Here is a 107,687-nt window from a genome sequence, read left to right as displayed (position 1 = left end):
GCAGTTGATTAGGTTAAACATCAAATACTTCATCTTGATGCATTTTATTTTGTTTAAATACAAGTCAAAGTACATTTACAAATCACTTCTCTTTGTTTTTATTAGCATTTTCCATACTGTCCCAACTTTTTCAGAATTGGGGTTGTATAATTATTATATTTTATACTGCAAAACAAATCACAAAAAAATAAATACAAATAATGTTTCCATTTTGGTAATGAGCGCACAATGTTAATTTTCTGAGTTCTGAGATTTTTAAATGTTACAGTGTCATTTAGCTTAGTTTTAGTCTTCATTCATTTGTTTTTTCACTTTGTATCCTAAAAGTTTTCTTTCCAACCAATCAGGATTCACTCCTGATTTCACCTGTCCAGACAAGGCTCCTGATAGGTTGTAGTAGAATCCTGTAGCGTCACCATGTTGCTCCTGGATTAGTTTGTACATCTGCATGATATGCGTTGTATTGTGTTACAATACACTGAGATCACCACAACACATACGACACTGGCTTTGTTCTGGGAAATTGTCTAATCCGAAACACCCGATGCTCTGTTTAAGCTTCGTTCTCATTACTATCAGTACAATAATAACATCTGACGATTTAAAAAAAAAATCTGTTTGTTGTGACTTTTTTAAAATTATTACTATTAATCTTACAGCTTGCTTTTGAGGGGTTTTTTTTCAGTTTTCACACTGACATCCAGAGCTTTCAGCAGCTTCCTCAAAACAAATCTGCTTCTTTGAACTGCTGCAAAAAGCAAATAAAGGAGCTATTTCTGCCGAGTCCAGATGTCTATTAATGACCGCATCGTGGATTCATTAATAGTGTTTTAGGAGTGGAAAATAATCTCAGAATGAACACAACTGGGATCCATTTCGAGCCGCCTGCCGTGTCGGATTGTGGGACAAAAAAACAAGGACGAATATAGATTAATTGGTTTGAAAAATATGGGTTTCCATGTTAGATAACGTTAGTTTGCTCGTGTCGTAGTCTCCTTTCTGAAATGGAATAGTCTGGAATTTCCAGACTAGAGGAAATTGAGCGATTCTCCAGAGTAAACTGGAAAAACAGGTGCTGGGTTCCAGGTCTGACTTATATATATATATATATATATATATATATATATATATATATATATATATATATATACATATACACATATATATAGCGTATATTTATCGTTGATATGGAAGGAGTCTCCAGTGTCAGAGATAAAGATTTAACATCTTCAGAGAATAAAGAGAGGCTGGTGAGGGAATGTCTTTATTTAATTTTGTAGCTGCTATAACATAAGTGAGAACAGGAACTAAGTTGCTTCACAGATGTGCCACAACATTAAATGATGTAACTAGAAATAGGCAAAAATTACGGTCTTTTTTTTTTTTTTTTTTAATAAATAAAAATTTGTTAGTGTTTGCTGTGGTATAAAGGGCAATAAAACACTTCAGGATGCGCTGTTATAGGAAAATAATGTACACTCAATCTATAAACCTCTATAATACATCTATAAACCTCTATAGTACGTCTATAAACCTCTATAGTATGTCTATAAACCTCTATAATACGTCTATAAACCGCTATAATACATCTATACACCTCTATAATACAGCTATACACCTCTATAATACAGCTATAAACCTCTATAATACATCTATACACCTCTATAATACAGCTATAAACCTCTATAATACATCTATACACCTTTATAATACAGCTATAAACCTCTATAATACATCTATACACCTCTATAATACAGCTATAAACCTCTATAATACATCTATACACCTTTATAATACAGCTATAAACCTCTATAATACATCTATACACCTCTATAATACAGCTATAAACCTACTTCATTTTTTACAAGTAGAACCTGGTTCAATGTTTTGAGTATTCGAGCAGAACTTTGAACCTTCTTGTTTTTCATTCTTGTTATGTACAATGGAGATGGTTAAAGCAGAAGCTAAGAAAGAAACATCACGAGAAAAGACGGCACATTGCCAGTAGATGCTCGCAAGAGCCTAATGAGAACTGCAGAGAGTCAACTTCCTGTCCTGGCAGGATGTAGGTGAAAACATGTGGTCCTGCTCCTGGATGGAAAATGCACAGAGATGCCAAAATCAGCGAGTGGACATGAGGATGATGGTGGAGTCAGACACACACTCACCCACACACACACACTGAATACCCAGACGAGCCTGATTTCAGACTCGATTTATTCTCCATCTCCAAAATCTCTATCATTCATTACTAATGTTAATGAAGTAAAGTGGACATAAACTTTCATTTGTTCAACATCTAAAAAAAATATGGCTGTAGGTAATAGGGTTGAGAATTTTAAACACAGAATTAGCAAAAACACCAAATATCATTATCTAGCATCAATTATAATTCTATGAGGACATTAAGGACGTTCTAATGATTTACTTTCAAATTTTTTAAATGAATAATTTACGTTCATATCTATAATCTGTGTAACAGGTCTGTACATTCAAAACCATCTAATCACTAAAACATAATCAACAAAGAAAAAATAATTCTGAGACAAACTTTTCTCTCTTTTCTTTATCCCATGATCTGATCTTCAGGAAATTCAGATGATGCAACTTCACATCGACTTCTGGAACGTTCCAGATATTTCACGAGGGCTGAAAGCGTTACGGCTACAGAATTGAGCGAATGAACTAAAAAGAATGCTTTTTAAAATCTTTCATGGATGACTCGTGGAAAAGGATGTTTCAAGCACAAGATTTTAGGAAATAATATGCAACGTTTATGATGTTTTTCATCTGTTTTATTTCAAGGTAAATTATAGAGGGCAAATATTCCACATTTTCCACAGCTGCATTTTCACTCACATGTCTTAGCCTGAGGAGGAAAAAGGTGTTTCTTCTTGAACAATGTTCCAGTCTCCCTTGTCATTACACACACACACACACACACACACACACACACACACACACACGGCTCATGTGAAATTCTGCAACATTCTCTCAATTAAAAAAATCACACTTTTTTTCTTCTTTGTGAATGATCAGTTAGACGTTTGAGAAATCGAATCGAATCGAATCCCATGAATTCAGCACGATTTGTCCAATCTCTTGTTTACAAAGGGATCTGAAGCAGTGAAATCTTTCCAACCTCCTTGTTAACTTCAGGCGGAGCGTGCTACACGCACAGACGTAATTGTTGTAATATGTTACCGTTTCTATAGTAACCGCACAAATCGTTTGCATGAACTTGTACTGCGGACACGTCACGTAAACGGGTTATAAAAAAAATAAAATAAAAAACGCGTCTAAAGCTTTTCGAAGCTGTGAAATTATCTGTAAGATGTTTATTTAATGTTTAATGATGGAAGGAGTCTCCAGTGCTGGAAGTAAAGCTGGAACGTTACTTTTACGCTTTGTTGTGTATCGATAACATGACAAGCTGTGCTTTATAGCAATTATGATGTACGTAATAACAGGAACGAACTTGTTACGCGACTATAAATGGATAAAAAGTACGACGTGTCGTTCTTTAATTGATAAAAACGTGTCATTGTTGGGCAAATTGCTGAGAGACGTATTATTTACAGACACCACCCTGACTGTACGTACTGATAGCTTTAGAGAGTGTTTGGATCAGACGTGTCCCAAAGTGTTATATTGAACCTGAACTACCTTTCGTACATCGTGTACCTACATACAGCTTTGAATTCTTCATGACTAGACATTTATTCATTTCTGTCTCACTCAGCACCGAGCAGGAAACATACAGGGACGCGGTAACGTCTGAAAGCAAGCTCGCAGCAAGGACTGCGCTCGCATTTTCTCCTGCGCCGACTGCACATCCATCTGCAAATCATTATTACCCCGGGCATGTAACCCGGCCTACTTGGAGATAATTGACATCGCTCGAGATTAGCATGGGAATCAGAGGAGAGAGGTTTCACAACGCCAGCCCCAGACACGACCAAAACAGAGAGAGAGAGAGAGAGAGAGAGAGAGAGAGAGAGATTGATATGCACACTCCATCTCGTAAAACCTCTCTTAAAGTAATGTGCATCAGCTGAACAGGTTTGCGGAGATTCAGACTGTAAATGTGTGTGTAAACGTGTGTTAGTAACGGATACACAGCGTGCCTGGACAGCCAGTTTATTCAGTGCGTTAGTCATGCCTATAAAAAGCCCATTACACACACACACACACACACACACACACACACACACACAATGTTGTCTAGAGATCATATGGAAAAACAAGAAACCTACACAAAGATATGACTGGTAATAATTACATTACCTAACCCGCCATTTGTGAATAGGGCTAAAGACTGCGACAACATGGTGCCTAAGTAATAAACTCAATGTACACGTGCATTTCTTTAGTATAAATAGCCGTTATTAGCAGAAGCAGAAGGGTAAAATGGAGCAGGTCGACCGCATGAAGCTACTCAGTTGTTAAGCTTGGAGTTCAACTCTTAAGACAGAGCTGCTTTTGTGTCCTTCAACAAGACCCTTAACCCTCGAGTGCTCATCTGTGTGATTGGATTGGATTCTGCCTCAGCGGTAAAGTCGCTTTTGATAAAAGTGTCTACCGTGTGAAGAAAAAAGAAATCTAATTATTCAGAGAAAAGTCTGACCTCTGCATGACAGCCATACGTGTATTCGCAAGCTTTGTGATAGGTATTCGATCCTAAACCTGCTAGTATTTTATGAAGACTGGTAATAACATCAGAAAACGATACTGTTTGATGTTTCACAGAACAAAACATCATTCCAGACACGGTGAAGAAATCATGGAGCACATGGACACATGGTATGTGATTTATGTCGGTCTAATGATACGGTTGTACCTGAAAGCATGATAAATATATATTGCAGTACAATAAGTGAGATGTGGAAGAGACCTTCTTCCTTCTTCTTCTTCTTCTTCTTCTTCTTCCACATTTTACATACAACATGTAAGACTTGCTTTGGAAGCTAATCATCTCCAGTACTGGAGATATTTATCTCCACACATCCTTCACACTACAGAAGCTTTATATGAATCTCAGCAAAAAATCCAGCAAACAGGAAGTGGCTAATGAAGCCTGCAGTGATGAAAGAGATTCTAGAGCAATTTAGGGTTCCCCCCTCCCCCTGCAAAGGTTAAGTGCTGACTGATGCATATCACACTCATTTACAGATTTCAAACAGAGAACTAAACATCAGATAATAGTCTATTCATAAAAATCTATCATTTTTTGGGTCAAACAGATGTTTCATTTCAGCTACAACTCATTTAGGTTGGTTCCTCTTCAAGCTTCTGGTCCCATGTGGTTCCCAGCAGCTTCTTGAAGGAACACAGTCTTTAAGAAGCAGCTGCTGAATCAGCAGACAAGGAAGTTCTTGGTGATGAATCATCACACTGTGCCGTGACTCAACATGTGCCACTAGTCAAAAAGAAATTTACTGTATTCGTCAAGGAAACAACAAGAAAAGAATGTTCTTACTCAAATATCAGCTGTTTTCTGAAATGTCACACATCCTAAAGAAGTCTTTGATACTGAGTATTCTTACGACGTACTCTCTATGGATTAGAATGACTTTATATGGAACATAATTGATTTTTCCGCCAAACCGTTGTGTTAAATCTCAAAGAATATGCAAAGTGATCTCACAACTCTGTAAGACGTCCCTGAGGACATCATGAGGAGTGCATATGTTACTCTGAAGAAGACCTCAGACCGCCACAAAAGCCTGTGAAGTGTCCGAAATGATTTCTGTACTTCTGTCCAACGTTCAGTCTGACGCAGAGGAACTGTGAACTCTGCAACCATGAAAGCTTTGCCTCATGAAAGACTAAGTGCGAGGTCGACCTCAGGGTCAGGGAGCCTTTACAGTAAACCAGTCCAAAGGGTTTAGTCATGACACCATCACTGACTGAACAGAGCTGTACTGAAGGGGAAAACATGTGAGCCATGGACTCGGTGCGAGCTGCGATCAGACGCCGTGCAGATGCCCAGCGGGTGGCAACAATCATGCTGCCACCTCTCAAGACACGCAAACGCATCCATGATTATTAGCCAGTGATTTAATGCAGCTTTAAATATAAACTTCCCCCCATTTTGGTTTCTCTCTGAATCCTTCTGTCTCTTCAGTATTTTTATTCTGGATTTGTTTGCCGTAGAAGTCTTTAGTTAAAATCAATATGAAGAATTTTCTGAGACTGTGAGGATACATGCACATGTTGATAAAATGCCAGTCAGTCTTAAATTATCAACATTTAGTGACAAGGAGACTCCTTCACTGTGAATGTCTGAGACATAGGCTACAATTCCTTTACTGTGATTCACAAGCACAGAGCCCACACCTTCTTCCCTCTGACTGACAGGTACAGAGGCCACACCTTTTTCAGTGAGATTGCCTGAGACAGAGGCCACACCTTCTTCCCTCTGACTGACAGGCACAAAGGCCACACCTCCTTCACTACGACTGTCTGAGACAGAGGCCACAACTTCTTCTCACCGACTGCCACACCTTCGTCCCTCTGATTGACAGTTACAGAGGCCACACCTCCATAAATGTGAATGACAGGTACAGAGGCCATGCCTACTTCACTGTGACTGTCTGAGACAGAGGCCACTCTATCTCAGTCTATAAATCATTCCTGATTTTGTTGGCTTGAGTTCGTTTTCAGTGTGTTTATAGTCTGAAGATCCCCAGAGGCGAGGACATGACTGTTGGATTGTTTGAAGTCCAAGCGTTTTCACTGGAGAACCGTCACTGAGTGTATACTTTACTGCAAGACTAATCTGCTTCCAGAAACAACAACCCATAAGGCTTTTATTCTTCACTTCAGGGCTCAGACTTGGCTTTAGACAACGAGATATTAGCTGCTGACGTGGCTTTCAAGACTAACGATGAAAGACTGGAGATGTATTGATTTATAATTAGCAATGTTAGCATTTCGGCATGAAGTGTTGGTTTAGTATTAGCCTGACAGTGTGTGGTGTCATGGTGGTGAGGAGGGAAGACCCGAGTGCTCAGCAGACGTGTGAAATGTTTCCTATCTGCTGTAAGTGGTGTGCGGATGCTAACAGAGAAGTGTGAACTCTCAAACGCCACATCAAAGAGTTACCGGATAACTGAAACTGGCCACAACCATGCTTTAACAAAACATGCAGATTTCCACGTGCAGGTTTAGATTTTTTTTTTTTTTACAGAGATAGTTTTCAGAGCAGTGCCGTGTCCCAATTCTTTGTTTTCTCTAAAACTAGAGATGTTATGCTATAAAATGAGCCTCAATTTATCAAAGTTGACCATTTCCTTGAATGGTTTGGTCCTGTTGTGGGACACACTGCTGCTAGGCATAATACCTCAATCAGAAATCTCATATTTTATCATCTCCTTAATCAGAGTATCTCTGCATCACAATAGGGTTTTGGTCTACTTGTTTCTTGAATCAAATATTATGTAACATTTTATTCAAGATTTGAATCAACGCTAAAAAAAAAACCTGCAGTCTTAGCATGTCAAGAGAAACTATAAAGTTTGTTCGTGTATTTGTCCTCATTTATGAATCTTTTAATAAATTTATTTGTAATCCCCCCCCCCCCCCCATAAGTGAAAATAAGTTTCACTTATTTTCTTTGTACATCATTTTTGGACAAAATGATGACTGAACAGTGAAATAGCTAGTCATAGTTGTTTGAATTTATTCCATACATTGGGAAGAGCCAGAAGGTAACACAGACATGAGGGCTCCCCAGGACATAAGGTGGCCAGCCACAAAACAAACCTGTGTGAAGGTGTGAAAGTGGGGGAGTGACAGCATTCAAACATCCCAGTTCACTACAACACTCTATGTCTGTGAGCCTCTAGAGCTGGTCCTTTACATAAGAAAAAAAACTATTCACAAAAAGCTTGACTAAACAAATTTCAGCCTGGACTTAAAAACTGAGACTGTGTCTGAGTCCCGAGCTTTAATTGGAAGACTGTTCATCTCAAAGTCATTCGTCAATTGGAAGACTGTTCCATAACTCTGGGGCTTTGTAAGAGAAAGCTCTTTCCCCTGTTGTAGCCTTTTCTAGTCCAGGTACCAACAAATATCCTGCACCTTTTGATCGAAGTAGGTATGTTGGATCATAAAAGACCAAAAGTTCGCTCAGGTACTGTAGTGCGAGACCGTTCAGTGCTTTATAGGTCAATAGTAGTATTTTATAATTAATATGAAATTTTACTGGTAGCCAGTGCAGTGTGGATAAGATCGGGGTGATGTGGTCATATTTTCTGGTTCTAGTAAGGACTCTTGCAGCTGCATTCTGGACTAACGGGAGTTTGTTTATGCTCCTACTGGAACATCCAGACAGTAAGGCATTACAATAATCCAGTCTAGAGGTGACGAAAGCATGAACTAATTTTTCTGCATCGTGTAGTAACGTTATATTTCTTATCTTAGCAATATTTCTGAGATGAAAGAAGGCTATTCTAGTAATATTATCTACATGAGCTTCAATAATCACATCAAGGTCATTTACTGCTGCACATGATGAAACAGAAAGTCCATCCAGAGTTACTGTGTGATCAGAAAGCTTACTTCTAGCTACACGTTGTCCTAGTACAAGTACTTCTGTCTTATCAGAATTAAGAAGAAGGAAGTTAATAAGCATTCAGTGTCTAATGTCCTTTACACATTCCTCAACTTTATTAAGCTGGTGTATGTCATCTGGCTTCGCTGAAACATACAGCTGTGAATCATCACCATAACAGTGGAAGCTAATTCCATGTTTGTGAATAATTTGACCCAGACGCAGTATATATAAAGTAAAAAGCAGTGGGCCTAAAACAGAACCTTGTGGAACACCAAACTTTACCTCAGTATGCACAGAGAAGTCTCCATTTATATCTACGAACTGATAACGATCGGTCAAATGAGATCTGAGCCAGGAGAGGGCCATTCCTTAAATACCAACAACATTTTCTAGTCCATCAATGATCTCATCTAATTGTTTTTGCCCAGAAACAGTGTGATCCACCTCCTGTCCCTTGTCCATCAGCTTCAGCTGTCTGTCCAGGTCGATGTCACCGGGTTAAAATGGTAAAGATAGTCCCCTGAGCAAGGCTAATCTCAGCATGCTGTCAGCTGCTGAACTACAGCCATGAGTCCTCGCAACACCTGCCAGCTAAGTCAGGAATAACAACACTCAGTGTGGTGCTGTTATGGGAAAATAATGAGTGATGGGGTGGAGTGATAAAGCTGATTATTTTCCTATAACAGCACATCCTGGTATGTTTTATTCCTCTTACACCACAGCACTGATTTAATTTATTAAACAAATGACTTCATACTTTTTATCTGTTTATAGTGATGTGGAACCTCCATGAAGCAAGTTCCCATCCACACTTACATTATAGCAGCTGTAAACAGTCGTTCCCTCACCAGTCTCTCATTTTTCTCTCTCTTGAACTGAACAAGACCACAAACACCACATCTTGTCATAATACCAAGAAACCACCAAGCGTAAAACTCCTCAGTCCTTAAAATGTCAGAAAACTTCAACTTGCACCTTTGTCTCTGAGTCCTTCCATACACGTTAAATAAACATATCCCTACAAAAATCTGTTTATATGGTGCGACTGCCATACAAGTCCCTGTGTATGAGCTGTTACTATAGAAACGATAACATATTAAAACAAGCGCATTAATATAAACCTGCGATTTGGATCTCTTCTATCGGCATGTAGAGATCTTTTCACATGAAGCAGAATCTGAGTTATGGAAAACAGTGATGGATTTACTCAGAGTTACGTAAAAGCCGTTAATCGTAATAAGGAACTCCAGCTGCCAGATGGAGGCAATAAATCAGTTGATGGAGGCAATAAATCAAGTATTTTGAACAAATTATTATCTAAAACTCGGTCTGAAGTGTCTACAGTGTCCTCCACTAATATTTGCACCCTTTGTAAATATGATTATGTTTACAAAACATGGTCTCAGATCCCTTGCCATGTATTCTCCAACCTCAGCAGGCATTAAAGGAGAAGACTGTAGAGAGAGCTGTAGCACAAAGTATTGACTAAAAAGTTCCAATAATTCTTGCGCGCCTATATTTAACAAAGATATTTTTTTCAGATAAACCCGTGTTGTGTTTGCAGTTGATTGATATCCATGAGAGCAGAGTATTTTTGTGAATTTTTTAACAAAAGATCAAAAGGTTCAACAATAAAGACAATTTTTCACAGCCTTCTTTACTCATATTTACCAAAGGGTGGCAATATTATTGGAGGGCACTCTGTATAAAACCCTCAGCACTTCTTTTAGGTTATATCTGTGGGATACTACGAGGAACTTGCTCGGGGTCATTTCTCAGACGGAATTAAAGCGAACACTGTGTGTAACTGAGCCACAGCTCTCGGTGCGGTGTCTCCGGTCAGACCCGGTTCCCCTCCAGCGAGTATTAACTCCGAATGGAGGTTTAAACCTGGGGAGTCAAAGCCAGACAGAACAGGCCTTAATTAAAGCCAGCCAACTGTACCAAAGATTAATGGATGCATGAGTCAGATCATCCACTCTCCCATGAGAAAAAAAAAAGGAGGTAGCTATCAGGACTGTAAAAAACTACCAGAGTGGGAAAGGGTGTATGTGATATTTTTGAGAAAGAAAGTAAAGGAAAGAAAAGAAAAAAAAGTGCATTAGGATTTTAATCAGCGACAGTTTCATCGACAGATCACATGTCAGAGATAAAAAGGATCCAAAGCACACCAGCTCAGCTGAAACATAGCCATGCGCATGGATGACCTGCAGCGTAGACAGATCGCTCAGGTTTACTGATGTTGTGACTAATAACAACAGGATGAATAGAACCACTCAGAATGAACCGTCTGACTGTCAGAACAATGCGCCTACAGTAAGCATAGCGCTAAAGCTAGAACAGTGTAAGGACAGACACAGGGATGGAGTTTTCGACTACCATCGACTGCTAAATGGCATCACTGAGGCGCAGCACTGTAATCATCAGAGAACTCTGAAGGCAGCAAGTTCAGCTTCAGTGTCTCCATCTGAACGGAGCTTTAGTCATTGTAAGTCCAAACGGCACAAGCTTAGATCTGTGAACAATATCAGACACACACTCTTCCCTGTAGCCAACCATTAAGTGCCCAAATTAGCTCAGTGTCTTCCATGCTTTGATGCAACAGACCGTCGTTCTTTCCATCCACAGCCACCGAGCTTCACATGGCTCTTTTGTTTACATCAGTGGGTTAAGAGCAGCGCCAACTATTAGCTTTGTCTGTAAATGGAACAATATGTTTATTTGCAAAGCCACTAGACAATGCTTACACACACACACACACACCATTAATGTGCATCTGTAGCATTTGTACAGTTTTCAGAATCTGGAAATTGTTAGTAATTACGCTAGAAATAATTGCTCTGGGTTCTGATTCCAAAAAATGGGTTTCGAAACTTGGAGAGAGAAAAAAATACTGGAAGCATAGTGATGTATTTATGCTAGATCCCCTTTTCCAAGAAACAAAACATGGCTCTAACGTAACAGATGGACAAACAGAGTGAGAGAGAGAGACAGAGAGAGACAGAGAGAGAGAGAGGGAGAGAGAGAAAGCAACAGAGAGAACAAATACCGGTTTACTGTCAGAGCAAAAAGTTCATTAACAAAAACTCTTTCGTTCATCACTTGTCCAAATGAATACATTTTACTCAGACGTTGTGCTCGTTGCTCAAGGACACACATTTATAAAACCGTTGCAGATGCGAATTTACGCGTCATTTCACGCGAATATGGTAACACAACTACAATCCTTACATTTTTGTCTTCTTTTTACAGCTAAAGTCTGATATTGTCAGATAACAGATTTTGGGATTCACTTGATCAATGCTCGAGCAATTCTTTATTTTCAATGATACTGTACCCAAATTATAGACTGAAAGTAAACGATTCATTTAAAGGATATCTTTTAAATAAATAACTAGAATACACGTAAAGTCCTCACGCATTTCATATGGACACTAGTTAATCCTATTGTACGTACGCTAATTCTGTGCTAAAAATCTCAACCCTGTTAATGATTTAGGAACAAAATGCAGCAAGTCTGCAAAGAAAACTTGTAAAGAGAGAGAGAGAGAGAGAGAGAGAGAGAGAGAGAGAGAGAGAGAGAAGGATGGTGTTTTGTTGTAATTTTTCATTTTAAATGATGCTTACACATGAGTATGGATAATGTTTTGGTTAATGCTATGCAAGTCCTTGGACTTCTAGCTAGCTAGTTAGTGAAGCGATAATCTCAAAGATCCAGTTTAATTAGCATAATAGTAAGCTAACTAATTACCTTAAATCAGTGTTGTGCTAATCTTGCTAGTACTATCTTTTATTTAGGTGATGTAGGTTGTTTGGCTAGCAAGATAGAATTGCTAGCAAGGTATCTAGCATTAACTAGCATTAAGTTCCTTCACATGCAGGTTTAAAAAGAAGTATTTAGGTAAAATACGCTATTAAAACCTGAGCTGTTTTCTAAGCTGTACACTGAAATAAAAAGACGTGTCGTTAGAGATGTTTCTTTATCAGATTTAATCCAATTCAATTGACGCTAAGGGACGTGTGTCACTCGGACACTACGACGTCCACGTTATGACGTGATATTTGATGAAAACGTGAGCCGTTTACAGCAACGATACAAGAACAGCGGACGGAAACGGAGGCATGACTGATGCGTTTGACAGATTTCTGCGGCTATTTGTGCTCACTTCTAAACATAAATCTTTGCTTCCTGTCTTAACATTTTAGAGAAAGTTGTAAAATGTTAATGTTACAAGAAACAAAAGCATGAAACAAAACTGAAGGATCGTCAAATAAAAAGACCGGGATAGGTAATAAATAAGAAAGAAAGAAAGAAAGAAAGAAAGAAAGAAACTCATTCCTGGGATTAAAGATATATTTTTTTATCATCCAGAAACAGAGATAGACAATATGGTAGCGGTTAAGATGGACAGAAGTTAAGATTTGTGGACAAAGTAGTTGTTCCTGAACCTTTAAAGCATGTATTTTATGGTGTTCGTGTTCAGCGTTGAATTTATTTGTGAAAGCAGACACTCATGGCTTTAAGAATTTGTAGTTTTTTCATAAGTATTTTCTTTTTTACCTAGCCTACTAGGTTTAAATGTTATAATTTGATTGTGGCCATTGTATACAGTGTTTTAGTATAAAAAATTTTTTTAAAAGCTTTAAGTCATGCTGTTCATTTTATCTCTGTACCAGTGTTATTGTGGAGGGTGTGAAGGGGCTCAAACTCCACCCCTTTCCCATCCCCTTGCTCACCAGCAGTTAAACACAGAGTCACGATACTCTATACACTTAAACCCAACAGCGTCCTGACTCATCTTATAACAGACTTGCGGTGATAAAATAATTCATTTGTTTCTACTGAGCAAAAATTTCTACTCCACCGGGGGAATGAATGGATCCCCAGTGTACTGTGAGAAAGGGTGGGCCCTGAGTGTCATCCTTCATGCATCCCAATTTATTTTTTTCCAATTATTATACTATTATTGTTGTTATGATTATTATTAATATTCCATCCATCCATTTTTCTGTCCCGCTTATCCTTACCGGGTCGCAGGGAACTTGGAGCCCAAGATATTGTTTCAAAGCAAAATCACTGGAATTAAATATATGAAATAAAGTGCAGCTAGTGTGTCTGTGACGTACAAAAGCATTTCTGTTGGAAGATATATTGCAAAGATTAGCAGAAGGAAAAAGGGGGATTATGGAGTGGATAATGTGCTTAATGTAAAAATACACTAGATGGAAGCCAAGTCAAGCATGAGTTAATTTGGTTTGGGGTCATATCGTTATTAATGGCGTCCTGCAACACTGAAATCTACAGTCTGCTGGTCTCGTAATAAAATATCGTCGTGCGTTCTAATATTTTTCAGACGCAGTGTTTGATAGTCCATATCTCAGATAAGCTTCCAGGGCCGATATGATTGTCTGTTGTATGAAATGAATGCAAAAGTAAGTCAAAATAAAGCGAATAAAGATAAATGGCATTCATTGTCATTTAACCGTCGAGGTCAGTATTACAATTAAATCACATCAAGCACAGCCTTAAAGGTTCTCTGGTTGGCCGACTTTAAAGGTTCTACATGGAACACTACTACTAAGTAAACTAAATAAAGGAGATCTTCGGACCCCCTGATTATCCAGTGAACCCTTAAAGAACCCTTGAAGAAATAAACCTTCAGTCAGCCTCCTAATTACAAACCTGTGAAGGCAGAGAGGAACCCGTGTGTTCATATAAACACAGCCGTATTAGCGACGGATTAGGGGAAAGACGGCTGAACGAGTGAAGATCAAAGAGTGAACGGTGTCGCGATCAAAGAGAAAGACACGAGTCACGATCAGAGGGAAAACGACGAGTCGCCATCCGAGACAAAAAATGTTCCACTGTAATAAGTTGCGATCGAAATGACGAGAGAGAGAGAGAGAGAGAGAGAGAGAGAGAGAGAACAAAAACCAGTGAGAGACAATGAACGTGATTCGAGACAAAATGAGCTGAAAAGATTAAAGAGAAAATTACGGTTCGATCAAAAACTAATCGTGTGTGTAATCGTTGGTCTGGTGACGTTCTCTATAAGGAGAGATGGAGGAAGGAGTCTCCAGTGTCAGCGCTGCGTAACAGTCAGAGTAAAAACGGTAACTTTAAGTTTTGCGACATCTTCAGGACAGAGCTGATGTTCTAAGGAGTTTGAGAAAAAAACTCATTCTAAGGAGTTTGAGAAAAAATGAACAAATTTGTTATTGTGAAAGTTAATTAGGCTGCAGCTGGAATGGGTAAAGGGGGTGTAATAGTGTGTGTGTGTGTGTGTGTGTGTGTGTGTGTGTGTGTGTGTGTGTGTGTAACTACCTCAATGAACCTGCTTAAAAATCACACCTCTGGGGAAAAAAAATCCCTCAGGTGCTGAATCACATCACATAATTTCTAACAAACACTGAAGTGAGTGTGTGTGTGTGTGTGTGTGTGTGTGTGTGTGTGTGTGTGTGTGTGTGTGTGTGAAAAGTAAATAGAGAGACAGTGTGTGCACATGTAGATATGCATATATTTAAAGATTCATGCTTTAACATGAACGCCGTTTTGAACTTAAACAAACTGCATCCTTCCCCCTCCTCTCTCACTCTCTCTCTCTCTCTGTTTCTCTCTCTCTCACGCTTTCTCCTTCTGTCTCTTGCTCTCTCTCCCTGTCTCTCGCTCACTCTGTCTCTCCTTCTCTCACTCTAAATCTCTCTCCTTCTGTCTGTCTCTCTCCCTCTCTGTGTGTGTCTCTCTCTCCATCTCTTTCTCGGTCTCTCTCTTTCTGTCCTTTTGTATGTCTCTCTCTCGGTCTCTCTCTCTCCTTCTCTTTCTCTCTGTTACTCCTCCTGTCTCTTTCTTTCTCTAACTCTGTTCATCCTTCTGTCTCTAACTCCTTCTGTCTGTCTCTCTCCATCTGTTTCTCTGTCTCTCTCTCTCCATCTTTCTCTTTCTCTCCCACTCTCTTTCTTTGTCTCTTCTCCTGTATGCCTCTCTCTTTCTCTCTCTCTGTCTCTCTCTCTGTCTCTCCTTCTCTCACTCTAAATCTCTCTCCTTCTGTCTGTCTCTCTCCCTCTCTCCTTCTGTCTGTCTCTCTCCATCTCTTTCTCTGTCTCTCTCTCTCTCCATCTTTCTCTTTCTGTCACACTCTCTTTCTTTGTCTCTTCTCCTGTCTCTCTCTCTCTCTCTCTCTCTCTCTCTCTCTCTCTCTCTCTCTCTCTCTGTAGCCAGCAGCAGTGTGGATGCAGGAACGTGTCCAGTCATGGCAAAACTGCTTTACCGCTCCATCTCCCTCTGGCTACAGAGAGAGAGAGAGAGAGAGAGAGAGAGAGAGAAAGTGAGAGAGAGTGTGTGTGTGTGAGAGAGAGAGAAGTATGTGGCTGAAAGAAATGGAATGAGATGTCCGTCAATAATAAAATGGATCAATTGAAAGTCAGTAGCCAGAAAAAAAAGTACAAGTGAAATCAACAAAACAAAAACATTGATTGGTTGTTAGTTAGTTAGTTTGTTTTTTTAAACAAAACTGCGTCACATCCAGACATGCCGTGTGTCACTGACCAGTCAGAGCATCTGATTCATCCTCAAGCTCTTCGCCAAATCATTGTTTTCCTCTGCACAGTGCAAAACTACAACTTGCCAGCCCTTGTTTTGGGACACAGGGGTGTTTGGGATAACAGTAAAAATAAATAAATAAATAAATAAATAAATAAAAATAATAATAATGAATGATTTGTAAAGTGTTCAATTTGACACTTTGTTGAAGCCCTTTTTAATCATTTCAAGTTTGTTCCTAATAAAAGATCTCTATACATGTGTAATGTTTGCTATTTAAACACACTGCTAGATTTCATTCCGCCTTCATGAACACAAAGCATCCTGCATTCAGCACAAAACAAAACGAGGACACCGCGCCAGAGCGTTCACACTTCAAGCAGGAACATCGAATCGAGATGAAGGTTGACTAATGAAAGATGGTGCGGAAAAGGGGCGGGGCTTCCTGGGAGTCAGGTCATATCGGAGTGCTCAGAACGCCTCTGTAACTGTCAATCATTCCACATTCGTATTTTGATTGGCTCATCTGAGGGGGAAAAAAGATGATGTAAGCATGTGGAGCTCCAACACAAAACTCCTGAAGGTCGTCAGGTTTCACAGGAGCCAAGAGAATGTTTGGTTCTAGTTCATTATTTTCCACCAGTTTGAAAGAAGACCGGATCGATCACCATGACAAGAGTAAATGCGATTATACTACTATTAGTTCCTGTTGTTGTACCAAAAAAAACCCATGACAAGTAACATATTTGGTACTGAAGCAGTGGATGATTAAAAAAGGCACATTTTTGGTACCAAAAGTTCCTTATATAGTTCAGAGTTCAGCCTAAATGCTACTCCAGCTAAACCTGAGTAGGGGTTTAGTCTGAAATTTCAGAAATGTGACCAAAATTCTCTCTAACAATGATCACTAATCAGTAGCTGAAACTTATAGACACACAGCCATGGCATGTAAACACTATGCTGCTGATCCAGCTGTGAGGTGAGGTGATGTGTGATTTCACACCTCTGTAGGGAATTTCTCATGTTTGGGATCTCTCACGGGCTGTGAGAGATCATTTATCTGAAGGAGAATTTATCTGACTGGAAAATTTCACTCGCACATCAAATTACAACGAATTCAAACTCACAAGCGGAAAACTTGTCACAGACACTAATCCTCAGTATCCATTCATTCTCTGTCTCTCTCTTGCTCTCTCTCTCTCTCTCTCTCTCTCACACACACACACACACACACACACACATACACATACACTGTAAGGGCTGGGCAATATGATGATTTTGTTTCTATATCATGATAAATTATATCACAGTACATGTTTCTAAAATATATCGCAGGTGCCACAATATTTTTTGGAAATTTAAAATTTAAAATGGTTTTAAAAAATTTTAAGTTTTGAATCTTTAAAATTGTAAAATGTAAAAAAAATTTCGGTTTTATTCAATAATACATTTTTACAGACATGAAATGAAAAGTATCAACTGTGATTGACATGCACACAGGCCCCACCTCCTTCAGTTTAATTGACATGCACAGAGGCCACACCTCCTTCAGTAAAATTGACATGCACACAGGCCCCACCTCCTTCAATGTGAGTGGCATGCAGAGAGGCCATGCCTCCTTCAATGTGATTGACAAGCACAGAGGCCATGCCTTCTGCAATGAGAGTGACAGGCACAGAGGCCACACCTCCTTCAATGTGATTAACAGGCAAAGTGGCCACGCCTCCTTCAATGTGATTGACAGGCAAAGAGGCCATGCCTCCTTCAATGTGATTGACAGGCAAAGAGGCCATGCCTTCTTCAATGTGATTGACAGGCAAAGAGACCACACCTCCTTCAATGTGATTGACAGGCAATTGTGTAATTTTTATGATTTTGCAGTTGCAAACTCTAATTGAAGGCACCTGATTTTGTTCTGAATCTTTTTTTAAAAAGTCAGCATGATGATATGATGTCTTTGCCCTAACGCTCAGCCGTACTGCACATACACCTGGCATCGTACACATCTTACCTACGTTCCTTTCTTACCTGCAGAGTACTAAAGCCAGTGACCTCCTCGAACACAGGTCAGAGCTGAAACCCCCTGTGTGTAATGGACAACAGTTATTTAACAAGATGTTCATCAGAAGGACTAAACTTCAGTCAGGTCATGCTTCACAAAGACCTCTCTGCATGTTTGGTGCATGGCAGTGCTGCCACCTAGTGTCGGGGAGCAGATACAAACACATTTACTGTATACAGTAACCGCACACCCTGGAGTGCTTTATTCCCATTACACCACAGCAATTTACAAACCATTCATTTTTTATTTATTAAAGAATGACACGTGATACTTTGTACCAATTTATAGTTATATTTAATGTTCCATGAAACATCCATGAAACAAGTCACTTCCTGTTCTCGCTTATGTTATAGCAGCTATAAACCTTCATTCCCTCACCAGCCCTCTTTCTATTGTATTTCTCTATTCACTCTCTCTATTCTCTCTCTTTATTCTCTTTCTCTATTCTCGCTCTATTCTCTCTCTGTTCGCTCTCTTTATTCTCTCTTTATTCTCTCTCTTTATTCTCTCTCTTTATTCACTCTCTATTCTCTCTTTTTTCTCTCTCTTTATTCACTCTCTATTCTCTCTCTTTATTCTCTCGTTATTCTCTCTCTATTCTCTCTTTTTTCTCTCTCTTTATTCACTCTCTATTCTCTCTGTTTATTCTCTCGTTATTCTCTCTCTATTCTCTCACTTTATTCTCTCTCCATTCTCTCTCTGTATTCTCTCTCTTTATTCACTCTCTCTATTCTCTCTTTATTCTCTCTCTTTATTCACTCTATATTCTCTCTCTTTATTCACTCTCTATTTTCTCTCTTTATTCACTCTGTCTCTTCTCTCTTTATTCACTCTCTATTCTCTCTCTTTATTATCTCTTTATTCACTCTCTATTCTCTCTCTCTCTATTCTCTCTCTATGCTCTCTCTTTATTCTCTCTTTATTCACTCTCTCTTCTCTTTCTTTATTCTCTCTATTCTCTCTCTCTATCCTTTCTCTTTATTCTCTCTTTATTCTCTCTTTAATCACTCCCTCTATTCTCTCTTTATTCACTCTTTCTGTTCTCTTTATTCTCTTTATTCACTCTTTATTCTCTTTATTCTCTCTTTATTCACTCTATATTCTCTCTTTATTCTCTTTATTTTCTCTCTATTCTCTCTTTATTCACTCTCTCTATTCTCTCTTTATTCACTCTATTCTCTCTCTTTATTCACTCTGTATTGTCTCTCTATGCTCTCTCTTTATTCTCTCTTTATTCACTCTCTCTTCTTTCTTTATTCTCTCTATTATCTCTCTATTCTCTCTCTTTATCCTTTCTCTTTATTCTCTCTTTATTCTGTCTCTTTAATCACTCTCTCTATTCTCTCTTTATTCTCTTTATTCACTCTTTATTCTCTTTATTCTCTCTCTTTATTCATTCTCTCTATTCTCTCTTTATTCTCTCTCTATTCTCTCTCTTTATTCTCTTTATTCTATCTCTTTATTCTCCAAATGACTAAAAATAAATATCCTGCAGCTTGCCATGTTCCTGAGTGACTGCACAGAAGTGTAAACTCTTCCGTCCTGAAGATGTCACAGAATGTAAAGTTACAGCTTTTACCTCTGACTGTTACACGGCGCTGACACTGGAGACTCCCTCCATAAAGGTTACACAAACACATTTCTCCATACCGAATACTTCACCAGACCAACGATTACACACGTGATTTCTGAAGATGAGTTCTGTGGCGATATCCAGGTCTCAGTGAGTGCCAGAAAGTCACGAGTGTAACGGGGAGTTAAAGGTGAGATGAAATCAGCTTTAGAGCAGACTGGCAATTCCAGAGCCCACCTACCCCTGCTGTGTGAGAGAGAGACAGCACAGGAGGGTAGATGAGATTACTGGTAGTTCAGCCTCTGGTCTGTGAATGAGAGCTTCTAGGTCTGAGAGACATGACGACAGAGATAGATTTGAGGCACACGTCTAGTCAGGAATGAAGTTAGTGAAGATAGGGCTGAGAGGGAACTGGTAACACTTAACTGAACAAGAAGAAATAAACGCTACTAAACTTGATACTTGATCTAAATCTATGCTTCAAACCGCTACACTAGACTCTAGTGTATAACCTTCAATATATCTCAGTAAGCCCTGTCCACAATTCACACCTTAAGGAAGACTGAAATTACTCTTGATTAACCACCCGAGAGAACTAGTTAGCATAGACTAACAAACACTTCCAAGCAGCACTACAGAATCAACAATACTATACAATACAGTAATTCTAGTGGTGAGAATCTAGATCCAACTGAATCAAGTAGACAGTACACAAACGTCAGAATCCTACCTTACCAGTAGAGAATAAATTCAAGATAGAAGAACTTAAAGCACTATTTAGTACTATAGTACGCATTGCCTGATTTAATCGCAGTTTGAAACTAGATCACTTTTTTTATTGTTTGTTTCAAAAATCAGGTTCTGTCAGCCTTAATTTAATTTAACTTAACTTAATTTAAATTAAAAGTTTACTCCTCATCTCTAGAAACAGTTGGACGGAAACATGACTGTCTCACGTCCTGAAAATGGAGGCTTCTAGCATTATGCTAGTATGTTTGGAGTGTTAAGGGAAGATCAGGCAGCATTCTCACACTGCCACGTTGACACGACAACCTGAGGAGGCACATACTGTACACACATCTCCTCTTACTTTCTAAAAGTGTAACGGGTTCAGGTTCATTTTTATGTTTGGGAACAGACACACACACACACACGCGCACACACACACACACACACACACACGTGGCACACATGGCTCTGTAATGTCAAGCTGCTTATCCTCTTACATTCTGAAATTGCGCAAAGTTCACAGCCACCGTCATGTTGGTAAGCACATTATCAAGCACATATAAATACAATCTTACACTTTATCCTTGTTCAAGTACATAAATTAGCAGTTGAAGGTTGAAAGTTACAGACTAAATGTGCCTAATCATGTCTCTTCCTCAAGACCACTGATAGTCGAGCAAGTATACTTTGTTTTCTCAGTGTGAAGTGTAAAGTGAGAATGTAAGATCCTGAAGCTTGTGGCCAGAAATGTGTGAAATGTATCAGACATTATGTGAGCAGTAGGCGGAGCTTCTGAGGCTGAGACACATCTATGGGGGAAAAAAAGAGAGTTTTTCCCAAGACTTATTTGGATGGTGACAGGCTAGCTTCCTAAAGTGGTTCTACTTTTCTAAAACAAACAAAAAACCAACCAAAAATGGGGAACGCTCAGGGCAGATTTAGCGTGCTGGAGCTAGTGGTATGTTAGCACTCTGGAGAGGATGAGCAGAAGTTGCATAAAGAAATTACTAGGAAGTGTCTTATTTTAAGAATCCACAGCAACGTTGTGTTTGCGTTCTCATATTTTAATCTTTTTCCATTTGTTTTTTATAAGGACTCAGTTTGTACTGGGTCAGTGGACATCTCATGATTCATAGGATTTATGCCCTGCAAGAAGGCCAGGTTTTTAATTCGCCACTATAGTAGCTGTCACATAAATACTGTTCAAATTGCTAATGTAGCAAATTGTTTCCAGAAATATATAAAAGGGAAAACAGCATTGGATACAAAAAAAACGATACTCGAATATAACCTTGGATATAATACGTCAATTATCATCTGCTATGAAAAACTTTTTCGAAAAATACTTTTGATACATAGCGTTAAGGCTACAGTATGTTACATAACACATTCCAGCAGAGTTCAGCTTTAAAGATGGTGACTTTTCAGGCCCAGCGTCCACTGCAGGCGAAGTTTCGGCTCATGGAGTAGCTATGGTGGGAATTCTGCTGTTTTCCCCATGCTACGAACGGAACCACAATGACCGTGCTGTTGTCATCAGAGCCGTACTGCAAAGCCTGAGAAAGCACGCACACACACACACACACACACACACACACATACACACACATCAGTGTTTAAACTGAGTTATTCATTACTAGATAGCTATTTGAACTATGTAGGTCAAATGGCACACATTCCTAACCGAAGTCATGGTCCGTAGAACCTACAGAGAAAGAAGCCCACATATCTCTAGTGAGATGACAAGAACCTTTCACATCATTTTTGATCTTAAATTAAAGCTGAAATTGATTTGGGTATGTGAGTATTCTTTTTTTAAACACTTATAGTGCATTCACGTTGGCAGTGACAAAGTTACATGCAGCTATTCAACTACTCTTACAAAGTGCTGACACTGGAGACTCCTTCCATAAATTCTAAATACAATACCTTTTTCATCGTTCAATAACAATGGGGTTTGCCTGATCCGTTTCTGTGGAGGGTCCAACATACAAGTCCCTGCGTAAGTTATTACTATGCAAACGATAACGTATTAGAAGGAAGTGCATTAATATAAATCTGTAGAAAACGAATCAACAATTCTGACTAATCAGAATCCAAAATTCCACATCGCTCTGGTATGAGAGCTTGATTTTTATGTTTTACCTCCAAATAAAGTAGATTTTTAAATTGAATTTAAAATCAGGAACAAGTGACTGGATATTAAATATGTAAAAGTAGCACCGATGCTATCCAGCTACCTGCTCTGCGATGACGTGGGCCGCCTCGGTAGGATCGTGGCACTGGCTGATGACGTCACAGATTTCCTGGTTGCTCATGATGAAATTTATGCCGTCGGTGGTCAGGGCCAGAAACGAGTCGTGAGACTGCTGTAACTGGAAGATGAAACCAGGAAGCCATTTTGAGATACTGAAATATTCGTGAGATTACAAAAACAACAATTAACACCCCCCCCCAAAAAAAAAACAAAACAAAAAAACAAAACAAGAGGCCTGCGTATATCATGCTTGAGATGTAGACGTAAATGGGTTTCAGGAGCATTTACATAATCTTTCACTGTTCAGTCGTCATTTTTTTTCACTTTCAGGTCATTGTGAGCTTTGCCTTTTATGGAGTTTTATGGGCATGGCTAAACATACATACGTGGAATTGAAGAAAATCAGTGAAACTTTTGAAATGTGGTGGGAATTTTTAGTTTGGTTTGGCCAGCAAAAAAACATTTACATAGTTTACCTAGTAAATTAATAAATAAGACCCGTTGTATGTCAGATTTAAAAAATCACAAGAGTAAAATTTAAAAGCATTTAAAAGTGAGGGATCGTTCAATTTAACTTTCAAAACGTTTAACAAAAGTTAATGTACTGATATCTTATTTGGGCAAAAACAAAGAAGAAAAAAGTAAGATCCACTGAAACGTTGAGAAAAGCAACGTTGCCACACTCACTATTACACGAGTGGTCTCAGGTTCTGCGATAACACCGCTTTGCTTTAAGTCGAAATCTCCGATGCTGCGTGTCATCGCCAGGCGGCTGTTCACGTTGGCTTGACCGAGACTGTTCCATGTTACGAAACCTCCACTCTTGCGTATTCTGGTACACACACACACACCACACATATCACTGAAATTTGAACAAGAGAACAAACATGCACGTATACACCGAGCTGCCAGTACAGATAGCGTACACATAAGTAAACAGCGTGAGTGAACAGGGACACACTGGAGCACATAATACACATAATTATACAGAGTTTGTGCAATATTCTAGACAAAAACAAGCAATTCCAGAAACTGATCGTTTTTTTTTTTGTTGTTTTTTTGTTTTTTTTAAATATCAGAATAATTGACAAAGTTTTTATTGCTGTTTACAATATTAACTAATATTTTTATTTGGAATTTATCTTGTCTTTACAGACATTGTTATTTTTTATTTTTTACAGTTTCTGTCATTCACTGAATAGAATTATGGGATTTCCTTGTCTGCCTTTAACTTATAATGTTAGGCTATAAGTTTATAATGTTAGATTATAAACATTTATCATATGACTTTTAACAAATCCTCACAGAAATCCTGTCAGGTTAGCTTATGTAAGCTGTCTCACACTATCTAGGACGTTCGTGAACATTTATGAATAAGAAAATGAAAATCTCTTTCAAAAATCCTTTTCCTGGTAGCTTCTATTATCAACTAGCTAATATAATCATATAAACATTTATCATACGACTTTAAAAAAAAAAACCCTTAGAAATCCTTTCAGGTTAGCCTATGTAAGCTATCTAGCACTAGCAGTGAAGTTTATGAACGTTTATGTATATAGCTTAAAAATCCTCTTAGTTTAGCAATCTTAGTTACGAGTTAAATTACAAACATTTATGAATACCACTTAAAAAAATCCCTTTTAGAAATGCTAGAAAGTTACCAAATGTTATCAACTAGCTAATGACAAGTGTTTTTATAAATATTTATGAATATGGCTAAAGAAATTCTCTCAGAAATCCTGTCATGTTAGCTTCTGTTATCAGCTAGCTAATAGCAATACAATTCTCTCAGATATCCTGTCAGGTTAACCGGTTAGCTAGCTGTTTACACACTTAAAAGGTACAAATGACATTTAAATCATCTTCAGTTATACAACAGAAGTGAAGTTGGTCCCACACACACACACACACACGCTCCACTTAGCATGCCAGTGAATACAGAGATTCAGAGAGATTCTACGTAGCATCTGTACCTCTGTTTTTCATCCTTTCTCTCGGGCGTATGGTCGCTGGTGAGTGTGTATGCTTCACCCTTCCTGCACAGTATGGCACGACTGTCTCCGACACTCCCGACGACCAGCTCTATCCCATCTCTTAGCAAAGCCACCGTTGCCGTAGTGCCCACCGTCATCAGAGAGGCTGGAATGTATTATTACCGAATAACTTTTTTTTTTTTTTTAAATGCCAATCAAATATATACCAAAAATACAATATATCATCTCAAATGTTAATATAATGTACAAAGCACGGTGTGGCACTGGGTGACACTGTTATGAATAAGATCAATTGGCGGGTTGTGATTGGTTGGCTTTGGTTTCATAATCCTGGTAAATCGAGAAGAAGAAACAGATCATGTAATGCTATTCATTCTTGCTAGAGCAATTTGTGCAATTTTGTTTCTATCGCCAGACCTACTAGTTTCTGAGTAAGTCATTTTGGAATGGTTCAGTTTTCTGTCAGATTGTTCAGACTTGCCCAACTGTTGACGTGTTTTAGGAACGGGTTTGCATTTTATATAAGTTTTTTGCCTTGTTATACAGAACAAATTATTGGCATAAAAGTTTATTGGGTGTAGATGTAGGAGCAGGTCATTTTTGTGAGAGGTCACGTTTTCATCATATTGTTTGGAGCTGAGTTATTTGGTACCAGCAGGTAGGGTTTCTGCCTCACAGCTCCAGGGTCCCTGGGTCTATCCTGAGCTAGGGTTACTATCTGATGCAGAGTTTCATATGTTCATGTGGGTCTCCTCGGGGTTCTCAGGTTTCCTCCTACCTCCCCAAAACATGCCGGTTGGTGGATTGATCGATCGGTGATGTGTGAAGGTGTGTGTGGTGGTCTGTAATGGCTTATAATCCCATTATATGTCAATTCCCACCTCGTGATCCTGGGATAGGCTCTGGATCCACCACGACCCTGACCAGGGTTAAGTATAAATGAATGAACGAGAGCGAGTTGTTTCCAGACACAAGAGTTTGAGAACATCTTGTTTAGAACTAGGTCATTTTTTGCACCTAACAATTGGAAAGTCAGTTCATGTTGCTAAACTATTTGGGAATTAGGGGTTTTGGGCCAGACAATATTTACACCAGATTGTTCTGAGTTAATCTGATCTGGTATTGGACCACATCATGTCTGGGCACGGCTCTTTGGAACTCTTTGGAATTTTTAACAGGATTTTGCGTGAGACTGGAATGTGTTTTTGTGCCTTATGTATTCGTACCATTGCCGTACATCTGCATCTCAGAGGCCAGGGCAGCGTCTACCTGTAGGAAGGCTTTTGTTAACACCCGTTCTAGATCCCACTCTTTCTCCAGACCCTTCCTGCAACACACACACAAATGATAGATCAGTCTGTGTGGGCTTTAACCTCCATCCTATACTTATGCCGAGTGTCTTTTTGTGTACATAGTGTGTGCGTGTGTCACCTAATGTAGCGCTCCATGTGTGTGTAGCAGAAGTCAGCGGCTTGCGCGCCACCATGTCCATCAAACAGAGCGAAGTAGAGCGTGGAGGGCGTGAGCTCAGCTACACGGAGCCGATCCTCGTTGTCATGACGACGGCCGATCTGCGAGGCTGAGCCCACGTGGTCCAGGCTTATGCGTGGGATTGGCTTACCGTAGCGTATACTTGGCGGTAACAGGATGGGCGCTTCGATACGGTTGTCCCAAATCCCAAACGAGTCCCACGTGGTAGGCCGGCCGCTTCCGTCGGAATCCAAACGAGCAGCGGCGTACCAGCGGACCCCAGGCACTGCCGACCTGCATGCACACACACACCGGCCTGAACTCAAGCTAGCACTCCTGCTAACCGAGGAGAACGAGCGGCGGAGAAGAACGGAGACGGTAATGGCAGAGAGAGACATTTTAAAAGTGAGAAGTGTGCTGGGTTTGTTTTTTTTTTTCCTGGCACTCCTGTAAAATAAATAAATAAAAACAAGAAACATTTGAATGACGTTATGAGGATAGTGTACTCAAGCAAGCACTGATTATTTAGCCATCTGTTGCTCTGAATAATTTGTCAGCCCCAGTTTAGCCCATCCATAAGTGGAATGAGTGGCTGGATCATTCCCAGTACAGAGACACTGACATGGCGGCAGCGTCCAACAGCCACAAATCTCCAACCAAGAGTGCTGAGAAACTGACACTCATAAAGAGCAGAGGACGATCAGCACACACACACACACACACACACACACACACACACACTCTGCATTGAAAAGGATGAACTACAGTGTGTAACTTTACTCCTACAAGGTGCACCAAAAGCTGAGTAAACACAGTACCACCATATCACTACAGCACCTATAGAGGTCTCTGTCCAGTGGTATTTGGGGTAAAGTGGGGCAAAAAATTGTTCATAGCAACAACATTCATTAATAACTACAGAATGCCCTACTTTATGTTACGTATCTCAATAAACTTGCAAAGTATATGTGTATAACACAGTGATGTAAAATTACATAAAAGTACACTTACAAGTCCAAATAATAAACATGGAGTTTTGTCATTTAATGTTGCATTTAAGTCTCTACACTGTTACATTTCACACCTTAGAACTTCTGTAACAAACTTCTATCGTTCAATAGACAAGTCAAACCTCTGAAGTTAGTGTAACAGAGGTCTTTACTCACCTGTGTAGGTGTAGTTTTATATTTAATTCTCTCTCTGTGTGGTTACACCCCCTGCACGAGCTCCCCGAGCCGGCGTGTGTGTGTGTGATTGTGCATGTGAGCGCGGTCTGCATTGCAAGTGGCTCATTTACATATTTCAGACCGAACAACCAATCATGAGCCGAAAGCGTTGCATCTAATTTACATATTCCATAAATGAAAGGAGCAGCCACGACCCCGGGGTGTTCGTCTCTCGGTCAATCAGACGCAGCGGGGCGGATGCGTAAGTGCATTACGTGATGTAATCAGAGTCAGGATAAACTTTACTGACCTGTAAATCAGACTCTATATTACTCAATTTTCTCTCTCGCTTTCTCTCTCTCTCTCTCTCTCCACACACACACACGCACATGATTAAGGTCTTGTTAACTTTATTTGGATCATACTCAGCACAGCAGTGACACTAACATGGTGGGTGTGGTGCTAGCATGAGTCTGTCCAGTATTACCTATCATTACCTATAGGCACTTTATTACAGTAAAAGGAGCACAGTTGCAGACTAAACTTCATCTTATCCGTGGTCAGTGTGTGTCAGTTGTCCTGTACTGCAAATAATATCTGGTCCTATGGTGGCAAAATGTGACCTGCATAGCAACAGTCAGTAGTTTGATATTTAAAAAGTGATCCGCATGATGGGTGTGTATATAAATAACTCAAGATAAGTATCCCGTATTATCATCTCTAACACGCTGTGCCAAGCAATTATTCCTCTGTTTTGCTGCCACTCTCAGAGACGGGTAGTGCATACTGGAATTCATTATCTCCATCAGTGTGACTTTCTCAAACAAAAGAGAGAGAGAGAGAAAGAAAGAATGACGAGATAGATAGATAGATAGACAGATAGATAGATAGATAGACAGACAGATGGACAGGAAGACTGACAGAAAGACAGACAAATAGAGAAATGGAAGGACATACAGATAGATAGATAGATCGATAGATAGATAGATAGATAGATAGATAGAAGGATGTGTCAGAGAGAGACACTATCCATTTTCTTTCTATCATGTTTATAAGTTTTTCTACAACCACGATCCATCAATTAAACATGGAAAAAAAAACTCAGAGAAAAACATAATGTAGGTTTAATGTATGTATAAATCATTAATATAGAGAGTAGGGGATATAATGAAAATGAAAAAACAGAGGACGAGAGAGAGAGAGAGAGAGAGAGAGAGAGAGAGAGAGAGATGGCGGCCAGGAGATGAGAGATGAAGCTGACATGAATGTATTCATACACACTTCACCTTTACAGAAAGTGGGGCAGATATTCCACTGGGAGCCTTCAGAGCAAAGAAAAGGTAATTGTGTGTGTGTGTGTGTGTGTGTGTGTGTGTGTGTGTGTGCACGTGCGTGTGAGAGAGAGAGCGAGAGAGAAATGAACAGACAATGTCTTTTCTGTTTTCACTTTTAATTTCAATGTGTGATTGGGACTATTTGAATGGTACTTTATCCTGACAAACAAGGAAAACACAAACAAACACACAACCACCAAACCCCAAAACCACATGCATGAACGCATGATCACAGTCCTAACGGAAATGATTAAATATTGATCAGCGCTCTAAACCATTACACTAGAGCAGGCATTTTCAGTTCTGGTCCCAGAGAACCCTTGCCCCAACCCTAGTTTTGTATTTTCCCCATCCTAACACATTCCTTTCAGCCCAATCAGGTGTGCTGGGTGTAAGGAAAACTAAGGCTACTCCAGGACCAAGATGTATGGATTTTATAGCAGATTCTCTTCTAAAATCAAAACACAACAGCCATTGTAATCATTGATAAATCCATATTTGTAATACAAAGTGAAACATCCAGCAGTGTTGGACCATAACTAGGAAGTGAAAAGAATGAATTAGGAAACCCAGCTTAAAATTACAGTGGTATACATGCAAGACTGTGCAAACACCCCAAGGGGAAGGACTTGCTAACAAGACACAATTATACTAGTTAATGATGAACAGGGTGTGTAAAAGATGGAACTGGAGCATAAATCATGGGAAAATCAGGAAGTAAACAAGATATGGTACTGTGAAATGTGTAGATGATTGGTGCCCAATGGCCAGGATTGGAAAATACTGGTCTCAAAACACAGAATATAATACCAAAATGACCATTCAGGCAGCACCACCAAGCTGCAGATTATTACTTCTGACCAACCAAGTCTATCACCAATTAATTACTCTACCGAGTTACAAAAAATGGATTCAGGTAAAGCTAAAGTGCATTAGTGTGAGCTACAACACCTGGGCTAACTGCATGCGACATACAGTGTGAGTACTTGAAACTCAGTGCAGATGCCCTTATCCAGAGCGACTTACAGAAGTACTTTGAAGTCTCTATCACTAAATACATCCCGATACTGGTTCACTAGGTCACGGACTAAGAATACCATCAGTTTTAAGACTCTGGATAAGAACGTCTGTCAAACACCATAAATGTAAATGTAAATACTACAATGCCTAGATGAAGTTTTCCAAATACCACCCAATTTTCTCTTTTGAACTCCAGACCAGAGATGGCTGTGGGATAATCGTGATTCTAACATGCGATCACTTGACATTAGGGCCAATGATTTTATGTTTCTCCAATCAGGAACCCTAGTTAACCATAAATCCATCTAAATATTTTTCTATTTGTACTACACCTCCCCGTCTTGTACCTACTCTTCAACAAATCCTACCCACAAGTCTTGCTGTCTAACAGAAAACAGCTGCCCAGAACTCCAGCAAATGTTCTCAAAGTTCTCCCGCAATTGCAGACCATACCATTTAGTTGACATGGTATGAACTTGCAAAAACAAGTACACCACCACATATATAGTAATTTTATCCATTTAGGCTTCAGAATCAGTCTTCAAGCAGCAAGTTGGTCTTTGGAACAGTGACCGGAAGACATTGCTTTTCTTCTTCTTTCTTGCTCCATTTCCATCATCTTTCGAGTGCTCGGAGAGCGAGATAGACTTGCGGAGGTGTCCGATGCGCTGCTCATTTTCTTGGATCTTGTGCTGGAGGTGATTCTGGATAGCAAAACCAAGAGATTCCATATCTACAGCCGCTCCATAAACCTCCCATGTCATGCCTTGCTCATCCCACGCCACCTCTGGAATCGGACCCGTCTCTGCTTGGTCTCCCTCTCTGTCCACTTGCTTGGGTTCCTTTTCAAGGCCAGACCTTGTTGAAGCCTCTTCCTCGGGTAAAGCCAGACTGTCAGACAGAGTGGATTGGCTGCACAATTCAATCTGAATTTGACAGACATGTTGCCGAGTAGGTTTGCAGGATATAGAAGACTTGTAAGGGGTTGGGCTCAGACTTTTAGCCATGGATCCCACTGATGCAAGAGTTATTGGTGCTAAACCTGAATCTAAGGTGACATCTTGGCTAAGTCCATTTTGTAAGCTCGTACTGGCAGTTCCAGAAGCTTTCTCATGGTTGCTGAGGTTAGCCTTAGGGTCAATTTGGCTCCAGGATGGATGTGTCATGTTTGGACTCATGGTTGTGGATTTGGTGCTGACCTCTACAACAGCCTGAATTTCAGCATCCTCATACAAGAGCTCTGTCTGCAGGGCAGCATCAAGTGTATGGACAGGAACCGGGTGCTCCTCAGTCATTATTGCAGCATCTTTGAAGCTCTGGTTCTGGTTCAGTTTCTTTTCTTCTATTGCCTCTTCCATTTCTCTGTCCTCCCTTTCTTTCTCTTTGGCTTCACTGTTTCTGTCTTGGCCCTTCCTTTCTTTCTCTTCTGTCTTTTTCTCCTGGTCTCTCCCTTCATGTCCACTTCTCTTTTCAAGGGCTTCTCCTCCTTCCATACGTTCCTTCCACTCACTCCCACTCATTTTTTCTCTCTCACACTCTGTCTCCTGGGCCATGGCATTTTCATCTGTCTTGCCTGCTGTCTCCTTCACCTGTGATGCAGAGGTGGTTGTTGCCCCTGGAGATAACTGCAGCCTGTCTAGTGGAAAAGGGGGACATTTAGATGCTACCTGAAGAGTGATGTCACTTCCTTTGAGAGTGCGTCCCACGTCCATGTCCTTAAGGATGTCTTCTTCTTCTTTCCTGCCTCTGTTCTTCTCTTCATCTTTATTCCTCTGAAGCATTTCTACCTTGCTCTGTTTTGTCCCCAGTGGCTGCACACTATGTACCTCTTGACTGTCTTCCATCACACATGCCCCATTGTCGTTAGATTTAAGTTCATGTGCGAGTGTTGGCGCCATCCCTCTGCTTCTCCCCTTGCGGAAGTTTTCAGCTTGGTCCACTGCAATTGTTGGAGTAGGACTGGATTTGAGCTTTGGGCTGGATGTGCGGATTTGAGTAAAACTTGCTTGCTGGACACTTTTAGGCAAGGCTGTTCTTGTTGTTACAACCGACTTAGATGTTTTTTGGAGGCTCTTCTGCAAATCTGTGGATGCACTAATCTGAGATGTGGTTTTATGGATGTTCTTGGAGGAGTTTTTATCAGAGGTCTCCAGTTCTCCTTCTCTGGAACACTTTATCTTATGTCCCCTGGTTCCAGAAGTCAGTGTTGTACTTTGAGTGATCCCAGCAGCATGCTTGTCAGGGATTTCAGTTGTAAGAATCGTGGTGGACGTGATTGACGGAGCTGTAGCTGTTGGGACAAGGAGTGTTCTTGAAGTAGCTGGTGATGCTGTGGCAGATGCAGGAACTAAAGTGGTTGGCATAACAGTGCTGGCTGGTGCTTTTGTTTGCATAGGGGAATCTATTGACTTTTCTCCCTTTTTGAGCCGGAAGGACCCATTTCCTCCTCTCGTGCCTGGAGGCAAAGTGGCTTCTTGGTGCTGGTTTTTGGATCTTGACTCAGTCTTGTAGCACGCTTTGGGCTTGTTATGGGGGTTGCTTGGGTGAGATTCCATTTGGGTTAGTGTTTGTAGATTATTATTGCTCAAAGAAGTATCTGGTTTTGCTGGTCTGCTGCTCTGAATGTCACATTCGCACTGTGGTAAAACCCATAAAAAATAAAACAAGTTGATTAATAAATAATCAAGACTTCATGCTAAAAAATAATCTTTAAAAAAATGGTACTGCATGCAGTTCATTATTCCCTTTTGTTTTTCAGCTACTATAATAATCATACAAATATCATGATTCTGTATATTACAACACTTATTTGTAGTATAACACAGGATTTGGCCAGTATTTAGCCATGTGAACAACAGGCCCAGTTCTTGTTAAACCACATTTAAATAAATAAATCAAGTGTTTTTGGAAGTAGGCATGTTCCCAATTAAAATATTTATCTTGATAATTTCATATTTTAACAGAGCTTACAATATTACCACAGTGTTATGTATTTAAAAAAAAAAAAACAACAAAAAAAAAAACGTTATTTTGTTTGCCTTTAAGCATGTCTTGGTTAACAAGAAAGAAACTTAAGTGTTAGCATCCAGTATGTCGTGACTTGCAGTGCATTTATTTACTTGAAATTAGAAAAAAAAACAACAACACACATTTATCAAGTATTTTAACAAGAGTCAGCTCTTGCATAAAAAAAGATGGCGTTGGGTGACATAGCTAGCTAGGGAATTAAATACATCGCCTTAATGTTATGTTAATGAGCAAATTTAATCACGCTAACCACTTTTTTTTTTGACGTTCCAAGTTTTTTTTAAACTCTTTTTCTAATGAACATAATTCTATGACTTAATTCAATGCTCCAAGATAGGATGTTAGAATACAACTGACTATGATGTCCTTAGACAACAAGAATGTGCATGCATAATACACTATATTGGCAAAAGTTGACCTGACCGTCACACCCTTGTTTTCTGTCGAACATCCCATTCCAGATTTAGTCCCCTTTTTCTGTTTATTTATGTTTGTTTAACATTTATGGAAGGAGTCTCCAGTGTCCAGTGAGGAACTAAATTGCGGACATTCCACAACAATAAACGTAAAAATTGTAACCATCATCATACTGCTGTGGTATACGTGGAATAAAACACTGCATGCTGGTAACAGTAACTCTGCTTCACCGCACCACCTGGGCTTTTATTTCTTACTTTATATGGATATTATGATCTTAAGGCAATAAACTTTACACGTAGCCTTTTAACATTGCAGCTACTATAGCACTGCAACTACCATCTATCAACACCAGTGTAAAAATCTGTGCATTGAGATGTCACTCACCTGCACCAGACAGTTAGAGGTGACACAGTTCCACACGCAGATGCTGAGCACTTCCAAACCTGCGCATCATCACCATCATCAACAGAAGCACCACGTGATGCATCGCTACCGCGTGAAATTAACACAGAGACTCATGTGTGCCGGTCAGAGGTGTTGACGCTGTGCACAGTGTGGAATAATGTAGGGAAATGTCGGATGGGAGAAAGCGCTGTGCGGTGTGTCTGCGCTCGCGTCTGTCTCGACCTCCGGCTGCAGAAATAATGACGATGCTGCTGCTGCATGTCGCGCGCGTGTCGGGTTTACGGTGCATTTATTATTACTATTATTATTATTTTCAGCTGAGCGCGAGATCTCTAGACACGATTCATGCATTTAGAGCAAAATGTATATGCACGTGCTTAAAATGGCTCGGTACCTGTTGCAAATGGAACCGCTTTTCTCTCCTAAGGTTTGAACGTTAGATGTTTGCGTTACTCCACTGGAGTCATGGAGATGGTTGGTGATGGAGTTTGTGATTCATGACTATTCAAGGATTTTGTCCCATGGGGCTGCTCTGGAATAATATGCGCACGCTATGGGCACGCGATATGTTGATGAGCGAACATCTGTCCGTTTATTTGCTTCTCATGCAAAACAAAAATAATAATAATGAAAAAATAAATAATCATAAAAATCACTAACAATTTTTTTTAATTATTTTATTTCAGTGAGTAGCTTTGGAGGTTTTTTCCCCCCATTGTTGTGAATAAAAGATCATCCGATTCAAAGAACGTCATCATATTGTTGTTAGGACCTGCCAGTTGTTTACAGTGAGGTTATGCTATATAGGTTACCTAGCAACCTGTCATTGCTGTCATCAACACCTGAGTGAGAGAGAGAGAGAGAGAGAGAGAGAGAGAGAGAGAGAGAGAGATCACATGCCTAATTAGGGACAACAGACAATACAGTGTTTGGGATTTTCCACCTCATACTATAAAGTAGACACTTTTCTAGTCAACTCTTCAAGGTAAACATGAATAAATGTGTGTGTGTGTATATATATATATATATATATATATATATATATATATATATATATATATATATATATATATATATATATAAATAAAATATACAGTATATGATAATCTCACCTCCTTCCAGTGCGCTGAATCAAAGACCTGTGAAAATAAATGACTAAGTTTTGTCTTTCCGTTTCCCACATCTTTTCTATCACTTCAGTGATCTCTTCCTAAGATCCCTGCACTGTAAAAACTTCTTTTTGTTGTTGTCGGTCAAATCAAGCTTTCTCTTTACCTTCTATCACATCACAACGCTGTTTCATTCTCAATTCTGATTGGTCAGAAGGCGTTGGTTACATTTCTGTAACAGCAGCTCTGACAGTATAGTTTAAAATAACGTACAAGCGTTAAAATGGTGACATTTTCTCTTATGGTGATGTTTACTTTTGGTCACGTCTCCAGTGTCAACGCTTTGTGACACTTTCTGATATCTTCATGACAGAGGAGTTTACACTCTGCGGTTTGTCAGTAACATAGGTTTTATGTGTTTATAGCTGCTATAACATAAGCGAGAACAGGAACCAATTTGTTTCAGATGTTCTACAACATTAAATGTAATTATTATAAATAAATAAAAAATGATGATGATGTGTTCTTTAATTTATTTTTAAAGATATACAATCATTGGCGAATTGCTGTGTGTATAAGAGGACATGCTGTTGCTCAACATCAGGGTGGTAACAGTAAGGCCGCTTCATCACCACCACCTCATCGTGGATTCTTTTCCCATAACAGGACAGTTTTATTTCTTACTTAAGTCACTATTTACTTTCAAACCAATAAAGCTTTTTTACACAGACACGATTTGTTTTAGCTGCAGAAATTCTCCATGCTGCTCCCAAACGAACTAAACGATGCTTGATTATTCTCCAGAATGTACGAGAAGCGAGCGCTGAATTGAAATGAATTCTCCCTGACACACACACTCATGCTCTTGGCCCTCAGATCACAAAAACACCTGACTCTGGGTGTGTTCTGAGAAAATCTCTGCTCCAATCTCTGCTCTGTGATTGATCCACCTGTCTGCTGCACCTGCAGGCTCTTCAGCTGAGCGTCTGGTGTGTGTCACTTTTCTAAACTCCACACACACACGAATACACACACAGAGATACTCGCACACACCCTCAGAGAGCCGTTTCTCCGTGTGCCCAACTCAGAGGAGCAGATGAACACCGACGCCAGCATGTGGGAGGAAAACTTTGACACAGAGAAGTAAGACCGTGTGTGTGTCTGTGTGTGTGTGTGTTTATTCATCTGTCTGTTTTCAGATCAATTTGTCTAAGCGTCAATCTGTATCTATCCATCTATAAACCTTCCTGTGTGTGTGAGTGCGTCTATATCTGTCTGACAGGTGACCAGGTGCTCACATATAGTTAAATAATTTGCTGATGTACTCATTTCAATTCAGTTCAATATTATTTGTGTAATAGGCACAGTGGCTTAGTACTGTTGCTTCGCACCTCCAGGGTTGAGGGTTCGATTCCCGTCTCCACTTTGTGTGCGCAGAGCTTGCATTACATGCAAGCGTTGTAGGCTGATTTCCAAATTGTCCATCCATAGTGTGTGAGCGTGTGCGATTGTGCCCTGCAATGGGTTGTGCTCTGAGTAATAATAATAATAATAATAATAATAAGAGGAAGAAGTGTGATCTATTGCTTTATTCCAGTGAGGTGGGGGGGGGATCTTTACTATGTTGTTGTTTTAGTCATATATACCTGAATTCTCTACTTTGGTCCATCTATTATTTCATCAGTCTATCCATCCATCCGTCCATCCGTCTGTCCAAAAATAATAATAAACACAGCTTGTCACGTTACTGAGAAAGTTTCGCAAACTCCTCTGTCCTGAAGATGTCGAAAAAAGTTACTACTTTACCTCTGACTATTCTGAAGCGCTGACGCTGGAGAGTCTTTCCATAAACGTTCAGTAAACATCTCCTTACAGAAAACTTCTTCATATCATTATCAATTAAACATGCTTTTTTTTTTATCTTTTCAAATGAACGAGCTGTTACTATAGAAACGATGACGATCTGTAAAGCTGTCGTTGATGTTTTTTTTTCTCTCTCTCTCTCTCTCTCTCTCTCTCTCTCTCTCTCTCTCTCTCATGCTTCAGTCATGGAGTGGGCAGAAAGAGAGATTACTCCCCAGTGTCCTGGAGCGAATACTTTGAGATGATGGACGACGTGGTGGTGGGATCAGCAGAAAGCAAGGACATATCCTTCTCACACACGCACTAAAGTGTTTGGTAGTTTTGCTAGCACAGCCTCTGGTTTGTCCTGTGTCTATGTGCAGAACACAGTATGATTCCTTGACAGGCGCGCGCGTGTGTGTGTGTGTGTTTGTGTGTACGTGTTCCGTGTGTATAAGAGCGGACAAGATGGTCCACTGTTGGTGCTGCTGCACGGAGGAGGACATTCGGCCCTGTCCTGGGCTGTCTTCACTGTACGTCACCGACACACCATTCATTTCACACGTCCTCGTTTTGCTAAATAGCAGGCATCATTGGCTTAAAAGGGGAGGAGCTTGCGCTTGGATTAGCCAATTGCGATTCAGAACATTTTACATCACCACTGGGATCTATGGTTTGAACTCCACTGTGTAGTTAGCCATCTAATTAAAAGCAGCAATACTTAGCTTAGCTGACTGTAGCTATCTGGTGTTAAGTAACTAATAAAGCCCACTCACACGCTAGATAACACCAGGCTAACTAGTATATATCATGGAATTAAAATCCCATAGCCAACTACTTTAACAAACAAGCTAGCTAATGTAATTAATATATTATATATATATATATATATATATATAGTCCGATAATAGCTCATTTAGCACACTGATCTAGTCTAGTCCCTATATGGAAACCCCATGTTATGTTGTCATAGGAAAATAATCAATGTCGGGGTGGTGTGATGAAGCAGAGTCACTACTACCACGCTAAACATTGCATTTTCCATCCGTTTATAGTTACATTTAATGTTGTGCGACATCTGTGATCAATTCTGACCAATCAGAATCCAGAACTCATAAATATAACGTACGTCATGACGTATACAACATCGAGAGTAAGCCAAGCTCCGTCTCTCTGCAGGCGGCCATGACGAGTAGGGTCACCTGTCGGGTTCTGGCCATGGATCTACGAGGACACGGTAAGTTCAAAGGTCGAACGTAAGGAAAATAATACCGTTTTACCATTTATCTTAGGGTTTAGTAAGCTGGTCATACTGGGGTGTATTACAGGTGCCACTCAAGTCCGGCATGCCGACGATCTCTCCACCCAGACCATGTCTAGGTAAACACACATACACACACACACACACACACACACACACACATTTATGTTTAATCCTTCAACAAACTCTTTTATCCAATGGGACTGAAAAGTGGAGCAGAATTCAATTCAATCATCCGGCTGAGCGCTGAAGGATTAAGAGCTTAAATCTGAATTTACCCAAATCACTGCAGGAGATCTGAGGCGCATTTTAGCCTCCATTTATACACTAAGTATACATGTTATACATGTAAGTAAACACAGTGTTCTGAAACGAGCAATCACTCATGAACAATCAGAAACATCCCGAAAAAGCATCTTAATCTTCATTCCTTCATTTATTATGATTATCATTTTAAATATCACAGGTGGCTTAGTGGTTAGCGTGTTCGCCTCACACCTCCAGGGTTGGGGGGTTTGATTCCCGCCGCTGCACTGCGTGTGCAGAGTTTGCATGTTCTCCCCGGGTACTCCGGTTTCCTCCACCAGTCCAAAGACATGCATGATAGGCTGATTGGCATGTCCAAAGTGTCTGTAGTGTATGAACGGGTGTGTGAATGTGTATGTGATTGTACCCTGCGATGGTTGTGTACCCCCGTCTTGTGCCCGATGCTCCCTGGGATTGGCTCCAGGTTCACCGCGACCCTGAAGGATAAGTGGTATAGAAGATGGATGGATGGATGGATGGATGGATGGATGGAATATCACATGACTAACACGTCACTGTGCTTTTTACAGAGACGTAGCCAACGTGGTGCGAGCCACATACGGTGAAGTCCCGCCCCCTATCATCCTGGTTGGTCACAGTATGGGCGGAGCCATAGCTGTGCACGCAGCCAGTGGAAGTCTGCTGCCCTCGGTGGTAGGCCTGGTCGTTATCGACGTCGTTGAAGGTGAGCGATTATTCTGCAAATACTGCTGAATCTCCAGCTTCAGTCAAACTCGTGCCCTTGTAATAAGTACAGAATAAAACACTGTTTCATGCTGTTTTAGGAAAATAATCAACAACGGGATGGTGTGACCACGCTGAAGTTAATTATTTTCCTATAACAACACGTCCTGAATGTGTTTTATTCTTCTTATTCCATAGCAATTAGATTTTTTTTAAAAAACAACTTTTTATCTGTTTATAGTTACATTTATCGTTATGGAATGTTGGAACAAGTTATAGCAGCTATAAACAGTCGCTCACCAGCCTCTCTCTTTTTTTTTCTCTATTGAAGTTAATAAGACAAAAATACGCAGCTTGTCATGTTATCAAGAAACCGCGAACTCCTCTGTCCTGAAGATTTTGGAAAACTTACAGCGTTACAGCGTGTTTTTCTTTATTAAAGAAAACATTTTTTAAATCTATGTGGAAGAATTTAACAGTGCTGTGGTATAAACAAATGCCTGGTCATGAGCTGACATTTTGTGGCTTTTCATAGTAAATGTGTAATAAATATTTTGAGGTGAAGTGTGTTGTCTCTGTAGGGAGCGCCATGGACGTGCTTCACAGCATGCAGAACTTCCTGAAAGGACGACCCCGATCCTTTAAGTCCATCGATCACGCCATCGAATGGAGGTCATTACTAAAGTCTCACACGTCCACATATACCTGTAACACTATCCACCATCTTAAACCATGCAGAACAGTGAGCAGGACTCTAACTCCCTGTCCTCTGCTTCCGTAGTGTTAAAAGCGGGCAGATCAGAAACCTGGAATCAGCCAAAGTATCGATGGTGGGCCAAGTGAGGAGGTACTGTTATCTCACAGCGTCCAAATAAACCCTGTTAATAATAATTACTCCATGCTCCTGTGAGGCTCTTATGTATGTATCATGCTTTCTGAACACGCACAGGTGTGAGGTTGAGGATGGAGACTCGGCTGAGCAGGTGAGCCCGGTGACGGAGAGCGTCGCTGAGGGTCACGAGGAGTTTTACGACCTGAACTACGTCACCGACAAAGCGGAGAGCACGGCATCGGAGGTGAGAACAGACATTTTATTACCGCTCTCTTATATTATTATCCAGGCCTAAATAATACAGACAGACAGCTGAACAGATAGATAGTGATAAGAATCAACACATCTAGAGAGAGAGGCAAACCCACATTCAGACAGGCAGACATCTGCATAGCTAGAGAGTAAGACAGACAGATAGAGATACAAATTGATGAATTTAGAGATGAGTAGATAGATAAAAAGACAGATATACAGATTATGATACTGAAAGACAGACAGGAATACCTAGGCATACTGATTGAGAGAGCTAGAGATACAGATGGATAGAAAGACAGATTGAAAAACCAGACAGACAGACAGACAGGCAAAGCTGTATACACAGTAAAACTGACAGACAGGAAGACAGACTGAGAATACTAGATAGACAGACAGACAGGACGGAGAAAGCTGAAAACACTGAAAAACAGACAGATTGAGAAAGATAGACACATGGATAGGCAGACATACAGAGAAACAGACAGACAGACAGACAGATATCTATCCATAGAGTTGCGAATTTATACAGAAATAGTATTTGGTTCTTTACCTCATGCCTCATTACCAACACGAGTTTCACTGTACATCAGTTCCTCCAGGAAAATCAAGATTTCAGATTTTCCGCAGATTTGGACCAAGACGTTATCGTAATCACGCGTCAGCCAAAGTCGTCTTTGATTCACGTGTGTCCCACATGAATACAGCTAAAAGGTCTCATTCACCGACAAACATCACTGCGAAAGAGCGTGCGAAACTATTCAGTGCAGCTGCGATTTCGACAATTCAAGTAGCTTTCTGCAAAAAAACTCTCTGCAAGTTCCATCACAAATTTTGAGCAAAGCCGCAGCAAAATCAAGTGTTTTTGACTGCAACAGTTACAAATAAACTCAAATAAACACACTAAAGGTGCGTAGTGTGTAGTTATGCAAGTGAGGAATCTAGTTACAGACATCACCCGAGAGTTAACCGAAATTCGGAGCAAACGGAACTGAACACCCAATGGACTTCTACACTGACACACATCAGTAAGGAGTTATACATCCCACCACCGACTCTACTGTGTGTGTGTGTGTGTGTGTATGTGTGTTCCTACAGCCCTCCAGTGTGTACAGTTGGAGGATCGACTTGTCTAAAGCGGAAAAGTACTGGGATGGCTGGTTCAGAGGAATTTCTAACCTGTTTCTGGGCTGTAACGTGCCCAAACTGCTGCTGCTTGCAGGTCACACACACACACAGACCAAATCATTCACACACTCACACACACACACACAAAGTACATTCTGTTCGTGGCTTAGCAAAAACTGTTCCGAACACTTCTAAACTCTGTTACGAAAACTTGATAACAAACACACTCGTGTTCAAAACACACAAATGTTGCCTGACCAGGTACTGTAGCTGTCTTCTGATTGGAGCACAGTGCACATGGTTAAATAATATTTTATACACACTGATTGCGTGTATTATTAAGAGCGGTGTGTCCTGTGTGTAGGTATCGATCGATTGGACAGAGATTTAACCATCGGCCAAATGCAAGGTGAGTCTATCTGCTTTAGGTTTCAAAATATCCACCGAGAGAAAAAAACCCTGCTGTAGTAACAAGCCTAGCTGAGGAGACACCTGGTGCAGTCAGTCAAGGACCTTTACTGCTAATAATAACCAACACACACACACACACACACAAGCACACACACACTCTGCAGTCTACGTGTCAAATACTGGACAAGAGCAACGTTCTTCTCCTGACTAACAGCAGGCCTACACGGCCTTGAGGCTTATAACTGAGTAACAGAAGAGATTTGGAGATTTGGAGGTGACAAAAATGAAAATCTTCCATGTCCAAAGTAAATAATTAAACGCTGGTGCTTTTCCCCAATTTCATTTCACTCCTCTTAATGAATTCCCTTGTTTCAGCCTGATGGAATCCTGGAGGTTCAAATCACTTAGAAGCATTACACATTTACTCTTCTGTTTGTGTTGAACATTTTACCTTCTTCAAACAAAGTGTACTGTAGATAGTCCTATGGTTGGACTCGTAGCCCTCTCTGATAGGAAACAACAGAGTGTAGGGTACCAAACATAGAACCAATTAAGGGTTCTACTGAAGAACAGGGACAGCTGAAGCCTTTTTTTTTTTTTTTTTTTTTAGAAAATTCTAGATATTTTTACTTACAGTGTATGATTTATAAAGCTGTTAAAACACTTACCAGTTTAGAGGAGAGGCCACGCCTCCTTCACTGAGACCGACAAGCACACAAGCCACGCCCCCTTCACTGATAAACACACTGCCAAAGGAAACTCATTTGATAGAGTTCCTAAATAATAAATATCATTAATAAAGGGCTGTGTGTCGTGTCATTTATCCTGAGATCCGTCCAACCACCATAAACAAGCACATATTACCGATAACAGCCATTTTCAATCTGTAGAGTTCTTAATGAGGTGATTTTTAAAAACATTTTTGTCTTTAGGTAAATTCATGATGCAGGTGCTGCCACCTTGTGGTCATGCCGTGCACGAGGACACACCAGACAAGGTAGGAGACATATAATAATTTATACACTTTTTAAATAGTTTAAATCAGTACTTTATATAGATAATTAATTAATTCCGAATGCTAAACTGATAGATGTAGTAAAGCAGTGCTAAAGTAAACACCAAGCATGTATCATTATTAAGCTCCAAAGCTCCCAGTATTGAGGAATGGCTTGACTAAAAAGTACATTTGTGGATTTTTTTTTTTTAAATTATTTTAAAGTAATGGTAGTCAATCAACCAAAACTACTTTTAGTGTTCAAAGTTTGCTCCTTTAGTTTTTCTCACCTTCAAAAATGAAGAAAACTCTGAACTCTGGAACATTCCAATGGCGGCCATTTTGGAATCACTTTTTCCTCTCAGCTCAAATTTGGAGTCCATCTTAAGTTTAACCTTTAAACTAAAAAAAGTTCCACAGAAGATATTGTAATTCATTTATATATATATATATATATATATATATATATATATATATATATATATATATATATATAATTATTAAAAAAAAAACATTAAAGAAGCAAATATGACAATTTGAGCAAGATTTTGAGTGACTTCTACTGAGTTCCTGTTAGCCACATTAGCATCATAGCTTCAGAACACTGAGGCAAAACTACACTTTCACCAAAACTTTATTTTTACCATTTTATTCCCCATATTTAGAATTATTATTAACAGCATATTTTGTTGGCTGTAAGAAACTGATTAGTTGTAGAACCTTTAATTTTTATTTTAAAATAATTTTTATCCTTAATTCTTATATATTATTAAACAATGAATAATCAAAACCCACTCCAAATACCCGCCTTCCTTTCACCAAGACAAATAAAATAAAACAAACAAATATAATTTAAAAAATTAAGAAAAACACAAATTATTTCTCATGTTGAATTAGTCCCTACTACTATTTCCAAAGGCATGTTATGCATTAAGTTTAGAAAGTACTGCACATCCAGGCATGAAATCCATATACAGAACGCTCCGTGTTATTTCTAGGTGGCTGACGCTCTTGCTAGCTTCATGACCAGACACAAGTTTGCTGAAGCTCGCAGCGAAACCAAGAGGTGAGCTGGATCTCTTCCTTTTTTAATCATGATTTAATGATTTAAAAACAAACCACATTCAATATCAACTTTAAAGTCCTGTCTTTAGTGCGCAAGACCCTAATTCCTTTCGTTATTCGTGTGTGTTGTCTTGTTCCTCAGCTCCTCGTACCCCTTCATGCGGTGAACTCGAGCCGGTGAGTGTGCCTGGAGACTCCTTCCGTACGTGTTACATTAACGTTTCCTCACAGAAAAACATCAGTGAAAGTCTAATACCTTTTTCTTCAACATTCAATGACAAAATACTTTTTACAGGAACGAAGTGTTCAGGCTCAAACGCAAAGTGTGAAACTTGTCACTGCAGTGGCTTTCGTACAATCTTTAAACAAAAAAAGTATTGAACGTGTGACAAGTGAGTGTTATTGCATCATAAAATTTTACAACCAACGACGTTCCAATATGCAAATGACAGCACATGCAAAAGCGACTTACCACTGGTTCCGATTTGCAAATTGTGGGTGTGTTTCGTGTGACGTGTTATTCAGTAGTTTTGAGTTTATTAATTTTTGTCCACAGAGCGTCTCAGTGCCAGCAGGCGTCGTCTCCGTGGCGCTCTCTCGAGGCAGGAAACCTCACACACAGCCAGCGGTGGTCTTCTTCTCATCAACATTACGATCATGACTTTCAATTGTTTTTCTACGTGCCAGTCTTTACTGCTTCTTCTTCTTCTTGAGATATTAAGTCGGCTTCTTTTTCTTCTTTTGTGTGTGTGATGTATGTAAACGCAGCGTAGCGACTCGGCATCAATTTCTGAATAAATGTGATGGCATTTCAGTGGGAATGAAAAGCTTTAGTGTAAACTCACAATAAAATTTATTCATATTCAATTCACAGTCTGAGACACATGCAAAATATTGAGCAGGAAAGAGCAGAAGCTCAAGTGTGATTTGTTCAAGGTCAGTCTCCAAATACTGTAGGGGGGTGTGTGTGTGTGTGTACACGTCATTTGAAATCAAATAAACTTCCACCTTGAATGAGATCAAGTGCATGAGACTACACAATAAAAAGAGAAAAGGAGAACCGGTTTGACAAAATGCCTCTATTTACAATATACAATAAAATTATCGTGCAGAGGAAACAAAAACCAACATACAAAGTTCAATGGAATCCAATCACATACAAACACGTGTGCAAAGGCTTGCTGTCATGCTCTAGGCGTATGAAATGCTGTGGTCCATGAGGTCAAGAGCACTTTCTGTGGAAAGAAAAGAAAAAAAACATGACACGAGCAAAAAAACTCTCCAGTCACGAGTTTGGCATGAGTTTTTTTTTTTTTTTTTTTAAATAAACGTGGCCATTTCGATCATCCCGAAGCGTCTTTGAAACACTGCACTCGTCCACACTTCAAGTGCACTTCTATAGAAAAATAAAACACTGCTTTTTTTTTAATTTCCTTTCTGAAATGTTAAAATGTCCCCCTTCCTCAATCCACTCGGTTCGGTAGAAGACGGAATGGAAGAAAATTCCATGTAGGAATCGAAAAGCGAGCTGATTGTCGAGCAGAACGAGTTCGGCCTTCAAGTCCTGACGGAAACGTCGGAATTACGAGATTAGCGTCGGATTTTTCTATGGAGAGAAGAAAAAAACCCAACAAAAAACACGTTGACGTGTTGTGGGCGTGTCGAGAAAACAATTTGAACGCAGATTTGAAGAAATGATAGACATAGACGTGGATGAAGCTTTATTCGGACGGGATTAGTTTTACGCGTGGAGGTGGGGTAACAATCAAAACAATTAAAAAGTAAGAGACACTACAGGAAATGTTCGCTTTTCTATCCTCTTTGAAAGCCAAGTCTGGTTTAAAACAGAATAATAAAGAGAAGCAGAAAGTTTCGAGCGCAGGTATAGCTTACAGACACGTGATGGTCACGTGACCTACTAACAAACAAGCGTGATGTGCAAGGCCACGCCCCTACAACGAGCGCTTACGATACAGATCAAAACAATACGTTGGTATTAAAATAAGGCGTGGTGTAGTAGTACGGATGGAATTTTTAGCATGACGAGTGCATTTGGTGAAGCCACACCCACGTCTGCGATTCATACAGATTGTTTATAATGTACGAATCGATAAGAATTACTACAATCATCCTCCAGAAACATGTGAATAATACTAAACTGGGTAAAAAAAATAAATTAAAAAACACTATTCGGTTCATTTTGTTGCAAAATATATTCGACCTCTCATCTGACAGAACAATAAAACAAAACAAAAAAACGCCATTTTCCATGGCATCCATTTTGTTTCTGCCCCCACAACCACTTCAACGCACATCACATCATACTTCAAACTCGTGACATACACACTTCCGAGAAGGACTTGAAGGCAGTGAAAGTCAACTGTCTGCTGAAAACTAACTAGTGTAGTGTATTTTCCGGACTATAACACCTGGTGCGATCCTCCTGCTGAGCTACGTAGTGTTTTAATAGCTGAAAACTTTAACATTTTTAAAATATTAGCCAATTCATTAGCATAAGACCCATGCGTGTCACGTGACCTAAACGTAAGAAGCATAGCCAACCTACAGTTAGCAAATAGTAATCTCTCTAGCTAACTTGTGTCGTAAATTAAGGCGAGATTTATGTTAAATATCCGTTTATCAGCTAAACAGGAAGAATACGTGGAAAGGAAGAAGGAAGCCTGTAGTGACATTATCTCTTTTTTACTTCATGTTATCGAGTGCAAAACCGACCGCGTTCTGTTTGGTTACGTTAGCATTGCTAGCTCCAAACTACGACTGTATTTATACTTAGTTGAGCTAACTGTGCTGGTCTGTCTTGTCACCATGGGTGCGTCTCAATCAGCTCTGTAGTTCAGCAGTCAGGGCACTGATCAGGCAGGCAGCCATTTTAAGGGCTGTCTCGATCGCAAGTGTTCGCTCCCTAGAAAAATCCCACAATGCACCGCAAAACCCAGGAGCATCGATGCACCATGTTCCCTTACTGGAAATGACGTCATGTTTTCTGAAGCGTCTCAGCTCGAAACAAAACGGAGGAATGAACTCTCAGCCAACTGCGTCTACAAATGTAAGTAGCTTGTAATCATGGCTCTCAAATGATTACTCAAATTTATTTGACGTTCTATACGTGGTTTGTTTGATCCTGCTTGACATATTATGACAAAACTACGTGTGATTACATTAACAAATTTATATGACATATAAAACTTAAATATTGTTAAGTTTTTAACTTTTGGTGATGTTTTACAGCACGAGTACGTAGTCATGTCGCCAGAAATTGAGTGTACACCATACAGTGATTCACCACCGTAAAGAACTTGAGCGCTGGTTGAGACACACGCCGTATTTTCTGTTCGATTAGCCGTCGGCTACGCTTCTTAGACAAAGGTCATGTGACATCACACACATGTGCCTGATAAAAATGTATTAAAAAGCATACATTTCTAAAAAAAAATGAAGAAATAAAAAAAGAAATAAAAGCTAGCTATCTAGCTAGTGTTATTTTGCTGTTACGACGGGAGGCCATTGGTGTGCATTAGCTAAACAGCTAGTTTCGAGCTAGCTGGCCCATGTTTAACCGTGGATCTGTCAAGTTTCTAAAGCTAGCAAACAGCTTTCTTGATAAAATATGCAAGTAATTATGCCAGCATCACACTGACCACCCCCGAGAACCCCGAGACGGTGTCTTGAAGGGTTCTTTTGTAGGAATGACGCCACCTTGGTCACCACATCCGCTTAAATCGTCCGCTAAAGCGATATATCAATAACTTAGATAATGCTAATAAAAGATTACAACCAGTGTTTTAAAAAAAAAAATTAACAGTTTGAGTAGCTCAGTAAATTAAGAATAAAAATAAAAATGTCCATTTCTTGCATATTTCACATGGAAAAGCGCTCAGCTATTGTCTATGTTTCAGTATAGGGGTGGTTGGTGTGTACACGTTTCACATACAAAGCTGAATGCCATGTGGTGGTTTATAATCCAGCAACATGAGGCTAATTGTGAAATGATCCACCCCCAGCACCTGCTATACGATTAAACCATGTCTTATAATCCGGAATATACGGTACTCGAGTGTACACTCTGAAGTAAACCAGCAGAGACAGAGCAACTGGTGCGTTTCAAACACCAGACACACAGGAAGAGTAAAGGGTAGGAACGCAGCAGGCAGTGACGTCATCGGCTAGGTGCGTCTGCTACTCAGGTGGCATTCCATGCTGTCTGCGTCCATATCATACTGCCCCGCCCCTTCAGCGAGTGATGCTTCTGAAGCGCTGCTCACTATTGGCTGAAGTTCACCTGAAGAGATGACAACTTTAATATAGACACACTAATATCTCCCTCACTACAGACACGCTAATATATCCTTCACAACCTCCCACAACTCACTCTGCTCAGTCAGCAAGGTGTCCTCTGTGATGGGCTCAGAGTCCAGGAGGACCTGAGGGAGACCCACCATCCTCACCCCGGGGTCACGCCCCCCTGTGATGTCACCGGCCAGGACGTCATCGCTCATCACCATGGCATTCAGGGCCACGCCCCCGACGGCCAGGTCATAGTCCAGAGGAAGCTCGTCAAGGCATTCTGCACTCGACTGGAGCACGAGGTGTTAAACACACACACAAAGTGAGCATTAAAGGGTTAACCTGCTGTATCTATCTCTCTCTCTCTCTCCCCCCATCTCCCTCCCCATCATTCTCTCTCTACCTGTATCTGTCTTCATTTTTCTCTGTCTATCTCTCCCAATCTCGTGCTATCGCTCTCTCCCCATCTCTCTCTCAGCATCTCTGACCATCTCTCTCTCTCTCTCAGCTTTGCTAAGATCCTGGGTCACTAGCACAAAAACTTTGTTTATGCTGAAAGAGATTAAAACTAATATTAAAATAACTGTGTGTGTGTGTGTGTGTGTGTGTACCATGAGCCCGAGCGCTTTCAGGATGTTCATTTTACACATGGGACACGTGCGATGGTCCACCAGCCAAGGATCCACACAGCCTTTATGGAAGACATGCCTGCAGGAGGACAGAGGATGAGTGTGAGTGTGTGTGTGTGTGTGTGTGCGCACGCATGCTCAGTACCGTGCCCTCACCTGCAGGGGAGAATTCGCACCACATCGTTAGGTTTGTAGCCTTCGATACACACAGCGCAGTTATCAAAGTCTGACTCCGTCTCCTTTAGAGGTGCACGTACACACACACACACACACACACACAAAATACCATTAGCCCCATGTCATATTTAACATTTTTTATTTTCCCCCATTTAATAACTTACATATGAACACACAGAAACTAAACATATAGTAGGTGCAAAAGTTTGTACACCCTCAGGACAAAATAAGTGTGTGTGCAAACTGGTCAGAATGCATGTAGTAATGTTTGCTTGTTCAATTAGGATATCAACGCTGCAGGGTGTGTGTGAGTGTGTGCGTGTGAGAGAGGGAGTGAGTGAGTATTCACCTGGTCTCCTTTCCTGATGGTTCGAACTTGGAGCTGACTGATGGCCTTTTTAGCTGCATCACCGAGTCGCCTCTATACACACACACACACACACACACACACACACACACAGAGGTAAGTAGTGATTTAAAATCAGTTCATCATCAGATCATACCATTTCTCTCTCTCTCTTTCTCTACCTCCGTGTTTCTCTCTTTCTCTATGAATCTCCCTGTCTTTCTCTCTCTTTCTTTGTCTCCCCCTTTCTTCCTCTCTCTCTCTCTACACACTTCTCTCTCTCCATCTCGTTCTGTTTATCAAATATCGGTGTTTGCACTAACTGCCATCTCTCACTACATCTCTTATTTTTCCCCCTTGCATGCGCTCACACACACGCACACACACAAGCACAATCGCAGCTGTGAGAAGAAAGCAGAGGTAAAAAAAAGTGCAGCAGCAGCAGAATCAGCCCTAATGGCTGTCTTCCTTCTCATCTCTCACTCACGCTCGGCTCCGCACATCTCTGCCTCTGATCACGCTGCACATCAGAACACCGGCGCCGGAGTGCAGACTGTACTTTTACCACATTACACATACAGTACTGACACTCCTGCGCTAAACACACTTTTCACTAAATAAATAAATAAATAAAATAATCAAATAAATAAACAAACAAATGCTTTTAATGCAATTCACACTTCACTGTTATCTTCACAGGTGTGTGAGAGCACACTCTTCTCTTGTGTGCATGTTCACCTTGTTGTGGTGTATGTTCTCGTTTTTTTTCTGGTCTCAGTACCTGGCATGGATATATTTGTGTGTGTGTGTGTGTGTGTGTGTGTGTGTGTGTGTGTGTGTGCGCATGCGTGCGTGTACCTGGTTGCGGTCTCGGGCATTGGCGTATCTGAACCTCTGGATGTAGTAGAAGACGAGCCACGCCAGCGAGATGATCATGAGGACGATGAAGGAGATGGAGACGAAGACGACGGACGTTCGGCTCACGTACTTCTGCAGGTTGCGCGTCCCGATGGTGATGTGCATGTTCACCGTCACGTTCCTCTCCAGTAACAGCACCAGCTCACGGCCTTTGTGCTCGGGGATCATGATCGCTACCACGTCACCCGTACCTGAGAGAGAGATAGAGAGATAAAAAGTGAGACAGAGCGCGATAGAGGCAGAGAGAGAGAGACAGATATAAAGAGAGACAGAGAGAGAGACAGACAGAGAGAGAGATAGAAAGAGAGACAGAGAGAAAGAGAGACAGGTGGGAGAGAGACCGACCGAGAGAGATAGAGAGAGACAGACAGACAGAGAGAGAGAGACAGACCAAGAGTAAACGTTTTGAAGGGTGACATCCTGACATTCCAGTCTATACACATCATATTAACGCTTCCAAAGGTATAATAAAAACAGTTATAAAGCGTTATAATTCTGAAAGCCTATTACAATAGTAGTAGTAGTATATAGCTAACGCCTTATGAATGCATTATACCATGATCTATTATAAATAGTGCTCATAACACATTATAACGCAAACTCCAAAGAAACAGAGCACCTTCATGCAGTGCGTTCTTTTTTTGTGTAATTATACAATCTGCGTTATTAATTTATAATGCATAATAAAGATAGCCAGAATAAATGTAACACTTCCTCAAACTGACCTAAATATTATTGATCACAACATTACTAGGGAAAAAATGGAGTGAGAGCATTACGCCATCCTTCTGAGAACGCTGAACGAGAAAGAAACTAGATAAAATAAATCAAGAAAACCGGTGCGACGAGTTCTGTTTGTTTATACGCCCGGGTCTGTGTGAAGGCATTCATCAGCACCGAGGCACAAACTTCCAGCCGCGAGTTTTCCATTTCTGTTCTAACGATGAGGAAAACAGGCGTCGTAATCAAGTTAAGTGCGTCCAAATAGTTATGAAGAAAAAAAGAAACATCAGGCAAAAAGAAAATGCACACACGGACATTTTCTACTTTCCTCAGATGTATTCGATCCGCCGAAACACGTGAAACGTCTGCAGAATCCCTTGTGTTTGCGTCACGTCTCTTGAGAATCGGCGCTAACCGCTGAGTAACGAAAATGACTAGCGGTTTAGTTAGCGTGAAGGAAAGTGATTTAGACGATGACTCTAAATGACACGATTTTAACATGAGTAATGTTATTTATTGACTTACATTTCCATAAAACATCAGAATGAAGCCTTATTTAGCATTCAAAACATATAAATCAAGCCATTCCAGATTCAAAATGGCCGACAGTGCAGGATTTTTTTCCCCTGCTATGTGATCTAGCATTGCATTTTTAAAAATGAAAACAACTCGACACAGTTTGAGGAGAGCATGTGATGATTTTCTTAATCATTTCTGGTCCTAATCTAACACTAATTGTTAGCTACATTAGCATCGTTGCCTCAGAGAAACACAGAAGAAGCAGATCTGTCATATTCCAGACATGTCTTAGTGTTTTGTGAAAAATAAATAAAGCAAATAGTGATTGATTAAGAATAAATAAGAAATAATATGAAAAATAAATATTTAAAAAATGCTCTGATCTTAAGTGTATTAGCATGATTTATTTTTACCTCAGGAAAACTCTAGCATCTCTGCTAAAGGCTACTGAGCTGTATTTATTTTCTCTACTCATATAATATCTCAGTACTTTAAAGCTTATTAACATATAAAAATTACTGAAAATAAATAAATAAATAAATAAATTAGCCACTCTCCGGCTAACTCCTGAGAGGACTTTAGTTGCTATGACAGCAGAAGGATTGCAAACACTTCAGTTTATTATTTTAAATTTCTGCCGATATTGTTTTAATAAAGCGTGTAAAAAGTTTAATATCCTACATCTGTGATGATTTATGATATTTTTGTCTCTGGAGAGAATTGTTATTAGCACTTCGCTAACGTCTCTGATGTAATTGCTGAATAAACCACCAGTTTTGCAGTTTAGCTCATGGCTAAAGGGGACATACGCTAATAAAAACAGATTTTTATTCAAGTAAATGGTGAATGGCGCACTTATATAGCGCTTTTATCCAAAGTGCTTTACACTGTGTCTCATTCACCCATTCACACACACACACACACACACCAATGGTAGCAGAGCTTGCCATGCAAGGCGCTAACTTGCCATCGGGAGCAACTTGGGGTTGTGTGTCTTGTGCAAGAACACTTCGGTATGTGGAGTCACATGGGCCAGGAATCGAACTGCCAACCCTACGATTAATGGACAACCCGCTCTACCACCTGAGCCACAGCTGCCCCAAGTTTTCAAGTTTTCAACACTTGGAGATTGAAATTAAACAACATTAACTCGAACAGTTTATATTTCTTTCTAGTGGACAAGTTTGATCTGGATTAATGGATTCCATTACAGACCACCAGAAACACATTAAAACCGATTAGGAAACAGAACAAAATGTCTTCTGGTGCTTCCTTCTTTCTTTCAGAAACAAATAAAAATTTCTCATGAGATTTTTTTTTTTTTTTTTACTGTTGTTAAATATGTCGAATACCGATTACGTCGAGTACCGAATACGTCGAGTACTGAATACATCGTGTACTTCAGGTATCGTGATGCGATATATTTGCCGTATCACTCTCTCTGTATTATCAAAACGACACACAAAGGGATTTCAGGTCTGAATATTGTGACTTTTCCTGCCTTTTCTCTCCTTATTTCTTCTTTTCCTTCCTTACTTCTTTCTTTCCTTCTCCCTTTCTCCTTTCTATCTTTAGTTCTTTCCTTCCTCCTTTCTATTTTCACTTCTTTCCATTTTTAAAGATCTTTGTGCATTTTTTTAACAGCTGATTTCCAATCCTTCTTTTACCTTTTTTTCATTCCTTCTTTACTCCTTCCTTTATTCTTTCAGTTCTTTCTTTCCTTCTCTCTAACTCTTTGTTTCTTCTCTCCTCCAATCATTTGCACTACATTTCTTCCTTTACTTCTTTCCTTCCACCTTTTATTATCTTCCTCCCTTCCCTCTTTCTTTCATTCCTTCACCTTTGTCTTTCTTTCCTCATTCATTTTCTTTGCTTCCATTTCCTCTTCTTCCTTCACTTGTCTTTCTTTAACTTTCTTTCGACCCTTAGCTTTCTCCTTTCTATCTTCAGTTCTTTCCTTCCTCCGTTCTATTTTCACGTCTTTCCTTTTTTTATATCCTTGTGCATTTCTTTACTGCTGTTTTCTTTCCTTCTTTTACATATCTTTCTTTCCTTTCACCTTTTATTCTCTTCCTCCCTTCCCTTTCTTTCATTCCTTTTTCATTTTCTTACTGCTGTCCTTTACTTGTCTTTCTTTCTGTCTTTTGACCCTTGGCCTCCTCCTTTGTCTTTATTTCTTTCCTTCCTCCCTCCCTTTAACTATTTTTTTCCTTTCCTCCTTCCTTTCCCCATTCCTGCCTTCCTCTCTTAACTTTTCTTTCCTTCTGCCTTTCTTTCGTTCCTTCTCTTTCTGTCTGTTCTACAGTTCTTCCCTCCTTCCTTTCCTGTAGTTATTTTTCTTTTATAGTGTACTGAACGGTATCTTTATGAATCTGTCACTCAGTCTGACGGAAACACCACACACAGGTTCATGTGAGATGTTCAGTGACTGTGATTACAATCTCAGGTGTTGATGTGACTCAGGTGTATACCGGTGTCTGTGTGTGTCGCGTGCTGTTGCTGTGTGAGTGGAACATGTTGAGCGGGTCGTTTGGGGAATTACCCGGATGTGGCATGGTGATGGTCTCATTGGCGTTGGAAGCCCCGACGTTAAAGATGACCACGGCGGAAGCGTTCTGTCCGGACGCGTGGCGGATTTTATCCCTGAATGTGCAGTTTCCGTGCGTGACCAGGGCGATCCACGAGCCGGCTCGGTCGGGAACAGCGAAACGCGTGTTGGGGTCGCAGGCGTGACGCTCGCGCGCCGACGCCGCCGTGGCGAGCAAGCCCTTGGCGTCGCGCTTGGGAGAATGCTCTCCGTAGTGACCGCACTCGCTCTTCTCGGTGCGCAGCTGCGCTGTGTCCGGGTCCACGTATGTGACGCTGACGAAGGCCGTGTACCACTCCTCCTTCTCCGCCGCGAAGTCCAGGCACGGCGCGCGCACCGAGCACAGCGACACGAGCCACACGGACAGCGCGAGGCCGCGGCACGCCTCCGTTACCGAGCGCCACATTCTCCCTGTTCTGTCCTGTGCAGAGGCGCGAGCGCGTCCGTTTCTAACGCTGGTCCATGTTATGCTCTCATGCGTCGCATCCCAAATGGCGCCCTAATCCCTACGTACTGTTCCCTACATCTGACAGTCACGAGCACCGTGTGTATGTGTGTGTTTGGCGCTTACGTTACGGATTTTAATAAACAGCTGAACGAGTTTTTTTGCTCGTTGTGTCACGCTGCGCCCACATTCCGTCACATAAACACCACCGTAGTGTTTTCCAACCTGGACGCGTCCCAAACCGACTCCACTATCCTCAACAGCACAGGTGCATTGTGGGAATCCATGATAACGCACAGCGCGCTATAAAGTGAGCAATGCGCGGATCGGAAAACAGCCCTGGAGTTTTCTTCTCCTAGCCTGTCGCGGTTTGTTTCCGGTGACGTCACAGAGGACGTCAGCAGCAGCGGCGCCTAGTGGTGGAGTTAGAAAATGCACACAGAACATAAACAAACGAACAAATAAATAAATAAATGTAATTTATAGAGACAAGCCGTTTTAGTTGATTGTTTGACACACACGTGCCTTTATTAACAACCACATGTAACAAAAACTGGACAAATAGTTTAAAATTCAAAAATCTGTTTGCATCTTTCCTTCCTATCCTTTTTGTTTATCGTTTTCTTTCTTTCTTGTTTGTTTCTCTTTCTTTCTTTCTTTCTTTCTTTATTTCTATTTAAGTTAGTATTTATTCATTTATCAGAATAAATTCTGTATCCAAATCCCTAAGTTTGTATATTCTCCTCTTTAATAATATATTTTCTCACTTGCCCCACTGAGGAATACGAATACACCAAAGTGAATTTCAGATGTCTGTTTTCAGAGTCCACCTCTCTTGCACTTAAAACAGCTGTAAAATATGTTTAGTCTCTCCCTTCACCATAACCAACCCTGTGTTCACACTGACAACTGGTTGCTCATCATCTTGTGGGATTATAGTAACCGGAAACAAGAACTCTACCTCATTTTTCCCATCTGTCATCCAGAAAACAATGTCATCACTGAAAGTCTCAGTGCTCTCATGCTCATACATGACCACACCAGTATCCAAGTCGTCCAGCGTGAAGAATTTCCTCTGCGATCCAAGAACTTTTAGAGTTCCATGGCGCAACCCATGGAGTACAGATATCCTGACATCTGTATGGTTGTCTTCATCACTTATGCACAGGTTTAGATTGCTGGAGAGTGGTCTGGACTGGCAATCAAACAGAAACTGACCAGCATTCAAGGTAACAACTGGAGCTAGTGTATTCATGGGCATTACCACAATCATAAAAGAGAAGGGATCTGATGTAGAACCTTCTTGATCAACAACCTCAAACTCAGTGTGTAGAGCCTTCTGGGAATCAGAGTCCTCTCCTGGAGGCTTGAAAGCAACTCTCAGGGTTTTCATTGTAGCTCAGTTTTGAGCAGTAATGTTAATCTTTGCGACTTCCATTCACTTCACATGAAACAAAGAGGATCAATTACATGTCAATATACTGTACGTAAATGGAGTGTTGATCACCCATATCACCACCATGCCTCTCTGAGCTCCTAACCTCTCTGAGCTCCTATATCCCTTCTCTCCTGCTCAGATTCTCATTAGTGGAGGGCAGAGCTTTTAGTGCCGTAGCTCTCAAACTATGGAATGCTGTCTCCCAGGGCCTTTGTGACCGCTCGTTCCTTTCCTTTATTTAAAATGGGCCTTTTCTCCCAACACTTTCCTAATAACCTTAAGTGTTAGAGCGGTGCTCCATATATAATATAATACAATATTATCATGACTTTAATCTACCCACCAGCATGTTTTTGGGAGGTAGGCGGAAACCAGAGAACCAAAAGGAAACCTGCATTTTTGTTGCTACAGTTTATTCAGTAAACAATTTTTACAGTTTTGAGAATGATGAAGGAATTTAAGTCGTACAATAGCAAACATTCAAATATAAAAATAGGATTATATTAGTTTCAGGTATTGTCTATGGCACTGAAAGAAATAATAATCTATATGTAACATCCAGTTGTAGTTAGTCAAACCATCACTAACACATACAGTTTCATTAATAACAAAGATCGTGTTTTTTTTTAGACGTCTTCTGTTTTGAATCAAGTGTACTATCGCATATTTTCATAAAAAAATATAAAAATAAAAGTTTGCATGTTCAGACAGCTAAAAACTCCCTGGTGTTCTGGCTCATGTACTTTTGAAAAATACTTAACATTGAATTTGTTTAAAAAAAAACCAAAGAGACAGGGTTGGCCAGGGTTGTTTAAAATTGCAAGCGGTATAACCCTACATTCACACTAACGAGCGGCAAAGCGACAGGTTCATTTTCCTATGTACGTGCAGCAATGTGCAACAGTGGCAGTGACAAAGTGGCATGCGACGTAATTGTTTCTCAACTTGATGCAAATTAGGTAAGACTCTATACTCTATAAAGTGACAAATCTAACAATTCGATAGGCTCAAATGATTCCTTGGAATGATCGTATGGTGAGTGTGGTACGGCTTTTTTTGTGTGTTTTTTTTTAGTACTCCTCTCACAACTATAGTTCCTACACAGTAATTACGTCATATGGGCCTCGACTTGAAAAAATGACCTCTCATTAAATGTATATAGCGACATTATGAAGAAAAATAAAGCTTGGAAGAAAGGTAGCGGAGATTGATGTTGACTCTGAGGAGTGTTTGTAGCTAGTACAGTTAGCTTGCACTGCTAATATGCTAAAAGCTACTACAAAGCCAAGCACTTAACATGTCAATCAAACAACCAATTTTCACACTGATTAGAGTGTTACTTCATTTGTGTTTAACTAATTAGAATATGATATATACAGTAGGCAAATGGCGCTGTCTCTGCTAAGTGTGCACAGCTAGTAGTACACAGATAAGTGCTGCTTATCTGCTAACAAAGCAAATAAAATGGCATGGCACATGACGTGCGTCAAGCAATCTGTTTCGATCTTTTTTTTTTACGCGTCAAAATATTTTAATACATTTTAAATACATTCCAGTGTAGGAAATCGTGCGCTGTAGGTTACACAGTTTTGGTTACTACACGTTCTCATAGGAACTAAAATCACTGGATGGAAAGTAAACACCCACAAGTGACAACAGTAGCATTCGTGCCACGCCCACAACAGACAGCAAGCATTGTGACATAATGGACTTGTCACCTGCTAGTGTGAACACAGCTTAAGCAGTTGCTTAGGCCCCCGAGCCACCAGGGGGCCCCGTACGTAAGCATTTATCATTATCGTAATAGACACTTTTCGCCACTTATTTGTCACAGAAGAATTTATAACATTGAAACAATATCTTTTGGGAATAATGGACAGGCTTTTGCAGTGGGAACCCCTGTGGTCTGCAAAGTGTGTCTGGGTTTTACTGTGTGTCATCCAAGTTAATTTCAGTAAAGTGGTCCGCAGAATCGTTCCCTGAAACACATAAATATACATGAACATTGAAACAATATCTTTTGGGAATAATGGACAGGCTTTTGCAGTGGGAACCCCTGTGGTCTGCAAAGTGTGTCTGGGTTTTACTGTGTGTCATCCAAGTTAATTTCAGTAAAGTGGTCCGCAGAATCGTTCCCTGAAACACATAAATATACATGAATATCATAAACAGTATGGTATACGCTCCCACATACACGATCGATAAATATAGTGTATGTCAGTGGATTAGAGACTAACATTTTTTGTGATGCAACAGTAGGAAAACTTAGGAAACCCCCCCCCCCCCCCCCCCCGACAAGACGACAATCCCGAACACTTGTATTCTATTGGCTCATGAGCAAACCAGGATTTAGTTCACTTGGATTACATTGCAAACATTAGAAATGAAGCTTCCTGTTTGTACACACCGGTGTCCGTGTCGTTGTTGTTGTTTTCGTTGTCGTTGTCCGTAGGTGTTTCGTCTGTGGCTTGTTTCACAGGTTCAGGTTCTCCACCAATCAGCTCCAGGTCAAGATTAAACTCCACCTTCTTCACCGGCGAACTCAGACTCAAATCAGACGTGAAACTATCCTCTTCCGGACCACTCTGCTGCTCTGAAGGGCAGAGAAAAGAAAGGTAAAGGATTGTCGCTTAAACACATGATCAAGCTGAGACTAGTCTCGCAAGCTGGCCTTGCAGGCGTCGCTAAATCTGTTCCCCCTTCTGAACCGCCCACTTTCACACAAACAGGCGATTTATCTGATTAATGACCAATCACAAACCTTTACTCATCAGCAAACATGCAAGATTATCTCTGACACTGGAGAATCCTTTCGTAAATGTTCAATAAACGCATTTACAGTACGTCGAGTGTCCACTGTACAAGTCCCTGTGAATGAGCTGTTACTATAGAAACGGTAATGTCTTACAACTAGTGCGATAATATAAACCTGTGATTTACAGCAGCAATACTGTCAGACCAGTCTGAATCATGAACTCAACAGAGCTAGATCAAATGATCATTAGTGCAGTGAAGCTTTACCAGAGCACGGAGTCTGGTCAGCCGTCTCTCCAGAACATCCGTTGGCTACGGGATTGGTTTTGTTAGGATTGTCCTCCTTAATGTAGTCCAGGTTCATAGTTGATCCTGTGCAAAGAGGCAAATAAAGGAGTAAGTTAGTAAAAAAAAAAGGATAACTTTTCTTACAGAAAGGGAAGCTCCATAGACACGAGTCATGCTCTCAAACAACAGCGTTTCCATGACAGCATTTTGGCGTCAAACCCACATCCGTCATACGGTGGCTCATGGTGGTTTTAATTTCCTCAGTGCAGAAGGTTAGCGCCAAACAATAACCCATTTTTCAATCCTAAAACTACCCACATGGCTCTTCACCAGTTTTTCATCTAAGGTTCTTTCTGAGAATCCTGTCATAGCCTTCACATATCATGAGCATCACATAAGGCAATGGTGGAACATTTATGAAAGGTGACGTTTGAGGTTTTTACCGTAGGTGACTTAGCGAGAACCTTCATTTTCATCATGGATCAACTCGCAGAGGTTGTTACTTTAATTGTTTGCCCTTACATAGTTTATTAGAATGTATAGAGCGTATACAAAGTGCTTCACACCAGTGTTATAAATGCAATTTGTATTTACGTTTGTTGAAGGGAATTCAAATCAGCTGGCATTTGAGATTCAGAAATACATGAAGATTTTCCTGATGATTTCATGAATCATCGAGAAAACAGATCAGACGTTGTGTAAATAGATTCTAGATGTAAATACATCCGACGTATCAGACAAGCTCAGTAGGTTCTGAAGTCTAGGCCAAGACCACAGAGAGGTGCAGGGTGGGCCTGTGGGCCTCAATACAACTCTCTATGAAAGGCTCCAGATATGACATGTGTAATGAATTCAGTTTCAGTGGTTAGGCTAAAAACCAGATCATGAACAACGTGTGCTGCTGACAACCGTTACCGTTATCTCAGCTGTAACTTTAACTCTAGTTTAGTCATTTATTTAGCAATAAATTGAATAATACATCTGTTGGGATGCAACACAGATAAATCCCTGTAAAAAATAATTTACTCTTATGGTTCTGATGATGTAAAAGATGGTAAATGTTTATATTAAACATCTCTCTCTCTTTCTCTCTATCTCTCTTTTATTTTTCTTTCTGTTTATCTCTAATATACTCTCTCTGTCTCTCTCTCATGCTTTCTTTTCTTACTCTATATATGTCTGTGTCACTCTCACTCTCTGTCTCTATCTCTCTGTGTCACTCTTTCTCATGCTGTCTTTCTATTTCACTTTCTGTCTCTCTCTTTATCTCTCTGCCACGCTCTCACTCTCTCTGTCTCTCCCTCTATCACTGTGTCACTCTCTGTTGCTCCCTCTATTGCTGTGTCACTCTCTCTGTCTCTCCCTCTCTGTCCCTCCCTCTATCGATGTGTCACTCTCTCTGTCGCTCCCTCTATCTCTCTGCCACTTTCTTTTTCCCTCTGTCTCTCCCTCCATCTCTCCGTTACTGTCTTTCTTTCTCACCCCCGTTTCGCTCTTTTTCAAACTCTCTGTCTTTCTCTCTCTTTCTCGCTTCTTCATCATCCTAATCAGAGGGATGTAAGCTTTCTTGCCTTTGGTTTGTTCGAAGGTACCCGTGTGCTCCATGCTCCGGAGCGGAGTGTCATGCTCGCTGATCGTCAGGTCAAAGGAGTATCTCTGGACACGCACACACACACACACACACACACACACACACACACACACACAAGATTAATCAGCCATTTCCGGACCTCAATGTTTATCCTATTTTTTTTTATAAAACTATTTTTAAAAATCAACTTCTTCGTCTTGCCTTTCCTTTCTTCCAAAGAATGTACAAGATGACAGCAAGGATGACGATGATAATGAAGATCAAGATGAGAAAGAAGATCCCTACAAATGAACAGAAAACACACATATGTGAATAATACGGACTTTAATAAATAGATCATTAAGACCTTATTTAAAACTTTGCGTCTGCTCATTGTTGAAAGAAGCACAAACACATCAACTCTTACCTGCAGCTTTACCAGAGGGGCCTGCAAACACAAATACACAGTTATGTAAGCGTGTGAACTGTGCTCATTATAGTTATGTACAGATGACATGGTCAATGAAGGTTTGACACCCCATATCACCTTGCAGTAACAATGATCTAAAAATCCTCTCAGAATTCCTGTCAGATTAGCTCATATCAGCTAGCTAGCATTAGCTTTAAATATTATGAACATTTATGAATATGACCTAAAAATAAATCCTCTCAGAAATCCTGTCAGATTATCTCATATTAACGAGCTGTCTAACAGCTGTAGTCAAGATTATGAATATTTACAAAATATGACCTAAATACCCTCTCCAAAAACCATGTCTGGTTAGCTCATACTATCTAGTTAATGAGCTTTAGCTGTGAGGACTATAAAATGTATGAATATGACCTAAAAGACCTCTCAGAAATCCTGTCAGTTTAGCTTATATCAGCTAATTAGTCAGTATTCACAGTGAAGCCTGCAAATTTAGGACTACAACATAAAAAATCCTGTCAAGTTAGCTCATATTCGCTCATTAACTAGCATTAGCAGTAAATGTTATGAATCCTCACAGAAGTCCTGTCAGGTTCGCTCTCACTAGACAGTATTAGCTGTGAATATTATGAAAATTTGTAAATATGACTTCAAATTCCTCTCAGAAATCGAGTCACGCTAGCTCATTTCAACTAACTAGCCAGCATTAGCAGTGAATATTCTGAATATTTGTGCATATAACCTAGAAATCCTTTCAGAAATCGAGTCATCTAGCTGAGCAGTAAAGATTATAAACATCCTCTAGCTCATGAAGGCTTATCTCCATGTGCAAAAGGTTATTTTAAGCATATTTTTCAGTAATATAGTTACTAAAGTGAGGAATGTAAGTGTTGGAGGAAGTTTAGGTAGTACTGGGCTTATGGATTTTTTTGTGTTGCACTGAGGTAAAAGTAAGTGTACATAAAAGCAACAGACTGAAGAAGAAAGAGCGCGAGATTGTTGTGGTTAGTGCAGTTAAAGAAAAAAAGAAACTGACTACATGTGCACTCTCTCTCTCTCTCTCTCTCTCTCTCTCTCTCTCTCACCTATACACACACACACACACACACACACAGCTAAACTTTATGAAGATTTAGTGTAATGCTCAAGTTTGTCAGGAAGTCGCAGGCAGCTGTTGGTTTCAAGAGGCTAACACTGTGTGTATGAATTCACATTTGTGTGACTGCGGATCACCAAGATTCATTTGTCAGATGCTTTTATATTTAAAAAAAAGGGAAAAAAGGCTAATCTTAACCTTTCGCTGCTATGAAACAAAAGAGTCTGTGAAACCTACCATGGGTAAAGTCCATGGGTAAGGGTGTACAAAGTTTTCCACACAATAGTGTGTATTATTAGATACCGCAAGCAGGCTGTACTTTTGATTTGAATCACTACATCTTTCTGGGTTTTTTTTAGAGCAACACACTCTGGAGAAAGACAGCAGCACACCCACGTAGCCCGGCTCAGTGTGTTCCTGTGCAATTTATTTAGATTTGTGTGCTTGTGTTCCTGTTGGGTTCCCCTTGTGTACTTGTGTTCCTGTTGTGCTCCGCTTGTGTACGTGTGTTCCTGTTGTGTTCTGCTTGTGTACTTGTGTTCCTGTTGTGTTCCGCTTGTGTACTTGTGTTCCTGTTGTGTTCCCCTTGTGTACTTGTGTTACTGTTGTGTTCCCCTTGTGTACTTGTGTTCCTGTTGGGTTCCCCTTGTGTAAATGTTGTGTTCCCCTTGTGTACTTGTGTTACTGTTGTGTTCCGCTTGTGTACTTGTGTTCCTGTTGGGTTCCCCTTGTGTAAATGTTGTGTTCCCCTTGTGTACTTGTGTTCCTGTTGTGTTCCCCTTGTGTACTTGTGTTCCTGTTGTGTTCCCCTTGTGTACTTGTGTTCCTGTTGTGTTCCCCTTGTGTACTTGTGTTACTGTTGTGTTCCGCTTGTGTACTTGTGTTCCTGTTGGGTTCCCCTTATGTAACTGTTGTGTTCCCCTTGTGTACTTGTGTTCCTGTTGTGTTCCCCTTGTGTACTTGTGTTACTGTTGTGTTCCGCTTGTGTACTTGTGTTCCTGTTGGGTTCCCCTTATGTAACTGTTGTGTTCCCCTTGTGTACTTGTGTTCCTGTTGTGTTCCCCTTGTGTACTTGTGTTACTGTTGTGTTCCCCTTGTGTACTTGTGTTCCTGTTGTGTTCCCCTTGTGTACTTGTGTTACTGTTGTGTTCCGCTTGTGTACTTGTGTTCCTGTTGGGTTCCCCTTATGTAACTGTTGTGTTCCCCTTCTGTACTTGTGTTCCTGTTGTGTTCCCCTTGTGTACTTGTGTTCCTGTTGTGTTCCGCTTGTGTACTTGTGTTCCTGTTGTGTTCCCCTTGTGTACTTGTGTTACTGTTGTGTTCCGCTTGTGTACTTGTGTTCCTGTTGGGTTCCCCTTGTGTAACTGTTGTGTTCCCCTTGTGTACTTGTGTTCCTGTTGTGTTCCCCTTGTGTACTTGTGTTACTGCTGTGTTCCCCTTGTGTACTTGTGTTACTGTTGTGTTCCGCTTGTATACTTGTGTTACTGTTGTATTCCTCTTGTGTACTTGTGTTACTGTTGTGTTCCCCTTGTGTTCTTGTGTTCCTGTTATGTGTGGTCTCCGTGGCTCTGTTTCTTCTCTGAAGTGATCAGTGCTCTGGGCGTTCCTGTAATCGCTCTGTTATCACATTAAAACCGTCGCTAACTGCCTCTGAGCGCCACCTGCTCACACCTCGGCTTTAACTCCATGACCACATTCAGTACTGCGCAGTTTTATTTCTGTGATGTGTACTGAAGAGTGCAGCGCTTGTGTCCGTGCAGAGAGAAAGAGAGAGAGAGAGAGAGAGAGAGTGCAGATACATTTTCAACTCTAAAATGGGATCAAATGCAAAAATGTTTCTGCTTCTATTCTGTATAATTAACACATTAAATGAAAATATTGTTTATTTCTTCCTGGTTAAATATTATAAATACTCTCTCTCTCTCTGACATCTGCCCCCCTCCTATTTTTCTGTCTCTCTCTGTCTCCCTTTCTTTATCATACACTCTTTCTGTCTGTCTTTATGTCTCACTCTCTATCGCTCTCTCTGTCTGCATTTTCTGTCATCTAATGGCATCGAGCAATTCATTATTCAGTAAAATGTAATCAATTTAAATATAACAGTATAAAAGTGAGCTGTGTGTGTTGTGTGTGTGATCTTAATGTCTTGTATTTTACCACGTTATTTTAAAGTAGAGAAAGTGAAATCCTCTGGCTGCGTATCTCTTACCTCTTACATTTCTCAAAAACTACATAGAATACCTCACACACACGCGCACACACACACACACACACACACACACACACACACACACACACACAAATGCACGCAGGCATGCACACATGCACACAAACTCACGCACTGCACTGACCTAATTAACTCCACAGAGAAACTCAGACCTGATCAACACACACACACACACACACACACACACACACACACGCATACACATGCATACACACACATTGTGTTGATTGGATTAATACTTATTAGTGTGAATGTAAACGCACTGTGTGTTAGAGTTTTGTCTGTGTCTATGTGTGTGTGAGAGAGAGCAAGAGAGATAGAGAGAGAGTGTGTATGAGACTGAGTGTGTGTGTGTGTGTGTGTGTGTGTGTGAGAAATAGAGAGAGAGAGAGAGATAAATGTATATAAAGGATGAAATGTATTGTGTCCTACCTGGGCTAGATGTCATGGCCCTAGATGTCATGGCCCTAGATGTCGTGGTGGTAGATGCCATGGTGGTAGATGCCATGGTGGTAGATCCCATGGTGGTAGATCCCATAGTGGTAGATCCCATAGTGGTAGATCCCATGGTGGTAGATCCCATGGTGTTTGTGATGTGCTCACTGTGTTTTTCATTGCTGTGATCATTGGTGTGTGTGTTGTTACTGTGAGGAGGTGATGTGTCTGGGCTAGCGGTGGTGTTCACTGTCTCAGATTCCTCAGTATCATTCAAATAGTTTGAGACAGATTCTGCCGTGGTCCGTAAACTATCAGAGGTCATATTGTTTTCTGTAGTGAAGCCTGAAACATCAGTGACCATGCAGACGCACAACACAGCAACTAGAGAGACAGAGACAGAGAGAGAGAGAGACAGAGAGAGAGAGACAGAGAGAGAGAGAGACAGAAAGAGAGGCAGAGAGAGAGAGACAGCAAGAGACAGAGAGAGAGAGACAGAGAGAGAGTGAGAGAGACAGAGAGAGAGCGAGAGCGAGAGAGACAGAGAGAGAGAGAGACAGAGAGAGAGACAGAGAGAGACAGAGAGAGAGAGAGCGAGAGTGAGAGAGACAGAGAGAGACAGAGAGAGAGAGACAGAGAGAGAGATTTTTTGTAGAAAACAGTCAAAAAAAACATGTGATAATAAAGCATTCATTTTAAGAGAAGAAAGTCTTTCAATTCATTAATATTCTAATGAAGTTTTCAGTTTTTTTTTCCTCCCTTTTGTGTATCTGCTCCAGACATTTTTTAACAATAAAATTCCAGTCCCACACACTCCTGCAGTTATTTGTTGCTGATGATGATTTCTACTGAAGTTCTGGTTCTGAATGTACACTCCTGATCCTGAGCAGGATGAAGCAGTTCGTGCAGGTGAGTGAATGAAGGCAGTAATCACGCAGCACCATTTACCGCTTTCCACATGACTGAGGTCATCTTTCTGCATATCTAACTGCCCACGCTCCTGCAACTTCCGCCTCCACTCGTGTGGGATCGCAGTTCCAATACACACCTCACGTTCGTACCACAGATCTTTTTTTTTATTACTTATAACAATACAGTCGTTTTCCCCAGCATGCATCGGATAATAATATTCTTTAAGACGTTTCTGCGGGTTTCCTCCTGCTCATTTCCCTGAGATTTGATTCTGAATTTGTTCGAGATGGAGGAGAACAATTTTAAAGTAGAAAAAAATTATTCTGAAGGAACGCTGTCAGACTTTCGCAAATATTCACCAACTCTGAAAACCATTCTACAGGTGCATCTCAAAAACATTCCAATATGGTGGAAAAGTTCGTTTTATTTTGAGATACTGGATTTTTGATTTCCGTGAGCTGTAAACTGTAATCATCGAGATCAAAACAAAAAGAAGGCTTGAAATATTTCACTTTATGTGTAATGAATCTACAATATATGAAAGTTCCTGAACCTTTCCACGATTTTTTGAGATGCACCTGTATATTCAGGTGCAGGACGTTTACATAAAAATAAAAACAGTGGCTCTGGGATTTGAACAAACTCCCTTCTGATCAACAGAAAACGTAGAACAGGTTGCAGGAAAAAAAGAAACGTTAGACAAAATATAATAATAAATATAGGAGTAATAACTGAGTAATTAATGATTTGTTCTGTATTAATACGCCTCGAATAACGCAGATGTCCTGTATAAACTGACCAAACTGGCAGGTAAATAAAAATCAGACTTCTCTTTTGATAATGAGACAAAACCATGGTTTAAAACCGCTTAGTGACCAGAAACAAGATCTCAGAACGTTCCGAGTGATTTGAAATGAATTCACAGTAAACTGAAAATAGCATTTTAAAAAAAATTTTTTTAATGACGCTCTGGTAATATATAATGATGTAAATATATACAGTATAGTAACTGATTGAGTTACAAAAAGAAACAAAAAAAGAAACATCCCGTAACGTAGGCTATTAATATTTTTTTTAAGGTCAGAGGTTAGAGCCACATGGCTGGATAAAGCTCGTAAAGCATAACAGATCTTCTCTCAGTTCTCATAGACAAAAGCTGTTTTTTTTTAAATCAACCAATGAAAGAATAAAACAAGTCTTACCCAGAGCAAAAGCAATCAGATGAACACAGCTTTGAGACATCTTTTCTTTTATCATCAGTATCTCTCCCAGCACTTGTTAGTTAAGTCGCACCTCATGCACACGAAATGGCTTCTTGTTTCCACTTTGGTTTTTGTCAGAGTGAGCGTCATCGCTGTATGCAAGACTGCCAGCCTTGAACAGGATGCCTGCATGCACACACTCTCTCTCTCTCTCACACACACAGAGCGTGTTCTAACCGCTCACAGGAAATCAAACACAGAAAACTGTGAGATGTTTGGATGATGATGATGATGCAGCCTAAGCAGCTGTTTTGTCTAAAATATCAAGAACTTCTCAAACTCATGGAAACCACCAGGTCTGAAGAGAAAAATGAGGCACTGTATGTCATGATGATGCTCTATTATGGAGGAACATGGAGATGAAACTGGTCTCCACCTTAAACGTGTTCTTTCTTTAAAGTATACATTAAAACAAGACGTGCCCTTGGAACATCACGAAGAAGCTCACCAATCTCTTTGTTGTCTCCTCATATCTCCAGGGTTCGATCCTGACCTCAGATTACCATCTAACATTCTTTTAATGTTCCCACAAGGTCTCTGTGGGCTTCGTCCAAGTTCTCCGGTTTCCTCCCAGGAGCTCGGCTTTATTCCCACTTTGCACCTCGAGTTCTCCCAGGCAGGATCTTCTCGGTATCCACATTATTTCCAAAACTGAAAGACAGAATTGTTTTTATGCATATCCAGTACACACACTATACGGCTATAGAGTTTGTGGACACCTGACAGTCACACCCAAAATGTGCTTCTTGAACATCTCATTCCAGATTTAATTCCCCCCCTCCTTTTTTTTCTTTTATTATAATCTCCACTCTTCTGGGAAGGTTTTCCACTAGATTCAGTCAGGTACCCTGTGTGTCCCACTGCCTCCATTGTGACATCCAGAACGTTGCTGTGCAGCTCAAATCAGTCGCTCCAGGATTCCACGATCGCAGAAATCAACACAAATATCAAGGAAACTCTGCAATTTTTCAAAATTACCGCAGATTTGGGCCAAAACGCGTCATGTGACGTCATCACGACACGCATCGAGTACGGCTTAAAGGTCTCGCTTACCAACAAACATCACTGCGAAAGACCGTGCAAAGCTATTTCTTGCGAATGCAATTCCTCCATTTCAAGTAGCTTTGGGGAAAAAAATCGCGTTAAAATCGAGCTTTTCTGTACGGATGCCACACAGCGCGAACAGCTACAGCTCAGGCCATTATACTGACTTGGTCAGAAGAGAAGAGCAGCTCTCACAGTCGTGTAATGCGTTGTCGTTTCTATAGTAACGGCTCGTTCGCAGGGACGATCTACTGATAATAACTGGATTTTTTATTTTAAACGTGAGACATCGTTGATGTGCTGAACGTCTCTGTAAGGAGAAACGCATTTGTGTAACATTTTTGGAAGTGTCAGCGCTTGGGAACAATCGGAGGTAAAGCTGTAACTAAGTTTTCCTGAGAAGTTTATGCTTCTTTAAGGTTTCTCGGACAAGCTGCGTATGTTTTGTTATTTTTCGTCTTGGAGAAAGCTCTTCATGGATGTTAAATGCAACTATAAATGGATAAAAAAAATTAATTAAAAATATAAGCAGTGGCAAGCATTTCTGTGGTATAAGTGGAATAATAAACTTAATAAGCACGTGGCAACAGCAACAGCTTCACGCTGGCTATTATATTCCTGAGGGTTTTATTCCTTACTTTTTATACGTCCCGCTGCCTTAAACAGCTGAACTGCTACAGAGCAAACTGACCTGATTAACAGAAATCGCTCACAGACAGGCAAGATTTTGTATTTTTTATAAAAACAAAAAGCAACTTTATTATCTGTACAGCAAACATTCAGAAAACACGTCACAGCAAAGACATTTCAGGTTAACACAAAAGTCTGGGTTAATTGTTTTTCTTATTTCAAATCCCCGTTTAATGAGAACAGTCGAAGAGATGACGCAGGTATCGGCGCGAAGTGTCGCGGCTTGTTGTTTGGATGGAGATCGGACGCGGTCACCTGATGGTGCGGTACATCATGAAGTCGACAGTGGTGCATCGTGGGAATTTACCGATGGAGCTCTCCTCCACGGGTGTGTACACTTTAATCTGGCGCATGTGCGTGTCACGGCCGTTCTGGTGGTTGGCCAGAACCGCGATCTGGATCATGAACGTCCTGATGGGGTTGTTCACCAGGTCCAGGAGGGGAATATGGATCCAACCGCTCGGCTCCACCATCTCCAACTGCTGCTCGCTCACACACACACACACACACACACACACACACACACACACAAAAAATCCAAATAGAAACCAACTAGGAACGCATATCACAATAATCCTCTAGACCTTCAGCAACGTCATCCCGAAGTCGCATCTTTTTATGTTTAATCTCATCTGCTGAACTAATGCTGAGATTACTTAATCTGATCATGATTTCAAATTTGTCAAATTATTTGTGATTTCTCAATAACTGTAAGATAATACCCCAGCAGTTACTATCGCAAGATTCGCTACTGTACAGTAAGCATGAGTGGAACATACCATTGAGGCTGGCATGGGGGGGGGGGGGTATTGAACTTTATCAGAGTTTGGTCCCGTATATAAATATAATGGTTCCGTCCCAGAAGTGGGGAAAAAAAGAGAATATAACCCCTTTGGGTAGTTGGAACGTTAACGTGCATACACGCATAAAACTGCCTTCTGTTCATAAATAAGTGCCCCTTCGGTCAGCCAGCGAGTGGGCGGAGACTCCGCATGATCCAACAGACAATTATATTATAAGCCTTCAGGATTAACGATCATGACCGTAGCAAAAGCTTCAGCTCGGGAAACGATATGAAGTATCACTAACGATACAAAAGTAATAGTAGACCTCACTGAATAAAAATAAAAAAAAGTTTTTTTTTTTTTTTAAATGCCACCTGCTACCGATTTTTTTTTACCTCCAAGCAGACAGAATATAAGAGGGTATATAAATAATATAGAGGTTATAAAAAGCTGCAGGTTTTGGACGTGGATCCGTACCCGGATCTCCAGCAAGTTGTGGAAGTTGTTCCCGACTCGAACTGAGATCTTGCTGGGAGTGTAGCTCTCGTCTGATTTATAATCGGCGTAAATGCAGAGCATCTTCACTGTAGTCTTCCTCCTGCAGCAGAGAGAAACGACTCCAAATAACTTCCTGATTAAATTACCGACACTCCCTGGTCTGTCTGTTTGTTTGTTTGATGGTTTCACGCTGCACACAATTATATGAAACAAAAAAACAAACAAATAAACAAAAAACCTGTGTGAGGTGTGCAGGTATGAGAGTGTGGTTTTTCTTTTCGGTGTTAAATATTTATTTATTCTTTTGAATAAGATTATTTGTGTGGACGTGACATAATTAAGCGAACTGTTATTTATTTACTTCAATATACCACAACTGATATCGATACGTCCCTACAAAGCGTCCGCCACACCAATGAGTGGATCTACAGAGAGCAGAGGATTGTCTCTACCTGAACTGGATGTTGACGAGGTGAGGCTGAGAGCCGTCTGACTGCCAGTACGTCTCCAGATTATCGTCCCTCAGCTGGTCCACTCCGAACCCTGTTCGGACAGACAAACGAAACGTGTTACAATGCAAAAATTTACACACCCTCACTTTGACGAGTTTTGGTTTCACAAAAACAATCAAATACAGTGTGTGTGTATGAAAATGTATATTTTATATATATATATATACACACACACACACACACACACACACACACACACACACACAATGAAACTGTTTTAAAGATCTAATGATCTTACATGTAAAAAAAAAAATGTTTCTATTTGTTGTAATATTTACACTGTGTGTTACAGCTTTTAGAGTTTTTGAAAAGAAAAATACTATTCGGTGACACTGAATTGTGATCAACTGTAATGGTGCAATTTTCATTTGTTTTGTTTTTTTCACAGACAAAACAATCAGAATATGATGCATGCATGTTCAGTTCACTTTATAACACCAACGGTAAAGGTGACCAAGACTAAACCATAAACCTTGTTTCTGAAGGAGATTAAAGTGAGCACACCAGGTTTGCAGGAAGACAGAGACCACACGGCCTGAGAGCCGATCTCGCGGACCGTCCCGGTGCGCTCCAGCTGCTTGGGGTCAGCGCCGGGAGGGGTTTTAGTAGCAGCTGCCATCTTTTGTGGAATCACAAACACTGTGGATACACAAATTACTGGGTTATTCTTTCCATTATCTCATGTGGAACAAAATCCCTGCTTTTTCCAAACTGTTCAGGACTTTAGTATAGTAAAGCTGTGTCGTTACCTGTATGATTAAAACATGAAGTGCATCAGGAGGTCTGCATGCACTAGTGCTGAAAAAAGGAAGACATTTTAAACCTTAATATATTAATATACACTCAACAGCACATACATCGTTTTTCTAAATCATCTGTTTTTTTGTTTTTTTTTTTACTTTTCCAGGAATCCTGAAAGAGCTGTAAAGAGAACGTGTGTAAATACGTTACACACGCCCCTTCAGCTTTAATACAGTACTGTATAACATTGACAAACATATTTCTAGCTTTCTTCATTTAACTATCAACTCACTGTCTTTGCAAAATAATTATTTTCCACGTTATTGCTTCAGAACCTAAATATTTTATAACTGTTACCCAAAATTACCCCAGATATCTGCACTTCAATACAGTGACGGTTAGCTAGACAGGTAAGCTAACTGTCAAATCAGCACAGGCTAGCTTAATATTTATACACAGTAAGCCAACTGTAACAGAAAATTTAAACTGTGTAAAAAAAGCCAGTATTACTTGTTTCTTTTTTTCCTTGATTTAATTCGGTACACTGAACATCTTCCGAGTTTTATTTCGTCGCTATTTCGAATTAGCCTTCTTTCCCCGCTTCCGCGCACTCTGATGACGTCACCGCGGAAAGAGGCGGGGGGGGGGGTTTATACTGCGCATGCGCGATGCTTCACAAACGTATATACAGCGCGTTTTGTGCTGGGGGCTTAAGTTTTCCTTTTGTTGTTTATTAAATGCAATAATGCAAAAATATACAGCATCCTAACGTTAATTTTACAAAGTCATAATTAACAATTTAATGCAGCATTGAAAAAGAAAAAAAGAGGGAAAAAATTGTCAATTAAAACAAATAAAAAAAGAAAAGAAAGATCAACTAAAGGAGCCAGGGAACAGACAGAATTATATATCTGTATAATTAAAAAAAAAAGAGTCAAATAAAGTGCATAAATACAGACTCTTTTTTTATGTGTAGATGTTTGAGTCTAGATATTGTTTGGCTTGTCTGAAAGGATGTTAATACAGGTCTAGAGTTATTATATTTACATTTATGCATTCAATATTTTGCCATAGTAATAAATGAATTAATAACAAACTGTTTATTTGTTCTTGCTTTTCATCATATATATACTAAAGCCAAATAATACATCAGCTAGACAAAGACTAAAATCTAATAAGAAATTGATTAATTGGATAACATCTGTGAGTAATTTTAGAAGATATTTCCCTAACCTTATTAGTAAGCAAGTAGTTATATAGTCAGGTTTATATGTTTTTTTTCCCATTCAAGGGAAATATTTTTAGTAATGGTTTAATGCTTTAAAAACAACTCTGAATAAAATAAAATAGGCTAAAGGAAGCGTTTTTCATTAAACTAACAAAATATTGTTATTAACCTGATTCTGGATTGTTTTTAAATGGATCATATTAGTTATTATATTTAAAAGCATTAAATGGACTGAAATCGTTTTGTTGTAGAAAGTGGATCGTTATTTTCAGTTTAATCTATTTTTAGGGAAGAGGAAGATTTAGACCATCATTCTATTCATATTAACATGCTTTTTAACATTGTTTAACATTGTTAAAATAAAAGTTCATACTGCAGAGATGCACACGTATGTTACATTCGTTGTGTTTTGAATTTGGATATTGGAGTTTAATCACTTAGGACGCTTTTGCGCATGCGCGGCGGATTGAATGGTTAGCGCATGCGCGGTACAGACAGGACAGGACTCGTACCTACTGCGAACGCGCGGCGCAAATCAAGCAGGGGACGCGGATCGGGCAGCCATAAGATGAAAACGCTGGAGTTTTATCACATGTTGCAGAAATATCTTGCAGAGGGAGAGTTTTTCCCAAACTGCAGCAGAAGAGTGCGAAGTGATATACGCCGTGCATGCGACAAATTTATCATCAAAGGTAGTAGCTAGGCTAATATTTACGTTTATGTGTGTGCTTGGGATTTCCGTCGATTCACACTTATCAGACAAGCACATGGCTGTGAAGAAATGTTTTAAAAGTGTCACATGTTCTATTGAACTGCACTGAATCTTATTGGGTTCGGATCTGAATCGAATCGTGTCGGCACTGAATCGACTCGTTTCTTGTTTAAAGGTGCTGTATGTAGAATTTGTGAACATGATGCTGCCTTCGAGGAGAGGTTGCAACTTGTAAATTCCCAACTTCCGGCCTGTAAAAGACAAATAAAACACCCCCTCAACTTCAGTCAGTTATTCATCTTCGAGTTGGTTCCCTGTCTACGGAGTGACGTCAAATCAAAATGGCCGCTCTCAGAATCAGAAATAAACGGAGCATCATTTCTTACCTTTAAACGATTATAACCTGTTCACGAGTGTTCGCTTTAGGTCAATCGACATACAGACATATTCGCTTGTTACATCTATAACACTGACTCAACAGTTTGCTGGTTTTTCAGAGGAAAATATATATAACAGTTAGCTGGCTAGCGTATTGCTAACAAAAGACAAACGTGGAGGCATCCAATTTTCCTGTTGCGTCCTCTAGAGGCGAAATAAAAACTATCACTGACTAAATTTGATGTTATTTGAAGTGTTTTTTAATTCATTTAGTTTATTTTTGTAATAAAATTAATTCATATTTTACTTTGTTTCCATTTAGTATAAATTTTAAAAACTATCGGTTGAGTAACTGGTTATCGGCAGGGAGGTACCGCCGGACTTAGTTATTGGTATTTTCCGTATTGGCCTCTAATACAAATACAAACACTCCAGACCTGAAGGCAGTTTTCCAAATTGTTTCTCAGCCACATAATACACTCATGGTCAGACTGTAGATTAAATTATTTTTTAAGTGTTATTTATTAAGTATTTGTACTTAATAAATAAATCACATTTAAGTTTTTGTAGCATTTCTAAAAAAAAATTTTTTTTAATTCCACATTATTTGCATTGGTAAGAAATGAAAAAAATGGACTATTGCACTTTAACTGTATCATATCACCTGAAAAAGAGAGATCCACTTCACACCCCGATTCGACATTACACCATTCTATATTCTATTACAGTTCAAATGGCTTGATGTAAATGTAAGTATACTGTATATATGATGAAATGTCTTGTTTCCATTTCTGATAGATGGCCGACTGTATTACGTTGGACCTAACAAGACATACATGCGCCTGGTTGTCATGACTGAGGATGAAAAGAGGTTTGCCCTAAACGAGTGTCATGATAACAGTGAGACTGGCAACCATCACGGTGTAAGAGGCACCAGAAACAGGGTTATTGCCGGCTACTACTGGCCAACGCTTATAAAGGATGTAACAGAGTGGGTACGTTCTGAGCCTTTACAATTCAAGGTGCAGAATTCTTGTAAGGTATTACACAGCTTTAGAGCTGAGACGTCACTCTACCGTTGTACACACAAAATAATGATGTTATTTCAAATATACCGCTATCTGTGTATGGGATATCTTGTCTCAACATCCTCTCGTTGAACCCTAACGCCTCATAAAGGATCAGGTAAAATCGTGACTTCGAATGCAGCTCGTAACTTGGAATTCCTAACCTCGGAGTTGAAAAAGAACCCCTTGAACTCAGAAATTCAGGAAGGCGTCCTCCACCACATAACGTCATATGAACACACATATCCGCTTGTCAGATAACAGACTTGCTGTTTTGAGGATGTAAATACATCACTCACATTACATTTACATTTATGGCATTTGGCAGACACCCTTATCCAGAGTGACTTACCTCATTTATGCAACTGAGCAATTGAGGGTTAAGTGGTAGCTTGGCAGTGCTGGGGCTTGAAATCCTGACCTTCTGATCAGTAACCCAGAGCATTTAACCACTGAGCCACCACTGCCCTAGGTTGTCGATAACAGAAGATGAACATGCAGACGTTCATTTTTTTCTGTGGTTGCCTGTTGTGTCTGTCCTGTGTTTGAATTGTATGGTTCTTCATGCTGAGCTGCTTTTCTTGGTATGGAAGTCACTAGGTTTGGGTTTTGACCTTAGAGACCTAAAAGAAAATCTTATCAATTAAAGTATATGATAAATAATTAGTCTTATTTCAGGTGAAGTCTTGTGAGCGCTGTCAGAGCAACACCAGCAAGATGGGGATGCCGGCCGTGCATGCTGCGAAGGTATTAGTGGCTACACTTTTGCTAAATAAAGACAAATGAGTTTTGGTTAAATAAATCTATTTCCCTGGGCGGTGCAGAGATCGAGGTCTGGACATGATATCTAATAAACAATTGTTTTACCGTACAGTAAACATAAATAAGGCTGGGTCAATGAATCTAGCTACAAGAGTAAACATTTATATGTACGCTCAGTAGCCACTTTATTAGGAAAACCTATACACTTGCACAGTTGCACAATCAGACGATCCTGGGGCAGCAGCACAAAACATCAAATCATGCAGATTCAGGTCAAGAGGTTCAAGCAACCGGTGTGTGGTGGTTCTGCAAGTAGAAACACCTTTTTGGACGAGAATGAACAGACAGGAAGGCTGCAGTAGCTCAAATAACCACTCTGTACAACTGTGGTGAGCGGAAAAGCAGCTCAGAATGCACAACATGTCAAAGGTTAGAGAAAACCACTCAGGAACATGAATCTGAGGTTACAGTGGGAGCAGGCTCAATGAAACTGGACAAAAACAGACTGGAGAATCATCACTTGGTATCAGTAAAACGCCTCCATCATAGCTGTAATGCAGTGATGATATTCTTCTCACAGAGGTCTGGGGATTGGCCGAGAGTGATTAGTCATAGTGTTTATTCATATTCCCACCGCCGAAGTTTTAAAGTGCAGCTTGGTGGAGGGAAAGTGAAGAGCTCAGGTCATCCATCCTCTCTGTTAAAGACACTGTTTAAACGCCATAGTAACAATAAGTGCAGATCTACTTGAATGCCTTTACAGAATAGAGCTCGTGTCTGTGTATCTGCAGAAACCAGTTCCGGTGAAGGTTTTAGTCACCCATGTTCCCGTCGCTGATGAAGTCTGTCCTTCAGTAGATCTATGTCAAGTACAAGAGGAAGACCTACATCAAAGCAGCATAATTACAACGATAGATGGAGCAACATCTTCGGAAGAAATAAAGCCTTATTTCCGAGGTAGAATGTCACTCGTTATTCTTGCAAGAGTCCCACGTTTGTTTTTTTGTTTGTTTTTTTACTTTAACTCAGTGGTCTAATGTATTGCAGTGGTGTTGGGAAAGGTCCGGACTCTTCTGGATCCTCCTTTAGCTCAACAGTTGCTGGGTAAAAATAACGTAAGTACCTTATGTATGATTAGGTTGAGTAATATTCAGCACCATTTAGCACCAGGTTAGCTGTAAGGACTTGTAACAGTAATCTTTAGCGTTTGTCTACATCATGAACCCATGCAGTTTTTTGTTCCCCTCCGTACAGAATGAACAAAGCACACAAACCTTACACACACCTCACACTCACGCCACAACAGAACTGGTAAGTGGTACTTATGCATGTGTTTAATTACAAATGTATTACAAACCACTTTTGCTTCACAACTGTCTGTCTGTTTAAGGAAGCGGACGTCAATTACATATATAAAAGATATTTGCTCCAAGAACTAGAAGTAAGGAAAGCAGACCTCCAATACACAAAGCTGAAAATCAGAAAACTGGAGCTGGAAATAAAGAAAATGGAGAAAGAAGTAAGTATTCAAATAAAGCTTTAAATTATAACGTGCTCTTTTTTTTTGCTCATATTTTAACTGAGATTTTTGCCCCTCATTCCACAGGCTGAACAAGATCACTAAAAAACATTTGTTTTGTAATACAATAAACCTGAATTACTAAATAAGGCTGTATGAATGAATGAATCTACCTACAAGCGTACATATTTATACATACACTCACTGGCCACTTTATTAGGAATACCTGTACACATGCTCATTCGAGGAGGCCTGGGGTGCAGTAGGCGGTTCAGTTAATCCCACAGTGAAGTTCAGTGGGGTTGAGGTCAGGGCTCTGTGCAGGACACTCGAGTTCTTCTACCATCTTTCAACTTTAACTCACCATGTCTTCATTGAATTCGCTTTGTGTACAGACACATCGTCATGCTGGAACAGGTTTGGGCCTCTGAAGTTCCAGTGAAGGCAAATCTTAAAGTTAAAGCATACAAAGACATTCTATACAATTTTGCGATTCCAACTTTTGTGGCAACAGTGTGGGGAAGGAGCACACATGGGTGTGATGGTCAGGTGTCCACATACTTTTGGCTATAACGTGTATAAAGTTTATACTTTAATTGAGAAACGGACAAAAACTTTTATATTTAATCCTTTTTCTTAAATAAATTCTAGCAACTAAAACATTTATCTTAATCATGTTGTGGTTGTGTTGTGATGATGTGAATACAAAGCACTAAGCTCGTTTCTATTCTCTGAAACAAGAGTATATTTATATTCTTAATACCACTATTGTTTATATGTTGCATATTTGATAAATATATATACATATATAAACAAATATAATTAAATATGTATAGTTTACGTTTATTAAACAAGTTTTGAAGAAAAAAAAAACCTCCGCTTACAGCCTGCGTCGCACACCGATGACATAACATCGCCTCTCTGCGCCGCATGTGGGAATACGTAAAGATTCCCTTCCGCCATCTTTTTTCCTGCCGGCTTCTCCGTTTGAAGAGCACGTTGGCTGATGCGCGGGGGGTTTTAACCAAATATTATCGCCTTATAAAGCGTCCAAAGTCTCAGCGGACACCGGGGGTGAGATATTGACTGTAAACACCTGTTTATGCATGTCTAATAAACAGCTGTGTTTCTGTGTGTTGGCTAAATATTTGAATTAGCCACGTTGCTAGGCTAGCGCCACCTACTTGACGTAGCATATTACATTGTAGATGGCTAGTCACACTGCTATCGAAGCTATATCTAGGCTATATTTATCTCTCTTTCTCTCTCTCATATATATACACACATACATTTCTGTGCATTAGCCACCTTGCTAGCGGTACGATGTCATACTTTGCTTTACTATGTAGCCGCATCGCTAAGTTAGATAAGCTAGCTCTACCTATCTTGGAACTGCCAGGCTCACGAGGCCTTCCTCTAGTTCTTGTAGAATCTGTTTATTTACTAATTAATTTGTTTATTACAAATATGATTATTTTATATAGTAATAATGCAAATTAGGCACATATTCTGAAATGACAAAAGAACTCGTGGAGCTGCCACAAGAAGAAACTTAGTAATTTAGATAACAATCTCATACCGCACGCGCCATTATTATTAAGTAATTGGAAATACACTTCTCATTTGTTTTTAAACAGGATCGGATTTGAATATAAACTCTTCTGTATCTCCATGCTGGTGTGTGTGAGAGACTGTCACTGAGAGGAAATATAAAGTGTGTTCTGTCCATATGCTGGAAATGAACTGTCACTTTTCTTTCTTTTTCCCCCCCAGCTCCATTCATTCATTCAGCTCTCACTCTCACTGCCCCCCTGTTTTACATCATTACGCTGTTTGTTAACTTGCTAAGCGATTACAGCTTCACACCGGACGATTACAGAAGTCCAAAAAAGGCAGAGAATTCCTTTTCTTTCATTCCTTATCTCCATGAAAGCCGTTTTCTCGATCTCATGACTTATTTTTCTCATGATGTCTGAATGCATCAGGGATGAGTGCAGCTGTGGGACTGACCCGGGGGAAGATGTCTGTCTATCTGTCTATTTAACCTTATGTTTGGTAGTGCTACACAATTTTCACAGTGTCTGACGCGTGAGAAGGCAACTCGGAAATCCAGCCAGTTTGTAATTAATAATAAAATGATATTCAGTACATCAGCTCCACATCGGTGTGAAGGTGACTTACCGTCTCCTTTTCCGGTCCTCAGTGAGGCGTCCAGCTCGTCTTTGTTAAACAGCGCTCTGTGGTGAGAAGATGGCCGACAAGAACACGCGAATTGCTATTGTGAATCACGACAAGTGCAAGCCGAAGAAATGCAGGCAGGAGTGCAAGAAGAGCTGTCCTGTGGTGCGGATGGGTGAGAGAATCGCAAACGCACGATTAAAAAAAAATGATGTCACTTTTTTCTTCTTTTTTTTCTTTTTCTTTTACAGCTGTGTTAAAACACTAATTTGTGCGTCTCTCTCCTGCAGGTAAGCTGTGTATCGAAGTGACACCTCAGTGTAAGATCGTGTGGATCTCCGAATCACTGTGTATAGGCTGTGGCATCTGCATCAAGGTCTGTCTCTCTCTCTCTCTCACACACACACACACACACACACACACACACATACACTTAATCACTGGACTGAAAAAAGTTCTTAGAGGTTTTTTTTTTGTTTTGTTTAAAGCTAGCTATTTAGCGGTGAGTAAACGAGTGGTGTGCTCACACCCCGTGAGGTGTCTTGAAACGCACAGCCTTATTCGTGTTGACATAATTTTGCTGAAACAAGAAGTCAGGGCGGGGCATAGTGTACCCACGCCCCCTTTTAAAATAGCCAATAGCGTTTAGCTTGTGTCGCAGCCCCCGCAGGCTAAGCCGTACTTGAGTTAGTTAGTAGCGTGGATTTTTACAACGTTGGGGGCAGGGACACTCACTTCAGATTCTAGACAGCATTTGATTGGACAGAAAATCTAACATGAAGCTGGAAATGTCTTGTTTTTTTCCCCTCCAGAAATGTCCGTTTGGTGCTCTGTCTATCGTAAACCTGCCGAGTAACCTGGAGAAGGAGACCACGCACAGATACTGCGCCAACTCCTTCAAACTGCACAGGTACAGACACGAGGACAGTGGTGTATCACTGCGGTCATGAGGCGTGAGCCGCATTTCGCTAGATAACGATCTCCCGAATAGACGAAAACTAAACAAGTCAAACAATACTTTTAGAATTATTTTTTATAAGATAATACTTTATTAATCCCCAGATGGAGAAATTATGCAGACGGATTGTAATAATAAATAAGAATAATAGTAATAGTTACTAGTTAGTAATAATGCCACAGCCATCTGTGTTCTCTGCCTGGGAGGGGCATTTTCTCTCTCTCTCTCTCTCTCTCTCTCTCTCTCTCTCTCTCTCTCTCTCTCTCCCTCCCTCCCTCTACCTCCCCTGTTACTTGTCTGTAGCATTTTTTTAAAAACGCAGCATGAAGATAGTTCGCTAGATGCTGTACTACACATTTAGTACACCAGTAATGAGATCCTGGTGCTTTCAGCTATTCACAGATCAGTCACACGACTGTGTGTGTTTAACGCTCTCGTGTGTACTTGTGCCAGGTTGCCCATTCCACGTCCTGGAGAAGTGTTGGGGTTGGTGGGCACTAACGGTATCGGGAAGTCCACTGCTCTCAAAATCCTGGCAGGAAAACAGAAACCCAATCTGGGAAAATATGATGTGAGTCACGTATCAGTGTGCGCGCGCGCACACACACACACACAATCATCATCATCATCATCATCATCATCATCATATACTCTGGACAGTAAGTCACAGTGTGTTGTCCCTGACTCTGTTTATTTATTTTTATTTGTTTTTTGTTTATTGATTGAATGAATCGTGATTAGTTTATATTTTTAGTTCATGACTTCAAGCTTCAAATGTAGTGCTGCATGATTATGGCCAAAATGTTAATCCCGATTATTTTGATCAATATTGAGATCTCGATTATTTATCACGATTATTAATTGATTTTAGTGACAACATATTTTTATTGCACTTTCACATTTATTAAGTTCTCATGCCACAGTATAACACACAAGTAGGCATGAGAAAACTTGAGCTTGTCAATTATGACAGAATTTAGGAACATAGTGTGAGCCATGACACATTAATTTACATTCTGATAAACTAAATTTAATATTTTCAGTTAATTTTACAGACTGTATGCAAAAAACACCCGTTAACCTGTTCCACCTTGTAAACAAATACAATAAACCTCAATGTTCAGTGTTTGAAGTCTGCTCCTCTTAAATATATTTAAAGCTACAATATTACACATTTTCCACTATCATGGTTCTGGGCTGGAGTCAGTTCTTGACCCGTTCTGTGTATATTGTGTATATATCTGAATAATCTCATATAGTATGTGATTGGGTTAGTTCATTTACCCGTCAGATGCGAAGCGCTTTAGTTTAATGGTGTTTATTACTGACGCTCCGATCAGGATTTTTACAGCCGATACCGATCCAGATACCAATCTTTTTCTGTTTAAACTTTAATCAGGAGGTCTGTTATAAACAGTTAAATGTAAGCTCTCTGCTCATGGTCATTGTTAACTGAGTTAAAATAATAGCAATGAGAAATACTATTGGTTAATTGCTAAATAAACAAGCATAAAATATTTATTTTTAAATATCTTAAAAATAATAGAGTGTCCGAATTAAGAGTAGACTAACACAAAAATTATCCATATTAGGAAAAAGGCTAATAGCTTTCTAAGGAAACAGCTTACTAAGCTTAATGTCAAATTTATATTAAATGTAAGCCATAGTAATTAAACATTATTTCATTTCTCATTTTATTTGTATTTTATGAAATTATAATATCTATTTTTTTTATATTAAATGATTTATTTATAACTAAGCACATTTTCTGTCTTTACATTTTAGTAGTTTTATTTTTGTTTGTTTATCAGTTTTAGATCGGTTCCCCCAGTACAGTGTCCATGTCTGCTGATAATATTATGTTTTTGGGGGATTAAATCAAAACATGGAAACTGATGTTGACTTTTCTAGTGATATCTGGCAACCGTGAGTTTAACTGGAGTGAATTAGAGTTGGTGTAGGAGAGCGGCAGTGTACTGTATGTTTACAGACTGAACAGTTGCTACTCTTGATTATGATTGGTGAGGAATTTTTAAATAAAGAAGTTTGAATTAAACCCACCTTGTAGCATTAGCATTATTATTAATTTACTCCGCGCGAAGCCACTGTGTCTACACGAGCAGGTGAAATTGCAGGTCATTTTGCGGGATCAGTAAAAGATGGCGGTTTTTGAGATTGGGAAGTTGAGAGAAGTAGATGTAAAGAGTTAATTGTCATCATAATGGCTCCTCTGCAGTATTTCCACACTTGTTCGGTTGACTGAGGAGATGAAAAGCAGTGTGAAAGTAACTGTTGCACGCTGTAGATGCATTTTGGACTTCCTGTAGTTTAATTCCGATTGTATTATACAACTCCGAACAGGTCACTCGCACCAGTGCAAATAAATATTTATTCACAGTCGCACAAAGTACTTTTCAGTCACAAATGCGAGTGAAATGGTTGCACTGTAGAGCCCTGAGTTTATCTGCAAAGTTTTTTCCTGTTTGGCGTGATGACATTTAATGTCCCCAACAACCTCTGTAATTTCCCCTCGCGCAAAGCGCTGTAGCTCGAAGCGAAGCTGGCAGCTCGAGGGCTAAAATCCTAACTCCGTTTCTGGGTTTTGGCACTACCAAATGATGTCATCCCTGTGCCGCTCTGTGATTGGCTGTGTGTAGGAAGCGCTTGATTTGAGTGAAGAAAACAGCTGAGTTTTCTATGAGCGGAGGACGAATTTTAAACGTCAATATCGAAGTCGATCATGTTCATTTAATCGTGGGCAGTCAAAATCGCGATCGATATTCGATTAATTGTGCAGCCCTATTCAAATGTAAAAATCTGAGCAAATAGGCTCAATTAGGTTAATTTCGTTTTGTAGTTCAGAAAATATTGTACGCTTGTGGACTATAGTTCCTGGAATGATTGTAGCGTGAAACATCTTTGCGGTATTTTTTAATTATATATTTTATATTTAAAACATTTTGTACTTTGTGTGTGTGTTGGGTTTGCAGGCTCCCCCGGACTGGCAGGAGATCCTGGCTTATTTCCGAGGCTCCGAGCTGCAGAACTATTTCACCAAGATCCTGGAGGACGACCTCAAGGCCATCGTAAAGCCACAATACGTTGACCAGATCCCCAAAACCGTCAAGGTAAAGGAGAACAAACACACTGCGAGAGGATTTCGTACAAACACGGACTGCGAGGAACCCTGTTGTAATTCTGTGCTCTGCCTGTAGGGGTCAGTAGGCTCCATTTTGAGCAGGAAAGATGACACCAAGTCAGAGGAGCTGGTGTGTGAGCAGCTAGGTATGTTCGTCAATATCTCAGTTTTTTTCTTTGTGGAACGGTTTCACTCACTGGTGAATGTTTGCATGCCCATGTGTATATATATGTATATTTCCGGAAATGTCCGTATACCTGTGGGCGGGGCTTCAATGTACCTGATCTTCGAATGTTATGCTGTGCTGTGATTGGTCAGATCTGCTGCACCTGCGGGATCGCAACGTTGAGGACCTGTCAGGAGGAGAGCTGCAGAGATTCGCCTGCGCTGTCGTCTGCATCCAGAGAGCAGACATGTTCGTCTCCCCCCCCCCCCCTTTTTTTAAAAAAAAATCTATCTATCTTTATCACTCTTTCGGTTTTTGTTGTGGAGTTTGACATTCTACTCTCTGTCTAGTTTCATGTTTGATGAGCCGTCCAGTTATCTCGACGTGAAGCAGAGGCTGAGAGCTGCCATCACCATCCGATCTCTCATCTCACCCGACAGGTCTGCAACACACACACGGCTGGACAGTAATGACAGCAATATTATGATGAATGAATACAATAATTAACAAACTCTGTGTGTGTGTGTGTAGGTACATCATTGTAGTGGAGCACGATCTGAGCGTGTTGGATTACTTGTCTGATTTTATCTGTTGTCTGTACGGTGTGCCGAGCGCTTACGGAGTCGTCACCATGCCCTTCAGCGTCCGAGAAGGTACACACACACACTCTCTCTCTCTCTCTCTCTCTCTCTAGTGTAGTCCAAATGACTGTGTACTACATCACTCTTCTCGGATTCTGGATTGTGATTGGTCATAAGGTATTCACACGGTGCATTATGCGAACACCCTCCTTGCACCCCAGGTATTAATATCTTCCTGGACGGCTACGTGCCGACGGAGAACCTGCGTTTCCGCGAGACCTCGCTGGTGTTCAAAGTGGCCGAGACGGCAGCCGAAGAGGAGGTGAAGAAGATGTGCCGCTACCAGTATCCCAACATGTGCAAGAGCATGGGAGACTTCAGCCTCACCATCACCGAGGGAGAGTTCACCGACTCCGAGATCATGGTCATGCTCGGGGAGAATGGTGAGAGAGAGACTGTGTGTGTGTGTGTGTGTGTGTGTGTGTGTGTGTGTGTGTGTGTGTGTGTGTATGGTGTATGTTATATTCTGTATAATTCCATGATGTATTAAAACAATTGAATTGAAATGAGTGTTTCTCTTTTCAGGTACTGGGAAAACCACATTCATCAGACTGCTGGCTGGCAGCCTGAAACCCGACGGAGGAGGTAACACACACACCATGTGATAGGTGTTCTGTCAAATAGTAGACATGTAAAGAACAACAGATTAACGAAAATATGTATTTAAGAACAACACAGAATAAGATAACGTTCCTCCATGCACTCGTTCCATCTCTCCTTCACTCCTCTGTTCCCTCCTTCTTTCTGTCATCCATTCATTCGTATGCTCCTTTGCTTCTTCGTTCCTTTGCTTGTTGCTTCCCTCCCTCCTTCCGTCCATCCCTCCACATTCCTTAACTCACTCAAACTGTGTCGGTAGAAATGTGCTGAGTTTTGTGAAACTGAACTGCTCACTGGTGTGTGTTTGCACTGTGCTGTAGGTGACGTGCCGATCCTGAATGTGAGCTACAAGCCTCAGAAGATCAGCCCCAAGTTTAAAGTGAGTCTGACCTCAACACACACACACTTCACAGTACTGCACCCTGACCTTAACACACTCCACTGAATAACAGACAATCTTCCAGCACACAAACCGTTTCTATTCCTCAGACTGTGGACCATGGCTTATTTTGTAATGGGGTGTGTGTGTTTTTAGGGCAGTGTTCGTGCTTTGCTCCACGACAAGATCAGAGACGCGTACACACATCCCCAGTTTGTCACTGACGTCATGAAGCCCATGCAGATCGAGAGCATCATCGACCAGGACGTGAGTCAGCACTGCGGGTGAACCTCACTTCCTGTGCAGCCATACTGTAGTGTTCTCATTTCCTTGTGTGTGTGTGTGTGTGTGTGTGTGTGTGTGTGTGTGCGCGCACAGGTCCAGAATCTGTCCGGTGGTGAGTTGCAGCGTGTGGCGCTGGCTCTGTGTTTGGGTAAACCGGCTGATGTTTATCTAATTGACGAACCGTCAGCGTACCTGGACTCAGAGCAGCGTCTCATGGCTGCCCGCGTCATCAAACGGTAAATAATTACTCTGAGCATCAAAAATACTCGCTCCTGATTGGCTGACAGCTGCTTATTGTTTATATCAGGACTCCACCCATTTAATCACCATATTCAAGCTTCCTACAGTAACCGCTTCCTTCCCTCCTTTGTTTCCTCTGCTTACATCATTCGTTCCTTCTGTCATTTCCACACTCCTTCACTTTCTTTTTCTAACAAGTCAGTACAATTATCAAACATCTTATGGAAGGAGTATCCCGTGTTTCCCAGCGTTCTGCTTCGCTCTGTGCTGTTCAGTAACTTTACTTTTGTTATTTCCCATATCAGGGCACTAACAGACAGACTTTAGAAGTAGTTCCTTCTAGTACATTTTTAAACTCCACATTTATCCATCATCGTTGTTACTCTTTCTATTGAACAGTTTAGTGTTTGTATAGAGCGAGTGTAACTGTGTCCCCTCCCCCTCACAGATTCATTCTGCACGCAAAGAAAACTGCTTTTGTTGTGGAGCACGACTTCATCATGGCCACGTATCTGGCGGACCGAGTCATCGTGTTCGACGGCATTCCCTCCAGAAACACCTGCGCCAACACGTAGGAACAAACTGCCTTGGATTCTCTCTCTCTCTCTCTCTCCTCTCCTCTCTCTCTCACACAGACTAGTGACTGCTGTTTAGATTTATCACAACGTGTTTTTCAGCCTCAAATGTGTGTGTGTGTGACAGGCCACAGAACCTGCTGGCTGGCATGAATAAATTCCTGGCACAGCTGGAGATCACATTCAGAAGAGACCCAAACAACTTCAGGCCAAGAATCAACAAACTCAACTCAATCAAGGTACACACACACACACAAAGAACTCATGATTGGTATTAGAAGTCTGGACTATATAAGATTGCGCAGAATTAAACGTAGGAAGTACAATGTGACCTGACTGAATCATCTTTCGTCTTTGGTCACCGATACACAGCCGCTGCTGTAATTTGTATAAAGCTGAAATAATTGCTGTCGCTAATGAAGTTCCGGCTGAAGTCCCCACAATCCCAGTCCCCAGGGTCTGAGAGTGAGGTGATCTCTCAACATTTCCAAACGAGAACGCGATTTGACTCTGAATCAAACAGGCCGAGCATTTTGAGTTTGTTCAACCGAGCCAAAGCAAATGAATCGCTCTCGTCCTGTAAAAGTTCGTATTATAGCAATTTTCTCTTTGAGAACGTTGATTTAAACTTGTCTCCTTTTTCTTTCTTCCTTCTACTCTCAATCAGGACGTGGAACAAAAGAAAACGGGCAATTATTTTTTCCTGGATGACTGAAATGTCCGTTCCTGAAATAAAGATAAAATCCCCCAAATTTGGTCCCGCTCCATTGCACCACGCCTCTTCAGACGCGTCACATCATCCAGGAAGAAGCACCGGGGGACTGTTTTACTTTCAGCACCGATACATCAACGCCACCATTTTGTCCAATAAACAGGGTTTGTCCATCCTCCTCTCCCCTCTTTTCATCAGCGCCGATTCTCTAACAGACCGGATCGCTGAACAGATTGGGCCGGCGACCATCTTTTCTTTCTCTTCCACGTGTCCTGTCTGTATAGAGGACCAAGATGAAGTGGAGGAGAGAGGACACTGTTTAAAAAAAAAAAAGTAAAGTATAAACCGGACCTACACGAGACTTGTTTGTTTTTCCTGGTCACAAAGAGTGAGAGAGAAACACATGCCAAACACGTGTATAGTTTGATTAAAATATTTTAATCATTATGCCATGATACATCTTATTAAATAATCAATTTAACGTGTTTGGGTGTGCATGTTATGAAAATGATGTTTTAACCTTTTATTTAGCACTTGTGTTGGGCCAGGGATCCAGACCCTTTCTTGAGATTTGCTCCTCGTGTGTGTGTGCTCGCGTGCGGATAACTTCGTTTCATTTCATTCATTAATCCTGGATCTAAATCGCCCAAGCAGTATATTTAAAGATTTTTCATCACCTTGACGAGTCGACATTTTAATCATAATTAAACAGAAGGGTTAAAGGTGCAGGGTTGTACTTGTATCTTATGGCATCACTTGCACTTTTTGTAAAGGCACTGAGTAACAGGCAGGGCTGCGTCCCCCCCGCCGGAGAAGAAAATACTCCTACCGTTACTCCTTAGTTACCAGGTCAGTGATGGTCCTTCGTAAAAGTGACACAGAATGTCTGTAAATAAACTCCGCTGTAAGCAAACAAAATAAAAAAATAAGTAACATGAAACTTCTGAGAAAAGCAGACATCTCTTTATTAATGTTTTATATCAAAAATTGCATCCAGTCACATCTTTGGTTACGTGATAAAACGTAGGCACTCGATTTCAAAACTGCTCAGAAACATTCTTTAGAACACCCGCGTGTCGACTTTCACCACAAGTGCATAAACAAGTGAGAACCCATAAAGTCTAAGGCACTATACACGAGAACTATAGCGAGAAAGAGAGAGAACTGCAGTCACTAGGCTTTAATTCAGACCACGCGTCCCGCAGCTCCGTGTTTCCTGATCCGAACAAATCTGCTGTCGGATTCTGAAATAAAAGTGCATGAAGCTCTCATTCTAAGCAGCGTAAGCTGGCAGGTGAGGATAATGTACAGACAGTAGCATAAAAAACAAGTCATGAAATCTTAAACATTCATGTGTGCTTAAAAGTGTCATTCGGACCAAAAAGAAGAAACCCAAACAAACGAACTTACACCATGTTGCCACTTACCCTGCTTTGGGAAGCTTTGGTTTTGCGCTAACACATAATGAAATCTCTCTGCCAAAAATCACTGAATATAAATACACACACACACACACGTGATTCAAACGACATCCATTTTAAACTTTAGAAGACGCAAAGCTGGTCAGGTTGTTCCAGACGCCGGCCCTCGTCACACTCCAGTGTTCAGCTACACAGATTTAGTTCATGTTGATAGATACAGGAAGTTCTGCTGGATGTGATTTGAGGCAGAAAAGATTTTTACCCGTTAGCTACATCAACCAGGTTTGTGGACACCTGACCTTCACACCCATATGACATATTGTTGAACATCCCTTTGCTGCTTCACTCTTCTGGGAGGGCTTTCCACTAGATTTTAGAGCAGATGTGTGTTCAGTCACAAAAGCATTAGTGAGGTCAGGCGTGGATGTGGGGATGTCGAGGAGGCTCCAGTTCATCCCAAAGGTGTTCGGTGGGGTGGAGGTCGGGGTTCTGAACGGGACACTCAAGTTCTTCTACCGTCTTCCAAACTTACACCATGTCTTCCTGGTGCTCGCTTTGTGCATAGGGGCACGGTCATGCTGGAATAGGGTTTGGGCCTCTGGGTTCCCAGATAATGGATGTGATAGTCAAGTGTCCACAAACATTTGGCTATACAGTGAACCTTGGACTTAGAATTGGTGTTTTCTTTCCTAAACCTCCTTCCAAAATTGAATTAAAAAAGCAGAATTCAAAAGACACGAACATGGGATATTGTATTAGCTGATGGGCTACATTTTGAGGTGGATAATCGTGTAAGTTTGAATTTTTTGTAGAAATCACTCTTTCACAAGTCGAGAATAAAAATTAAAAAAAACCACACACAACAAAATCTACAGTATATATCTGTTGACAAACGCAGGGTCTTGGAGTCATGGCGTTTTCCTGGTACATGGCTGATTGATGTCTAAGGTTCAAACAACCAATAAACAAAAGCTCATAAGCGAGATTCAGGTGCAGTCTCAATAGTCACGTCACGTCCTCAGTGAAATGAATGTGAAGTGTGTGTGCAGTCATTGCTTTCACGTGAGGGGATACAGTGCGTGGTTAGCGCCGTCCAAAAAGGTGTTCATCTCCATATTTCACTGTGTGGAGAAAAATCACCCACAGCTTCAAACATTTATTACCTTTAATACACATGCAAACTTATAAATACAGAGTGGCCACGCCTTTCTGGGAACACACAGCAGCGGAAAAAGAAATCATTTTAAATAAGGAAAAAAAAAAAAGTTTTAAAAACAAACCACCTTACCCAATAAGAGAATTGATAGTAAAAGAAACTAGTGAATTGTCAGCTTTGGGGTGCGGATGCAAACTGCCCGCCTTGGTATCCTGTGGTTTTGGTGTTACTGTAGACCCGTCCCCTGTTCTTCCCACCAGACCCTCTGTGGTAAGGCAACTGGCCGTCGTGTCTTCCCCATGCTGTATAATCTCTCCTGCCTCGTGAGCCACGCCCCCTGAATCCTCCTCGGTCATCCTGGCCATGCCTAACTCCGGGTTTGTACGACTGACTGTGGTAGCTCCGCCTAGTTTTAAGATCGGCATCACCAAACTCCGCCTTCTCCAACTCCCAGTCTTCCAACGAGGATCCTACGAAACCGCCACCCTTCTCTCGTCTGTTTCCATTGGCCAATGTTGTGGGCTCCGACCCTTGACTCGGCACACCACCACTTAGAACTGCTTGAGCTCCACTACTGTGCTGCATCTCCATGGTAACAGGGACAGCTCCTGGCTTGATATCTCCACCCTCTGAATGTTGTTGACCTTGAACTACCCAAAATGGTTTTTCTACCTGTGGTGTCAAAGACCTCTGACTCCCCTGATCTTCCATTATCGGTGGCCGTGTCAACATGGGGCTGTCCATCCCATAATGTCGAGGAGGGGGGACGGAGAGATGCTGAGGCCCTCCAGAGGGGGGAGGGGCAGAATACTGCAGTGATGGACCAGCAGGGGGCACTGAACGCACATCTGCATATACGGTGTGATGGGAGGCAATGGGCAATGGCATCTGCATATGCAGCGAATGATGGCTGAACGCCCCGACTTCCATCGGAGAAGGGGTGCGGACTACACCCCTTACCTCAAAATGACTAACAGGAGTTCTCCCAGCAGAGGAAGGGTTGGGGGGATGAAAAATCGGTCTAGAGTTGTTGTCTGGTTGCCAGGGTACAGGAGAAGGAGAGACTTTAAGCTGCATATGGTTGTAGGCCTGAAACAGTGGTGCCAGGTAGGTAACCGGAGGCAACATAGGATACAGGTACGCCTGTGGGCAAAGCAAAACAAGTACAGGCTTCAGCCAATTGTCGACAGGACTGGGAGTCACAAACAGATTCCATTTATTGCAGATAAGCGACAAATCTCTCTGCTCCATCCTTTTCCCTCCACTTTACGGAATTCCCGCATAGCACAGACGTTAATACAGCAGGTTAAAAATAGCTTGTGTCTCTCGATTAAAAGCAACCATGCAGATACCACAGTCCAACAAAGATTACACCTTTATTTTAAACAGAGGGAAAAAAAAATTGACCACCTTTTCATGTAATATTTCAGATGAATATAAACATATTGTGAGCGATGAAGTTATAAACTTGGAAATTGTCATCCACGCACCCGTCTCAAGTTAAGCGTGAGGTGGTGGTGCCTTACGGTCAAGCCCCTTGTACAGCAGAACACTCTTGATTCCAATTATTATTATTATTATTATTATTATTATTTTTTTTTTTTTTTTTTAAAAAGTACTGTAATATAATCAAGAAAATTCCTATATCTAGGCAACTCTTTTTACTGAGAACTAGTGAGCAAGTATGATAACTTTTTATAAAATTTTAATCAGACATCCTTACCTTACGCCCAAGGTTAAAGAAGAATCTAAGGACACTTGTATCTGTAAGCAACAAAAAAAAAATGTTTTAGAGTTAAATGAGAGTAAAATGTAAATTAATTGTACATGAGCTGATTGTAAACGGGGGCTTTTTCATTGTCGAGGTGCAGATGCTGGTTATAGAGCCGGTGCCTAATCTTGAACCATTCTGTGCTCTTCCCCATTAGGGAACAGTAATTAAAAGTAAGTCAAGTACTCTTTGCTGCAGAATAACAGCCCAGGGGGTGGAGTCAGACCTGATCCAGCTCCTCCAACCTAGGCAGACATGAACCAAAGGGCCGAGGGATGAAGAACACTCAGTGTGCTTGAGTTTCAGGCTTCATAAGTGTGTTTGATCTGTGTTGTACAATGTCTTGTGGTTTAGGGTTATAGGAAGAGTTGGATCAAGTCCAGCTCCACCCCCTGGACTTTTGGTCCTGCAGCGAGGACTAAGTGGAACCGATGAAATTGTAGAACATAGAAACCAGGTTTAGGGTTGGCATCATTTTGTTGCCATGACAACTCATTTACAACATCATGGCTACATTCCTGATTTTGGTCAGTGTGTTACTTTGTAATATAATGTAAAACAAACTTAAATTCTCTGGAGATGATCCATACTAAAAGATGGTGATTTTTACTTTTTTATGCCCCATTTGTTAAACGACATGATTACAAAATGGTTTGGTTTTTATATATGTGCAAATGCTTGCAGGCTGGTTCCTATATACGTTGTCTGGTTCCCTAAATCACCAACTACAGCTTGACCACTGTATCTGTGGAAAAGGGATATCAGTAAAGCAGATTAGGAAGATGGTACCACTTGGCAGGTCTTTTCCAGTATTGTCATGGGAGAACGGTGGGAGCTGGGCAGGTTCGTCCTTGTCGTTCTGGGGAAAACCGGGGTAAAGCATATCTTGGCAAAGCTGCGCGAGTGTGACGGACTGCTGGGGTGGGGGATCTGCTAAAGTAAAGCAGGAAACAAATCACAACCTTGATACTCAGGTGTGACTAATATCCAATACCACACTGAAAAGCAAAAAAAAAAAAAAAAAAAAAAAAAAAAAAGAACATATGCAACCTTACCTGCAACAGGTGAGACCGCAGGTTCATACAGGTAGGACTCAGCAGCATGAGAGAAAGGTGGAGTTGGGAGAGCAGGAGGAAGACCGGGATCTGGCATGGGGGCGGATATATTCGGAGATAAAGATGGCACAGGGCCAGGATATAGGGGGTAAGGTGGATAATGCAGATGAGGCCCAAACCCAACAGAGTAAGAGGGGGCAAGAGAAGGGGCTAGTTGAGCAGGAGAGGTAATGGAGTTGGGGACATGGACAGGAGTGGGTACACCAGCTGGATCAGACTGCTCAGATGCTGTCTCAGCAGGAGGAGATTTTGAGGCAGCAGAAAGTTCGCTTGAACCAGGCACTTCAGCAGCAGAAGTTATTGGAGATGGGGCCGGGACAGGACCCTGGGTGGTTGCTGAGGTAGTTTGGGAAAGGGCATGAGTGGGTGCAGGCGAAGTCTGAAATGAGGAAGGGGAGGATAATGGGGTAGATACAGGGTTAGGGGCAGGTGTGACTGGAGATAAAGGTGTTGTGTTCATTTGAGAAGGGATAGGAGTGGTAGTAGCTTCTCTAACAGGGTTCAGGGGCACAGGGGTAGTTACCGGTGCAGTCGGATCCAAGACTTGGGATTGAATTGTTTGGGAGGAGTTCTGGGGTAATGCGGGTGTTGTCCCAGGGATGAGCTTGGGCATAGTTAGACAGTGAGTGGGGGTACACTGAGAGGATACTGGGGTAGGTACAGAGATGGCAGGCAGAGGGAGAGTTTGAGGTTGAACAAGGGTAGTCTGAGAAGATACTGGGACCACTTCAGATGGCTCAAGGGCAGCCTGAAACTCGACAGGGGTATTCTCAAACAAAACTATGGGTCTTGTAGATGGAGCAGGGGCAGTTGGAGACTGGATGGGGGTAGTCTGGAAAGAATCTGGCGGTCTTGTAGATGGATCAGGAGCAGTTGGAGACTGGATGGGGGTAGTCTGGAAAGAAACTGATGGTCTTGTAGATGGAGGAGGGGTAGTTTGAGATTGGATTGGGGGAATGCGAGCAGACAAAGATGATGTTGATTTGTAGGGAACTCGGCCAGGTGCTATAGTGGACACAGGGGCAGCTTTTGTGGACTTTGGAGCTGAAGGGGCAGGTAAGGTAGTAGAAAGTGTAGGATTTGGTTCCTCTTTCGGGGGAGGAGATATTCTTTGGTCATGATCCACTGAATCTTTCTTCTGGAGGACATTATAGAGCATAAAACATGGGGATTAAACTACATTATAGTACGCAGAAAACACCTCCGCTACACGCGTAACCCTGAACGTTTCAGACAACCTACCGCTGGTTTTCCTTTTTCTGCTTTGTGAACAGGGTTCAGAGATTGCTCTTTGGTATCTGAAACAAAAATCATTAAAACCATCAAAACATTCTTTTAAACCAAAACATGCAATTCCTATTAAACAGAAAGAAACTAAAAGACATCCTGAAATACAGCAAGAACAGCAGTAAAACTGGTCTCTGCACAGGCAGTATCATGTCTGTCTGAACGTCAAACCCCTGGGTAGGTTAGGCAGGTCTGAACACAATCTTTCCAGGCCCTCAAATCAGTACATAACGATCCAGAACACATCCCGGACACCTGACAGAGTTATTTCATCTGCACTTTAGGTACTAGGGATCTATGACTGCAGCATTTAGCAGACCCCTTTATGCATAGCTACTTTCAGAAGTGCTCAGTCAACTGGTTTAAACATTTGTAGCCTTGTCTCTCAGTTTTTTACATTTATGCAGTGCAAAACCAAATTTAATTAAAACACATTTTCTATAAAATAATACATTGGTCTTTACGTAGTAATTGCAAAAGGCAATCTGTTAAAAACTGCAAATATCAGAGCAAAGTATAGCAACAATTAACAAACCATATGCTTAGAAATAAATCTCATGTAAGACTAATTTGGAAGGAAAAAAAGAAAAAAAGAAGAAAAAACCAGCAAAAGGAGACTCGATCAATTCCCTTAACTCACCTGTGCTGGCTTTCTTTCGGGAGCCTTTCTTCTCAACTCTTCTACTCCCCTCAACACTAGCAGCCTACACACACACACACACACACACACACACAGGATATTCAACAGAACAGTGGTGTGTTATATTTAACTTTCATCCGCGGAAGAGATCATGTATAAAACGCAGTAAATGCGTATGTTTTACCTGTGCACTGGCTTCAAGTGTCGGGAAATTCTCCTCATCTTTGTTCAGGAGCTCCAGCAGCGCTTGTTCGTCCTCCTCTACAGGTGGCACGCACGACCCACCTGCACCCTGATCACTCCTCCTACACACACAAAGTTCCTATAATTAATTAATTAATTAATTAATTAATTAAATTATATATATATATATATATATATATATATATATATATATATATATATATATATATATATATATATATATATATATATATATATATATAGTGTGTGTGTGTGTATATATGCGTGTGTGTACACATTAAGTTTATAACGCACCTGCTGCTGCCATTCTTTCCTAGCGACTGAGGATCTATGGTGGCCTGCGGGGGCCAAGAATGCTGCTGTTGTATGCGGTTGCCAGGGGCGGAGCCTGAGGATTCTGTTGGACCATGTGACACTGACCTCACGGGCTTCCTCCCAGGATTGGCGTTGCGCTCTGAAATCAGGAAGACAACGAAACGGTTTCAATTTCCATCTGTCTGAATACCCGAACGTTTATTAAAAAAATAAAAAACCTGTTTTTTTTTATTAAAAAAAAGGCCTGGATGGTAACAGAAGAATTTATAAACAGGAAGTAAACGTTGCTGCGAAAGCAGGTATTTGAGGTCGGTTTAACGATAGGTTATTGATTTTTACAATAAATAACATCACAAATACCGGCATCATCTTTATTTATAAAACACTGAAAGCTTATAAGATATTCGGACCAATCGCAGAGACACTGACCGTATTAGGGTTGGACGATACGTCAATATCGTGATCATTTATCTCAAGTCACTTTTCTGAGATATCAAGGTAACTTATCTTTTCTAAACAAGTACAAACTGTGGAAACAGCTGATTTGGTAAAGTTTTCTACTGTTATGAAAATTATTATTTTATTTTAGAGTAAACAAACAACATTTAGGCCCACTGTACGTAGGGACAGTTAAAAATGGACCGTTCTGCTACAGTTTGTATCAAGAAATCTTTTTAAATAGAGCAAGAGAGAAATATAAGAATGTATGAAAGCTAATTAATACCACCTGTGGGCCCGTTGCTGCTGGATGCAGTTTGTCTTTTGCTTTTCTCAGTCACTGTGGTCCAGGAGTCTTCTGAAGGGGTGCGCAGATTCCACAGTGGAACACTGTACCTATACACACATACACACACCACATTGTACTATTTTAAATCCATTTAACGTTGTGGTAGATCCTTATAAATGTACAATTTGAATATTTTGTGCTGAATAGTTGGAATTTTGATGCTGAACAACTTGTTAAAGAGTACACGTCTAACCCTGTAGAGAGATTCCCTCTCTCCTTCTTTCACTCACACACACACACACACACACACACGTACTTCTCTCCAAGTTCCTCGATGAAGACGGTTACAGGTCCGTCATCAGGGCTGACGTCCTGAATGTAGGCACTGTAGAAGCGATCTGTATTATTCAACCGCACCTGAGAGACAGAGAGAGATATTTCCCCCCCCCCCGTGTAAATTTGTTGGTGTTATTTTGGTGCTCACGTGTGAGGAGTTTGCCCTGGTGAGTGTTTACCATTCAAATACAAGTAATAAAAGGGTGTGGAGACGAATTAAACGGCAGTTAAGCATGCGCTTTGCATAAGCAGCGGACATTAAAATCTAACCGTTTTATCATGGTTAAGAACAGAGCTAGACCAGACTTGCTGCCATGGCAAGCTCCGCCTCCTCTCCGTTTTCATCGGTAGAAACTTTTTTCTGTCGATATCGCTCTAATACACACCTCGCACTTGTCTCCAGCCTTGTAATGCATCCCAGCTGCCATGCAGAAATCCCTCCTCTGCTGAACTGAGACACAAAAATAACACTCATAACTCATTCTGTCAGTACAGAAGACACTGCATCAGTGTCCCCTAGCACACACATACAAACACACACACAAACACACACACACGCATTACCTCGTTTTGAGCGCAGCCACGCTTCGTACTCCACATTCCTGAAGAGGGAGGGGCTCAGGGAGTCCTGCACCTTACGAAGCAGGCAGCCACGCCCTACTCCTCTGGCTTGGCCCCGCCCACGACCCTGATGACAAAAACAGTAAAACTTTCAGAAAAGATCAAAACTAAGACAGGATATAAGCACGCAGAGGGAGTCAGAGAGTGTGTGTGTGTCTGCGCACGCGCACCTTATAAGCTGTCCTGTTGCTCACACCAGCTGGCCTGCCTGTAACTTCACTGGACCTGATGAAGAAATTTAAATAATTCATTTAAATAGACATTGTGTCTTTTTTGTTTTGTTTTTTAAGTAAGAGCCCTTGCACTATTATTAGTGCAGTGTTTAGGTAGCTGTCTAGTGTGGTTCATACAGCTAAATTATATTGCATCATTAAAAGCCATATTTTTTTCTAAGCACGACACTGAGCTGAAAAAAGAGAAACAAAACAAAACGTTAGTGGTTTGATCACGATTTGTACTTGGCGGCGATGATTTTACAGAATTCAGAGCGCAGATTAAACCCCTACTGAACAATACAGCGACAGGAAAAACTCCCAGAGATGACATGAGCAAGAACCCTTCGAGAGTGACCAGACACTTCTGGACTGGTCTGTGATTATAGCAGCAGTACACACTCACCAGAAATCCTCTCCCTCATCCAGGTCGGAGTTCCCGCTGCTCTCACGCTCCTCAGTCTCGATGATCTCGCTCTTTGCTCTAGACACCCTCAGGCTTGGCGTTATCACACTCCGGTCTACACCGTACACACGTTCATATAGCAGCTCGTACAGGATCGCTAAAACACACACACACACACAAACTGATCTTAGTGGATTGTATCAGCAGACATTTCATTAGTGAAGTAACAGATTAACTGGATACGTCACTCACACTGGCACATAGCAGCGTTTTTGACAGAAGATATTGGGTAGACGCTGTCGTAATGGTTCCCATTGAGGAAGCAGAGCAGCACCTGGAATAAATGAGCACTTAATTAACAATTAACAATTAACTACAGTACACCACCCCCTAAACCTGCTTAAAAGACCGTAAAGCAGGGGTGTCCAATCTTATCCGGAAAGGGCCGGTGTGGGTGCAGGTTTTCATTCTAATCAAGCAGAAGCCACACCTGAGTCTACTGAAATCCAGGATCAACTGATTAAACAGGTGGAATCAGGTGTGGCTCCTGCTTGGTTGGAATGAAAACCTGCACCCACACCGGCCCTTTCCGGATAAGATTGGACACCCCTGCCGTAAAGCTTCCTATATTGAATAATAGGAAATAACTGCTTGATGTGCTCGTTCAGCCAAAAAAAACCAAAAAAAAAAAACAAACCAAAAAAAAACAAAAAAAACACAGTATTAGACAACAGGAAGAGACATAAAAACCTACATACTGATGTGAAAAATAACCGACTAACTGTTTAACCAAGTAAATTAATATTTATTGATTTATTAATATTTATTGATTTATTAATATTTATTATGTGAAATTATTCTATGAATCATCAAATTGGAAATGCCTCTTTCCTCTAATAAGCCAGTGCTGAACAGCCTTCATTTGCATACTGGAATCTGATTGGCTCTTATATTTTATGATGCAATAACACAACACCACATAATTTAATCATATGTTCAGGGTGACTAATACTCTCTAGAGTAGATCTTCTGGGTGTCGCTGCAAACCTTATCAGAGTAGCCGTTCTCCGTGATGTTCACCGGAGGCTCTCCGGGCTGCTGATAGATGATAAAATCGTGCCTAGAAGGAGGAACCGTTAAGATGTTGGAAGATGGCATCATGTGAGCATACGAGAACATAAGTAAGGAATAAAGCGCTCCATGGTGTGGTGTTATGGGGAAATAATCAACGGTGAGGTGGTGGGATGAAGCGGAGTTACCAGTACAACCTCGGAGTTGATTATTTTCCTATAACAGCATGTCCTGAAGGGTTTTATTTCTTTTATACCACAGGAATATTCCAAGGATTACATTTTTTAATTTGTTAAAAGAACATGTTACATAACTCACTTACGTTCTAGTGGCTATAAACAGTCATGCTCTCACCAGCCTCTCTCGAATTTAATAACACAATATACGCATCTTGTCATGTTAAATAAATTTTTTTTAAAAGCGTAAACTCCTCTGTGCTGAAGATGTCAGAAATTGTAAAGTTACAGCTTTACTGCTAGCACCGACACTGGAGACTCATTCCATACACGTTACATAAAGTTACAGAAAACATCCCCATATCAACGATTTTTATTATTCTTTTTTTATATAAACGTGGAGGTTCTGCCGTACGAGTCCCTGTGAACAAGCTCTTACTACAGAAATGATAACGTATCAGAACGAGCGCTTGTGTATAAACTTGTGATTTGCCTGGTATCTGGGATTACTTCTAAAGCTGTCAACCATCTGACCAATCAAGAATGAAGAATTCAACTGTTCTGCAGTATAAAGTCAAATCACAAATGTCTAATAAATAGCATTTAATCCAGTTGTCTTGCTAAACAACAGGCGAAAACTTCTTACTTGTAAAGAACAGCCAGAGCACTTATTTCCACTTGTCCAACCCAGCTCTATAGGCAGGAGAGAAAACAGAGAAAGAGTAAGTTTCCCAAAATATTGAGTATTTCAGTAGTAAAGATGCACTTGTAGACTTAATAACAGTGAACATTTCAGAAATTGTAACAGGGCCATGAATATGAAGGAGTTGTGATGTTAACAATAAAGACGAAGAAATCTATAAACGAAGCCCTATGACTAAGGTACATGAGGTACATGACTAAGCAATGAGGCTTGACGTTAAAAACGAAAGTAAAAATGATTACAAGACTCTCCTACAGGCTGATTATTGCCACACAAAAAAAAGAAGAAAGCTACAGTATTAACTGGGGTGGCACCTCATAGGAAAATAAAATTTACGCATTTAATATAATCTATAAATAAATTGGAGAGGATTTAATTCCTCCAACTTGTTTTGTTACCTGAGGATCCTGAAGCATGTGCAGGTATTCCTCAAAATCACCTTCGATGAACTAAATGCACACAAAACAGATCATATTCTCTCCCTCACACATACACACGCACGCACGCATCTCAATTAAAATGTGCATAAAAATAAACGAGAATACGGTTCACACACCGACTCGTACAGGTCCCGGTTCTGCCTGAGGTATTTTACACATTCGGCCCGGACTCTGGTGTGTAGACCCTGACAGTGCAGCACCTGAAAAACCACACATACACACACACATAGGTGATGAAGATGTAAACATGTACAAACACATACACAGCAACTTAACATAGCTTTTTTTTTTTTTTTTTTTTAAAGGCATGATTAAACTTTGGACTTGGTCACGTGCCTCGTCACGTGTACGTTGTGAAAGGATCTACCCCTGTACAGCTGTGTAAAGGTTTCAAATTTTCACAATGTCTTAAATAATACCATGGTATCAAGGAAAATTTGATGATGCTCCGCCCACTGTAGGCCACGCCCCCAGTGTTTGAAAGCAGATTTGCATTGGAAAGCTGGATTGTTTACTGAAATGATTTCGAAGCCTAACTATGCCATTTGAGGCAATTATGTGAAGATTTTGTTATCTGTAATTGCAAAAACTGAATTTAGGGCCAACAGGCCAGAGTCATAGCCATCAGCCTGTTTGACCAGTAAAACTTCGAAAACAAGTACGGCCATAAATAACGCGAACTTGGTCTTAATTTCATCTGTAAATGGAATGTTCAAGAGTAAACATTTCTATAGCTCAAATAAATAGACAAATAGGTCCATACTGAGGAGAAAAAGTATGAGAAACCCTTGTAATAGCCTTCCATTGCTCATTAGTTACATTAGTTTCAGAACAAACCTGAAAATGCAAACAGGTAGCATATAGGTAAAAATCTGTATAAGAAAAACACATTCACACACACATCCATCCGTATGAAAATAAAACAAATCACAGAGGACCAACAGCACATGATGCACATGTTAAAGTCAATCCCGTCCAAACAGGGCCACAGGAAGCAAGGAATACAAATACAGAAATACAAAATAATGTATTTTGTATTTGTTTCTAAACACAGTGGCCCACATTTATCAATCTTTTGGTAATGTTTGTGTAAGCCGAACCAAGCTAAATATTTCTGCCGGGGTTAGGAAACTTTGTAACCGATTTGTTTATTTATTTTATTTATTTGGTATCTCTAACAACCCTAAATACACTGAGCTTTCTGTTAATCCTTTTTTGTTTCCTGGAAATGCCCTACATCCTTATTTCAAAAGCCTGATGGGTTTTTGTTGTTGTTGTTGTTTTAAATGAATTAATTTGTTAATTAAAAACAAATGTTGAAAATGATTCCCTGAACATTTTATTGCCTGAAGTAAAAAAAAAATTGCTTTTAACAAGTTGTGACAAGTTGTTATAACATGTACAGCAGATCCTTTAACTATAAAAACAACAAACCCTTTTTAATTCATAACTTTACTCTTAACTTAGTTCTCACAATAAATAATATAACAGCTAAACTAGTTAGCTAACAACTTCAAACTCGACCTTATTTTATTATTAAGTACTTTATTTTCATCCTTTTTTATTTTATTTTTATTAATCATAACGCCACATGCATTGCGGGTTGGCTTTACAGCTAAACTAAGCTAAGCTAGGCTAGGCTACGATAAGCTAAGATAGGCTACGCTGACTGTCAACATTTTGCCCTGGGTTGCTATAAGCAACTTGCTAACGCCACTAGTAGCGCTAAGCTAGTTTGCCAGCCATATTACATGCTGATGTTTAAGGACAGACAAAACACACAAAAAATGTAATGCATACATAAATGAAAGCTAGTAAAATAAAACAAACATGAAAATTAAGTAGTTACCTGATAACTATTATTTAGGAAAAAAATATTAGTATTATTATAACGCCTGGGTTTTCTAGCTAGCTAGCTAGATTTGCTAACCCATTAGGCTAGCTGTTAAGCGTCTTAACTATACAATCGCACCTCTTAGGCAACTTGCGAAGAATTATTGTTTAATTTCCCAATCATGCTCAGAGAAGATGTTGTTTTACAGTCTGTGCGAGTATAATATGAGAAGCAGAGATGAGTTTATTAGCCAGTTTTCATATGTTTTGTGTGTTTGTTAGAGTTTCTGACCGGACTGACCTGCTCAGCCACGGCTCTGAATAAGCACGAGCCGTCCTTGGCTATCTTCTTGCGGTGGAGTCCGTTCGCTCTCAGATGCTCGTCCATGAGTTTCTCCACACTTTTCTCGTCGTTCTGCTGCATGTTTGCTCCTGCACGACTCTCCATGACGAGATAATTAAGTAACGTGGGTGTTTGCGTTGGAAATTCTTACATTTCCGAGCTACATACTGAACAGTGAGACAAATAAAGCCGGCACACACACAAAGAGAGAGAGTTAGGAGTCACTTTCGTTTTCGGTGAAAACCTGATTGAGAAAGCAAAGTTTCACGGATCGGCAGATGGAGAGAAGGGACGCAAAAGCTACCGAGCTGGAAACCAGGCTGAAAGAACTGAATGAAATGTACCACAAGTCACACTAAAAACAACACAACTTTATTAGTGTTGATTCGAGTCCGGAAGCTGTGTTTGATTCACTCGTTTTAGAGAATCGACTAAATTAATTCAAGTGACTCGACTCTTCTTCAGAGCGACGCCCACAGATTGTGTGCCTTTGTCTAAAGCATAACATCCAGCAGAAGATCGAGTGTACTTACGAAATCCCACAATGCACTGTAATACACTGCCCGGCCAAAAGTATGTGCACCCCATGACCATCACACCCATATGTGCTTCTTCACCAAAGTTAGAAGCACACGAGTGCATAGAATTTTGTTGTATGCTGTAGCATCATATACAGAGGCCCAAACACTGTTTCAGCATGACAGTGTTCCTGTGGTCCATGAAGACGTGGTGTGTTAAGATTGGAAGAAGGTAGAAGAACTCGAGTGACCTGCACAGAGCCCTGACCTCAACCCCACTGAACATCACTTTGGGATGAACTATAACTGGATCCTCGACCAGACATACCAACATCAGCACCTGACCTCAATCTCACTAATGCTCTCGTAGCTGAATGAACACAAATCCACACAGCCACACCCCAAAATCTAGTGGAAAGCCTTCCCAGAAGAGTGGAGCGCATTATAACAATAAATGGACAACACATACAGAATGGGATGTTCAACAAGCGCATACAAGTGTGAAGGTCAAGGATATACAAACTTTTGGTCATATAGTGTGTTTCACAACTTCTCATGTTCGACTGACACAAACAGGTCATAAACTGCCATTTTATGATTGCTTAAATTGTATAAAGCACTTACTAATAAGAACTTAAGTTTTTCCATTCCAACCTTGACACACCATGTCTTCATGGAGCTCGTTTGATGGAGTAGTCTGATATTAAATTAAAAAAGGTGAAATTGGGAATTAGGCTATTATAGAATAATTGCTTGATCTGTAAAATGTTATTTTGGGTGGATTCCAGACAGTACTAGATGTGGGGGTGGTGTTTGTTGTTTAATTATTAATACAAAATATTGAGCTGCAAGCAGTTATTAAGGGGGCCAAACACTTTGTGGCCCCAGCCCTTAGCAATGGACGAAAACCAGAAGCTGTTAGGAATTGCTAAGAGATCACCTTATGTCCTGTTTTCAGCAACCCTTCCAAGTTGTTAACGAACTTGAAGCTTGTTTGTAAACATTATGTCATATTGCTAAACATATGTGGTAAGTTTGGTGTCGATGATGAAAAAATGTTTGCTGAGAAGCGGCTTCACATCCAGGTTTAAAGACTTTGCCTTCAAATTTGCTTGGAAGTTATGGATGAAATGTCCCGAATATACAATTATTATTATTATTATTATTATTATTATTATTATTATTATTATTATTATACTGTGATAAAGGAGTCCGTGGCAGCCCATAGAAAGCTTTGAATACATTTTATGAAATTTGGCATAGTGATAGAGAACAATCTTAGCTACCTAGCTAAAAATTACTAGACAGTAATTTTTGTGTATGTCACTGAAGCACTCTAGCACCACCAATAAGTCAAAAATGGAAATACTTTTACAAGAATAACCACAACACATACACTCGCATATCAGTGTATTAGAAGAAGAAGAAAAGTTTTCAATCAAGCCACCAATCAAGTGGAGTTTATTGATATGTTGATGTTGATTCAATGTGAATAGTACACAGGTAGCTGCCTCAGTGTCTGGCCTGGCTTTATCTTTGTGTGTGTGTGTGTGTGTGTGTGTGTGTGTGTGTGTGTGTGTGTGCGTGCACAAGAGAGTGAAGGGATTAGTGGAATATAGATGAGGATGTGGTTCCTGTCCAGCAGCTGTCACACATCCTGGTCCTGAAAAACAGAACGACTAAGTGAAAAATCAGAGAAACAGAGATCCAGTGAAACCGTGATGCTCGCTCTGAGGTAAGTTCAATCAAAATAAAAATAACAAACAACAAAACTTTTATTCCACAGCAAATCTGATTGGTCAGGAGGTGTTGAATAATTTCCTATAACAGCAGTTCTGACAGAAGTTCAGCTGCAAATCACAGGTTTGTTTAGGATTAACGCGCTCGTTCTAATACGTTATCGTTTCTATAGCAACAGCTTAACCTGAAAAATATGTGTAATCAATGATATGTTTATAATAACGGTTTCTGTTAGGAGATGTTTCTTTAACGTTTACGGAAGGAGTCTCCAGGGTCCGCGCTTTGTAACAGTCGGAGGTAAAGACGTAACGTTACGCTTTATTCAGGACAGAGGAGTTCACGCTTTGCGGGTTCTCGGTATGATGACAAGCTGCGGGTTTCCTCGCCTTATTAATTTCGAGAAAGAGAAACCAAGAGACGCTGGTGAGAGAACGACTGTTTACGGCTGCAGGAGTATAAGTAAGCAGAAGAACTAACTAACACTGTTTTGTGTAACTATAAAACGGATAAAAAAAGTCATTTTTCAATAAATCAAAATGTTTTAATTGTTGACAAATTGCTGTGGTATAAGAGGAACACAATACTTTGTATACAACGTGCTGTTACAGGAAAATAATCAACTTCTGGGTGGTAACTGTAACTCTGATACACCACAACATGCTCATGTTGATTAGTTTCCTCTAACAGCATGACATAGAGGGGTTTAGTCCTTATCAGGCAACCATAATAAAATAAGTACAACATCAAAAGGTACTATAAAGAACAAAGAATATTTGTCCTAAATAACATATATAGCATGTGTGTGTGTGTGTGTGTGCGTGTGTGTGTGTGAGGATGCAGATGAAGCTGATGAAGGCAGTATTGTTGATGTGTGTGTGTCTGAGTGTGTTGCCTGCACAGTGTGTGTGTTTTTCACGCGGAGCTTCAACAGTTACCTGCATGGACATGAAGCCTGGACACATCAGCACTCAACCTCAGCACACACACACAACATCGGCAGTGACTGTACACACCAGCCGCACAGTCTATCTACCACAGCACACACTCATGGGTATGTACACACACACACACACACACACACGCACACTCCTACAGCATTCCTACTATACTCATACAGGCACATGTGTGTGTGTTTCAGTGAGTGTGCGCAGCTCTCGAGCATTTATGGGTCTTCTGCTGCATGCACGCTCTGTAGCGGAGGACCGTGTGGTTGGAGGCGAGTTCACACTCCACCCTCCGGGAACACACACACTCTCCTGCCTGTCCACTGCAGACACGGTCACACACTCCGACAAGCTGTTGAAGAGGAACCTGTCGTTCACCTGGAGGGCTCCGGCTCGGCCCAGTGGGGACCTGAGATTCTAGTGAGACACACATACGCACACACACACGCGCGCACACACATGCACTATAATCCATCTCAACAGACACTATTATGTTATATAATATTTTTCTTTCTTTTCAGTATCACAGTGGTTCATTCCTATTTTGTCTACTGGACTCGGATCCATTCAGCCGTGGTGCATGATGGGACTCGTAAGCCTCCTACTGGACATGATGCTGGACTACAGGACTGGATCGTCTCAGGTAACAAACGTGGAATGGAGGACTAAAGGACTAAAGTGCTGCCGCATCACACTCCTTAAGCAGAGATGATGATAACATAAATGCTTATACATATAACACACACACACACACACACACACACACTCAATGTCTGCCTTTTTTCCTTCCAGCATCTCCGATGAACTTCGCACTCACACAAACACACACTTCTGCACACACGCACTCGGAATACTCAGGCTCAACACACACACTGACAACTAACTTCCCCACACACACTGTTCTGCCCAAACGCACCAAACACTCTGATAAACGAACAAGCACACACAGCCCTAGAAATACCACACACACACATCTATACACAACAACTGCATCACACACACTCACACACACACCCACTCCTACTGCATCACACACACAACTATACACAACAACTGCTTCACACACACCAACACACAGTCCTATGGCATCACACACACAACTATACACAACAACTGCATCACACACACCCACACACACTCCCACTGCATCACACACACCCACACACTCTCCCACTGCAACACACACTCCCACACACACACCCACACACACTCCCACTGCATCACACACACCCACACACGCTCCCACACACACTCCCACTGCATCACACACTCCCACACACACATCCACACCCACTCCCACTGCAACACACACTCCCACACACACACCGACTCCCACTGCATCACACACACCCACACACACTCCCACTGCATCACACACAGCCACACACACTCCCACTGCATCACACACAGCCACACACGCTCCCACTGCATCACACACACCCACACACACTGCAGCACACACTCCCACACACACACCCACTCCCACTGCATCACACACTCCCACACACACTCCCACACACACTCCCACACACACTCCCACACACACTCTTACTGCATCACACACACCCACACACACTGCAACACACACTCCCACACACACACCCACTCCCACTGCATCACACACTCCCACACACACTCTTACTGCATCACACACACCCACACACACTGCAACACACACTCCCACACACACACCCACTCCCACTGCATCACACACACCCACACACACTCCCACTGCATCACACACACCCACACACACTCCCACTACAACACACACTCCCACACACACACCCACTCCCACTGCATCACACACTCCCACACACACACCCACACCCACTGCATCACACACTCCCACACACACACCCACACCCACTGCATCACACACTCCCACACACACACCCACACCCACTCCCACTGCATCACACACTCCCACACACACTCCCACACCCACTGCATCATACACTCCCACACACACACCCACACCCACTCCCACTGCATCACACACTCCCACACACACTCCCACACCCACTGCATCATACACTCCCACACACACTCCCACTGCATCACGCACACCCACACTCACTCCCACTGCGTCACACACACCCACACACACTCCCACTGCATCACACACTCCCACTGCATCACACACATCCACACACACTCCTACTGCATCACACACACTCACACACACTCCCACTGCATCACACACACCCACACACACTCCCACGGCAAGACACACTCCCACTGCATCACTCACTCCCACACACACCCCCACTGCATCACACACACACCCACCCACTGCATCACACACTCCCATTGCATCACACACACTCACACACACTCACACTGCATCACACTCCCCCGCTCCACCTTCAGCTTTCCACGTAGAGCCGTCTGCTGCACTCCAGCGCTCTCTGTCTGATCCAGTGGAGCCGTGGCCCGACGCTGACAATCCTGTAGGTACGTCTCACACTCCAGAACTCCTTCAGTGTTCTAGACAAGATTCAGTCCAGTTTAATGAATGTGCTTTTATTCTCTTAGGAAGAGGCTTCACTGACTGAAACCAGAGTCTTGCTGAAAAAATATACTCAGAATATTTACACATTTGTACTGTCAATTTGATTTATGAAGGGGTGCCAATAATTCTGAACTTGACTGTCTACACCGACCCAAATCTTTCTCAACAACATTCATTTTCTTCTCCTGAACACTAGTGTTTGTGAAACCCCCCAATCCCGAGCCACACCCTGAAAGCGGGATCAAAACCGGAGGCGGAGTCAAGACCGAGGCAGGGGCGGGGCTTGTGTCTCAGCCGGTGCTTTTGCTGGTCCTGTCTCTGGCTCTGCTGGTGGCGCTGGCCATCTATGTCCAGAGGAAACACTGCGTCCAGCACAGTGGCGTGTCTCTGAGTGTAGAGAGTGCAGGAGTGAGACACGTGCAGGAGTGCGGAGAGCTGGTCCAGCTGCGCAGGGTCCGAGAGAACAGCCTGCTGTGGCTGCAGGCCCAGTACGATATCATTACAGCACCGGGAAACTAACACACACACACACACACACACACACACACACACACACACACACGTGGATATCCATGGAATAAAACACGTGTCGTGCTGTCATATTGAAGTTGATTATTTTCCGACAACAGCACATTCCCAAGTGTTTTATTCCTCTTACACCACAGCAATTTACCAAAATGTTTCATTAATTTATTATACGACATAATATACTTTTATCCATTTACAGTTACATGTCCTCACTGACATTATAGCAGCTATAAACAGTCTTTCCCTCAAAAACCTCTTTTTTTCTCTGTCTCTTAAAGCTAATAGAACAAAAATAAAGCTGGTCACGTTACAGATAAATCGCAAAGCTGTAATATGTCTAATAGATTATTATTA

The 107,687-nt window shown here is 40.8% G+C and overlaps 10 protein-coding genes across 21 annotated transcripts; 4 read left to right on the top strand and 6 right to left on the bottom strand.

The window, feature by feature from the left end:
* Positions 1-21,474: 21,474 nt before the first annotated feature.
* Positions 21,475-27,465, bottom strand: ppm1ka (protein phosphatase, Mg2+/Mn2+ dependent 1Ka). Its single transcript, XM_053644206.1, has 7 exons — positions 27,352-27,465; positions 26,147-26,632; positions 25,942-26,042; positions 24,695-24,860; positions 23,409-23,553; positions 22,705-22,839; positions 21,475-22,020 (listed from the first exon to the last, which is right to left on the bottom strand). The coding sequence occupies exons 1-7, from the start codon at positions 27,462-27,464 to the stop codon at positions 21,889-21,891; spliced, it is 1,278 nt and encodes a 425-aa protein (XP_053500181.1). The 5' UTR covers position 27,465; the 3' UTR covers positions 21,475-21,888.
* A 1,094-nt stretch (positions 27,466-28,559) lies between these two features.
* Positions 28,560-32,260, bottom strand: gprin3a (GPRIN family member 3a). Its single transcript, XM_053643600.1, has one exon. It carries the CDS (start codon positions 32,258-32,260, stop codon positions 30,227-30,229), a length of 2,034 nt encoding a protein of 677 aa, XP_053499575.1. The 3' UTR covers positions 28,560-30,226.
* A 1,422-nt stretch (positions 32,261-33,682) lies between these two features.
* On the top strand, positions 33,683-44,441 carry LOC128619320 (protein phosphatase methylesterase 1-like). Of its 7 annotated transcripts, XR_008387920.1 has the most exons (17): positions 33,683-33,840; positions 35,211-35,809; positions 36,713-36,812; positions 36,949-37,041; positions 37,688-37,745; positions 37,837-37,888; positions 38,606-38,760; positions 39,341-39,431; positions 39,541-39,606; positions 39,709-39,835; positions 40,942-41,065; positions 41,336-41,380; positions 42,315-42,379; positions 43,375-43,442; positions 43,584-43,643; positions 43,737-43,833; positions 43,998-44,441. XR_008387920.1 is itself a non-coding variant. In XM_053643431.1 (15 exons), the coding sequence occupies exons 1-14, from the start codon at positions 35,763-35,765 to the stop codon at positions 43,606-43,608; spliced, it is 1,116 nt and encodes a 371-aa protein (XP_053499406.1). In that variant the 5' UTR covers positions 35,689-35,762; the 3' UTR covers positions 43,609-43,618; positions 43,998-44,441. The 7 variants fall into 7 exon arrangements, 4 of the variants coding, with proteins under 4 accessions (XP_053499406.1, XP_053499405.1, XP_053499408.1 ...); XR_008387922.1 differs by lacking the exon at positions 33,683-33,840 and having other exon boundaries at positions 35,575-35,655; XR_008387921.1 differs by lacking the exon at positions 33,683-33,840 and having other exon boundaries at positions 35,689-35,809; positions 43,584-43,618.
* Positions 44,442-44,505: 64 nt separating this feature from the next.
* rnf150b (ring finger protein 150b) lies at positions 44,506-54,783 on the bottom strand. The gene is made up of 7 exons (XM_053643428.1): positions 53,601-54,783; positions 49,757-50,007; positions 48,902-48,973; positions 48,532-48,614; positions 48,358-48,454; positions 47,832-48,036; positions 44,506-47,741 (listed from the first exon to the last, which is right to left on the bottom strand). Exons 1-7 carry the CDS (start codon positions 54,049-54,051, stop codon positions 47,626-47,628), a joined length of 1,275 nt encoding a protein of 424 aa, XP_053499403.1. The 5' UTR covers positions 54,052-54,783; the 3' UTR covers positions 44,506-47,625.
* Positions 54,784-55,868: 1,085 nt separating this feature from the next.
* On the bottom strand, positions 55,869-66,677 carry LOC128619635 (uncharacterized). The gene is made up of 8 exons (XM_053643939.1): positions 66,443-66,677; positions 64,326-64,712; positions 60,568-60,588; positions 60,363-60,442; positions 60,142-60,226; positions 58,550-58,654; positions 57,936-58,121; positions 55,869-57,664 (listed from the first exon to the last, which is right to left on the bottom strand). Exons 1-8 carry the CDS (start codon positions 66,495-66,497, stop codon positions 57,612-57,614), a joined length of 972 nt encoding a protein of 323 aa, XP_053499914.1. The 5' UTR covers positions 66,498-66,677; the 3' UTR covers positions 55,869-57,611.
* Positions 66,678-68,217: 1,540 nt separating this feature from the next.
* anapc10 (anaphase promoting complex subunit 10) lies at positions 68,218-71,632 on the bottom strand. 3 transcript variants are annotated; one of them, XM_053643941.1, is made up of 6 exons: positions 71,283-71,632; positions 70,781-70,829; positions 70,536-70,670; positions 69,972-70,062; positions 69,499-69,709; positions 68,220-68,718 (listed from the first exon to the last, which is right to left on the bottom strand). In XM_053643941.1, the coding sequence occupies exons 3-6, from the start codon at positions 70,648-70,650 to the stop codon at positions 68,488-68,490; spliced, it is 648 nt and encodes a 215-aa protein (XP_053499916.1). In that variant the 5' UTR covers positions 70,651-70,670; positions 70,781-70,829; positions 71,283-71,632; the 3' UTR covers positions 68,220-68,487. The 3 variants fall into 3 exon arrangements, with proteins under 3 accessions (XP_053499917.1, XP_053499916.1, XP_053499918.1); XM_053643943.1 differs by having other exon boundaries at positions 68,230-68,718; positions 69,499-69,619; positions 71,283-71,627; XM_053643942.1 differs by lacking the exons at positions 70,781-70,829; positions 71,283-71,632 and having other exon boundaries at positions 68,218-68,718; positions 70,536-70,689.
* A 609-nt stretch (positions 71,633-72,241) lies between these two features.
* Positions 72,242-76,782, top strand: LOC128619186 (uncharacterized). Of its 2 annotated transcripts, XM_053643179.1 has the most exons (8): positions 72,242-72,692; positions 73,889-74,085; positions 74,836-74,904; positions 75,711-75,876; positions 75,967-76,034; positions 76,174-76,230; positions 76,310-76,438; positions 76,526-76,782. In XM_053643179.1, exons 1-8 carry the CDS (start codon positions 72,482-72,484, stop codon positions 76,541-76,543), a joined length of 915 nt encoding a protein of 304 aa, XP_053499154.1. In that variant the 5' UTR covers positions 72,242-72,481; the 3' UTR covers positions 76,544-76,782. The 2 variants fall into 2 exon arrangements, with proteins under 2 accessions (XP_053499154.1, XP_053499153.1); XM_053643178.1 differs by lacking the exon at positions 76,526-76,782 and having other exon boundaries at positions 76,310-76,509.
* A 569-nt stretch (positions 76,783-77,351) lies between these two features.
* Positions 77,352-86,667, top strand: abce1 (ATP-binding cassette, sub-family E (OABP), member 1). Its single transcript, XM_053643177.1, has 18 exons — positions 77,352-77,512; positions 78,642-78,791; positions 78,907-78,992; positions 79,429-79,526; positions 80,028-80,145; positions 82,565-82,702; positions 82,790-82,859; positions 83,032-83,128; positions 83,230-83,319; positions 83,411-83,532; positions 83,682-83,903; positions 84,046-84,105; positions 84,441-84,499; positions 84,656-84,766; positions 84,878-85,020; positions 85,473-85,595; positions 85,727-85,838; positions 86,267-86,667. Exons 2-18 carry the CDS (start codon positions 78,689-78,691, stop codon positions 86,312-86,314), a joined length of 1,800 nt encoding a protein of 599 aa, XP_053499152.1. The 5' UTR covers positions 77,352-77,512; positions 78,642-78,688; the 3' UTR covers positions 86,315-86,667.
* Positions 86,668-87,252: 585 nt separating this feature from the next.
* Positions 87,253-101,554, bottom strand: otud4 (OTU deubiquitinase 4). 3 transcript variants are annotated; one of them, XM_053643174.1, is made up of 21 exons: positions 101,047-101,553; positions 99,029-99,112; positions 98,871-98,921; positions 98,416-98,462; positions 97,570-97,642; positions 96,775-96,856; positions 96,523-96,679; positions 96,075-96,129; positions 95,848-95,971; positions 95,670-95,734; positions 95,264-95,364; positions 94,948-95,054; positions 94,200-94,359; positions 93,886-94,006; positions 93,702-93,765; positions 93,017-93,072; positions 91,715-92,912; positions 91,449-91,592; positions 90,612-90,652; positions 89,021-90,031; positions 87,253-88,853 (listed from the first exon to the last, which is right to left on the bottom strand). In XM_053643174.1, exons 1-20 carry the CDS (start codon positions 101,191-101,193, stop codon positions 89,060-89,062), a joined length of 3,849 nt encoding a protein of 1,282 aa, XP_053499149.1. In that variant the 5' UTR covers positions 101,194-101,553; the 3' UTR covers positions 87,253-88,853; positions 89,021-89,059. The 3 variants fall into 3 exon arrangements, with proteins under 3 accessions (XP_053499149.1, XP_053499150.1, XP_053499148.1); XM_053643175.1 differs by having other exon boundaries at positions 87,253-90,031; positions 91,449-91,589; positions 101,047-101,554; XM_053643173.1 differs by having other exon boundaries at positions 87,253-90,031.
* A 1,607-nt stretch (positions 101,555-103,161) lies between these two features.
* LOC128619674 (reelin domain-containing protein 1-like) lies at positions 103,162-104,758 on the top strand. Its single transcript, XM_053644000.1, has 3 exons — positions 103,162-103,341; positions 104,180-104,397; positions 104,485-104,758. Exons 1-3 carry the CDS (start codon positions 103,328-103,330, stop codon positions 104,709-104,711), a joined length of 459 nt encoding a protein of 152 aa, XP_053499975.1. The 5' UTR covers positions 103,162-103,327; the 3' UTR covers positions 104,712-104,758.
* The last annotated feature ends 2,929 nt before the right edge of the window (positions 104,759-107,687 follow it).

This window comes from Ictalurus furcatus, chromosome 15 (assembly GCF_023375685.1).
Source record: "Ictalurus furcatus strain D&B chromosome 15, Billie_1.0, whole genome shotgun sequence".
In the NCBI taxonomy this organism is placed as follows: domain Eukaryota; kingdom Metazoa; phylum Chordata; class Actinopteri; order Siluriformes; family Ictaluridae; genus Ictalurus; species Ictalurus furcatus.
Note: the sequence above shows the minus strand (reverse complement) of the source record. Positions and strands in the feature narration are given on the sequence as shown.

Excerpts from the sequence above, each read along its gene's own strand:
- rnf150b (XM_053643428.1), bottom strand. The coding sequence starts at position 54,051 with ATGTGGCGCTCGGTAACGGAGGCGTGCCGCGGCCTCGCGCTGTCCGTG. Across the intron at positions 48,455-48,531 it reads GTGCGAATTCTCCCCTGCAG|GCATGTCTTCCATAAAGGCT; the intron begins GTGAGGGCACGG and ends GTCCTCCTGCAG. Across the intron at positions 48,037-48,357 it reads TGAAAGCGCTCGGGCTCATG|TCGAGTGCAGAATGCCTTGA; the intron begins GTACACACACAC and ends CTCGTGCTCCAG.
- gprin3a (XM_053643600.1), bottom strand. The coding sequence starts at position 32,260 with ATGGAATCTCACCCAAGCAACCCCCATAACAAGCCCAAAGCGTGCTAC.
- ppm1ka (XM_053644206.1), bottom strand. The coding sequence starts at position 27,464 with ATGCAGACCGCGCTCACATGCACAATCACACACACACACGCCGGCTCG. Across the intron at positions 26,633-27,351 it reads ATAAAACTACACCTACACAG|GAGTGCCAGGAAAAAAAAAA; the intron begins GTGAGTAAAGAC and ends TTTATTTTACAG. Across the intron at positions 26,043-26,146 it reads CACATGGAGCGCTACATTAG|GAAGGGTCTGGAGAAAGAGT; the intron begins GTGACACACGCA and ends TGTGTGTTGCAG.
- LOC128619674 (XM_053644000.1), top strand. Across the intron at positions 104,398-104,484 it reads ACCACAGCACACACTCATGG|TGAGTGTGCGCAGCTCTCGA; the intron begins GTATGTACACAC and ends TGTGTGTTTCAG.
- abce1 (XM_053643177.1), top strand. The coding sequence starts at position 78,689 with ATGGCCGACAAGAACACGCGAATTGCTATTGTGAATCACGACAAGTGC. Across the intron at positions 80,146-82,564 it reads CCAATCTGGGAAAATATGAT|GCTCCCCCGGACTGGCAGGA; the intron begins GTGAGTCACGTA and ends TTGGGTTTGCAG. Across the intron at positions 83,904-84,045 it reads GGTCATGCTCGGGGAGAATG|GTACTGGGAAAACCACATTC; the intron begins GTGAGAGAGAGA and ends TTCTCTTTTCAG.
- otud4 (XM_053643173.1), bottom strand. The coding sequence starts at position 101,193 with ATGGAGAGTCGTGCAGGAGCAAACATGCAGCAGAACGACGAGAAAAGT. Across the intron at positions 96,680-96,774 it reads AAACGCTGCTATGTGCCAGT|CGATCCTGTACGAGCTGCTA; the intron begins GTGAGTGACGTA and ends TGTGTGTTTTAG. Across the intron at positions 92,913-93,016 it reads CAGAAAAAGGAAAACCAGCG|AAGAAAGATTCAGTGGATCA; the intron begins GTAGGTTGTCTG and ends AATGTCCTCCAG.
- LOC128619635 (XM_053643939.1), bottom strand. The coding sequence starts at position 66,497 with ATGATAAAAGAAAAGATGTCTCAAAGCTGTGTTCATCTGATTGCTTTT. Across the intron at positions 60,589-64,325 it reads GGCCATGACATCTAGCCCAG|GCCCCTCTGGTAAAGCTGCA; the intron begins GTAGGACACAAT and ends TTGTGTTTGCAG. Across the intron at positions 58,122-58,549 it reads TGACCAGACTCCGTGCTCTG|AGCAGCAGAGTGGTCCGGAA; the intron begins GTAAAGCTTCAC and ends TCTGCCCTTCAG.
- anapc10 (XM_053643941.1), bottom strand. The coding sequence starts at position 70,650 with ATGGCAGCTGCTACTAAAACCCCTCCCGGCGCTGACCCCAAGCAGCTG. Across the intron at positions 70,063-70,535 it reads TCTGTCTTCCTGCAAACCTG|GGTTCGGAGTGGACCAGCTG; the intron begins GTGTGCTCACTT and ends CTGTCCGAACAG. Across the intron at positions 68,719-69,498 it reads ACAACTTGCTGGAGATCCGG|CAGTTGGAGATGGTGGAGCC; the intron begins GTACGGATCCAC and ends GTGAGCGAGCAG.
- LOC128619320 (XM_053643431.1), top strand. The coding sequence starts at position 35,763 with ATGAACACCGACGCCAGCATGTGGGAGGAAAACTTTGACACAGAGAA. Across the intron at positions 35,810-36,712 it reads GAAAACTTTGACACAGAGAA|TCATGGAGTGGGCAGAAAGA; the intron begins GTAAGACCGTGT and ends CTCATGCTTCAG. Across the intron at positions 37,042-37,687 it reads TGTCCTGGGCTGTCTTCACT|GCGGCCATGACGAGTAGGGT; the intron begins GTACGTCACCGA and ends GTCTCTCTGCAG.
- LOC128619186 (XM_053643178.1), top strand. The coding sequence starts at position 72,482 with ATGCGCGGTACAGACAGGACAGGACTCGTACCTACTGCGAACGCGCGG. Across the intron at positions 72,693-73,888 it reads CGACAAATTTATCATCAAAG|ATGGCCGACTGTATTACGTT; the intron begins GTAGTAGCTAGG and ends CATTTCTGATAG. Across the intron at positions 76,035-76,173 it reads AGTTGCTGGGTAAAAATAAC|AATGAACAAAGCACACAAAC; the intron begins GTAAGTACCTTA and ends CCCTCCGTACAG.